The sequence below is a fragment of the Macaca thibetana genome, chromosome 9 (genome assembly GCF_024542745.1).
Source record: "Macaca thibetana thibetana isolate TM-01 chromosome 9, ASM2454274v1, whole genome shotgun sequence".
NCBI classification, from domain to species: domain Eukaryota; kingdom Metazoa; phylum Chordata; class Mammalia; order Primates; family Cercopithecidae; genus Macaca; species Macaca thibetana.
Window position 1 is genome coordinate 40,564,145 of NC_065586.1, and position 144,179 is coordinate 40,708,323.

Here is a 144,179-nt window from a genome sequence, read left to right on the forward strand (position 1 = left end):
AGAAGGAGAGTGGGGGAAGCTAAGTGCCAGGACCCTCCACCAGGACCAGGCAGCAGTGGCCACATGACCCAGCTCTACTGACCCCCTGGCTGAGCTCAGTGCACAATCCCTCCTCAGAGTCTGGGGCCAGGCTGCAGGGTTCTCCTCCATTTCAAGTATGTGAGAGTAGGCAGAGATGGGGGAGAGAGGCAGATTTAATTTTGTCTCCCCTCTCCTCCCTTCCCCTCTTTCCCTTCCCTTCCTGTACCATCCCATCCTGGCCCATTCCTCCACCTTGGCCTAAGTTAATTCTGTTGGATTTTAGTCACTTGTGACTGTAAAACTGTTTGACTAATACAAAAGCCCTCGCAAAAGGTTTGTAGACACTCTGTTCCAACAAGCCAGTGGAATTTTTATATTCCTGCTATTTCCATCATAAAAAGTTCTTTAAAATACATTTCATCTTAAACCTGGCCCATGAAACTCCACCGAATTCCCAGAGACTTCACAGAGATCTCATCAACCTGCCTGTCCAAGCTGGCTGCCCACACACAGGGGCCTCCTGCGTGCAGGGACTCCTCAAAGTCCACATCCTGTGCCTTCCCTGACTGGGCTCCCCTTCTAACACAAAACCCTCCCAAGCCAGGGTTTGGCAGAGCAAGGGGTAGACTGTGGATGCTGGGATTCCCCACCAGGGACCACCAGGCCTGAAGGACGAGCTTCCCCCAGTGCTGGGAGAGCTCCTGGCTGACGGCCACCAGCCAGCCCTTCTGCTGGCCACCCATCGGAAGCTGCCCTCCACTGAAGGAAGCAGCCTTGCCTACAGTCCTGCCTCTTCCCGGGACGGTGACATCCAACACCCCATCAGGGCAGTGCATGAGAGCCACTTCTGCAGGGCTGGAGCTCCCCTGGGGTGGACTGGGGCCTTTCTCAGGCGACATCTCAACCTGATGACACCCCTGACCATCCTGCTCACTTCCCTCCCTCCCCAAATAAATTTGCTGCTTGTTAAAAAAGTAAATACACAGATAAATAGTCTGTGACCATGGCTGTCTTGTGCTCAAGGCTTGCTAGGGCCTGTCGCTTGCTCCCCAAACTCGGCAGTATCCTAGCTGTGGGCTACCTTGGCTGCCTGGGGGTTTTCAGGTCATCCTGGACATGTCCTGCCAGGCTTAACTGGTGATATGGAGTGGCAGAAAGGATGTCTGGAGAGAAGGGTATGGTGGCATTAAGCTGCAGTTAGGAGGATGGGATGACTAGTTCCTGGCCAGCCCCTTTTTCATGAACCTGAGATGGCCAAAGGGAAGCTGCAGGCAGATGGAAGCTCTTCAGGGCATGAGCAAGGCATGGGTGAGAAGGAGGGGCCCTCTTCACACTGCACAGAAAGGGGCATGGCTCCTGATCCGGCAGCTAGAGAGCAGGCAGCTTGAGGGGCCTGGGCTCAGCCAGGGTCTGACAGTGGCTTTGGCCCCAGCAGTGTGGCAACTATCCTGTTCTCAAATGGCAGTGCGTGCCAGACATGAAAGAGCAGTCATGAGCCAGACACCCCAGGCACTCCACAGACACCCTCCAGAGCAGGGCACTGGGAAGTGGGGGCTCCAGCGAAAAGGAAGGTAGTTACAATGTCCTGCAGATGAGGACAAGTGGACACGGAGGCTTGAAGGGCAACTCTCCGCTCCTTGGTCTGACTGACATGTAGGGCCTCAGTGACCTGTCACCACATGCCTTCCCCGTGGAGTCTGATGATGACCCCTCAGGCACCTGCTACTCACCAAACTATTCTCCTTGCTGCTCCCAGCATGAGCCCTGTGGCCTCACCCTCATTCTTTGTTCCCCAAACCCTCTTGCTCTATCCACCACATCTCTACTTTTTAATCTTTGCCTCCTTCAACATTTAGCTCAGGTACTCTCCTTCATGAAACCTTTCAAATTGCCCCAGAGGTAACCCTCTCAGCTCTGCCACCCTCTCCCCAGCTCTTGTCCTGGGACTCTTGCAAATTCTAGTTCTAGCCTAAGACTCCAGGCCCAGCTGAGAAGCAGCCAGTCATGGTGAGCGGCCTCTTCCCTCCTGCTCTGAGACGGCTTGTGCAGCATGACCGGGAAAGCTGGGATTTGTTGCTGACCGTGAGTTCAGATCCCGTCTTTCCCACTCACTGGTGACAAACTCCCTGACACTCGCTTTCCTTGTCTCCAACAACATGTAGGCACTGGGGTGCCAATCAGGTCACTCGGGAAAAGCAAACTCAGGAAAAGTGAGTATGGGGAGGGGCAGAGAAGCTGTTGAGTGTTCCAGGACAGGAGTGTCCTGACTTTTTAGGTTCTTTCCACAAACTGATCCTGGGAAGCAGGGGCTTAGTGGACAGGAGTGCAGCCCTGAGCTGTGGCTGCCTACTGGCCTGGCTCACCACTGACCCTCTCTCCCCAGGCTGACGTGCTAGAGGTGGAAATATGGCCTCTGAAGGCCCCCAAATCCACAATCATAAAGGTCAAATGAGTTCTGCCCTAGAGGCCTGGGTGTGGGGTGGAGACGCCCAGTGCACCTCTCCCCTCCGTGGTTAGGATCTGAACTAAACTTGGCATCTGCCAAGCAGCTCCCTCAATCCTGCAGAGGACACTGGGAGGCCAGGCCAGGCTGGGAGGCAAAGGCTCTTCCCAGGGGCACCCAGTGGCACCCCACTTCTCTTGGCATGGACAGTGTCCCTCTGAGCCCAAAGTGGGGAGTGGGCCATTGTAAGCCCTGACTACTGGCTCTCCATCCAGTTTCTTCCTCTTTCTTACATGTAAACTAAATATATCCACCATCTGGCAACCTAGGGAGATGGAGGTCAAATTTTGCACACGTGAAGCATTTCCACCTGAATAAACAAGTTCCTTTTTTTTGTTTCTTTGTCCTCTGTCATTCCCGGAATCAGTCCAGCTGTTCACCACCTAAGTACCTCCTGGCCCCAGATGTCCTCTGGGGCAGGCACCAGCACACACCTGGGCTATGGGGACAGGGGGAAGGGAAGAGGAGGGCCTCATTTCTATGACCTGGGAGGGAGGGAGAAAAAGGTGGCAAGCACATCCCGGCCTGGCCCCGCCCTCAGCTGCTCCTGCTGCGCTCTTGGAGGCAGAGGCTTGTCCAACAGTGAGGATGGACACAGACACACACATGCACCCTCTGCCTCCTACCACAGGGCTGCTCCTGGAAAATGTATTCTCTCTCTGGACCTCTGCGTAGTCCTCTCCTCTTCCTTCCCTAAGCCCCGCTCCATTCCCTTCTTCAACACTCACAGGGGGCTGGCCCCTGGGTAAAGAGACCAATTTATCTTTGCTTCTCATCTTCCATGGTTCCTGGGCCTGCAGACAGACTGGTTCCCACAGAAACCGTGAATGCCCAGATTCCAGGAGATGGTGATTACAGAAAACAAACTCCCATTTAAGGACCTGTTCAGGGGGCCAAGCTGAAAGCAGCAACGGAATGGGGGCTTCAAACCTGTTTTCCTTGACACTCAGGAGTGCCCCAGGCCTGGCTGTGTGCAGACACCTGCCTGAAACCCCCCTTGTGTTAAGACTAATTTGGCTTCAGAAACCCAGGGAACCTGTAGGAGTGAGGCAGTGACTGTTGGGAGGAGATTGTTTGTCTTGTGTCTTGCTAAGGTCGCATCTAACAGGGATCCTGCAGAAGCATCCAACAAGCTACTCTTTGTAAAACCTGACAGAGCTCCCAGCCCTCTCAGTTCTGCACCCACCTTTAGGGACCACAGAACCCAGGGTGTGACCCCTCCAGGTGCCCTGGTGCCCCACCACCACCTGAGTAACCTCCTTCAGGTCTGTAGTTCCAGAGTCCTCACTGGCGAAATGAGGATGGGAACCTGGTAGCTCCATGGGAAAGAAAAATGCACAGGACAGTTCCTTCATAAGCCAACTAGAGCGCTCCATGAAGAAGAAGTAAAGATGAATAATTTTAAAATGCTGTAATTCCCTGCACTTCTGCAGGACAGAAAAATGTCATCCTCAGAGATTCTGGTGCCTCCACAACAACAATAAAAAAAAAAAGAGCAGACCATCACCCCCTCCTCCAGGTCCTCTAACCACCCAAAGACTGTTTGAATCATTCCATTCTAAGAACTGGTATTCTAAGAACCCATGAGCATTTCAGGTCGTCAAGAGTAAGGCTGAAGGAGCCCCTCTTCAGGAGCACTGAGAGCCATGCCTGGTGCCCCCACCCCCCAGGAAGGTGCCGGCTGGCATGTAAAAGTGGGAGCAAGTGCTGTGGCACACCTGGGTGACCAGCCCATCCCATGCTGCAGCCTTCAGCCAGCCTGGGTCTCTGAGGCTGTGCAGACCCCATGACTGGCTCTGGGCACACACCAAAGGGATCCAAGCCTTATTCTGGTCTTTGTGGTCAGCTGTTCTGCAAGTTTATTAAACTCTTCCAAGCTCTCAGGCAGGGCCTAGCTGTGATGCAACAGATCCCTACTGCATACCCGTGAATGCACCCTGAAGTAGGCAAGAGGATCGGGGGGAGTCTGCACTTCTGCATCCAAAGCAACCAAAAACTAAACACTTCTACAGCCAGACCGGGAAGCATGAGGGGAACATGCAGGGCCATAGCATGAGCCCTGGTCAGAGCCTCAGCTGCACTGCTGGTTCCTGTGGTGTTGGGAAGTTACCTCCCTCTCTGATCTGAAAATGGGAAAAGCATGCTTGCTCTGCAATGCCGCTGCTAAGTTCACGTGAGCTGCTGGTGTGGCCTGCCTATGTGATCCTTTGGGTCTATCTAACATCTGGGCACGCTGAGGTTGTTATAGGGGCTGGCACAACTGTGGCCACCTCCAGAGGCAGTTTTGTGTTTGGTCCCTGGGGAAGGAATGCCTGTCTTTGCAAGTTTAAGCTTTGATTTTAAATTTCCGTTCAGACTTCAAGATCTTTTCTGGGTCTAATTATCTCTACCAAGGTGCATGAAGCAGCCGCACTACTAAAACTCTGCTCTCTCCACGTGGTGGTATACCAAAAAAGGACGAGCCTCCCAGAGCTCTGGGGTAAAATACGGCTGACAAATGCACCAACCAGAGGCACTGTTGGCCAGGGCACAAAGCTGATAATGGCCTGGGTGTGCAGGAGCCTCACCCCTGCAGCCAGGACAGTACAATGTGCTTTTCTTGGCATACTCTGGGAAGCGGTGCCTCACTCCTCCTGAGTTATAAGTGCTCAGGGTTTGCACTTCCTGCTCAAAACCTCAGCTCTAGTCAACTGGTAGACAGAATTATACCCATGCTGACCTGCTGAAGAAGCCGCAGAAGTAAATATTGCCTTGGGTCAGGGCCTCTCCTGGAATCCCAGAACTCTGTTGAAAGCTGCCGAGGCAGGGGTAATAGATCACCACCACCCGCCTCCGTTTACAACCGGGTAATGTCTTTTATGACTGCCTCTCTCTATCCTGAATATTTGTTTTATTGCCCCTATAGGGAGATTTTTCCATTTGGTAAAAATCATCAGATGGTTTCAGTCATGTTAACAACTGCTCATTAAATGCAGAGGAGTAAACAGAGAAATAAAGGTTTGTTTTTTCCCGATTTTTTTTTTCTTTCTTTGTAATTTATGGAGGATACTCATGGGATGGGCACTGTGGGGTGAAATGTGCTCAGATCCTGCTCTCCTCATCTCCTCCCTGGGTGGGCTTTCACTAAGAAACCCTCCCTGCCTATAAGAGAGGGCCATTCCTTCAGCAGAGAAAGGTGAAGGTTTTGATGTATTTCAAGGCTAAAGTTTGCTGAGTGATCTCCAGGTTTTGAGCTTTTGGTGCTTGCTTCTTTTTTCCTGTGGTCCAGGAAGCAGGAGGTATGTCTTTCTGTTCCTTATGGAAAACATCGCTCAGGACTAAAGCAGTTGGAGAGGACTGGTGTGGAGGGGGTGAAGGGGAGAGCCAGATGGATGGGTGGATGGATAATTGACTGGACAGATGGATGGAGAGATGGCTCGCTGGCTGGATGGATGGTGTAAGATGGATGGAGTGATGGATGAGTGGATGGATGAGCAGATGGATAATTGGCTGGATAGATGGAGGGGTGCATGGATGAATGGAGGCATGGATGAATGAATGGATGGATGGATGGATGGGTAGATGGTGTTGGATGGATATATAGATGGATGATTGGGTGTTTCGGTGGGTGAATGATGAATGGATTAATGTATGGGTAGGGGTAGGTGAGTGGATGAATGGATGAATGGATGGATGGATGGATGGATGGGTACATGGTGTTGGATGGATGTATGGATGGGTGACTCAATGTTTCGGTGGGTGAATAGATGAATGGATTAATATATGGGTAGGTGAGTAGACGAATGGATGGATACCTCAGAGGTATCCCCACCTGAGTCCATCTCCCACTTACATGCCCTAGGCCAGGCTGCTGGTGAAGCCTACATTTGCACTCAGCCTTGAAAGTCTCTCTCAGCAGCCTCTGTGTACAGCCCAGTCCAGATCATCCATGCAGTAAGACTATAGACACCCAGCCACAGGGATGTAGGGTGAAGAAAGAAGTACAAATTCCTCTTCCAAACAAGGAGGGCCAGTGGAGCTGGAATTCTGGCTTCTCTAATTGGAAGGGACCATCTGTGCAGGCAGCAGACCCAGCTCCTCCTTCACAACCCACAGCAGCTCTTGAGCTCTTTCCTCGCGTGCAGAATCCCACCAGCCCAGGATATTGCTCACGTGGCCCTCTTTACTGGGATATTTCTCCCCTCCTTCTCCACACACAGCTCACCCATCTGAAAGGGATGGAAAAAGTATCAGTAGCTGGGCATCATACACATCTGCTGGGACCAGAGGAAGAGCAGGGCTGGTGATACTGGGGATAAGAGACCTGCCTACCCTTGCTTCAGGCATGGCCAGGACTATTTCTGGAAGGGCAGGATTGGGGCAGGTGCTGTGTTACACTGCTCATCTCAGAAAAGAGAACAAGAAAAGATCATTCCTATATTGTTTTCATGCACCGCTTTCTAGCATCTCTGTGTTAATAAAACTCGAGAAATCCTCTCAGTGAAAAAAATGAGTGACTCCATAACCTCCCTTCTCAACCTCAACCACATGTTCTGAAGGGCCAGGCAGAAGACCACAAGGCGGGGGGCTATGGCAATGTGACGAGCATAGACTCAGCAAATGAAAATACAGGATGCTCCCTTAAACCTGAATTTCAGACAAACATGATGATTATTTTTAATAAGTATGCCCCACGCCCCATGCAATGTTTGGGACACATTGATACTTAAAAACAAAAACAAACAAACAAAAACAAACAAAAAAAAAACCCTCGCTTTTCTGTGAAATTCAAACATAACTGGGCGTGCTGTGTTTTATGTGGCAAGCCAGTTCTTTCTTCTTCACCAGGAACAGCCCTACTTCAGAGTGGATTTAAACTCCAGCCCTGACAAATAATAGTTTTGTGATCTCTGTTCCTTAGTTCAGGAAATGGCCTTGCCATTGAACCCACCTCATCAGCTAGATGCAAGGAGGCAACAGAAGGCGCCCAGCACAGGGTGACTCTAGTGTCAATGCTGTTCACACTCTCAGTGTGCACACTCTAAGGGTTTCTGATAGGTAGGGACTGATGTATACTCCAGTATTAGAACCTTCAGTGGAGCCCTGGCTGCTGAGTCCAGTCTGCCCAGAGGCAAGGGGAATAGGAGAGAGCGGTGGAGCTAGGAGAGGGAGGCAGAAGGCATCCAGGCCTGATTGTGGTGACTGAGCACAGGAGGGGTTCACTACTTGGTTCCTGGGAACTGGTGTGGAGACTGAGGGCACAGATCTGAACCCTTGGGGCCTTGGGTCTGATTTGCCCTAGAACATGAGCCCTGGTAGTCCGACGGTCCCTGGGAATGTCCCAGGAAATACCAATTGCGCTATTGTGAAATATATATTTGGTCTTTGTCCCAGGTTCCTGACATGCAACTCCTAAAATCTTTGGTTTACTTGACTGATGGCTGGCAACCCTGGGTAGCTTCGGGGTGGGGGCTAGTCACCAGAAAGACCAAGCAGGATTAGAGGGTGGGAACTTATGGCCCCACCCCATCAGCCTCTGAGAAAGAAAACAGTGCTGAAGGCTGTTACTGATGGCCAGTGATGTAATCAATCATGTTTACGTAATGAAGCTTCTATACAAATATAGCAGAGCTTGGTTCAGAGGGCTTCAGGACAGTGGAGGTTCCTGGAGGATGGTGCCCTGAGAGGGCATGGAGGCTACATGTCCCCTTCCCCCAAACCTCACCCTGTGCATCTCTTCCTCTGTAGCCTTCGTAATACCCCCCTTATTTTTTTCTTTTGAGACAGTTTCGCTTTTTTCACCCAGGCTGGAGTGCAGTGGTGTGATCTTGGCTCACTGCAACCTCCGCCTCCTGGGTTCAAGCGATTCTCCTGCCTCAGCCTCCCGAGTAGCTGGGATTACAGGTGCCTGCCACCAAGCCCAGTTGATTTTTGTATTTTTAGTAGAGACGAGGTTTCACCATGTTGGCCAGGCTGGTCTCGAACTCCTGACCTCAAGTGATCCACCCACATCAGCCTCCCAAAGTGCTGGGATTGCAGCTGTGAGCCACCGCGCCCAGCCCATAATACTCTTTTTAATAAACCAGTAAACATAAGTGCTTCCCTGAGCTCCGTGAGCTGTGGTAGCAAATTAATGAAACCCAAGGATGGGGTCGTAGAAACCCTAATTTATGGTCATTTGGTCAGAAGCACGGGGAAAACAACCCAGGGCTTGCAACTGGTATCTGAAGTAGGGGCAGCCTTGTGGCACTGGGGCCTCAACCTGTGGGGCCTGAGCCTACCTCCAGGTAGAGTTTCAGAGTTGAATTGAATTAGAGGACAGCCAGCTGGTGTCTGCAGCTGAAGGACTACTGGCTTTGTATGTGGGGAAACCCCACCCCACCCCACACACATATCTGAAGTAACAGAAGTATTTTGTGTTATGAGAGTAAGGAGAAACTGAGTTTGTCATTCTTACATTCTCAGATCCCCCTGCCTCAGCACTGTCAAGCAAGGGAGTCTCTGGGCAGGACCTGCTCAGACAGAAGTCCTGGCCTGCTGTACATGCACATACCCTGACCGTGTGCCTTGCTTGCCTACACATGTGCCCAGAGCCAGTGGGGACCAGCTCTGTCTCCCAGGGGTCCTTCCCTCTAGGGCAACCTGGGGCTGTTTGCAACTGGCTCTTGAGGCCAGTGGGGATCTAGATGGGAAAAATATGGCCAGCTGGTCAAATGCCAAGTCCTGGCGCTGGGTACGAGATTCCAAAAGGCTTCCTGGACGACTGCCATGGGAGTGACTTATGTCCCCAAGCGTGCTTCCAGGGCCTGGCTGATTTTCCAGGATCCAGAGATGTTGGCCCCAGAGAGATGCACCCTTGCTCCTGCCTGGCTCTGTTATGTTGGCCGAGGCCCTCAGCTCTGAGCCTTGGGCTCAGAGCCCATGGAGACTTGGACTCCATGTCTTCAAAGCTGAGACAGTGGGACTTATTCTGCAAGCTTGGTCTTTGAAAGTACCAAATGTGACAAATTCAAAGAAGGCAAACTAAAGTCCTATGTAAGTACACTGTTCAGTATCTTCCTAAGGGCCTTCTCTGGGCCAAGTGGTTTCACACTGACTAAGCCCACCATGCCAGCTAGTGTACCTGCTGCACAGATGACATCAGCAAGATGGTGAGGATTTGTCTTCCACACCAGGCTTCCTGGTTCCTGGAATAGGCCACCTGCTCTTGAACCCCAGGGCCAGGTGTCAAAGGGGTGAGGGCAGATGTGGGTGGTTGGGAGGGGTGAGCACCTGCAACCTTCTCCCGTGGGTCCCTCCAGGACTGCATGGGAGCTGGGAGAGCAGCACTCCTGGAGGGGTGGCAGGGCCGAGGGTGTCCAGGGATCCCATAGGGCCTCACAATCTTCCTACAACCTGAGCGCTCCTGGACCAGCGTTCTCCAGCCTCACCTGGCAGGGCGAGTGAGGAAGACATTGTGCTTCCCTTGTATGGTTTTATGTTTCAGCACTTTGGGGCCAAATATTTATTTCAAAAGGGGGATTGGGGTGGGAGAGTATAAAAAAATACAAAAAATATTCTTCACGTAGAAAAGGTTTTCAAATTTCAGATCTATTTGTATTGCTGTCAAAATTTTTGCTATGTCTCCAGCCACCTAGACTAGTACTTGCTATGTTAGTTTCAAATGACTTACTTTTTAAAACTTGAACCATATATTTAAAAAAAAAACTGAGCAATATCTGAAATATCTGCCTTTACTGTTAGTTATATTTTTTCTTATTACTTTAAAAAATAAACACATAAATCTATATTTTACAAATTTCAGAGTACTACCTGAAGTCACCTTGTCAATTACACACTGTACAACACGGATTTAGTGTAAACCTTCAATCCCTACTGGGGACCCTCTTGCAGGCCCAGTCATTGGGCCCTGGAGGAGTGAACAGCCCAGGCCAGGCAGAGGGGCGTGGGCAGATGCTGCCCAAGGGTCTAGAGACATAGCACACATGCCAGCCCAGGAGATGTCCTGCCTTTAACTCAGCAGCCAGACCCCGCCTCCCAACTTGAACTGTGCTTAACAAGGCATCCCTGAGGAGCCGCAGTGCCCTGCACTACCTGGCAGAGTGGCACAGAGTCTGAAGACCTCAGGGAGAAGGTGGGTTGCTGTAGGGCTCTATGGGAAATAAGAGTTCCCAGGCAGAGAAAGAAACGTAGAACCTTTTGAGCATAAGCATAAGCACAGGACACAGAGAAAAGGGTGGGGAGCTTCGCTGACCCAAATTTGAGAGGTGCCCCTGTGGCCCAGTGAGCTGGAGCCATGTTAAAATGGCCTGGTCTGATGGCCGCCTGCGGTGCAGGCGGTGCAGAGGCCCCCAGAATGTACAGGGTTTTAAATTTCAATCGCCAAATTATAAAATTGTTAGGCTTGTAACTAAAATATGGATCCTTGGCTACCCTATTTAAAATCCTAACTCCCACCCCACTTTCCTGTGCTGCATCTTTCGCTAGCATTTAATGACCTTCTAAGTATTTTGTGCGTACTTAGGCTTAGTGCCATGTGCTTCTAAACGTTTAGTGCCTTTTTTAAAGTACTTCAAACATGTAGCCCAGGTCTAGCACATAGTGGGTGCTCAGTAAGTATTTAACGAACGACTAGGGGAAAGGATGGCCTCGATGGGTGCCGCTCAGTAAGTATTCAACGAACGACTAGCGGAAGGGATGGCCCCGATGGGTGCCACACTAGCTTCCGCTCTGGGGCCGCAGGGCGCCTGCAGGAGGGGCGGCGGCCAGGCCTGAAGTACGCTCTCGACTCAGCCCACGCGGGCCTTTCAGGCTTCTGGAACAGATCCTAGGTACAGCTGCCCACCTGATTTTGCGGCAAATAAAAAAAAAAGAAGACGACGCAGCGAGAGGCGGTGGCTTTTGCTTTGGCTAGATTTAAGGGCAAGCGAAGCCGCCCGGCTCCCGCGGGGTCGGGTCTCCGAACTCCAGGGCGGCCCTCCGCCGGGGTGTAGATTTCCCGTGGAACCCTTCGCCCTCCCGGGTTTCACCAGCTGCGCAGGAATGGAGCGCGCCAGAGCTCTGGGAGCCGGGAGGGAGGCGCTGCCACCAGGGGGCGCCAGAGCCCCAGCGCTGCTGCTAGTACGCGGCCAGGATCACCCGTCCAGCCCAGAAAAGACCTGCGGACGCCCGACAGTTGCCTTCTTCACTGGACCTCACTGCCTTCAGTTCTTTAAGGGCAAGGGCCAAGTCAGTGGGGTTCCCAGCTCCAAGCCCAGTGCCCAGAGTGGGTGGGTGGGTGGGTGGGTGCATGGATGGACGGATGGATGGATGGATGGAGTGCCGGCACACAGCCATCTAACGACCAAAGTGGTTTTGGAAAAAAAACACGCAGAAAACACCCATTCCTACCAGCGGAGTTCCGGAGCCCTCGCGGCCTCCTGTTTGACCGCCCCCGCCTAATGGAGCCTCTGACGGCAGGCCTGGCGGGCCAGCCCACTCCCCGATGGCCAGGACTCCCCAGGACCAGGGACGTGTCCCCAGGGCAGGCCCCTGGATGCACGCGGCGACTGACCCCACTCCGCTGGACGCTGTGCGGGGAAGGACACAGAGAGGTGGCCGGGGCAGCCCGCGGTCACAAAGAGAGGCCCAAAGGGGCGCTCTCCTCACCCCCGCGCCTCCTGGGTGCCGGCCCGCACCCTCCCTTCGCCGCCGGGCTGGGGCCATCTGAGGTGTCCCGGTGGTATCCGGAGAGCTAAGCAACGCCGAGGGCCGGCTCCATGGGAAGAGTTTTCTGGACCCAAATGGCAGACGCCAGTAGTAGTGTCCTAGGAGGTGGAGGTCCGGGTGGAGGAGTTCTTGTCTCAGCAATTTGGGTCGCGTGGAGCTTTTCTTGGGTAAGGCAGGAAATACTTAGGTTTAAAGGACTTACAGCTTCCATTTATTGAGTACCGTCTGCCTGTCAGAAACGATGCAGAGGACTTCGCGGCGTGGGGCGGGTCTCATTGAATCTCCCCAGTCCCACAACGCAGGGTGGGCCTGTGATTAGCTCATTTCACAGTTGAGAGGTCGGAGCTACAAAAGCTATATTCCCTTTACTGACGGCCGCCGGCGCCTTCTGCTTTGTACAAGTGAGGAAACTGAGGCTCGGCTGGTGGCGCCATGGGCTTGGAGTCCGAGCCACGCTGACTGCAAAGACAAGACCGGTCTCATTCCCGCGGACCAAGCACCGCTAGCCGGGCAGGTTGCAAGCTTGAGCCCCCACGCACAGAAAGCTGGACCCCCTCGGCTGCCTTGGACCGCCGCCACCAGCAGTCCCTCAGCCCCGGGAGCAATTCGTTTGCTTTTCATTGGTTCTCATTCAGTTCCTGCCATGGAAAGGCCCCATCCTGCAGCTTTCCACGCGCGCCCCACTTTCCTCCTAAGGTCCTCAGTCTCTCCAGCGGGGCCCTGTCACAGGGACAACAAGCGGCCTTCCAGCCGGCGTCACCCAGGCTGCTGACCTCACTGCAGACCGGGCCTGCGGTGCGTGGCCCAGCGGAGCCTGAGGTCAAAGGCCGAAGCGCACTGCGGCCCCGGAGCACAGCGGGCGAGGGGGAGGGGTGGGGGGCGCCGCCCAGGGAGTAGAGCGTCAGAGACCCCGGCCACGGCCAGCACTCGGCTCCGGGCCCGCCCCTCGCCGTGCGCCCGGCCCCGCCCCGCCTGGCTTTCGCATGTAAAGCGCCCGGCGCGCGCCTCCCACCGCCGCACTTTCACTCTCTGTTAGCCGAAGTGCCCGCTCTGCGTCCGGCCCGCGACCCGCGCTAGTCAGCCCGCCAGCCAGCGCCATGAACGCCAAGGTCGTGGTCGTGCTGGCCCTCGTGCTGACCACGCTCTGCCTCAGCGACGGTGAGTGCCCTCGGCGGGGAGGCCCTGGCGAGGCTCTGGGCTCCGGCTCCAGCCCAGCGCAGAGCCGCAACTCCTCTGCCTGCGCCTGCAGTTTGAGCCGCCTGGTACAGTGGGGGTGGAGGCAGCTGGGAGCTCCGGCGGTGTCGAGTCCAAAGCTACTTTTGCGCCGAGGCTTTGTGACCTGCAGAGAGCGACCGCCCGACCTCAGGCTGGCTGCAGAGCGAGGTCAGGCGGGACAACTGGGCAGGAATGCCCCGAGGGAGCGTTCGGGGCTGGCGCGGGAAGGCGCGGAGGTGGGGAGTCGCGGATCCCAGACCCCTGCCCACCCACACCCGCAGCCATTGCATTCCCGCGCGGGGCTCGGTTTCCAGCGGCGAATGGGCTCCGAGGTCCCGCTGAGCACAGTGCTGGAGGTCGGGCGGTGCATGGTGAGAGCGCGCTTTGCAAAGTTCGCCTCATGCCGCGACTCGAGGCTGTGAGGTCCGATGCAGCCGCGCAGCCTCGGCTCCCTGCGAAGCCTATCCTCTCCCCACACCCTCGCGGGGCTCTGGGCCAGGCGCGGGCGGGCTGCGCGGCGCAGCTGTCGGGCTTGTGCCACCCGCCAGGCCGCGCTTCTGCACAGCTCCGCGGTCCGCAGCGACGCGGATCTGGGCGCGCGTCCAGCCTCTACCTCCCTGCCTCTTCTCGGGTTCACCCGAGAGAAGCCTAGGGACCCTCCGGGCCTCCCACGCCCCCTCCCCAGATCCCCAAACACACCTGCAGACAGGCGCTTTTGTCACCAGCCGGCCAAGCGCTTTGCCCCGGAATGAGAGCTGCAGCAAAGTTCAATCTCCAAGGCCCTAAGCCACTGGGAACCTTGGTGTCCCGTTTCACTGGGAGAGGGCTCTTTTCTTTTCTTTCGCTGAAGAGAAACTCGCTGCCCTGTCATAGGACACCGCTGCAAACCAAAATAAACTATTGCCTCTGAACACACGAGACGAAACCCTGTGGCTCAGGCCGCTGCGCTTCCTTGGCTGCGAAGTTTCCTGCAAAGAGTTGAAGGACACCCTGAGTGCTCTTGCAGCCGCGGGCTGTGCGGGCCCAGCGCGCCTCAGGCCCTCGACTGGGTTCGTGCAGACGCGGCCCCGGCGTCCTCGCTGGCCGTGGACTGCGCGCTGATGTGAGCAGGGCCAGCGCAGCTGAGCCGCGCAGGAGAGGTTGGGCCGCCCGGGGTCGTGGCGGACTGCCTGAGAAGTGTTCAGGACACAGACTGAAGGCAATTGGGAATGTTTGTCGTTGTTGAAAAGTCCCTGAGGCAGTGTCTCCACACTGACCCCCCAAGTCATGGGGCATGTTTCTAGATTTTATTGCTGGATATTCTTCTGTTCCTATAAGGGCTCTGGTTTGGGCGGTTATTGACTGAGAGGTGGGATGAGGTTGGAGGTGTCACAGTGCACCGCTCTGGGAAACGGTGCTGCCCCCTCCCCTAGAGGGCTAGAGAGAGGATTGGAATGAGGCACCCCAGTCCTTGAGTTATGGGTGCAGCTGACCTGGGGGAAGCACAGAGACGTGGGGTCCGTCCCAGTCTCCTCTTGGCCTGGGAAGGGTGACATGGCCCTCAGAGTTGCCCCACTGGCAGCCAAGTAACCAGGGCAGGGGCCAGGCTCCAGGCAGGTCTGCTTCTCCTTGTACACATCGCCAGAATGCTTGTTCCTCCCCACCCCCCCCCCCCCCCCACCTCACCTCGCTGTGCCTATGTTCCCTCTGGCCCCACACTTAGTCCTAAAGCTGAACTACGGAGAGAGCTCGGCCAGGGGTCCTGCCCCTCCCCCACTGGCTGACTTCCGTCAGGCAGCTGGGCTCCTGGGCTTCCCGGGGTTAAACTCAGGGTGGGCCCCCTTCCTAAGCCTGCTTGGAGGGGCCAGCTGGGCTCCTGTCTCTGCATTAGACTGGAAGGCTTTCTGAAAACTCCTGGAGCCAAGCTCACTGGGTCCCAAATCCGGGGTACCATCAGAGCCAGTCAGGATTCTTGCCAGTACACGGATTTACATCCAGAACGGTTGGGAAAGTTAGTCTTACTGACAAAAAGCTGGAGGAAAGAGCACATGAGGTGCACACGAAACCCTGTTCTTTTGGTAAGCACACCTGGGGGCTCTGTCACTTTAAAAAGACCTGTTGAAATTCGCTGCTTGACAGGCGGGCCTTAGGTCCTGAGAGTAGAAACAAGAATTGCTTTTGAAGGAAACGGATAATCCCAGGGGTGTAGGGGGAGAGGAGAGAGCGCCTGTGTGTTGAGCTCTGAATAGGTTCTGATTTCTGGCCTGATCACCGCTGCTTGATTAGGGGAGCCAGAGGAGCTTCTCTTCTCTGGGCGCTGGAGAGTCACAGCCCCACCCACCCCAGCGGGGGCGGCTGCGGCATTTGCCCTTGGATGCATACCTTCAAGCTCACTGTTGCTTGGGGGCGGGGTGGAGGGGGGCTTGTGCCTCACTACTGGGCTCCTATTCTCCTGTCCACCCCCAACCCACCCCCTGCCTCAGCTTGGAAGGGCCCAAAAGAAATCCAGGGAAACCTGGAGGCACAACACTCAGAGAGGAGCGTTTAGCTCCTCAGTTACCCAGGCTGCAGGCCGCGGTCCTGGTGGTGGCTTTCCCAGGTGATCTGGTTACAGTGCAGTGCTGACCTCACCTGCAGGGTCCCAGTGCAGCTGCTGGAAGCGAGCCCCAGAGGTGCCTTTCTGGAGTTAGATCAGGTACAAAAGTGAAGGCTGCTTTGGGTCTCTCCAGTGCCATGAGTCACCAGCAACCTGATGTTTGGCTTTCTCCTGGGTTTCAGGGAGTTGCATTTGGTCCCGGGGACAAGGAAGTGGGGAGACAAGTGGTCCCCTTTTCCTGCAACTTGGTGGCTAAATACACACTGCTGTTCTTAGTCCACATCATCCCTCAATTGATTGCAGCCTGTAGAAAAAAATAAAATAAAATGAGCCCCTTACTCAAGATTTCTTCCTGCTTCCCCAGCATTCTTTCCCAAAGGTGCAGAACTTCAGACAGAGGCCTCTCAGAACTTTGTAAACAGGCAAGCTTAAAAAAAAAAAAAAAGAAAAAAGAAAAAAAAACTCTGGACTAAATATTCTTGGACATACATTTAATCTCTGATGAAAGGATCCACAAGTTCAAATAATTTGGGGTGTTAAGTGGGGCTTGGATACAATCTGCAAGGAAAAAAACAAAAAAACAAAAAGCACACACAAATCCCAGCCCTCCAGGGCTTGCAATTCTATATTTAAAGGTTGAGCAGTGGGTTCTGCAGGAGCCCCTTGCTAATTTACACTAATGAGTGTCAATTATGGCATTTTGTAAATTGGTGATTTTGTAAAGATCTTAATACAATTCCTGAGGCTACAGAATCCCTGCCTAGGCAATGAAAACCACATTTGACTCCAGCTCCACTAATCTCCAAGCCTTGGGGGAAGTGCTGGGCAGAAGGTGGGCCCTTGGCCTGCTCTCAGGGGACTCACAGGTAGGAAGCCAGCCAGGATTCTTTTGTGCCTTCCAGAGCTTTAGGTGAATGTGAGGAGGGGGATGTGGGTTGGGGAGGGCAGCATTCCTGAGCGCTACTGTGCTTCCTGGCTAGAGGCCTGGGCCAGAGGAGAGAGGCCAGAGAGCCTGGAGCCTCTTGTCCCCCTTCCTTTTCCCTGAGAAAAGAGATCTTTCTCAGCTGTCCCTTGAGGAATTTATTTTACAAAGAGTAACTGGGAATCTCAGTACCTTGGACTGAAACCGTTATCTCCTATGATTACTACCTTTACCTTAAGACACTGAGCAGGTGGCTTCTAATTTAATCTCCCCACTCATCTAGGGTCCAGCTGTTGGTCTCCTTGCCCTGTAGAAGCTGAGTCTGAGCTTAGCCAGAACTCACTGTGCTGCCTGAGGAGATGGCCTTTCCCAAAATGCACCAGTAACCTGGAACTCACCCCGGTGATGCCATCTCTTGATCCTTAATGGCTGCAGCAACTGCTGCAGACCCAGGCACACATTACCAAAATCTGGCAGGGTACTCAAGTGCCTTGTTCTCCTTACCTCTTCTAGGGAAGCCCGTCAGCCTGAGCTACAGATGCCCATGCCGATTCTTCGAAAGCCATGTTGCCAGAGCCAACGTCAAGCATCTCAAAATTCTCAACACTCCGAACTGTGCCCTTCAGATTGTGTAAGTCTTGAACATCATCTAACGAACAAAGTTGCATCTAACGAACATAGTAACACCTAACCCAAGTCTTGTTAAAGGTGTAGAAGTAACATAAGCCAAGTGTCCAACCTTGAACTTGGCATAATTAGTGGCAGCTATTTTTACCATGAGGACCTTTAGTGTGCCACCAGCCATGAATTTTAAAAGCAGTTCTTGGCCTGCACACCCTGCTGTGCTTGTAGTAGTTCTCTCTTCTTTCCAAACCTCCTTTCTTCAGCACAGCACAGCTAGATGTTGGAGAAACTATGGGCTTTGCCAAGGTTTTGACTGAAGCCTACTAAATTAGCCAACCCTTAGCTAATAACAGTGATAAATGGCCTGCCAGTTTCGGGGATCCGATGCCCTCCATTAACTTACAAGACCTAAATTCAGTTTAAGTCCTCTTTAACCATTGGGTGAAACTTCAACATTTTCAGCTCACTTACCTGTATTTTCTCAAGTACAGCATATGAGGTTTTGGTGTTATTTGGTGTGGATGGCAGCCGCTAACATTTGATTTTATTCATTTGGGAAACAAAGGCCAAAATCTCACACATCCACAAGACAGGAGAATCTCAGCTGGGTGCAGAAAACCGCAAGAAGTGCAGGAAGAAAGCCATGTGCTTGAAAGCCTATAGCTTGGCCCTCTCATGCTCACGAGGTCCTGTGTCTGAACACGGGGAAGCAAGGGCTCGGGGAGTCTCTTGGAGAGGATTTGATTGCTCAGAAGTCCTAGTGCAAAAAATGGAGTGGGGACAGCAGTTGGAACCAAAGTTACAAATTCCCAAAGACTTTTCCACCCGACACCAACAGTTTTCAGTTTTGATTTTAGAAAACTGTTTTTAGTTTTGAGTTCACCCTTTACTGCGTTGAATGTGTTTGTTATTTACAGTATATTTTAGGGCCCTAGAAGATGAATATATTTTCAGTACTTTGTCTACAACATGATACTTTATCTCTTGTGAAGAGTATTTTAAAGATACTGAATTTAGCTAGCATGGACCTGCTTGAAGTTGAAGATGCCAAATACAATTCTGAGGTCTAAACAGACACTAAATTAACAAATGGCAGGGCCTAGATTTGAACCCCATTGTGGGTTGCTCCGAGCCACACCCACCTCTGCAACCCTCTTCACCTAGTGGACTTGAAGACTCCCTGGGTGCCCCTGAGCCACTGTGCTGGGGCTTAGCTGTCCTCAAGACCCTTAAGTACTTGGGCTGTGTGACATTCCCTGGCACCTAGGGCTTTCTGGCAAGAGATCCAGAGAGATGAATCAGGCCTTCCCCAGGAGTTTGCCTGTAGGGAAGCTCTTGAGAGTGTGAACTTAAAAACAAATGAGACCAAGAAACATTCAGTGAACTTGTAAAATCTTTCTAGAAACTATTTTCTGGTAAGCCACCTGCACTGCCCCTCCCCTCCCTGGCTGGTCACCCTCCTGGTCAGACTGCGGTGACTTCTGGAGGCCTCCTGCCTCCAGGCTTCCTCACGCCCATCCTTAAGTCGGCCCTATGTCTATCAAGATGACCCATCCAAATAAACCTCTCATCTGTTGCTCTCCATTCTCCCCTCCACAGGCGCCTAGAGCATCCTGTCCTCCCCTTCCTCGGTGTCCTCTGCGTGCTTTGATAACCCCCCTGGCGTATTTGCTTCTGATTTTCCCTTCCTCTTTATTTACTCTCCAAGCTCCTACTTACCCTTCAAAGACAGCTCAAATGCTCCCTTACATGAATTCCCCTTGCACTGCCATGGAAAGACTTCTGTTCACATTTCCATGTCTCTGTAATGGAACTTCCTGCACTGCCAGCGCTGAGCTTTCCCCAGCACATCGCGAGCACCTCTGGAGCCTGAGCATGCCAAGTGGAGCACGGGGTGCCAGCAAGGGCCCTAGATGGGTGTTGGGGGAGCGGATGCACACGTGGCAGCAGCGCCTTCCTCCTGTGCAGCCGCACACTGTTGCCATTCTGTTTTCACAGAGCTCGGCTGAAGAACAACAACAGACAAGTGTGCATTGACCCGAAGCTAAAGTGGATTCAGGAGTACCTGGAGAAAGCTTTAAACAAGTAAGCACAACAGCCATAAAGGACTTTCCGCTAGACCCACTTGAGGAAAACTAAAACTTTGTGAGAGATGAAAGGGCAAAGATGTGGGGGAAGGGGCCTTAATCATGAGGACCGGGTGTGTGTGTGGGGTGGGCACATTGATCTGGGATCGGGCCTGAGGTCTGCCAGCATTTAGACACCGCATTTATAGCGTACGGTATGATATTGCAGCTTGTATTCATCCATGCCCTGTACCCGTGCACGTTGGAGCTTTTATTACTGGGGTTTTTCTAAGAAAGAAATTGTATTATCAACAGCATTTCCAAGCAGTTAGTTCCTTCATGATCATCACAATCATCATCATTCTCATTCTCATTTTTTAAACCAACGATTACTTTAAGATCTGAATTTGGCTTGTTTGGAGCATCTCCTCTGCTCCCCTGGGGAGTCTGGGCACAGTCAGGTGGTGGCTCAACAGGGAGTTACAAAAAGTATCCTTCCTCCAGACGCTGAGGCTCCTGCAGCAGTGCCCCTCCCAGGAGGAAGGCCTCTGTGGCGCTCAGATACCAACTGGGGCTGGGTACTGCCACCGCCTTCACCTCCTCTTTCAACCTCAGTGATTGAAAGCCACCTCCATGTAGAAGCCACTGTCACTGGGACTGTGCTCAGAGACCCCTCTCCCAGCTATTCCCACCCTCTCTCCGACTCCGAGAGCATGCTTAATCCTGCTTCTGCTTCTCATTTCTGTAGCCTGATCAGCGCCGCACCAGCCGGGAAGAGGGTGATCGCTGGGGCTCGTGCCCTGCATCCCTCTCCTCCCAGGGCCTGCCCCCCAGCTCGGGCCCTCTGTGAGATCTATCTTTGGCCTCCTCCCAAATGGAGCTGGCCCTGTCCTGGGGATGTGTGATGGTCCCCCTGCTTACCCACAAAAGACAAGTCTTTACAGAATCAAACGCAATTTTAAATCTGAGAGCTCGCTTTGAGCGATGTGGTTTTGTGATTGCCTCTGAAGCCTATGTATGCCATGGAGGCACTACAAACTCTGAGGTTTCTGAAATCAGAAGTGAAAAAATCAATGAATAAACCAGCATCTTGCCACTGCCCGCCCCTGAAGCCACAGCAGGGTTTCAGGTTCCAATCAGAACTGTTGGCAAGATGACATTTCCATGCATAAATGTGATCCACAGATGGTCCTGGTGTTATTTGTAACTTTTTGCAAGGCATTTTTATATATATTTTTGTGCACATTTTTTTTTACGTTTCTTTAGAAAACAAATGTATTTCAGAATATATTTATAGTCGAACAATTCATATATTTGAAGTGGAGCCATATGAATGTCAGTAGTTTATACTTCTCTATTATCTCAAACTACTGGCAATTTGTAAAGAAATATATATGATATATAAATGTGATTGCAGCTTTTCAATGTTAGCCACAGTGTATTTTTTCACTTGTACTAAAATTGTATCAAATGTGACATTATATGCACTAGCAATAAAATGCTACTTGTTTCATGGTATAAACCTCCTACTGTATGTGGGAATTTATTTACCTGAAATAAAATTCATTAGTTGTTAGTGATGGAGCTCATAGACGTTTCTGGTTTATACAGTTAAGCCTGCCTGTGGTCAGGTGCCTGAGACCCCTTCTCACAGCCCATGTGTGACAGTGTATGGGCTTTTTCTCACGAGCAGATTAGATCTGCAGCTCAAGTTTTTGGATCTTTTTTTTTTTTTTTAAACCCAATTGAAATAGTAGTGCTGGTTTTCTGAAGAATAATATTTGACTCACTAATTCCTCTTCCCTCCCTCCTCCTCCTCGGTTCTCCTAACATCCCCATGTAATCCCCAGAGACTCAACCCTAGTAATATCAACCTTTCACATTTTCCCATGTAAAAATCCCATGACTCCAGGCCGTGGTTAATATCAAGCTTTCACAGGGACAGGTGGCCTCACCCCATAAATCATTAAATACACCATTCAGCTTGAATCATTTTAATGTGACAGTCACGAGCCAGTTGCTCTAATAAAAATCTGCTAACCAGCTCTCTCCCTTGCTCTCCAGAACAATTGCATTCATTCCCAGGAGGGTTCACAGGCGTCTAGAAAGGGGAAGGTGGGACCACTGCCTTTTTTCTCCTCTTCCAAATGGCAGTCTGAACCTGGGGCCCACAGCCTCCAAATGTCCAAATGCAGGCATTTCTTAGAGAAAGCTAAGAGTTCAGCCCTGCATTGAGGAGAAAAAGTCCCATGAGAGCAGGGCAGGGCAAGGTGACAAGGACCACGATGGCCAGCCTGGCCCTGGGTGTACCCTGAGATGTGGATTCCTTGTCCCCAGTGGGAACCAGATTCAGGTTGGCAGATTGGCAGTCACCGTAACCCATTCACAAAGGTGTTCTAGGAGCCCATAGAACATTTGTTTGAATGGAAGGAAATGTCCAATTTATCTTAGTAAATCACTGATAAACAGTGCTTTGACCAGGGGCCTCCAGGTCTGAGACTGAAAGCACAGTTTAACTGGTACATGGGCCAGTGTTAAATCGTATGCAGACTGAGACGAAGTTTTGTTTATTTCCACATTATTAATGGTTCTACTAATTTTATCTAAGGGGGCGCAGAGAAGAAAAAGTGGGGAAAAAAGAAAAGATAGGAAAAAAGAAGCGACAGAAGAAGAGAAAGGCTGCCCAGAAAAGGAAAAACTAGTTATCTGCCACCTCGAGATGGACCACAGTGCACTTGCTCTCGGCGCTTTGTAAATTTGCTCGATCCTCCTCCAGGACAGACCCCCATGCAGACCGGGCAGGGTCTCAGACTTCCGTGGGGGAGCAGTGCTTTGCTGCCCTGCCAGCCACACCAGCTTCTGTATTTATGTGCTTTTAAAGGCCCTTATTGGTCTGCTAAGTTATGAAGAAAGTAGTTGTGCAGAGACTGGGGCAGGGGTCTGTGACGTGGAGCCTGTGTGCTCAGGACTCTGTCCAGAATAGCCTGGGAGCTCCAGGATTGCCCAGGTTTGCTGAGCCCCTCAGCCCACCCTCCACTTCCTCTCTTAGAAGGCCCATGCTCACTGGGGAGCTCACCAGCTCCACACACTTACAGTCTGAATTCCTGTGGAGACCAGGCTGTAACCACCTGGCCAGCGTGCAGGGCAACCTGCTAGCCCAGTAGAGGTGGCCTTGCCAGGAAGGGGGTGTACCACCCCTCTGTGGCCCTCAGGAAAGGTGAAAACTGACTGAGCCTCAGGGCTGGGCCCTAGCTTTTTCCAAATACCCATTGCCTTTCCCTCCACCACTCTGCCACCTGGGAAGGGGCTTCTTCAGCCTCTCCTTCCTGGGTTGTGGGAGTGGCTTGATCCCCAAGCCCGGGTGGGTTTCTGCAAACTGTGTGGGGTGAGCCGGAGGGAATGCTGCGTTCTCAGAGAGCAGATGTGGAAACACTTCTCAGGGAGCTCCTTTTTGGGCAATTCTCTTTAGAGGCTTTAAACAGGTCCTCCACGTGGAGGACAGATGTGCTATGGAACTTTGCAAGGGTCCTGAATCCCTGGGGATCCCAGCCTGTCCCCTCCCGCCTCCTGTGTGATGGCGTGTGCTCCGGCTGCACGGCGCAGCCGCCTCGGTCCTCATTCATGGGAAATACCTTATCTGCCTAAAGCAAATACCACTTAAGCTCTAGAACTTTCCTGCACCCTCCGTCCCTGCCCATGTAGATGTATATGTGAGATATTTTTTGCCAAGTTTCTCTAATCTGGACTGGGAGGATGGAAGAGCAAGGCCCCCGTTTCAGTAGTGCTCTGAAAAAGGATGCATTGAATTTCTCAGCCCTTCTCCACCTCACATAAACACCTGCCCACCCTGCACCCCGAACCTGGGTCATAATTTTAATAAATGCAAAAAGAGGAAGTGGTTGGAGGATGGAGCACATGGAATTCAGGAGAAAACCCACCAAGACCCCTGCATGTCAGACACACCCCGACCCGGAGCGCCGTGTCCCCTTGAGCTTTAATGAGCTCCCTGTGATCAGAGCCATGCCTTCTCCTCCTTGTGGAGGCATCCTAGGATGCTTCAGCCAAAGGCCTTTGTTTCCAGCCACTATCCCTTTTATCTGGACAACTCTCCAGGCCTACGTTCCTCTTGCCAGCACTGGGGGTAACGGGCCTGAGCCCTGGATACAGGGGTGCCCTAGTCTTCTGCCCTCCCCACGTCTTAAGGCACAGGGCTGTTGGGTGGGCTGCCTGGGGCTGCCATCTTTCCCGTGGAAGCCAGTAGCCGTTGTGGTCCATGGGACTCTGACAAAAGCGCCCCAAGAGGGCCAACCTGTGCCCCCCCTACTTGGCTGTGTTCTTCGGACTCCACATGCAGCAGGGCTCTGTGCCTGGGGAGGGGTGGCCAGTCTGTCCAGGTCAGCATGAAAAGCTGTTGGCTCCCTAGGGACAGAGGGCCCGGCTAAGGCTGCCTGAGGATACAAACTGCTTGCTGCAGTGACAAGCAATGCTGCCTCCCTCCCGTCCCACTCCTGGGGAGCAGGGTCTGCAGGGACTGAGAGTGGGTCCCACCTTGAGAACGCTTGCAAGGTCTGTCCTGTCTTGATGTCTCGATGTGACTGCACATGCCCTGGGGGCTCACTGTGGCTTCCAAGTGGCTTATGAAGCTCCTGGGAGCAGGTGGTACACCCACTGCTGAAGACAGGGTCGCCATGGAAGAGCGAAGAGCCTGACCGGGATTCCTGGTGGGTTGAAACTAGGAAGTGCTCACACCAGTCGGAGCCAGATGAGGGGTGCGCCATGGTCACTACTCTGTCCAGCATGCATTCCTCCTGGGAAGTCCTGGCCGCCTGTGCACCCACCCCTGTGCCACCTCCAGCAGCCCCACCTGGGGCCACCTGCAGTGGCATGGCCCCTGGCTGAGAGGCTCCGAGGGCGAGGGGTTACTGGAAGCCATGAAAGTGTCTCTTGGGAGAGCCGAGGCCAGGATGCAAGACAGCAGCATCCTGAGCCCCAGTCCCACGCCAGTGCCGGGTAAGCAGTGTGCCCTGTCCCCGTCGTATGACCACTCTGATGGGCCTCTCTGTGCCTTCATATGTCTGCCACGTGTCTGTTCTCTGCTTTCTGCCGTCCATGGGTCCTTCCGCTTCAGCCTGGCTGCGTCTCGCACTCCCCTCCCCTCTGCTGTCCCAGGGCCTCTGAAGGGAGATGCATGGCCAAGGTGGCAACTTGGAAGTATGGAGTGGCCCCAGGGCCTCCGCGCAGGCAGTCGCCCTGCAGGAGCCAGTTGGGTGTGGGGGGAACCTGCCTTAATGGTGTTTCCCTCTGTTCTTGTCAACAGGAGGTTCAAGATGTGAGAGGGTCAGACGCCTGAGGAACCCTTACAGTAGGAGCCCAGCTCTGAAACCAGTGTTAGGGAAGGGCCTGCCACAGCCTCCCCTGCCAGGGCAGGGTCCCAGGGCTTTGTTTTGCACACTTTGCCATATTTTCACCATTTGATTATGTAGCAAAATACATGACATTTATTTTTCATTTAGTTTGATTATTCAGTGTCACTGGTGACACATAGGAGCTTAGACTAAGGCCATTATTGTACTTGCCTTATTAGAGTGTCTTTCCATGGAGCCGCTCCTCTGACTCAGGGCTCCTGGGTTTTGTATTCTCTGAACTGTGCAGCTAGGGAGACTGGGCTGAAGGAACCTCGCCCCCGTGGTCAGCCCTAGGGTGGAGAACCACCAGGAGGGATGCCTGTGGGTGCCAGGACCAGTCAACCTGGGCAAAGCCTAGTGAAGGCTTCTCTCTGGGATGGGATGGTGGAGGGCCACACGGGAGGCTCACCCACTTCTCCATCCACATGGGAGCCAAGTCTGCCTCTTCTGGGAGGGCAGCAGGGCTACCCTGAGCTGAGGCAGCAGTGTGAGGTCAGGGCAGAGTGAGACCCAGCCCTCATCCCGAGCACCTCCACATCCTCCACATCCTCCACGTTCTGCTCATCATTCTGTGTCTCATCCGTCATCATGTGTGTCCACGACTGTCTCCATGGCCCCGCAAAAGGACTCTCAGGACCAAAGCTTTCATATAAACTGTGCACCAAGCAGGAAATGAAAATGTCTTGTGTTACCTGAAAACTGTGCACATCTGTGTCTTGTTTGAAATATTGTCCATTGTCCAATCTTGTGTTTTTGTTCAAAGCCGGCATCCTCCTCTGTGACCAGTGTCTTGATGCATGCACTGTTCCCCCTATGGAGCCGCTGAGCGAGGAGATTCCCCTTAGAGTGCAGTCCTGATCAGAGCCGTGTTCCTTTGGGGTGAACTACCTTGGTTCCCCCACTGATCACAAAACCATGCTGGGTCCATGGGCAGAGCCCAAGGGAATTTGGTGTGCACCAGGGTTGACCCCAGAGGCTTGCTGCCCCATCAGTTCTCCCTCAGTTGTCAGTACCTTCAAACTAGGTCCAAGCCCAGCAGTGCTTGCGGAAAACAAGCATTCACAACTTGGTTTTGGTTTTTAAAACCCAGCCCGTAAAATAATCAATCCTGGACATGAAGATTTCTTCCCAATTCACATCTTACCTCATCTTCTTCACCATTTGGCATTGCCATCATCTCCTGCCTTCCTCCCTGGGCCCTCTCTGCTCTGCGTGTCACCTGTGCTTCGGGCCCTTCCCACAGGACATTTCTCTAAGAGAGCGATGTGCTGTGCAAAGAGTAAGTCAACCTGCCTGACATTTGGAGTGTTCCCCTTCCACTGAGGACAGTCAGTAGAGCTGTACTAAGCCACTTAAAATGTTCACTTTTGACAAAGGCAAGCACTTGTGGGTTTTTGTTTTGTTTTTCATTCAGTCTTACTAATACTTTTCCCCTTTGATTAAAGACCCCAGTTTAAAAAAAAATTAATGAAGAAAGTGGAAAACACGGAAGTCAAAGCAAGGAAACTGTATGTAACATGTAGGAAGTAGGAAGTAAATTATAGTGGCGTAATCTTGAATTGTAAATGTTTTTGAATTTAATAATCTGTAGAGTTATTAGTAATATGTGTTACGTATTTTCATAAGTATTTCAAATTAGATCTTCATGGCAGAAGGCAAATCCATCAACCAAAATTGTCCCTTAAACAAAAATTAAAATCCTCAATCTAGCTATGTTACATTGAAAAACTAGAGCCTGAGGGATCTTTATTAGTTATAAAGATACAGAACTCTTTCAAAACCTTTTGAAATTAACTTCTCACTATAGCAGTATAATCGAGTTTTCAGTGGGGCAGTCATTATCCAGGTAATCCAAGATATTTTAAAATCTGTCATGTAGAACTTGGACTTACCTGCCCCCAATCCATGAACCTAGACCATTGAATTCTTGGTTGAGGAAACAAACATGACCCTAAATCTTGACTACAGTCAGGAGAGGAATCATTTCTATTTCTCCTTCATGGGAGAAAATAGATAAGAATAGAAACTGCAGGGAAGATTATTTGCATAACAATTCCTCTGCTAACAATCAGCTCCTTGGTGGAGACTGCCCAGCTAAAGCAATATGCATTTAAATACAGTCTTCCTTTGCAAGGGAAAAGTCTCTTGTAATCCAAATCTCCTTTTGCTTTCAAACTGCTAGTCAAGTGTGTCAGCGAGCTGTTGAGTAGGGCTCCCTCATTTGTCCTGGGACCTGGTGCTGCCTCTACCTGACATTCCCTTGGGCTCATTGTAACCTCTTTGGAGGCCCTCACTGCCAGCTCTGCATCAGGACCCAGAGGAAGGGGCCAGAGGCTCATGGACTGGCTGTGTGTTGGGATTGAGTCTGTGCCACGTGTTTGTGCTACTGTGTGTCCCCCTCTGTCCAGGCACTGAGACACCAGCGAGGAGGCTCCAGAGGGCACTCTGCTTGTTATTAGACATTACTTCCTGAGACAAAAGGTTCAGCTTGGAGCAGAGGGGCTGAATAGCAGAAAGTTCCCCCCACTCCCCCACGACCCACAACCTTAGATGTTCGTTCTAAGTCTTTCCATTGGATCTCATTGGACCCTTCCATGGTGTGATCTTCTGACTGGTGTTATCACCGTGGGCTCCCTGACTGGGAGTTGATCGCCTTTCCCAGGTGCTACACCCTTTTCCAGCTGGATGAGAATTTGAGTGCTCTGATCCCTCTACAGAGCTTCCCTGACCCATTCTGAAGGAGCCTCATTCCTGGGAAATACTCCCTAGAAACTTCCAAATCCCCTAAGCAGACCACTGACAAAACCATGTAGAAAATTTGTTATTTTGCAACCTCGCTGAACTCTCAGTCTCTGAGCAGTGAAGAATTCAGTGTTAAATGTGATGAATACTGTATATTGTATTGTTTCAATTGCATCTCCCAGATAATGTGAAAATGGTCCAGGAGAAGGCCGATTCCTATATGCAGTGTGCTTTAAAAAATAAATCAATAAGAAACAACTCTTTGAGAAACAACAATTTCTACTTTGAAGTCATACCAATGAAAAAATGTATATGCACTTATAATTTTCCTAATAAAGATCTGTACTCAAATGTAGCCACCAACAGTTTGAAATTAGTGTTACTACTTGGAATTTTCTGGACATGGTTTTTTCCCCTCAAACCCAAACCTGAGGGTTGTGTAATCCTGGCTACAGTGGTTCATGGAAAACAGGGCATTGTAATCATGCTAATCACAGCTGAGAACTCTGGAGGCATACTTGCCTCTTCTGGACAGCTGATCCTTAGCAGGGAAAGGTGCTCCCTTTTCTCTGCGTGTCCTTGGTTTTGCTAGAATTGCTTCTGAAAGGCCAGCATCTCCTCTACTCCACAAGGGATGGTTTTGTGCAAGGGTCTCAGGTATTTCCTGACAGCTATGAGGAGGAAAACTTCCACACTGCCCTTCTCAGTCCTGGGAGAATGCAACAGAGGTCTGGCCCTGATGATAATTGCTGAGGACCAATGCTCTGTGTGTTTCCTGCTCTGCACAGGGACCCTGCTGGAAGCCAGACACTATTCTGTCATCTAGCAATGACTAGCCAGCACTGTCCTGGACATGGGGCATAGGAGATGAGCCCGGCAAACAGACTCTGGTCCTCACAGAGGTCAGCCCTTAACACTCTCTAGCACATTCGCTGTCATCCACAGTCAACCTTGCTGGAAAGGAGAGGTCAGCACGAAAGTTCCGAATGTCTGAGTCAGATTATCCGGTCCTCAAGCCCTCTTCCCCACTGGTCCAGATGTGATCACATCATCCCGTGCCAAACCTTCCCGTGACTTAATGGGATGGTCATCATGTGGGCGCTAAGTTGCAGATGGACTGGGAAAGGGAGAAGGGTTAGAGCAGACCGGGAAGGGCAGCATGGTGTCAGGGGACCTGTGCAGGCTTCATGGAAGATCAGTAGACTGGGGCTTGCGTCCCATTCACTCTCTGCTCCCTCTGTGATTTGAGATGCATCCCTTGATCTCTGTGAGTTCCAGTCTCCCAGCTGCAACACCGAAGCTTATTATTGCCAAGGGTCAGGAGGATTAGACTGGGAGAGTGTGTGGAAGCAGCTAGCTTTTGAGGGACAGGACAAAGCCCACCCCTCCACCCCAAAAGTTCCCCATTTTGTTCCCTCTCTTCACCTCCTGTTTCCTGGAGTCCACAGAGCTAGAATAAGACCCACATCTGCCTCTGCTGAGCCCCTTAACAAAGCTCAGAGACCAAGGGAGCAGGAAGTGATCTGGAAGCTGAGCCTGCCCCTCAGATAAAGGATGGGGAGAAGTCACTGGGTCTTATCCCCTGTGTCTCCAGCACACCACACTGCTATCCTAGCACTGGGAATCAACAACAGGCAATCCTTCAAAATGACCTGGCATCAGAAAGAAAGCCTGAGCCCTGGCATGCTTGCACTGTCCCCCATTTACTCGGCCAACAACAGCTGCAATGCCACTCCTGCACCGCAGGAGTGTGGGGAGCAAGACACACTCGCTCTAATTCCACGAAGCCTGCAGTCTGACGACTGCCGTGTGAGAAGTGGGTATTTTCATAGATTGTGGTGTATTCAGGCATCAGGGAAGCATAAAAGAGAAAAGACCCCTAATTTAGGCATCAGTGAGGATTCGCTTAAAAAGTGCTTGTGAAGGTGAAACCTGAGAAAAGTGAATTCTTTGGAGGGGTGGTCTACTGAGCCCATGAGGGCTGGCATGGAGAGCCCAGGTGGTATCCTCCTGTGAATTGGAAAGAGGACTTATTCTAGAAGCCGGAGGTGTAGCTCACACAGGGAGTCTGGCACGGGGGGCACAGGGCACTGGGTTGCAGCCTCTTCATTCCCATCACTTGTGGGAGGTACAAACACAGCTGAGAAAGCTGGACCCCCACAGTGATGGGGTTCCCTCAGCACGGCTGATTGCATGAAGTGGACACCAGATGCATATTGCAAGCCAATCTGATTTTCTATCACAGGAGTACACGGCTGTGATTCAACAGCATCAGACTTTGCTCCCTTTCTCTGTGCCTGCAGCTGAGGACTGGGCACTCTGGAGTGTGGGCCGCCGGGAGACAGAAGCGGAAGGAGCCTCCACTGCTTGAAACAGATTCAGAGAAGTGGGGATGCAAGACCAGGAAGCCCTAGAGGGAAGCAACCTGTGGCTGCCCATGGAGGGCCTGGAGAACCTCGGAGGGCGTTGGTCCCTGGTGAGGTCTGGCCGCACTCCTTGCCTTGGGTTCTGTGTGTTCCGAGTAAATCCTCTTGGAGCTAAAATGAGGATTTTTGCTATTTACACTCAAATAATCATCACCAGGGTCAACTTGCAAGCTCCAAAGAAAGACCATTTACACGAGCAGTCCTCAACCTTTTCGGCACCAGGGATTGGTTTCTTGGAAGACAATTTTTCCACAGACAGTGCAGGGTGGGGTGAGTGTGGTTTCTGGATGAAACTGTTCCACCTCAGAGGATCAGGCATGAGTTAGATTCTCATAAGCAGTGCACAGTCTAGATCGCTGGCATGCGCAGTTAACAATAGGGTTCTCGGTCCTAGGAGAATCCAATGCTGTTACTGATCTGACAGCAGGCGGGGTTCAGGCAGTAGTGCTCCCCCACACACAGCTCACGTCCTGCTGTGCAGTCCAGTTCCTAACAGGCCATGGACCCCTACTGGTCTACAGCCTAGGAGCTGGGGACCCCTGATTTAGACCACACAGATTCCCTAGCCGTGCCTGCTACCCATTAGGATTGATCAAAGACCCAGAGGCATTCCTGAAGCCTCCACATAAGGCACACAGGACCCAGGCAGCACCCACCCTGCCTGCCCAGCATCAGCTGTGGAGTGACAGGTGAACATCTGTCAGCCTAGGAGAGCTCTGGCACAGCCACAGGTGTGTACAGGGAAGGCTGGGGCCCACCACACAGTCTATGTATCTGCTGAGCATAGCAAACTGGAGACAGCTAAATCCTTAGCTGTCCTCAGGTGGAGTCCGCTCCTAGGCATCCACCACTAGGAGGAAGCTCCATAATGCCTTTTCAGGGTTTCCTGCCAGTGCCTAGTCATGGTTGTTTCACAGACTTAATGAGTAAGCTGACTCTTCAGGCTGCAAGGCAGCACCAGGCCTTGGGCGGCAGCCTCTGGTCAAGTCAGAGCCCAACCCTGGGGTTCCCATCTTAGCTGCTCTCGGATTTCAAGGCCATTGCCTTGCTACATGTAAGAGCATAAGGAATTGTGTCCACCTCTTGGCCCATGAAACCAAACAGAAACAAAGCTGAGTGAAGCCATAGGTGAAGCCTCTGAACTCCCCAACCCTCCTATTCTTGCTATGAATGGAGGGGCCCGGGGTAGCAAGTGGGGCTTGTGGACTTGGCAGCCGAGTGGAAAGAGCCCCGGGCCTAGAATGAAGGACCCAGCTGTCAATTGCTGTTTAACCTTCCCCAGCTAAGTCTCACTCAGTCCACCCTGCACCTGCACCTGCACCTCCAAAGCTGATCGGAGCTTAGAAAAAATTCTTCCCTGCTGTCCACTCTCAAAATTCATACTCAGCTGCCTGATTCTACTCAGCCCAGTATGGGGCTTGTTCCATACTTTCTTGCCTTTCCTTAAGCTTTCTTCCTCCTCTCCTTTGTCAACTTGCAGCTCATGATCTGGCTTCCTCTGTCACAGAATGAAAGGGAGCATTACGGAGGGGGTTTTCCCAAACACCACATGTTCCACATAAGTGGGAGCTAGAAGATGAGAAGACATGGACACAGAGGGGAACAATACACACTGGGGCCTGTGAGAAGGTGGAGAGTAGGAGGAGGGAGAGGATCAGGAAAAATAACGAATGGGTACTGGGCTTAATACGTGTGGATGAAATAATCTGCACAGCAAACCCCCATGACACGAGTTCACCTATACAACAAGCCTGCACATGTATCCCTGAACTTAAAAGTTAAAAAAAAAAAAAGAGAAGAAGAAGAAGGGGGCTTTCACAAGCTTCACCTCTTGTCCACCCTCTCATCCAATATATATGCACTGTAGCTGCTGTCACCCCCCTCCCGGGCCCGCAGCATCTGGGACGTAGAGACAAGCAGTCCTTACCTGCACAAGGATGCCTCTCCTGACTTCCCCTTTCACCACACCATAATTTTTTCACTGCTTACATTAACCTGCCAACATGTTATAATATCTCCTATCAAAAACAAAGCAAAGCACCATTGAAAACGATCTCTGAGCTATATCCCACTGCATCTTCTGTAGTATCTCTGCTTCTCATCACACACAAGCCCTCAAAAGGGTTGTCTGTGTTCCCCATGCCCATTGTCTCTCCACTTCTCCCTTCATTGAGCCTACGCCCAATAGCATTTTGACCCTATGGCTCATGCGCTGCAGGTGCTCGGGCACTAGGAGGCCAGTCAGCCCCATGCTGGGAAATCCAAAGGCCAGTTATCAATGCTAAGCTTCCTCAGTCCCTTGGCATCGCCTGACATTGTTGATCGCCCTCCTTGAAGCACATTTTCTGGTTGGCCTTTAGGAGGCCACTCTTGCCCGTTTCTTTGCTTCGCACCCTCTCATTCCCCTTCCCTGCTTCCTCTCTCTCCTCCAGACAGCTCACTGTGACAGCGTTCAGGGCTCAGTGCTCCTAGCTCATCTTATTTTTTTGTTGTTTTTGTTTTTCTTTTCTTTTTCTTTTTTTTGAGACAGAGTCTCATTCTGTCACCTGAGCTGGAGTACAGTGACATGATCTTGGCTCACTGCAACCTCTGCCACCTGTGTTCAAGCGATTCTCCTGCCTCAGCCTCCTGAGTAGCTGAGATTACAGGTGTGTACCACCATGCCTGGCTAATTTTTGTATTTTTAGTAGAGACGAGGTTTCACCATGTTGGCCAGGCTGGTCTCGAACTCCTGACCTCAGGTAATCCGCCCACCTCAGCCTCCCAAAGTGCTGGGATTACAGGCGGGAGCCACTGCACCTGGCCCCTAGCTCTTCTTGAGCACCAGTTGTACTCACTTGTTCTTTTGGTCTTGAACACCATGGAAACGTGAAGGAATTCCAGAGTGCTGTCTCCAGCCCAAACTTGTACACCCAGCTGCTCCTCTGAAATGCACCATATGCAGAATGACACTCTGAATTTCCACCTGTTTATCCCCATTTCTGCAAATGGCAACTCATCCTTTCAGTGGCTCACGCCAAAGCCCTTATATTTATCTTTGATTGATTTTATTCTCACACAACCCCAAGCTAAACCATTAACAAAACCAGTTAGTTATCATAAAAAGATTTCCAGAATCCAATCACTTCTCACTGTTACTGTCTTGGTCCAAGTCATAGGGGTCTCCTGCTTAAATCACTGTGCTAACCCCTGACTGTCCACCCTCAGGCTTTTTCAGAAGCAGCTGAAGTGGCTTGTGATGATGGCTGGCTGCAGCCCACCTCCTCAAGCCTTCCAGTGGCTTCCCAGCCCATGTGACGTAACAGCCTACAAAGGTTTGCCCCACCAGCCTGGCATGTCTCTGACCTCAGTCCTCTCTGCTGCAGCCACACTGGCCTCCTTCTCTTACTTCAACAGGTCAGGCCCACCCCTGGCAGAGGACTTTTGCAGCAGGTGGTCTCTTGACCTGCATATCATCACGTGGTTCACCTTTCCCTTCCTGCAGCCTCTGCTCACCATGGCCTTGTCAGAAAAGCCTTTGCAGAAGCCCCCTCCTCCCCTGGTGCTGTGCCCCCAGCCTCCTCCTGCTGCTGCTCCTCTCCATCACACTGCCCAGCACATCTGTTCATTTCTTGCCTGCTTCCCTGTGCTGTGCAGCAAGGGAGGACTTGGTCTGTTGTGTTTGCCTATCAGTTGCTGTGACTGGCACGTAGAAGGTACTACAATAATTTTGGAATGATGGCACAATAGCTAAGTAGGAAGTTATGTTGGACGCTTTCTCCACTCATCTCTGCAATGAAGACAGAAACTACCTCCAGGATTGTGCATTCATTTGCACACCCAAGGTCACACTGGTACCCAAGTCCATCTCACTCCAATATTTGTACATCAGTAGTTACCCGCACTACTCCTTCTGCAGACTCCCCTGTGCCTGGCCCTTCCCCCTGGAGTCCCAGCACATGAGAAACACTACAGGGTTTATTCCCTGTGAGCCTGAATTAAAGAACTATCCCTTACCTAGAGGCATTCCCTTCCGAGGCTTCCCTGCTCCCAGTGGGGCCTGCACATGCTGCCTGTGCAAACCGCAGGCCAGCACTGGGACAGACACAGCTGGTTTGGGCTTTGCAGCCGGTGGCCCCAGAGGATGACCACAGTGGCCGCAGGTCCCATTCCTGAGCCTTGGAACAGATCTCTGCTGTTGGTGCTTCAGCACAGGCCTGACATGCGGCAGCGGATGGCTGGCCAGACCTCAGGACATAGCCAGGGCCCTAGAGGAAAGAGACACCACTGAGTGGAGTTCTTCACAAAATCAGTACTGGAAGCCGAGGCTGAGTCTTTCCAAAAATGGACACAGTTGGGAAGTGACAGAGTGAGGATTTGGATGTGAGTCTGTTTGGCTCCAAACCTGATCCTGTAACCATAGGAACCCCTGCCTCCCTTCTAGGGTTCTCCATGCCTTCCCCATTGCCCTGCCAGGTGGAGGCCTCAGTCCACTCTGGCTGCTGCTGGCTTGGCCTAAAGGCTGATGCTCCCAGCCAGACCTGAGCAAGATGGCCAGCCTCCAGGGAGGAGCTGAGGGAAAGGCCAAGAGCTCAGGATGGTGGCTGGCACTGGTGGCTACGCTCAGCTTTCCCAGACAGTGGCCAAAGTCTATGCTGCAGCCAGGCAAGCTGATGGGGAGGAGGAGCGATCGGCCTTGGTCAGTCTGGAAGGCCCCAGATGCAGCCACAGGCTACCCTTGTCCTTTCCCCTTCCCAGGCATTTCCCCGAACGTGGGACCCTCAGCCTGGGTCACATGGACTTGTAGGCCGTGAGGAAACAACTATTCTGGGCATTCCTGAGCCTTGGGGGAGGCGGCTTTCTTTCTGGCCACTGTGGGAACCCTCCAGGGCCCTGTTGGTGCCTTCACTGAGGAAGGAGGCCTGCCAGGGACCAGCTTGTTCCAGTTCCTTCTCTGAGAGAGCGCCTGCCCTTCAGGTTGTGTGGGCCTCTCCCTGCTCAGGAGGCCAAGGGGAACTGGAGCCTAATGCATTCACTGCACGTTTCCTTAGTTCAGGACAGAACTCCTGCTAGGGACAGACCAACACCTAGGTCATGCACCTTCCAGGGCAGCCTGTGCCTGCCAGGCCCACACAGGACTTTCAGGTACCATGTCCTCCAGTTGTCCCAAAAATCCCATGAGCTACCAGCCCTCTCCATGTAATGGACACAGACACGGAGCTTCAGAGCAGCCATGAGCCCCATGTCTCAGAGCTGGGATATGGGAGGCAGGAGCCCATCCTTGGGCTGTTTGGAGCCAGTGCACTTAACAACCTTCTCTTGTGGTTTGCAAGGCGGTCTCCCTGGCAGAGGTGGCAGCACAGGAGCTGCCAGGCTCAGGTCCATGGTTTGCCTTGGATGACCCAAGGATATTTCTGGGGTTTAAATGAGAATCCATTTATGGAAATGTTGGACAAAGTCAGGTTGTGAAATTAACATAAACTAGTAGAAACAGCATTTTAAAGAAACAAAATAGAAAAGAAAGAAAAATGTATTTTCAAATAGAAAAGAAAGAAGAGAATAAAATGAGAAATTTTGGCATATGTCACATCTACTATGGGGAAGAACAAGTCTTGAGTGTGTGTGTATGGTGGGGGGGGTGAACACATGATGATGATGTAAAATACCATGTTTATCGTAGGTTGTGGTCGAAAAAGTGCACTGCTCTTGTGTACACAAACCCAATGCTGAGTGCGGCGCATCTTGAACCCCACCACAGAACCTTCTCAGGGAGCTTGGTCCAGCAGGGCAAGGCTCATGGAGCCCCCTGCTGACTTCTCAGGAAGCCACAGGGACAGGGACCACAGCATGGCTTCCTGGAAAGGTGGAAACTCAAATTCTAAGATTCCCAAGAGGGGACTTGAGGGGGTCATTGCCCTGGACAATCAGTGGCCTCCAAGATGCTATTCAGACCCCTTTCAAAGTCTTGGAGGAACAAAGTGACCACGCATCCTGATGTGCCTTGGACTGTCCCAGTATTTGCCTATTGTTCTAGCAAAATGAAGGACAGAGTCCTCTTCTCTGTCAGAATGTCCTGGTTTCAGTGATAAACTCTATGGCCAGCCTGTCAAAGAGTGAGGGAGTTTGTGGGATCTGCTGTGTTCATGGATGGAAATGCAAAGCCTCCTGTTCCTCCAGCCCTCTTCCGTCACCCTCCCCTCCTCCTCCAGGAAAGCCTGGAGAAGCCCCAGGTTCTTGCTGCACTTCCTCCCTGGATGCTTCTTCTCTTCACCCAAACTTGGAGCTGCTTTCTGGAGCATCTGAATCCCTGGCCTGGCCTGGGGTTCCTCATACTCCCTGTAAACCAGGTACAAGCAGGGAGACCCAGCCCAGGAAGAGAAAAGTTCGAGTTCCACAGGGTTTGAGGTGGAATGCCAGTCATGTAGTCAATGCGGTCAGTGTTCACCCATCACAAACCACAGTGGAGATCTGGGAAGGGAAGTCTCTGAGGCTCTGCAAGCCCTGGTCTCCTTGTCTATGGTTCCTCATCCATTTCACCCTGAACAGGGAGAAGGGACAGCCTTGGACTGCCTGGAGGTGGGCAGAACTGGAGCCTGAATGCAGGTAAGAATACCAACCTAGCGTTCATTGCACCCTTCTACATTCCAGGTGCTTAGCACATTCTGACTAATACTCCCTGCTCCCTGCAAGGGAGATAATATTTCTGTTTTGCAGATGAGAAAACAGGCAAGGTTAGCACTTTCCTAAGCCATGTGCAGAAAAGTAGGTGAAGCTTGAGTCTCCACATTTTTTATTGAGCTGTCTGCATTGAGTTCCTCCTTCCTGTGTGTCTGAGCTGCAGCCGTGGAGGGATAAATGAAGGTATCAGTGGGTAGGGATGGATTGTGATGATGAGAGGGGGTCACCTTGAACCAAAAGGGCATCAGACACTTCTCTGACTTCTGCTGGGCTGTGACCTGCCCCCGAGTGGAGGGCAACATTACTTGAACTCTCAAGGGGTCCGGCACACGCAGGGCCATGCAATATGACAATGTTGGCTAACACTTGGCCTGGGCCCTGAGCAGCCCTGAGCTCAGAAGGGAGGAGCTAGAAATGCACTCTGGAATTGGAAAAAGGAATGGTTAGACTCTGCCTTGACCAGTTAGCACGAACACAGGAGCCAGGAGACTGGTAGAAAATAAGGGGGATAATAACAATAAAAATTACTCCAGTTAAGTCTTCCCAAGTGCCAATTTTGTGCCACACTCAGGGCTGGCTGCTCTGGAGGCAAGAGAAAGAGAATGACTTGCACAGGGCCACCTGGGGTTGCCCTCACTCTTTGACAGGCTGGCCATAGAGTTTATCATTGAAACCAGGACATTCTGACAGAGAAGAGGACTCTGTCCTTCATTTTGCTAGAACAATAGGCAAATACTGGGACAGTCCAAGGCACATCAGGATGCGTGGTCACTTTGTTCCTCCAAGACTTTGAAAGGGGTCTGAATAGCATCTTGGAGACCACCTGTGTCCCTCCCCAGCATCTCTACTTGTGTTGGCTTGAGCTAGCATTGGGGCCTTGAGGCTGCATATGCTGCCTGGCCAGGGTATGCAGTATTAAGGTAAGATTCCCCTCTCTGGCTTTGTCCCTGGAATCCTTCAAACATGCATGTTCTTCCCTTAATTCTTGGGGTTCTTCTATGTCCGTTGTCATCACTCATCTCTTAGTGACAAGTGCTCTTGGTGACATCTCTTCGTCTGTCTGTGTTAAAGACATTCCTTAGCTGCAGGACAGGCAGGGATGTAAGATTGCAGTCACCTTACTTAGACTTTTCCCCAGTGTACTCTTGCTGTGATAGTCAGGGCTCTTTGAAATGCCCAAGGGCGGGACATTACTAGGAAGTCAGGGTTCAGGAATCATCCTAAATGCATGCGCTCTAGGGCCTGGCCTTGGTCTTGGGTACACCAGGGGCTACTTAATTCCTAGCTTAGCCTCCTCCTGAATGTCCCCCACATCCAGGGCTTTAAGTTCCATTCCTCAAGTTATCAGCCAGAGTCATCACCTCTTCCCAATTTCATGGAAATTTCCAGTTCCTAAAATTCTACCCTAAACCATCATGATCTCATTGCAAGACATTTTAATTACTTTGAACAGACTATGTAAACAAATAGCCTAAGGATATGTGAATTGCCACCCACTGCAGCTCTCTGACCTGTAACTTCAAATGGGATGGGGTAGCCTCAGTGGCTACTTAGACACCTGTCTCTGTAAGAGACAAGAGCATATCCAATTGTAATTCAGCTGCCAAGGACAGAGTTTGAAATTATTTTTGCTTTTTCACCTGTGAAGAGAAAATCTTTCTTTTGGATTTTACCCTCTCTTACTTGTGCTGATGGTTCACAAACCACAGATTTCCGCATACATGTTTGGATGTCCATGTTCTTGGGGGTTCAGATTCCCAGCTTTGTCTTTCACTCCCAATGGTTCCACAGCAAATTCACCCCACCAGCTGTCCTGCCAGGGGGTCCAGCATGAGCTCATGCCAGTGTAACAAAGACGGATCCCTACTCATCATAGCCAGATGGTCTCCCACCCGCCCCCACCCCCCACCACCGCCAAAAAAAAAAGGTTTCCAAGTAAAATAAGACAAATAGCCAGGGCCGAGAGCTGTCCACCAGGATCCCCCATGCTCACCTCTCAACCTGGCTCCCACCTAGAGGTTGTTTACAAGGATAAATCGAAATGTCCAGTGCAGCTTGGAGGTAAGATTTTCATCTCCGTCTCCTTTCAACACACACCATGAGTTGCTTTACAGAAATTGAATCAAAGCAGAGCACATGTTTTAGGTTCCCAGCACTGATATGTCCTTCCTCATCATTTTCATTTACATATTCACACCATTCAACATTAAGGTGAAACAAAATAAGACAGGAAAAAAGTATCTTTGGCAAGTTTGGGCTTGGAATCTAGGCAGGAACTAAAGAAGCTAGGAGAGACCCCGTGCCAAGCCCCCAATCTAGTCTGAAACTCACGTGAACCAGAGGGAGCTCTCTGCTCTGGAGACAGCTCAAGCCTCGGATGGTGATGCTCTGGGCACGCCCCAAAGTCCAGGCACCTTTGCACTTCCCAGGGTCCTGAAACAGAAACGTGGAGGCTGCCCGACTCATTGTGCATGGCAGCGGGGGTCATCCGTGGTATTAAAAAATATGCAGAGACTGGGGAAAGTCTGAGGGTGCGGGTGGGGGAGGTAAGTGAAGTTGAAATTAGTGAAAAATAGAATTTATAAAATCATATTAAATATTTAATTTTAAACGAGGTGAGGAGAGTCTTTATCACTGTCTTGAACTATTTAGGATTGTGGATCCAACCAATTACTTTCCTCTAAGGAAACTGAAAAGTGCTTTAAAGGCAGCAATGTGTTAGATTCTGGAGCAAAAATCCAGTTTTTAGGTTCCCCACCCATGCCTGATACTATAGAAGCTTACTGCAGGAACTAACTAAAAATGCTCTGCATGGATTTTTCCACTCTAAAGGAGTGCGAATATAGTTTGAAACCCTTTAAGAATGCCCTGCATCAGCCCTCTCCAGCTTCCCTTCCCCTTGGTCACACAGGCTCACTTCTGCCTCCCTACTGTCTTCAAATGCATCCTCCCCTGCCCAGGACCTCTTTTCAGCCTGGCAGCCCCATGACACCACTGAGGCTGCAGCTGGGTCCTCCCCTATAACGAGTGCGACACCTCCTGGGTCATCTTTTCGGCACCACACCACTACCTTCCCAGCCTGAGCTCTCTGCATCATCTGATTTCCTTGCTCATGTGCCCATGGTTCGTCCTCCCCATGGGATGTGAGCTCCACCAGGCCCACACTTTCCTCCCTGCCATGCCTGCTGCCAGGCTCTGTCAGGGCAGCTGGCCGTTCCACATCTCGCCTCTCTGAAAGTCTTTTTCCGTCATGCAGCCAAGTTCAAGTTTGTTTACCTTCTCCTCAGTTAAAGCCTGATTTACTGTCCCAAGAAGGAAGGCAGCAAAACTGTCACACATTACGTATTTACAAAGCAGTGCCATTTTTCTCGGTGTTGCTGATATGCCCTGAGGATTTTTCATTGGCCAAATTATCATAATTTGAATAATATGTCAAGCTAATATTTCTCTTAAGACTTTCTTATACTTATATTTCCAAGGGAAATACGTTAACATAAAATACATTCATTTTATTTAACAAACAAATAATATGCCTTAGCCAGTTTAATATAGAACACTGAAACTCCCCAGGATGACAGACAGAAACATTCAGAAAAACGGAATCTACTATTTTTTCTATCCACATACAAAACCCCAGACAGAGGACTTGCTCATAAGTCTCTTGTTTAGTACTTTTCCTCCAAGAATATTTGGAAAGGAGACTATCACCCTAACCTGCTTTCAGGGAAGTGGATGAAAGAAAAGAGAAGTAGAAAATTCTGAAAAAAAAATCTAGTAAATGAAATACAGCAAAGGAAAAAGATGAGAAAAGTGAGTCTAGGAAAAAGGGGCCTCCTGGGGGAAGGTCTGGGCCTGGGCTCTCAGCCCGGGCTGCCCATTTGGCTCGTGAAATCCACTCTGGGGGACTGTGAAATCAGAGCCTCGGGTGGACCAGGGGCAGTGCGTTTTAAAGCTCTGTGGGTGATCTCAGTGCCCAGCCATGGTGAGAAGTCACTGCTCTAGACCAGTGGCTCTTAAACTTGAGGGAGCCTCAGAGTTAGCTGAGACACAGGGTTCTTGATTGCCCCCGAGGTTCTGGCTTGGCAAGTCGGGGTGGAACCTAGGCATATGCATTTCTGACAGGTCCAGGACCACAGGGTGAGAGGGAACCTGTGCTCCAGACCGCGGGCATGCGGCCTTGTTATGTGGGGCTGGTCAGTGTGCCAGTGGCGACTGTGTGCTGTCCAGGGCCACAGGGACAGAGAAACATGAGACTTCAAGATTGAAAGAGATGCTCAACTCCAGGGTGTTAATTCTGCCTCTTGCTCACCCACTCAATGAGCACCGCTCCCGCCCAGGGGAGTCCGGGGCATTTCTTCCAGGTTTGATTACTGTGATATCATCCATTAGATCGGGCTGAGCTAGCCTGGAAGATCTTCCTCACTGACTTCAGTGCCCCTGGGAGTAGAAGTTCCATCGTCCAGCTGACAAGAGGACTGGGGAGTTACTGTCTGGGTTTCTTATTCAAACATCTCCCCAGGATGTCTTGCAAAGAGGCATGGGTGCTGTTCCCTGGTTTCTGGCCTCCACTGGCTCACATTCGGGCATGTTTCCCTCCCTAAGGAGAAGCCCCTGCTGCTGCTCCCTTTCTAACCAGCCCCCACAATACAAACAGGACGGCAGGGGTGAAGGCTGGCACCAGAGGGCATGTAAAACTTGGTCTCGTTTCTGTCACTAGAGATCCTGAAAAAGCCCCTCCTTGTTCCTGAGCCCAGTGACTTCCCAGGGCCTTTTAGGCTGCCTGGAATCTGCAGCAGCCACCTGTATCGCAGAGGAAACCCATGCTGCTGTGCCTGGGATCCGGCCCATGGTCTCCTTGAAGCCTTGAGGCATTTTCTCTCTCTCTAGGGAGTGCTGAGCCAGCCCTTTCTGGATGCTAGGCCTGAGAGTCCCGGGAGAGCTCTGTTTTGCCTGCCCTTGCCCAGGGCTTGGCGGGGAGCGCTCACCCTGGGCTCCGGCTCTGAGGCTGCTCCTGGTCTCCTTTCTCTCTGATTTCTTCCCACTCCCTTTGCTCTGCCTCGATGCCCAGAGGCAAGGCATGCAGAGCCCATTCCGGGGATTGCGTCCTCCCCTCCTCAGCTTCCCACCTGTCCTGGGATGCTGAGAGAGAGAGAAAGAGGCAGAGAGAGACAGAAACATGCACATGCGCAGGCATACACACACGTACACACACGCACAGGTCCCCGACCAGTGCTGAAGCAGGTGAGCTTACCCACCTCCTATCCACAGAAGCGCTCAGAGTGAGGCAGCTTCTGGAGTCCATGTGCTACATCCAGATGCTGAGAATCTTACATGTGTATCTTGGGTCTTCACTTCTCAGCTGAGCTTCCAACTCATTTATTCAGTTACCTACTTGGATGTCAAAGGCATTTCAACCTTTGCAGAGACCAAGAGAAAACGTGATTCTCACATCCCCCTTACCACCTAAGCACATTCAACTCCCAGCTTCCTTGTCTTGTGATATCACCAGCCAAAAATCTGGAGCTGCCATGATTCCTTGAGGGTCCCACCCCACCCCTAGCGTGCGCGCGCGCACACACACACGCACCTTCCCATCATCAAAGCCACTGTGGCTTTCAATCAAACTCAAACTTCGATAACTTCCTAGAGCTCTCTGGGCCTCCATGTGTGATCACACCTGCCCTCTCCTGCCACCTCCCCTGGCTGCACAGGGAGCTTTCTATGCACGTGTGTGTGTGTGTGTGTGTGTGTGTACACATGTGTGTATGGAGCCAGCAGGGAGCCAGTTAGTGGAGGGGAGGGTTTCCAGAAGCAGCATGTGGGGACCCAGCCCTGCAGCCTGGATGGGGATGCTGGCCCATCCTCCTCTCTGCTTCTCAGCCCATCTCTGTGCCACCACCTCCCTGCCCACCTTTCATGTTTCCATTGCTCTCATTCAATTCATGACATTCTCTGTGTATGCAGCAAATACTGCATTCTACTCTCTCAATTCCTTGCAGTACTCCAGGGCAGCCAACTGCAGGGGCTTCCGTGGGGAGAACAATCCAGGTGGGCGAGTGACCTTTGGACTCAGTCCGCAGGAGTGTGTTTAGAGACATCACTGCCCACAGAGGTTACTTTATGCGATAAAATTCTGAGGGATGTGAGGAATACCTTCTGGTCCCTCTGAATCTAATCCCCACTGTCTCAGCCCAGACCTCTGTCCTGGAACCACTCAGGAGCACTGCTGTCTGCACCACCAGCAACTTATGGAGACAGCAGGAAGAGCTGAGGTCAGAATGTTTCTTCCCTGGAGCCCTCCAGCCAGGTTACTCCTGGTTTCTGCTGATGGAGGCTGGGAGCTCTGCCCAGGGGAACCATCTACCCAAAGCACCCTGCCTTTGCATTGGATGACTGCTTCCCCACCCTGTGACCTGCTTGCACCTTTGCAAGTAGTGACTTTACTAAACTCCTCTGAAATGACCCTAGTTTGAGTGTGCCATCTGTCTTCTGCTGGGACCCTGATTAACGTACAGACTGTTACACTTTCAGATGATGTTTTTCCATGATGTTTGCATTTCTTGAAACAAGCCTGTGCTGCTTTTATAGTACATGGAAACAGGAAAAATAAAACAAGAAGAGGCAGCATTCAGCACTCTGCAAGTGGAGCTGCTTCCTAACTCGGCTCACTCTGGGCCCAGGTTTCAACTCCAAAGGGGACACAAGCTGACCCAGTTCCAGCACTGTGTGTAAACATTCCCCAAGGGGATTTTAGCTTAATGAGTTACGACAGTGCTCAAAGGATTTGCTGAGAATGAATCAACTCACACTCTGGAATAGGAACTTTACAACTTTAGTCTGAATCAAGTTCAGGTGTTACAAGCCTAGACTTTGGAGTTAGGAAGACCTGAGCTATAGTCCAGATTAGCCTATGTGAGTGTGACCTCAGACAAGTCACTTAACTTCTCTGAGCTCCAACCTTGTCATCTCAAAATATTTCTAAATTTAGGAGAGAACTTATTGAGAAACTATATGAAAAAATGTTTAGCATAATAAGCACTTAATACATACTCAGAGCGTGAAGATGATTCTCACTATCATTATTCTAAATACTACTCCATGTATAGAGCACAGCATGGGAGGTGAAGATACGTCAGCTTCCAGCTTCTTTCTAACAGGGCAAGTGTGGCAAGAAGATGGTCTCTTCCCAATCTAGCCTGGGCTCCTCTCATCATTTTCAGAGCCGATTCTGCCTGCCCTCTGCGATATGACCCTGAGGCCTAGGGTGGCAAAGCCTTTTATCAATGTCTTTATCACTGATGAGGGAAATCTGCAGTCTTGGCACATGCAACCCCCACAGTTCCCATATGCCTGGAGGCTGGATCACCTGATGCCAAAGAAGGACATGTCCTCTGATAAGGTCCCCAGAACGCTGACTGCCCACTGGGGTGGCTGGTTTGGGACAAGTGTCTTGTGGCAGGTCACCTGAGGCCTCCATGACTGACTCGGTGGGGTCACAAGGCTGCTTTAAACATTTATTATTCAGGAAGAGGCTTTTTCCAAGTGAGGATTCAAGGGGAGCCCCCCATGGGCAGCCCCGGGGACACAGGGATAATCCTCTAAGATGGCACCCCTGTCCTTGCTGCCTACCCATCTCCATCAAGCCACTCTGTGCCCACGGAGAGAGGGCCCCACCGCCCGTGTGAGTCAATATAACACATTCCACACCAGCAATACGGAGTCATCGGGTGTGGAGGTAGAAAGGGTTGGCCTGAAGCTGTGCGTGCCCCCAGCCTGCGAGGGGAACTTGCTTTCTCCTCCAACCCAGATGGGCCTGGAGCAAACACTCACAAGAGGTTTTGGGGATGGCACTTGAGGGACAATTGGTGTTTCATTGACTATGCCACTACGCTTTCTACCCCCAGCTGTCTGTCTCTGTTCATGGGTGGCCATTTCCGGGAGGATTGAGGAGCTCATGCGTGTGATATCCAAGTGCCTCAGGGCTTAGTTCAGTCATCACTGATACAGCACCCAGACCCCTGCTGGATGGTGCAGGTCATACAACAGGGTCCTCTGTAGAGACAGACCCTCCAGCAGCTCCTGCCAGCCAGTTTGGGCTTTAAATCATAAATTTGGTGCTGCCTTTCCTCTGGAGGGAAATTTTCCAACGGCTTTTCCGTGCCACTGGAATCAAATCCAGACTCTTTTCCAGGGCCCGCAGGCCCAGTGAGGTGTGCCTCTGGTTACCTTCCAGGATTCCTCAAACCCCTCTCCAAACTACCTAGGCCTCCATGCCATCAACCCTGGGCCCTCTCAGGACCTTTACCTGGAGCACCCCCATTTGCTTATGGCTGTCTCCTCTTCACTCTTCAGGTCTCAATTCCACAAATCCCTGCTCCAAGAGGCTCCCCTGGTCAGGTCGGGCAGACTGCCTCTGCACCCCAGCCCTGCCTCTGTCCCTGTCGAGCTGCCCCACAGCAGCATCACCATTGACAGTCCCTTGTTTCCTTGCCCACTGCCTATGTCCTCTTCAGCACGTGAACTTCAGGAGAGCATAAGGGCGGATGGAGATCCATGCCTTTCTCCATCTGTGTCACTAGGGCCCTAGAAGGAGCAGGAGAACAGTTGCATATTTCACACCTGAATGGTATTTAATCAGTATGTGAGGGCTGGACAGATGCAGGAATTCCCAGATGCCTTTCCAGTTTAGAGACACGGGGCTCCTGCCTTTAAGACAGAGAGTCAGAGGCATTCCACCAACCAAGCCCCTCTGTGCACTGCAGGGGTAAGGGTGGACGCGCCAGCATCTTCCTCCTAAAAAGTGCGCACTCCCGGGACCCTCTGATAGAGGAAGACTGGGAGATGCGAGGGAGGGTGCAGAGGAAACCAGCATCAGGTGTGAGGAACCCCAGAGCTTCTCAGTGAGCCTGGGGCCAAGGGTAAGAGGCAGGACCTGACACCAGCACCAGTTCAGTGGGATCCTGAGCCTTGGAGCTGACGGCTTGCCCAGGCCACAGCTGGCCAGGCTCAGCTGAGCCTCCCCGGAGGAGGAGGACTGTATAAACAGGAAGTCTACCGCCCAGACGCTGATGGGCCTTTGATAACTGCTAAACCCTCCTCAGTCTTTCTCCCAAACGGTTCCTCCCTTGGTTTGAAGTCACAGTTCTGGGGGCAGGAAAACAGATTCCACACCTTCCTGACTCAATCACCAGGCACCAGAAAGAGGGAGAGGATGGAAGCAAGAGGTGACAGGGAGAACCAGAGAGAGGGATGAGGGAGGAAGGAAAGAAAAAACAGAAACACGAGGGAGACAAAGAGTTAGCAGGGTAAGAAAATAACAAGAGAAGCAAAGAGAGTGTGGCCCCAGGAGAGAGATGAAGAGTGAGCTGAGTGACCTTGTAGTTTCTCTAATGCAAAGCAGCTAGCCCAAAAGGAGTTGATGAATGCCAGTGCTACTCTGGGGGATCAACCCATGACTGACCTCTTCTGCTCACTCCCTGCTTTTAAAGCACGGAAGTCAGAGGCATCATCCTTCAGAAGTGGGTCTCGCCAGGAACCCCACGCGCTCACCTGGGCTCTCAGGGCCTGGGATGTGGCCCTTGTTCCCTTGGGGATCAATACCTGGTGGTCCTGGCACCCACAGAGGCCTCCCTGTTGCTCTCTAGCATGGTGACCCCTAAAAACAGAGGGACTTGGGTAGAGAGTTGCTGCCACATTGGGACTGGTCATGGTGGAATTCAAGTGAATCCTGGTGACCGTGCTCTTCAAATGAAAAAGAGTGTGTGAAAGAGGGGAAAGGGCTGAGCGCAGTGGCTCACTCCTGTAATCTCAGCACTTTGGGAGGCCTAGGCGGGCAGATCACCTGAAGTCGGGAGTTCGAGACCAGCTTGACCAATATGGAGAAACCCTGTTTCTACTAAAATACAAAAAAAAAAAAAAAAATTAGCTGGGCGTAGTGGTGCATGCCTGTAATCCCAGGTACTCAGGAGGCTAAGGCAGGAGAATCGCTTGAACCTGGGAGGCAGAGGTTGCAGTGAGCCGAGATCACACCACTGCACTCCAGCCTGGCGACAGAGGGAGACTTCGTCTCAAAAAGAAAAGAAAGAAAGAAGGGAAAGAAACACTTTTTGGAGGTGAGACCACACTGCTACTAGCTACCTGCTCCTAGTGACCCACAGAGAATCCTTCACCATCTTGAGCCTTAGTTTCTTAATTTGTAAAGTAGGGAGAATAAGAGTGTCTACCTTTCAAGGTTACTGTTAAAGTTCAGAAGGAATAAGCAAGAGTAAGTTACCTGCAACCAAAGTGTGCCATGTCCACAGGGAAATCAGATCGCAAAGTTGCCTGTAGGCCACACACGTCTATCTCATGTGGTGCGTGCAAGCAGGCAGGTGGTTAGGTCACATGCTGAAAAGACCTTAGAAAAAGTGTGTGCTCCCTACAAAGAAGGGGGATCTGGCAGACTTTCCATCTGTTCCAAGTGCCCAGCACAAAGCAAAGGTATATCTCCTAGGTTTTCAAGACTAATTTGCCTAACTGGACACATACTACACCCCAGGCTTGGTGTTGTGTGAAGAGGCTGCTTGCTTTACAGATCTGCCTTCTTTACTCCTCCCATAGTCCTGTATGATGGGTATTTGCTGTGCTTTGAGTGTGTCCGTAACAATTCATGTGTTGGAAACTTGAACCCCAATGCAACAACAGTGTTGGGAGTGAGGCCTAGCAAGAGGTGATTAGTTTATGAGAACTCTGCTCTCAATGTCATTATCGTGGGAGTGAGTTAGTTATCAAGAGAGTGGGCTTGTTATTAAAGCATGTTCAGCCCCCTCTTGCTCTGTGTAACTTGCTTGCTCTTTCGCCCTCTGCCTTGGGATGGTGCAGCACAAAGGCCCTTCCCAGATGCTGGCATCATGCTCTTGGATATCCCAGCCTCCAGAATCATGAGCCAAATAAACTTCTATTGTTTATAAATTACCCGGTCTATGGTATTCTGTTATAGCAGCAGAAAACAGACTAAAACAGTATTATTCCCATTTTCCAGAGAGAGGACCTGAGGCTCCATTAGGTTGAGTTAAAGCCAAATGTCATTAAATCATTAGGTGACAGAGCCTACTAGCGGCTGCTAGCTCCCACGTATTCACCCATAACTACTGCACAAAGATGCCTCAGAATAAGAAGAGGACATGCTCTTCACTTTGAGGACATTGAGGAGCAGGAAGAAGATAGATATAAAAATGAGCAAGATGTTGTGTACGTGATGCTATAGGAGTGGGATAGGAGTGCAGTGTCCAACCTGCTCAACTGTCCATGCTATATAGTAGTCCCACAAGGTGAAGGACATATTATACTTGAGAGAGAGAGGTGTGAGGAATATGACAAGCCATGCTGAGATCATGTGCTCATCCCTGGATGGTTGGGGCAGTTGAACCTTGAGTGCCAATGTCCTGAAGGCCACAGGGGAATGGAGAAGGAGTAATTACCCAAAGGAAAAGTGAGAGTTCCACTAGCAGAAGAAACCAGTGAATGATGGCCAGGCTGAACCAACCAACGTATTCTCCCCATTTTCAGCTGACTAATTCAGGCCTCCTCCCCTGGTGCCTTTCTTGTATACCTGGCTCTCTTAGTGCCTGCCAGTTCCATAACACTTAGTTAATGCCTTGTGCATATCGTCTGTTATCACTAGACTGTGAGTCTCATGAGGGCAAGAATCTTTGAATCTCCAGGACCATAGTTCAATAAATGTTTAATATGGCAAGATGAACTTTATCTTATGAAAAATGACAATGCTCAGAGCAGGGCAATAGCAGGATCTGATTTGTGCTCTGGAAAGATTTACCTGATCACAATATGGGGACTAAATTAGTGGGGGAAGCAAATTGAGACAGGAAGACAAATATGGAGACTATAGAAGCCACCATCATAAAACATGAGGAACCATGACAATGGTAGGGTAGAGATATGTAAATATCAATATCTTCCTATTGGAAGATACTATTGGCCCAGCCAACATAGGAACATTAATTAAGATTAATTAATTAATTAACTATTGATTATTAAGGAGGAATGTCTTTGCTAAGCATGAGACTGTATGGACATGGTAACAACCCAGTGTTGCAACAGAGCTTACAATAAAAAGCAGTCACCTCAGCCCCACTGTCCGCACATAGGCTCACTTCTGCAGGCAGCCTCTTTCTATCATTTGTCTCTACTTCTTCTGCTGTCTATTTCACCCTTTATCTTCTCTTTTTGTTGTTTGATGGTTCATCTATATGTGCTGGGCTTCCTCGTTCAGGTGGCCGCTTCTCCCTGCCCACACTGTGATTCCTGCACTCAGATTTCCAAATAAATCCTGGGGCCCGATGTAAGTACTGAGGATGCAAATGAACGAAAGGGCCAGGCATCATGAAGTCTACATCCAAGTGGCGCAGACAGAAAGGAAACAGTGACTACGTAGGATCATGTCAGGACGTGATGCATGTATCGAATGAAGGGCAGGTAGTGAATGTCAGCTTGGTCCTCCATGCTGTGCTGGAAGGCCTCTCTGGGTCTGAGAATAGCACAGCCTCTTGTTCCCTAGACCTGTCTTCTTGATGCGGAAAGTGCTGAGACTGGACAAGGTGAGCAGAAAGGATGGCCCAGTGGAGTGTGAGGAAGGGAGCGCGTTCACCACAGCCCCTGTGCCAGCCTCACCCACCTTTCTTAGAGGACAGCACAGTGAGGGGACAGAGGCCAGCACCTGACCATGGCAGGCTGAGTCCAAGGCTGATTGATTCTGGGTGCCTCATCTTCTCTGATAAGTGGTGGCTTGGGACCAGAATTAAATTTATTTGAAACAGGTAAAGGAAAATGACGCTTTCCCACTGCAATCTGGACAGATTCACACCTGATATCTATACCTGCTTCTCTATGAAGGCAACAGCAAGTATTGCCAAACAGAGGTAAGGAGCATGATACATGTTCTCCCTCCCTTTCCACAGGCCCCAGTCAGGAAAGCTGGTCACGACTGCTGTGAGGCAAATAGCCCAGAAGCTTTTGAGTGAGCTGAGGGCTGGCACTCACCCAGCAGCAACACAGACACCCTCAGGCAAGGCATCCAGGGCAGGGTGATGGCCATCTCATCGGTCAGGCTCCCTGGGAGGACCACAGAACACCTGCTCCACTCTGAGACCACACAGCCTGTGTCCAGGGTCGGTGCTCTTCCCTCCCTCACAGAGGCCTTTCTCCAGGGCACGGAGCTCTCAGGGAGTGCAGGTGAGGGCCCAGACCCCAGCAGCACACCTGGGGCAGTGGTATCCTAAGCTGCATTTCTGTGGCTGACTCTAAGTTTGACAGAATCGTTCCAAGGTATTCAGAACAGGGGGGTAACAAGGAGGCCGTGAATGAGGCCGTGGTGTTTGCCACATACTCCCTGGCACACAACGCAGAGAGTAAATGCAGAAACTGCTCCAAAGTGATGCCTCCCAGGGGCTCAGGCTTTTCTGGGCTCTCTGTGGTGCTCAGTGCTGACGCTGCTTCCCAAAAGCTCTGAGCACTTCACCCCCACCCCCACCCCCGCAGGCCTCTGGGTACCTGGGACACTGAAGGCCTCTGGTACTTGATTATGCCCAGGGTCCTGGTGTCATAAAGAGCTCCCTGAGCATGGTTGCTTCTCTGATTTTCCAGCACCCATTCCCCCTCCCTAACAGCACGACTCTGTTTTGCAGAATCTTCTTTCCCTGTCCCTGCTCCCATCCAGCAGGTCTCTGACTTCCAAGCTGGGCCAAGGGATGAGCTGCCGGGAGATATGACCCTCAATCCAGAGAGTCAAGGTGAGACAGTACCTGGATGGCGTTCCTTCTGATGCTGATGTCTGAGAGGGAAGGCGGGGGGCTCCTAGCCCCCCAGGCAACCCTGGTCCTTATCCTGCCTTTTTTCTGCTTCTCAGTCTGGTTCTCCACTGTTCTTCCCATCTAAAAATCTAACACACACCCCTCAGTAAAATTCCTGTTGCCTGAGAGGGCAGTAGGTAGTGGGGATAGGAGACTGGCATTTCTAGCTGATATCTGAGCCCCATGTGACTTGGACTATGGATGCCAACAGGATACTCTAAATCAACTGATTTATAGGCTCTGATGCCTACATACATTTAAATGTACGGGGGTATTTTGTTTTTAAAATAAGATGAAAAACTTTGGTGGCTGTCAAGCAGGCAAACATATGCAAACCATGGCGGGATGGGTCGTTTAGGCTCCTGAGGCTGAGGACCTGCTCTGTCCTTTGCTGCCATCAAGTCTACGGTGCTGGGGGACACGGGATGGTGAGCTGTCGCCTCAGGGAGCTTCACGCTGACTTAGGAGTGGGAATAAAAGGGTCTAGCCCCACACCGATGATACTCCCCTGCTCTCTTCTCCTCCCTACACTGCCCCTCTGGCCGATCTCAAATATTCCAATTGTTTTAAGTCGATCACTCCCGATTCTCCACCTTGTCCCCATTTTCACTTCCAAAATCCAGTCTCACATTTTCTATTGCCACCACCAGCATGAAATCCCAAGGACGCCTCAAACTTATTAAATCTAACCTTTGAGCATCAAGCGATGTACAGGGATATAGGGGAATAGAGTAAAAAACAAGAAATGGGAGGACAATGGTTTTGGAGCAGCAGCATCTTAGGTCTGCAGCGTCCCTGCCTCCCCGTGCATCACTTGGCACTGGACATGCAGTGGGCACTTCATAGCTGCTCCCTGAGTGAATGCCTTCATGAAGGGCTCTAGCAGCCCCTCAGCAGTGAAACCTGGGGAGTCCCACCACGCCTTCCTTCCTACTCCCCGCAGGCCGCCCTAGCTCAGGCCCTCACCGCCTTGTCTCTGAGCTACAGGATCTTAATTGGTCTCCCCTCTTCAGCTTCCCCACTCCAATCCACTTTGATGATAAATCTTTCCCAAGCCAAGGTGTCGTAGTATTTGTCATGTACACACGTGTACCGACTGTGTGCCTGGCCCTGGGCTGAGGGCCTCACACACAGCAGCGTGCCTGCTCTTCAAAGTCGCCGTGTGAGGTCAGGACTCATTGTCCCCTCGCTACAGGGTTGAAAGCCGAGTGGAGAGGCAGCACAGCTCCCCAGCCGTGCAGGTGGAGCATACACTGGCCCCACACCTGGGTGCCTGATAACAGCATTGTTCTGTTGGGCTGTACATTGTATATATTTTTAATTTTTTGCATATTGCCATGTTTTGACATCTAAAAAAATTCCTTGTTTTGACATCTAAAAAGTCTTTCTATCTGAGGAGAGACTGCAGCTCCTGGGCCAGTTCTTAGAAAAAGGAAAGGGCCCAGTGGTGAGCATGCCTTTGAGGTGCAAACTGACCCATCAGAGCTCTCCCTCCTTTACCTGGGCCTTGCACCCCAGGAGGCAATACCGGCTGCCCTAACCATCCCAGGGACAGTTCTGTGGTCTGGTTGTTCCTATCTCCCCAAAATGTAGGGTCGAAACCCTAACCCCCCAAGGTGATGGTATTAGGAGGTGGGGCCTCTGGAAGGTGATCAGATCATGGGAACTCTGGGATTAGTGCCCTTATAAAAGAGGCCTGAGGGAGCTCATTCGGCCCTCACACCATGTGAGGACACAGCAAGAAGGCACCCTCTGTGACCCAGGAAGAGGCCCCTCACCAGACACCACATCTGCCAGCACCTTGATCTTGGACTTCTCAACCTCTAGAACTGTGAGAAATAAGTGACTGTTGTTTATCAGCCCCCCAGCCCGTGGTATTTGTTACAGTAGCCTGCACGAACGGAGACAGCCGGGCACCAGACAACTAGGCACCATCTATGTCCAAAGCCCACCACAGTGACTCCGAAGCTCCTCGCCCTGCCCCGCCTTGCCTTTCCCACAGAAACCCCAGTAAAAGTCTTAGCCCAGCCTTCCCCTGGCCCTGCCTTCTGCTCCTGACTGTCCTGGTGTCCTTTCCACATGGCCCAGCACAGCACCCTCCTGGCTCTAGGACCCGTGAGTATAAGGGACTCTTTCCAAGCCTCTCCTGTGTCTCCTTCTGTGGCTGCACCCGACGACCATCTTGTAAAAAAATAAGAGCTTCTCATTCAAACGTTTGTAATTGCTCCCCAAAGTGTACAAAGAAATAATAATAGGTCCTTCAATCTGACATTCCAGAACTTTCTGTCTCTTCCCAGCCCCTTTCCAGGTGGATCTCTCCCTTAGCGTCCGACTTGGCAACTTGGGACTCTTCCCTCATGCTGGCTTTGCTCCTCCCCTTGCTTAGACAGTCATTTCTCCACATGTTCAACTCCCACCTCTTGTGGAGGGCTAAGGTCATGAAATACCTGGAACCTCCTTGTGAAAATACGTCTGCGTAACCTTACCGTGGGCCCTGTAGTAGCGCTCCTGTGCTGACTGTGGCCTCCTGAGGTGTGTCCTGGTGGCACCATCGCCTCTCCCAGGCTCTGGAGCAGGGAGAAATGGCCTCTCTCATGCCCTCACCTGCAGGGAGCCTCCCAGTCGCCTCTGCATTCTCAGCAGCATTCGATGAGTGACCAGAAGGGAAGTTCTTCCTCACAGCCCACGTGAATCTTCTTTAAAGAGAGGCCATCTGCCTCCACATCTCTAGGAAGGAGATCTCCATCTCGCCAGCCTGTGGCCAAGGAGGTCAGCATGTCCAAACCTCTTCATAAGAACCCCAGGGCAGAAATAATGGATCACTCTTTCATGACACACAGTAACCCTCTTCCCAGCTGAGCAATTTGGTGTTTTAAAACTTTAAATTCATTACTCCAGGTCATTAAAAATAATCATGTGTTAAAAATAAATATTCAGTATACGAATTAACAGTTCACAGGCAAGTTTCTTTTATTTCTTTTTAAGCCCCTGAAATCCCAAGTTCTCTCTTTCCCCGGTTTAATGAAATTCGAAAGCACGCCTGTGTTCTGCCAGGGTCCGAGTGACCCTATGTTAAAAAGACACCCTTAAGGCAGAGCAGGTGTTTGGTATGGACCTGGCTGTAAAAACACATTGAGTAATTTTTAAAAGTGCAGGATATGTGGCATTTTTTTGTTTGTTTGTCTGTTTTTTAACCATTGAGAATCCCTTCTTTCTGTTCTCCCAGCCAAAATAGTCTCAGGATTCTTCCCCAAAAGAGTTTCCAGGGGCAACTTAACAAGTGCAGAAAATTCAGAGGAATCTGTGCTAGCCTGATGCTTCCAAGTCCTACCCTGGAATAAAGTACACAAGTTAAATGCAGGGAAAGTTATGCTGGGAAGCTGTGCTAGTAACTGGGAAAAAAGAGTAGGTTCTTTTGGGCAGCTCGGTCTGTGTGGCTCCCAGATCCTGATCCACAGGTGCTTGGTGCCCTCCTCAGCCCTGCCTGCCCTCCAGGAAGTGAAAGAGCACTTAACTGCCCTGTGGGTCTGCCCTCTCCCATAGGCCATAGTCCTTGGAACCAGGGGTTGGAAGGGCTTATGCCCTGAGTAGTAGAGAAAACTGCCCACGCATTTGAAGAACTGCAGCTGATTTTCAGGCAAACTTCCTGGTGACCTAGTTGCTGAGATGCCTAAGACTTTCAAATGCTTACCTGTCTTCCTCTGTAGTAGGGCTTGGGAGGCACATTCAAGCCCAAAGATTTCCTCTTTGGACTTTCATTTTCATTTTGTAAAATGTTGTCCAATTCTCTAGGTTGGTGAAGTAAATTTTGGATCTTAGTTCTGTCACCCAGTATCTCCTCCCAGCTTTGTGTGCTCAAAAGCCTCCAGCTACTCAGGTGGCTGAGGCAGGATAATCGCCTGAACCTGGGAGGCGGAGGTTGCAGTGAGCCAAGATTGTGCCACTGCACTCCAGCCTGGGCGACAGAGCAAGACTCTGTCTCAACAAAAAAAAAAAAAAAAAAAAAAAAAAAAAGGCTCAAGTTGGCAAACGTCCCAAATGCCCTTTCAGCAGTCAGGCTTCTTCCCCCCATCGGCAGGAGATGAGAGACCTGGCAGACAGGTTGTGCCTCGGACTCGCTGCTTTCTGTCCCTTCATTCCCCTCAGACTTGTCTTAATTTCACTATTGCCATGGCTTTCTTCTGTGCTGTTCAGATGTTTCAGCTTTCTCATAGAATTGAGAACATGGGACTCTGAGATCTCCCCAGGAGAGAGGTGGAATCAGGATCTCCCTTCATTTGCCCACCTGACCATCACCCCTTCCTCTCTTAGCTGGACCAAGACTGGCTTATGTCCCATATGGAAACCACGTCCCCCTTTGCCTGCTGTGTCCCGCCTTTCAGTCCATGGATGTTTCTACATGTTAGAGATGTGCCAGGGTTCTCATTTCCCAAACATTCTTTCCCAGAGAAGGACGCAGGTGAACCACGAGTCCTTCTACATTCAGGATGTGGCGAGAAAGCCAGGTTTTCCTGCCCTATCCTCCCTCCCCTCAACAAAAGTGAGCCTTCCTCTTTTATACCAGTCTGAGCAGTGCAGAGTAGGAAACAAACAGCTCTGTTTCTCCCTCTCCTTCCTCAACAAATGTGTTTCCCTGCAAAGCAACTTCACTATTTGTGTGTGGTTGTCAGTGCCCTCCATGGCAGCTGGCTGCAGGACAGTCTGGGGCTAACCTATAACATTCACAAGACAGCCCCGTGGATGGAGAGAATCACTCATGAACCCCAGCAATTATGATGTTTCTTTCTTTTATTCTAATAGAGTAACTCTCAATGTCTCTCCAGCTAAGTTATTTATCAAATAAAAAGTTCATATTCCATACCTAATTAGATTTCTTTGTAAGCTTTGACTGATCCATCCTATAGATCTGGGTTGTTGAGAATGCAATGACATATGAGAAGATGAAATGAAAGCGAGTTCATTTGGGGAGTTAATGCTTTAAAGTTGAAACTTCTTGGGACTGGTTCAGAGAAGGCTTCATTTCTGGGAAAGAAAAACAAAGAAAGATGAGATGGGAAGAAGCGAGAGATCATATAATTTGGTTTAATGAGGACTGTTTGGGGAGCTGTGGCTTTCAGCCATGCCTGTAAAATCCTCTTTTGACTACATCTGAGGACTGCATGAGAATTTTTCTGCTAAAGATTTAGTATTTCAGTTATGTATTACTGCATATCAAACCATCCCCACATGTGGTGCCATAAACCTGCCCCCATTTCATTGTGCTTGTGAATTCAGTGGGTCATGAGTCTGAACAGGACAGAACAGGGTGGCCTCCCGTCCTCAGTCTCTAAGGCCTCAGCTGGAAAGACTTGAGTGGTCAGGCATGATGCTGAGGGCTGGGGCTGAGTGGGGCCTTCTGAAGGTGCTGTTACTCGATGCCTGGGCTTGATGGCTGGGAGGCTGGATCCTGTTGGAGTGCTGACCACAGTTCCTCCTCCTCACCTTTTTGCCTGGTTAGGTAGCTCACAGCATGGTGGCTGGATTCTAAAAGAGTGAGCCTGTGATGAAATATTTTGTGTGTCATCTTGGGTAGGCCATAGCAGATACTTGGTCAAACACCAGCCTCGCTGTCACTGTGATGGCATTTTTAGATGAGATGAGCATTTAAATCAGTAGACTCAGAGTAAAGCCAATCAGGTTTTATCGTGTTGGGGGGCCTTGCCCAATCAGTTGAAGGTCATATAGCAAAAAGACTGAGGTGCCCTGAGGAAGAGGGATTTCTGCCTCCTGACTGTGTTTGGATTCGAGTTACAGCACCAGCTGTTTCCTAGATCTGCAGCCTGACAGCCTGCTTTGCAGATGTTGGACTTGCTGGTATCCGCAATTGTGGGAATGGATTCCTTAAGGTAGATCTCTCTGTACACACATACACACACACCCACACACACTCCCTATTAGTTCTGCTTAAGAAACAATAATCGATAAGGGCCCAGGAGAGAGTCTCAAGAGAGATTATTAGAGCAGCTGAAGACCAAAGTGTCTAGGTCACTTCCCCAGGCTCTGTTGGTGGAGCCCAGATTCGAGGAGAGGGGAGGTAGCCTACCTCTCCAGGGGAGGAATGTCAAGGAATGTGGAACCATAGTTTGTAGCCTCCACACCATGAAACTGCAGTGGCCCTTTGACAGCCAGGTCCATACAGAGGGCAAGGGTTCCCAGTAATTGTCTAGGAGCTGGATGAAGAGCAGAGATGAAGAGCACACCTGTGCTAAGAGCCCCAGCACCACCGCACAGCCTCTGAACGCATCCTCTTAGAAGAAGCCCATTTGCACCTACGTCTCCGTAGGGCCGAGTCGTCAAGGTGAACTACTGTCGCTGAGCTTTGGGAGAAACCTGTGGCACAGATCATGGGATCTCAATATCTGACACAGTAGGTAACTTGGAAGAGGGCATAGAGGCAAAACCTAACATTTTGTGGATTAGGTTGTTGGGTGGCCAAACACATGGGCGACAAGGTCCTCCCTCTGCTCCCTGTGCACCAGGTAATACAATAAATTCTTTCATGGTCTCATTTAACCTTTGAAATAAGCATGTAAAGTAGTGTCTCAGGAATCTATTGTAGAACAAATCACTCCAACAGTCATTTCATCATCCACCCTCGTGGTCCTGGGGTAGAGTAGGCTCAGCCGGGCTTTTGCTCAGCTGTGGTCAGAAGGCAATGAGGGCAGGAGTTCTTTCCAGGCTCGCGCACTCACTGTGGATGTGCCATCTGCTGGGACCTCAGCTGGGGCTATCATCTGGAAAGCCTGCATGGAGTCTCCAGGTGGCTGCTCGGCTCCAAGCAAGAACATCCCAAGAGGGTCTAGCAGAAGCTGTGTGGCCTCTTATGACCTCACCTCAGAACCACAAAGTGTCACTTCCACGGCGTTCCGTTTGTTACCAGTGAGTCACAAAGGCCAGCCCTCATTTGGGGTAAGGAGTGTCAAAGAATTTGCAGATGTGTCTTAAAACCATCACACGCAGTGTGAATTTCTCTCACTATACAGATGAGGAAACCAAAACCTGAGAGATTGAGTTGATTGTGATGGTGCACACAGCTAGCAAGCAGCAGAAGTGAGGTGTGAAACCAGCTTAGCCAGGGTCCGAAGCCTGTGCATACAACCACCATGCCACCCTGTGTCTCTGTAAGCCAATATTTTAGCAGGGCATATGCTACATAGATACATAGGAACAGAATTTGAGATTGAAAGGCATGAGAAAGAACTAATAAACTATTCCAAGAGCAGGCAAGGAATGGTCTTGTACCACTAAGAGAGGTCAGAAAAGGCTTCCCAAGGCAGGTGGACTTGGCAGAGTGGGTAAGATATGGATGCGCCGAGAAGCTGGAGGGGGACAGGAACATGCGGCAGGGGTGGGCTGGGAGGCAGGTTTTTTAGGTAGAGACACTGGACATGTGGAGGCAGGAACATACCTGGTAACCCTAATAACAACCCAGCATGCATATGGTAATTCACAGAAGAAGAAAATGAAGGAGATGTGGACTGGCACCTGATATAAAAGTGCTTAAATGCCAGGTTGAGGCCTTTTGCTTTCATTTAAAGCTATGCTTCTCCAAGTGTGGTCCCTGGACCAGCAGCTGTAGCATCACCTGGGAACTTGCAAGAAATGCACATTCTTAGCCCCACCCTCGACTTATGTTTTAACAAGTGCTCTAGGGGATTCTGATACAGCCTTGAGTTTGAGACCCTCTGCTCCTAGGTATGGGGGCAGGGGACGTGGGGACCCAGCAGTTTTGAGCGAGAGAGTGCACTAATCTGAGTTGCTCTTCAGCAGATCACCCTGGCTGGGGTGTGCTGGGCAGACTGGAATAAGAGAGCAAACCTTTGTCACCAAGGAAGGGTAATGCAGGGCTGAACTAGCACAGGAGGAGAGGAGGAGGGCAGGCAGGAAGGGCCCAGCACTGGGGCCCTGCAGCCTTGGTAATTGGCGATGGTAAGGAGAGAAAGTTCTTCCTCACAGCGTCCCTTGTGGAGCTCACAGGCACAGCCAGTTACTTAGAATTTCTCTAAATATTTGAACCACATGGCCCAGGAATCTGGGTATAAACTCAGGACATAGGGGTTGAGTTCCAGGCTCAGTTTCCTATTACACAATCAAGCAACTCTCTGCATTTTGCCTCTGGGAAAGCACTGCTTGGTCAAGCATTTTCTTTCAGCCCTTCATGCTTCATTGCAAGGCCTTTTGGCTAGACTCAAGGACCACTGATTTTTCTAAGCCACCTTTGCAAAATGGGTTTAAAAATATGATCTACCACATTTGGTTGAAAATTAAGTGAGATAATTCTTCACACTGAATACTTAGCGGCCACTTTTATTATCATCCTCATTATCATTATCATTATTACTCACTCATTCATTCATCCAAGCTATATTTGCTGTGCACCCGCTATGTGCGATGCTTTGGGAACATAGTGGTGAATTATCATGACCACTCCTCTGGGTCTCTCTCTCCTTCATTGCCAGTTTACCTGTGAGATGGACAAGAACATGGGTCTTAGAACCTCATAAATTGGATTAGAGCTCTAAATTGTATAAAGCATTAACTTTATAATCTTAGAAAATTGTATCTCTAGGGCTCTTAATTTACCTGCAAATGGGATTGAAAGACTTGTTTTGTGTCACATGATTGTGGGAGGATGAAATGAGAAAAAAGATGAGGAGGCATTTGGAGGATGGTAGTGGCTGTGCACCCTCAGGAAGTGCCAGAATTCCTGCTTCTCCCTTTCCCCTCCCTCCATCCCGTGTCCTCTCCTTGGCCTGTTCACTCTCGGAGCTTCCCACTCTCTCTGGTCTCTAGGCCCAATTCCACACTGTAGTGTTTCACATTTCCCTGTCTTTGCTTCTGGGCTGCTCCCAGATGCTCTTCCAATTCAGTGAAAGCCAATTAAGTAAGCAATCAATTTGCTGAATGACTAATTCAGTGAACACACTGAATATACAGATTTGTCAACAACTTGCTTCTTTCCACTCTCTAGAGTATGTGGCAGTTCTTACTGAAAGTGATGATGGTCATAGATATTCAAGGAGTATTTCATTTGTGCTGCTGTGGGGATCATGGAGGTACCAGAGCATAGAGGACTTTTCTGATGGAGGAAAAGTCAGCAACAGAGGCCTGCCTGGAGGCTGCCTCAGAGCAGGAGGGCCAGAGGGAGCAGGAAACCATGGAGGCCACAGAACCTCAAGCCCCCAACTCCTATAGGCCTCTTAGGCTCTGCCAGTTCATCCAATAGAAATCACTGGAGACTTTAATAAATACATTTTTTAAAGATCTATTCACTGATCAGCGTGTGGTCCGCTGGCCTTGAGGGACTTGCTGAGGCCCAGACAGGCCCTACCAAGCGGATTTTCAGCCACTTATGAGCAAACATGGCTGAGCCCTGATCTTAACAGCACAGGGATTAGCATTGTCTCTGACCGTTGCCTGCCCTTCAACTTGAATCTATACCTCAGTGCACTTACCAAGGTCCCAGCAGAGGCCACAGAGGTGAAGGGAGAGGGATTCTCTAGAATCCCAGATGTGGGATTTGGGGCCACCTGGAAGGGTCCGGCCCCTAAATGTTTTAGGTAACATCTCGCTGTATTTACTCTGTCTGAACCTTCCCCAAAGCTACCACTTTCCCCACCTGTTTCAACAATTTTTTCTTTTCTCAGCCAAGATTGAGGGTCAGAGGACTTTCTGCATTCACAAATGTCCTCTGCATTTCTCAGCTTCCAGGCTGGGCTCTAAGCACCATGGCTCAGAGCGCCTTCATTCTCCTCTCCTTTTCTGCTTTGCATCTGTGATTGTGCTAGTTGTCCCGGACCTGTGCTTGTGAGATGTGACAGCTGCAGTTCCACTGAGCACGCATGTGCTCACTACTGTAGCTTCTCTCCACCAGGAGTAAGATGGGGGTTCCCAGAGTAGAGGCAGCCAGGAGGTCCAGGTGGGCACACCTTGGTGAGGCTGAAACTGTCACACCCTCCCCTCTTGCTCCTGTATGAGGAGGAGCAGAAAAAAGGCACGTCTAACAGAAAGGTTGACTGCTGGGGTCCAGTGATCACATCCTGCACCATGAGCTCCGCAAGAGGACAACCCCTACCAAGGTGGGAGGATGGTGAAGGTCACACCTTAGGGTTTTAATTTGCCTCTGGGGAAAAAGGGCCATAGGCCAGAGGAACTTGCTTAAGACACACTCCAGGAAGGACAAAGGTGAAAGGGACCACTCTGTGCAGCTGGTCCTCTCCAAGGCAGGGTCCTGAGTACATCAGGCCCCCAATCCACCCAGCAGAGTCATTGGCTAAATTCAAACCTGGCCATATCTCACACCTCACCAAACATTCCAGCAGCCCCTCATCCTCCACGACAATTTCCAAGCTCCCCAGTCTGGCACATACAGCCTTTAGTATCAGGATCCTATGTATGTCTCCAGCCTAACCGCCTATGTTGGTATTTCACTAAGCTGTACCCTATCTCTGTGTTTTTGCACATGCTGGGCCGCCTGAGTGAATGTCTGCCCATGCCCTTTTGTTGCAAGGGTAGCTCTTACCAAGCATTTTAGTCTGCTTGGGTTACCATAGCTAAGTACCACAGACTGGGGGCTTACACCACAGGATTTATTTTCTCATAGTTCTGGAGGCCAGAGGTCCAAGATCAGGGTGTCAGCAGGGTTTCCCCTGAGCAGATGCCGTCTTCTGCCTGTGTCTTCATGTGGTCTTCCCTCTGTGGATGCCTATGTCCTAATCTTATAAGAACACCAGTGATGTTAAATTAGGGCTCACCTTAATGATCTTATTTTAACGTAATTACCTCTTTAAAGACCCTGTCTTCAAACACAGTCCCATGCTGAAGCATTGGGGCTTAGGGCTTTAACATAGGAATTCTTTTCAGGGGACATAATTCAGCCTGTAATAGGAAGTCCAAGGTAGGGGGACTAATTGCTCTGCTTTGAAGGGTCCAGGGGAGCTGACCCCAGAGCAGTCCCTGCAGCCCCAGTCTGGGTCCAGGCCCCCGTCTGGGCCTCCCTCTGTGTCTTTACCATACCCTTCAACTCACTGGTTCCTCTGAGATTCTCTGCTGATGCAGTATGAACTCTGGAGTGTAGGGGCCGTTTCCCATTCACCTTTCTACCCCAACACCTAGCATATATTAGGTGCTTATATGTGCAAAGGAACTAACACCTGTTCCCTGGGTGGTTTCTGGTCCTTCCTGTACTCATGCCCCTTGCTGGAATGCCTCTCACCCTTCCCACTTTGACTCAAAGGTTTTTTACATCAGACCCATGATAAAGGCCGAGATGTAATGCAGAAAACCATTCCAGATTCTTCCACCAGGGTTGACTGGGCTGGTTTCTCTTCCTTTGTGCACAGAGCTCTCCCCACCCGTTGTCCTCTGCCTTGGGTTTGGTTATATGGGGTAGGTTCTGCTATGAACACCTCTCATCCTCTCCAAAGATGGGAGAGCAGGAACCACCTCCAACCCATCACTAGGATGACCACACCCCCTGGGTTTTAGCCACTGCAGCTCACAAAGCCCTTCTTGGAATGCTCTCATCCTCTCAAGAATGAAAGTGGAAATCAAGGCAGAGGAGGAAGTGAAGCCCAGAGAAGACTCACAGCCTGGGTGGGTCACACAGCAGCACAGGTCTGCGGGTGAAGCTTCAGGTTGCAAATCTGCCCGAGGCTGCTGGACTTGCCCCAGAACAGGTAGCCTGCTGATGTCTGTCCCCACCTGCCTTACTCCTGTCCTACATTTTGCATCATTGAAACCCCTCACTAGCCTGGGGCTTTCTAGGGATGGGAGTCTCCAACTCCTCTGTGCTGATATAGTGTCTGGGGCACAGTCCCCATGAGACACGTCTCCAGAATTTCCTAACTGATTTTGATCACCGACTCTGTGCCCATCTGTGATGTGAAGGCGGCTGCACTTGATTTAGGAACATGAGAACTGAAGGCTCTCTGTCTGTAACTGGAGACTGCCCTGGATAGGTCTAAATTTAAGTTCTGTGCATGTATCATTTTAATAATAATAGCTAATATGTATCCTGTGCCAGGCCTTATGCAAGAGGGCTCCCCATGTATTCCAATAAACATCTCACAACCCAATGAGGCCTGCTGTCTTGTTGTATTACAGATGGGGAAACTGAGGCACGGGAGATTAGATTATGTCCTCAGACCAGCCCTCTCACTAACACCAGTAATACACTTGATGTTTGTGCTCCATTCTAGACCAGAACTTAAATGGAAAACCCCAAGCGAAGAGTTTGCAAATACACACACCTACACTATTGAGCTTCCTAAGCTAGCCTGGTGCAGGTGACCTGCATATCTGCCGGGAACTCACGCAGATGCAATGCTGACCATGCAGCTCCATGGCCACTCTGGCCTCTCTGTAGCCTGTTTCTCTGACTGTTTCACTGCAGCTGTGGGGACCATGGGGTTTAGCAAGGAATTAACCTAATTGTATCCTGTGAGTCATGGACATCACTCAGCTAATAATAACAACAGCTAACCCCTGTACAAGCACAAGACCTCACAAATCACAGAGCTCCTTTACCCAGGAGAGCCCAGTTGATCTTTCTTGTTGCCTGACCAGGGAAGTGGGTGGTTGTGATGTTTCTTGTTTTCTAGGTTATCCAAGGGCAAGACAAAGGGGCAGAAGGTGGTGGCTTCTTGGCTGTGTGCCTGGAAACCTGAGGAGCCTCAGCATGGGGTGGACCCTGTGGAACCTGAGCACTGAGCTGTCTTTATTTGGGCTTTCAGAGAGAACACAGATGGGACAGATGCTGCCCCCACATTATGGGTTATTGCAAAAGGGACAGAACAGAATTCTTGCAAAAGTCTCCACAAAGACAGAGAGAGGAAAATGACAACATGCAGCGCAGAAAGGAGGCAGCACCTGCAAGTGATTGGGGCCTTCAGGGATCACTTTACGCTGGGGTTTGAAAGTAATTATCCCCAGTTTATTATTCAGAGCAGCAGCGTTTATAGCTGAGCAAGTCAGAAGAGAGCAAATCCAAGCCCCAGCGGATGGGTCACCCCTTCTGATCTTTGGCCTTCTCAACTGCACCGATGTCCAGGGTCTGAACTGTAAATTAAGGCGGTGGCGACCTCTGGATTGGGCAGCTGCACCTGGGAGAAAGAAATCCACGCTAAAAGGCAGGATGCAATCTTCGGGGCTGCGAGACCCCAAAAGAAGAGCTCAGTGTCTGAATTTTTAGGGCATGGAAGGAACAGAGGAGACTCCGAGGGTTAGGTGAAAACCGTCTGTTCTGTCATGCAGACGCAGGGGCAGGGCTGGGCATGGAATCAGGAGACCTTTCTTCCACTTGGTGCTGCAAAGGACTGGGCTGGACACTCCCGGGTGTGGGGTCGACTTAGCCTTGAGCTTCTGAGCTCGGCCTCTCAGTGCGACTTGTCTCTCATCTTTCTCTCCAGCCCAGCCCTGTGACCACCTGCATAGCCAGAGTGGAAGGAGGCTTTACTTTTCCTTTCTGAAAAACGTCAGGCTTCACTGGTTTGTTTTCTTTTCTCCCCTTTCTCTTTCTCTGTTTCTTCATTTAGAACAGATCTGCATCAGGCAATTAACTGAAGGTACTCAACAAGTTGTTGATACATGTACTGCAGTAGTCTCCTCTTATCCCAGGGGCACGCGTTCAAAGACCCCAGTGGATGCTTGAAACTGCAGATAGTGTGGAACCGGATGGACACTATGTTTAAGCTTCTTTCATAAGAACATCAACCCCTTTCTCCAGGGCTCCACCGCATGGCGTGCTCACTCCTCACAGACCCCTTTTGTCCTTTGCCACGTGAGGCCTCCTAGACTGCATCGTCTGTGAGGAACACGTCCTCGCCAGGTGCCAAACATGCTGGCACCTTCATCTTGGCTTCCCAACCTCCAGAACTGTGAGAAATAAATGTCTGTTGCCTACAAATTACCCAGTTTAAGATATCTGAGATAGCAACCTGAATGGACTGAGACAGCATCGCTTGGCTCTGTGGTGTCGTAGTGCCACTCAGATTCTCGCTCTGCAGGCACACCAGCATGTGCCCCCAGGGCTTTCTGGTTTCCTGGTCTCAGAACAAAAGTTTATTTTTCTGAGTGGCATCACCTCTGGACAGAGAAGATAGGGGGTAGCCATCATCTTTCAGGGACCCTTAGCAGACATAGAGTTACTATGATTCTTTACATACATAAAGTGCTTGCAAAGCACTTTCCACCCATTATCACACCCACTTATCCAACACTTCTTTAGGTCTGGGATTATGGAATGTCAGAAGCATGGAATGAATTCCCCAGGGACAGCTGGAAAGTGGGACACAGGATCTGTGCCACCACTTTTGTCCAGAACCATATCTTCTTGCATCCTTCCTCTTCAAATTTATTTCAAGAGTAATTTTCCTCCATGGTCGATATTAGCATTGGGCTGTGTCATTTTCCCACCAATTACCCCCTCCCCATTAACCTTTTCTTCAATGATCTAGTTACGTTTTGCCTTAATCACTTATCTGTTCCTCCTGGACCTAGTTATAGTTTCTCCCTAACTTTTGTAAAATATGAAGTAGAAGAACAGACATTAGTAGAGGACTGATCAATCCCCAAAGCCAGGTGCACCTGGGACAGGGAGAAGCTCAGTGGAGTCATCATGCCTCCTTCAGTGGCTACTGCTTTCTGGGTGGACATTTGGGGGTATCTGGCTGGCTGTGTATGATGGACCTGCATAGCTTGTGAACACACTTTCAGTTGCACTCCCAGATACTGGTTAGCTGTTACCATCCTGGCTCCTAGGTGCTCCTGAGATTTCTACAAAACTCTAGGCAGGCACATCAGCCTGAGAACGTGACCGCCAAAGACTGCCCTGGTCCCCTCTCTGCCTGAAAAGTCCCTTTGGCTTTTCCCTTGGTAGCACCCTGGAAGGTCACTTCACCCCATCCCCCAGTGCCTAGGGCTACTGTGAGTGCAACAAGAAGATTGAGAAGGAGCACAGGCTTCTGAATCCAAACCTCTCAGGATCTTGGGACCAGCTTCCCCACATGCCTGCTGACACATTGGGTGAACCAATTCCTGTAAAACTGGAATAATCATAATACTTACATTGAAAAAGAGTTGTGAGAATAAAAAAGATATATCTACAAAGAACTGTGTTGTACACACAGTTATCACTAATATTAATGATATAAGACTCAAGAAATGTTTTCCCCTCCAAATATTCAAACCTTGGATCATGGGGGATGCCTACCATGATCCCTGAGAAAAGAACAGTAATGAAAGAAATCCAAGCCACTGCTTGCTTTGAGGAAATGTATTGAAGAGAAAATAAGACATTGTTCCCATTTTTATGAATAGTTTTGTGAATAACATGGGCAATCCCTCCAAACCAATCCCTTCCACATCCTCTAAAACTAACCAGATTTTATTATTAAATATGTATGGATATTTACCATATTTGCTGGAATGTTCATTTGAGAAAATAAATACGTGAGATCCAAGGCTGTGCTTTGTCTGCCCCCACCTGCCTTACTCCTGTCCTATATTTTGCATCATTGAAACCCCTCACTGGCCTGGGGCTTTCTAGGGATGGGAGTCTCCAACTCCTCTGTGCTGATATAGTGTCTGGGACACAGTCCCCATGAGACACGTCTCCAGAATTTCCTAACTGATTTTGATCACCGGCTTTGTGCCCATCTGCACATTTCCCACATAATTTTAAAAGAATTTGAGACCGTTTACAGCCATATTTTAATTCCAATTAATGATACAGTGAGGCTAGATTTTTACATGGCATGAGTATTTTAAAAATACATGTGGTTCTCATATGATTAATAGAGGTGTGCAATCACAGCTAACATTTTCTTGAAAGAGAGCAAACTAGGTCTACTTTACCCGCTGCCTTTCATAAGCTGTGTGACTTCGGGTAAGTCTTACTGTTCTGAAGTTCAATTTCATCATTGTAAAACTAAGAGCCCCTGAAAGAGTGCTCTCATGCCAGTTATTTCTCTAAAATGTTATGTTAAGAATGAAATTCACTAGTTCAAATTATTGCAAAAATTTCAAATTGCTGTATTCACTCTCTTCTCTTGAGAAATGCTGTTCTTCATTTCTGCAATATATACACACATACGTGTGTGTATGCAGGTGCAGCATTCCAAATCAAAAATTTTTAAATCCAAAATATTCCAAAATCTGAAACTTTTTGAGTGCTTACATGACACTCAAAGGAAACACTCATTAGAGCATTTCAGATTTCCGATCTTCTGATTTGAGATGTTTGACCACTACAGTGCAACTATTCCAAAATCTGAAAAAATCTGAAATCTAAAACCCTTCTGGTTCCAAGCATTTCAAATAAGGGATGCTCAACTTATATCAATATCTATATCTATCTGTATCTATATGCCATGGTTTGAATATGTCCCTAAAATTTCATGTGTTGAAAATTTAATTGCCTTTGAAACAGTATTAAGAGGTGGGGTCTTTAAGAGGAGATTAGGCCCTGATGGCTCTGCCCTCATGAATGAATTAATGCTATTATCTTAAGAGTGGGCTAGTTGTGGCAGGAGTGGGCTCTTGATAAAAGAATGAGTTTGGCCCAGACTTTTTTCCCTTGTGTGTGCTCTCTAGCCATGTGAACCCTTCCACCATGGGATGACACAACATGAAGTCCCTCATCAGATGTGACCCCTTGATCTTGGACTTCCCAGCCTTCAGAACTATGAACCAAATAAACTTTTGTTATTTATAAGTTAACTACTTTGTAGTATTCTGTTATAGCAGTAGAAAATGGACCAAGAAAATATATGTGAATATACAAATGTAATTGGAAAGACATTGATCAAGAGCATAACTCCAGGGTAACCTTGAACCAGCCTGGTGAGCCCTGACTTACATATGTATGGGTTTTCCATCAAAAGATATGATCCTCAATTACTGGTAACGTGACATTAAGCAAATGACTTAGCCTCTCTGAGCCTGTAATCCAGGTGCTTTATCTTCATCTTTCTCTGTATCTGTGTCTCAGTTTACACTTCCTTATTTTCCAAGGCCAGGGCACAAAGATTGTTCATTTCTTCCTTTGCACAGCTGGATAAGGCCAGCACAACTTGCTTTCTGTGGAGAATTTCACTTTCCTTTTTTGTCAAATGGTTTTGCATTTTTGCATCAATTGATAGGATCATGTGGCTTTTCTTATTTGGTCTGCTGATATGGTGGATTACACTGATTGACTTTCAAATGTTGAACTAGCCTTGCACAAATAAAATAAATTCCACTTAGTCATGGCTTACAGTTCTTTTTATACATTACAGAATTCACTTTGTGAATATTTTGTTTAGGATTTTTGCATAAAAGTTCATGAGATGTATTGGTCTGTAGATTTTTTTATTATTATTTTATTTTGGTACTGTCTTTGGTTTGTATCAATACAATACTAGCTTTACAAAATGAATTAGGATGTGCTGTCTCCTCTGAACTAATTGTGGAAAAATGATGTTAATTTGTCTTTAAATGTCGGGTAGAATTCTCCTGGGAATCTATCTGGTTCTGGACATTTTTGTTTTTTTCACCCGAGACAGAGTCTTTCTCCTCCAGATTGGAATGCAGTGATGCAACCTTGGCTCACTGCAACCTCTGCCTCCCGGGGTCAAGCAATTCTCCTGCCTCAGCCTCTCGAGTAGCTGGGATTACAGGTGCCTGCCACCACATCAGGCTAATTTTTGTATTTTTAGTAGAGACGGAGTTTCACCATGTTGGCCAGGCTGGTCTCCAACTCCTGATCTCGTGATCTGCCAGCCTTCGCCTCCCAAAGTGCCCGGATTACAGGTGTGAGCCACAGCGCCCAGGCTCTGGGAGCTTTTAAATTACAAATTCCACTCCTTTTATGGTTATAGGACAATTGAGGTTGTCTATTTCATCCTTATTGAATTTTTCTGGTTGGTGATCTTTGAGTAATAGTTCTATTTTCCTAAGTTAAAGACCTCATAAGTATAAAGTTGTTCATAGCATTTTCTTCTTATCTTTTTAAATGACTGCAGAATCTGTAGTTGTATCCCCTATTTCATTCCTGACATTATGTGTGTTCTTTCTCTCTCTGTTTTTTAAATTTTTTATTTTGTCAGCCTTTGTATTAGTCCATTTTCATACTGCTATAGACTGGGTAATTTACTTAAAAAAAAAGAAAAAAGAAAAGAGGTTTAATGAACTCCAGTTCCACATGGCTGGGGAGGCCTCACAATCATGACAGAAGGTGAAGGAGAAACAAAGGTGCATCTTACATGGCAGCAGGCAAGAGAGCATGTGCAGGGGAGCTACACTTTATAAAACCACAGAGCTCATAAGACTTATTTACTAAGTACAGGAAAAACCCACCCCTATGATTCAATTGCCTCCCACCGGGTCTCTCCCATGACACATGGGGATTATGGGAGCTGCAGTTTAAGCTACGATTTGGGTGGGGACACAGCCAAACCATATCAGCCTTGCTAGAGGTCTAATTGTATTAATTTTTTTTTTTTTTTTGAAGAACCAGTTTTTTGCTTCATTGATTTTTTTTCTATTGCTTTCCTGTTTACTATTTTGTGAATTTCTGCTCTTTATTATTTTCTTTTACTTGCCTGCTTTGGGTTTACTTTGTTCTTTTTTCTCCCAGTTTCTTGATATAGGAGCTTAAAGTATTAATTTGCGATTTCTCTGATTTTCCAAACTAATAAATTAGGGCTATAAATTTCCCCTTTAGCACTGTATTAACTGCACTTCGTGTATTTTGATGTGTTGTATTTTCATTTTATTTATTTTTAATTTCTTTTAAGACTTCCTCATCATCTTATGGGTTATTTACAATTGTTTAATTTGCAAATCGTTGGAGATTTTTCTGTTGTTCCATTATTGATGTCTATTTTAATTACATTATGGTCAAATACCATATTCAGTATGATTCTTATTATTTTAAATATATCAAGGCTTGTTTTATGACCTAGAATATGCTCTATCTTGGTAAATGCTTTATGGATGCTTGAAAAGAATGTGTATTCTGTTGGCATTGACTGGAGTGCTCTGTAAATGCCAGGCAGTTCCTGTTTCTTGGTGTTCTTCAGTTCTTCTAATTACTGAGAGTGAGGGTGTTGAAATTTTTAACTATAATTGTGGATTTGTCTATTTTTTCTTTCCGTCCCATCAGTTTTTATTCATGTTTTTTAAAGCTTTGTTTTTTGGTGGATACATAATTAGGATCATCATGGCTTCCTAGGGGATCAATCTTTCTATCATTATGTGATCTCATTTTTGTCTCTAGTTACTTTTTTCTTTCTTATCAGGTCTACTTTACCTGATATTAATGTATGTACTTCTACTTTGTAAAAATTATGTTATAATAGTATATCTTCTTCCATCCTTTCACTTTCAACCTACCTAGATTACTCCCTGGCTATGAAATTTGTATGTCATTTCATTTTATGTGTCTTGCAGACAGAATACTTTTTACCATGTTTTTAAATCCACTTTGTCAATTTCTAACTTTTAATTGGTGTTCTTAGATCATTTACATTTAAGGTGTACTTAGATCACTGGTATACTCAGATAATTTACATTTTTTGGCACATTAGGGCTTACATCTGCCATTTTGTGGTTTTTTGTTGGTTTCTTCTCTTTCTTATTCCTGTGTTTCTCTTCTTATTTTTCTGTGAGTTACTTGAACATTTTTTAGGATCTCATCTTGATTTATTTGTAGTAACTTCCTTTTTTTGAATTGAGAGACGCTCCCATCTAAATGTTATTATGTTTTATTGTGGGAAAGGCTCACTACAGGAACTGCGTGTGACTCTTACAAAAAACACAGTACCCAGGACCCAGGCTTCTTTGGGGTAGAGCACCCATAACCAAGTACAGGACCCTCTCCACCCTTCACATAAGGAAGCTTTGACGGATCTCAGCACCCACATCAGTGGAGCAGTAGGTAGCATTGTCACCAGGACCAACCATCTGGCTCTGAGAAAGCATATCTCAAATTTATCATGGGAAAGAATCCTGAGAGGGAAGACAGAACTTTCCATGGTTTGCAGGATGGGTGCTCAAAATTTAGCCCTATAAACCTGGAGTGGCCTTCCTTTGTACCTCATGCTGGTGAAAACATACATCAACAGAAATGTCAGCGCTGTCTCTTCCTTACCCAGAATTATCTGTCTAACTGTGGCCCTCCTCACAGTGATCTATTGAATCTAGATTATCTGCCTTACTTGGCAGAGAAGAATGGAGACAACCTTCACCATCCTCTATGCCCCAAGTGAGATGCAAGTACATGACCATAAGTCCCGTAGCAAGCATTTCCCCCAAGATGTTTAGACCTTTCAGACACTCAGCCTCATTAGTCCTTGAGGTAAAGATCAAAGTCTTTGTCTGTTATAAGTGGAAAGATTAAGGAAAGGATATTTGCCCAAGGTCACATGCTAAGCCAATAGCTGAATTAGTAAACTCTCTCCTTGGATCTATGAGTTAATTGGCCATGCTAGCTGATATCTGCAATGCTACATATTTCTGATGCTTAGTTTATAGTCTAATTGGACTTCTGCCTTCTCAGAAAGAAGTGTACAGTCTGGTTCAGGGAGACCTGGTTCAGTAAGGGCTCACTTAGCAAAATACATAATGACAAGGGTGACATGTAATAATAACAGCTCACCTAATCCTGAGGTTTTTGGAACTCTCACTGGATTTGTTCATTCATTAATTCCTGCATTCATTAAGTAATCTCTGTCAAAAGCCACTAGAGCCCAGCGGTGCTCAGAGTCAGGTGCTGCAGAGGGGAAGGTGTCAGGTTGGTGAGAGAGGCAGCCAAGTAAACAAACACAGATGCAGGGGTAAGTGCTATGGGAAAGGGAGCTACAAGGAGCCAGGAGACAGGAAAAAATGGGCTGAAGGAAACTTTTGAGAAGTGGCAGACCTTTATTTAGAAATTTGGCAGGCAGCCAAGGGGACAAAAGCTATTCTAAGCAGATAATGTTCCAGGTAGAAAGGAGGGACAGCAAGTGCAAAGACATGACTTAGCACTAACTAATGGTACATCCATGAAAGACAAGGAACTCGGTGTGGCTGGAGACCTGGAAGGCAAGTGTAGATTTATGGGAAATCAGATCAAGGAGAGAATCTGGGGCCAGATTGAGGGAGGCCTTCAACATCTGCCACCTCCACCGCAGTGCACCATGGTAGGAAGAGCACGGGAATTGGAGTCAGATGATCTAGTTTTAATAGGGATGCTGCCTTGTTTATGGGATTCCTTGCTTTCCCCACTCCCAGCCACCCAAACAGTTGTCCGAGGTGCCTAAGGCGTTAAGCAAAGAATGGATTTACAAAGCCGTAAAAATACCAACTCAATGTCCTCTAATGGTTTGTGTATGTGTCTGGATTTAACATCAGCTGAGTGGAGCTTGAAGCCACTTTGTTCTGGTTATAGAATCTAGTGAAGCTTAAGAAACTGGCTGGAGACCAGGCCTGCGGAATAATTGTTTGCCAACATATGCTTTCAAGGTACCTGGAGCCGCTGCCTTCGGCAGTTAGACTTTCCACTTCTCCCTTGCAAGTGTCTTGGGAGTATGTTATCCAGGGGCACTGCTCAGTGTCAGAAAAGTCGACACACAGATCCCAGGACAGGTTAATTGTGTCCACTCACAGTGCCGCATTCACATACTCTTCCTAAACTCTCCCCTGCAAGAGAAGCTCCGGGGATCATTACCAGTCAAGATTGATGCCTTTTCTCTTCTCCTTCTCCTTTTTTTTTATTCCTTTTTATTTCCTCCAGAGAAGATGATTTATTGAGTACAGTAGCCAAAATTGAAAAACATCTAATACCTTGTCTATTAAACCAGAACCAATGGACTTACCACTCCGTTTAGAAAGCTGTCTACACCTAGGCCTAGTAACAGCTGTGTTGACAGTCCTGGGATGAATGAGGAAAATGTTACAGAGATTGAAAATGTGTGACTAAGTGACTCAATTCTTTGATACTTTACTCTGAAAGGAGGACTGCTTAGAAAACTTTGATGTTTCTAGAGCTAAACTGCCTAGGGTGTCATGGTTTTTCAGGTTTATCTAAGTACAGCTGTTTGATGAACACACTTCACATCTAAAAATACACACACTGCACCAACACACACATACACCTCAAAACACGTGCATGCAACTTCATATTTCCAGAGAGCCATTGTGAGTGCTACCATTACATGCCTCCTGCTGGAGTAGAGGAGGGGGGTAGGTCGGCATTATAACAGCTCTGATCACATAGCTTGGCACATGATATGCCAAGTGCTCTGATGACTAATTCTCTCAGTAACCTTTCCACGAAGGCATGGTCCTTTCACTCACAGGTGAGAAAACAGAGGCTCAGTGGAGCTCAGGTACCGGCTCGAAGTTCCACAGTGACTCACTCTAGGTTTGTCTGGCTGTCATGCCTGTGTGTTCTCTGTGGCAAACCAGACTGTCCTTCGAAGACAACGGTGTCAAGGAAAAATATGAAGTCTTATTTCCAAAGATAGGCATAGTCATCTCCTCTCAGCTGACTCTGAAGGCCTCCCTCAGTCTGGCCCCAGATTCTCTCCTTGATCTAATTTCCCAAAATAAATTCATTCATTTATTTAACGAATTTACATATGCTGGTCTACTACATGCCAAGCACTGCTCATTTAGAGAAGCTTATCACAGCCTACACCAAACATACTGGAACACGACTCCAGCTGCAGGTTTTGTTTCATTTATGTCTCACATGTTGAGAAGCAGAGATTATTCTATAAGCCAGGCAATCAAAAGAATAGGAAATGAGTGATATCTGCAGGTGTCACTTCAATAATTTCAACAGGGACATCCCTCTTGGCTCTTCAGCAGGTTTCTTAAGTTCTATTGGCTATTCTAACCAATCACCACAAACTTGGTGGCTTGAAACGGGAAAAGTTTATGCTCTCACACTTCTGGAGGTCAGAAGGCAGAAATGAAGGTGTCAGGTGAGCCACACTCCCTCCAGTGCTTCTAAGGGAGGATCCTTCCTTTCTTCACCTAGCTGCTGGTGGCTGTGGCAAATCTCGGTCTTCTCAGCCTTGTGGGAACAGAATCCCCACCTCCGTCTAACATAGCCTTTTCCCCTGTGTCTGTCTCTCTGTTCTCTTTCTTTGCTTTTCCCTTCCTCTCTCTCTCTCTCTCTCTCTCTCTCTGTCTCCTTATGGGGCCTCACTCTGTCACCCAAGCTGGAGTACAGTGGTAGGATCACAGCTCACTGTGCAGCCTCCACCTCCAGAGCTCAAGCAATCCTCCCACCTCAGCCTTCCGAGTGGTTGGGACCACAGGCTTGCACGATCATGCCACGGTAATTTTATATTTTTTACGGAGGCAGAGTCTCCCTATGTTGCCCAGGCTGGTCTCAAACTCCTGAGCTCAAGCAATGTTCCCGCTTTGGTTTCCCAAAGTGTTGGGAGCTGTGAGCCACTGCATCTGGCCTCTTTTTCTTATAAGGACACAAGTCATTGAATTTACCAGGATTAAGATACCTAATACAGTGTGACCTCACTTTAACTTTACTGATTACACTGGAAAGACCCTATTTCCAAGTACATTCTGAAGTTCCAAGTGGACATGAGTTTTGGGGGCATTACTCAACCCACTATAGTAGGAAAGCAACAGGGAACACCTACCTTGGCCTCTCACCAACCTCTTTCCTTTCACCACCACTGTTGCCCACTATGTGCCCTGCTACCCACTGTTCTCACCCTCTACCTCCTATCCCAACAAAAATCTCTGCTAGAAAGTCCCTGGAATCACTTTTTCGCCCCATGAATCAAAGCCCTCAGGTAAGTCCTCTTTCTTCAGACTGGATACCCAAGACAATGGACCCAGTTCTCTGAGACTCTTCCTTAGCTAGGAGAGAAAGTAAGTGGGGGAGCAAGCCTGAGCAGCCAGACCAGCCTGGGACTGATGTTCAGCTACCCCACCAAGTAACCCGATCTTGGGAAAGTCATTTAAGTTCTTCAAACCAGAGGTTCCTCATCCATGGAATGGATTATGTGTAAATTATAGGGTTATTGAGAGGATTAAGTTAGGCAATAATTTAATGTTATTAAATGGTAGTTAGTAGTGGTAAACTGGAAGAAGTACAAGAATTTGGGGCTATGCCAGGGAAAGGTATGACCTAGATGTAAAGAAGTGGAAACTTCTTCCCACATTCAGATTGCTGCAGAAAGTTGTAGGGTCTTCTACCAACTGGACCTAGAAGACCCATTTTGCCTGGAACAACAGCTTGAGAAATAGACCTGAAGAACTCTGAAGGCTTAGCAACACCGTCGCTGTCCCTGAATACCACTTCTCTGGCACTTCATGGTTTCGCTTCCAACTATCTACGAACTCTTCTCTCACTACCTGTCTGCTTTCCTGGAGTAAGTAAAACAGTGTATAAGAACAGTAAAATTAAATGACTAGCTTAAAGAAATCTGAAAAGGACAAGGAAAGCAGATAACAGTCATTGTAAAGTTATAACAGTAAAAACAATGTGGTTGATACAGTAAAAGATAGGTAGATAACAAGATTGTTAGGGTTTGAATGTTTGTCCCCTCCAAAACTCATGTTGAAACTTCATCCCTGATGTGGCAGTATTGAAAAGCAGGACCTTCAAGCGGTGACAGGGTCATGAGGGCACCCCCATGATTGGATTAATCCTTTCATGGGTTAGTGGATTAATGGATTGATAGGTTATCATGGGAATGGGGCTGTGGCAGCTTTCTAAAAAGAAGAAGACAGCCTCAAGCTAGTGGGCTCAGTCCTGGAATGTATTAGAGCAAAAGTGAACCCTAATGTAAACTGTGGACTCTGGTGATAATGGCATGTAATGTAGGCTCATCGGTGGTAACAAATGCACCACTGTGGTAGGGGATGTTGATAATGGGGGGCTGTGCACGTGTGAAGCAGAGGATATATGAGGAAATCTCTGTACCTTTCAATTTTGCTGTGAACCTAAAACTGCTCTCAAAAAATGAAGTCTAAAAATTCCCTGTAATACGTATGTAAATGTTTTATTATGTATTCACTAATATGTATGATGGACCTCATAATCCATAAAGGCACCAGGGTTGGGAGGAGGCAGGATTTTTCCTTGAATATCTGCCTTGCAGTATGTTATCTGATGGAAATTAGTCTAGTAACTGAAAGCAGTCTTAATAAGGTGGATTTAAACCATGCTTTGCGCAAAGGTGCCACAATGGTGAGGGCAGAGGCAAACTGAGGTCTGGGCACATGATCGGCTATGCTAGAAGGTAGGCATGCAGCCCTGTGACCCCTGCTCTTGATTCAGCAAGACTAGCCCCGCTTTTCTCTGCTTGGAAGCCCCGCAGTGCTTCTGTTGGATAAGGCTCAGGGGCTGAGCTTCTAGGATAGTCTATATCCACTCATGACAAAGTTTAGCCTCTGAATCTGAACAATTTACTCTCTGTCATCTGAGGGAAACAGAAAAGCTAGCATGACCACGGAGCCTCCTCTTGACAATGTTAGGGTTATCAGCATCAAGGTAACCTGTTTAGGGCCTAGGCCTCCATATCTCACTTGTGGTGACAGAAGGGAAGCATGCCATCCACAAGAGAAGCTCCACCCAGGGACAACTGCGTGATCCTAATGGTAACGACATTCACATTGCTATGGTGGTAGAGTCTAAGTAGACTCTAACGTTGTATAAACGGGAGCCCTGCTCGCCCACACGATGAGCTCACCAGACATACATATGGCATCCAGTCATCAAATTGAAATCTGATTTCTTCCTTTCCCTCAGGCAACCAGAACCAAATCCCCTTAGGAAAGGGAGCAGAAATTTCAGACTTTACACAGGGTAGAGTTTAGTGACATTGACAAATACTTTATTTTTAATGACATCACTGGAATAACATTCCAAAATATTTTCATCTCCCCCCTGCACAAAAATAAACTATATGCATTAATAGTCACTTTCCATTCCCACCCCAAACACCACCACCCCTTGCAACCAGTAATCTATTTTCTGTCTCTATGGATTTCTCTATTCTGGACGTCTTATGTAAAATGGACCATATATATATGGCCTTTTGTGTCTGGCTTTGTCAGTTCTTTCACATGTTTTTAAGATTCATCTGTGCTCTAGCACATATCAGTACTTCATTCTTTTTCATTGCCAAGTAATATTCAATAGTATGGGTATATCACATTTTGTTTATCCCTGTATCAGTTGATGGAACACTTAGGTTGTTTAAATTTTTGGGTATTTTGAACAATTCTGCTATAAACATTCATGTACGGGTTTTTATGTGGACGTATTTTTAAGTTATCTTGGTTACACATCCAGTGGAATTGCTGGATCATATGGTAATCCTACTTTAACCTAATGAGAAGCTGCCAAATTGTTTTCCAAAACCCCTGCACCATTTTACATTCCCACCAACAGTGCATGAGGATTTCAGTTTCTCCACATCCTTGCCAACACTTGTTCTTATCTCTCCTTCTTATTATAGTTGTCCTTGTAGGCATAAAGTGGTTTTGATTTGCACTTACCTAATATCCTCTTCTCATGTGCTCATTGACCATTGTTTATATTTGGAGTGATGGCTATTTAAATCCTTCACCTATTTTTTAAATCAGGTTATTTGTCTGGATACTAGACTCTTATTAAATATATTATACACAAATATTTTCTCCCATGTGAGCTATATTTTCATTTGCTTGATAACATCTTGTGATGCACGTTTTTAATTTTTATGAAGTTCAACTTGTCTGATGTGTGTGTGTGTGTGTGTGTGTGTGTGGTGTCATATCTTAAAATGCAAGGTCATGAAGATATACTCTATTTTTTTCCTATGAGAATTTTATAGTCTTAGTTCTTACATTTAAGTCTTTGATCCATTTGGAGCTAATTTTTTATATTGTGTGTGAGATAGAGGTCCAACTTCATTCTTTTGCACGTGGATATCCAGTTGTCTCAGCACCATTTGTTGAGAGGATTATGCGGTTCTCATTTAATGATCTGGACACTCTCATCAAAAATCAGTTGGTCAGAAATGTGAGGGTTTATGTATGGATTCTCAGTTCTATTCCATTGATCTCTTTGACTGTCCTTACCCAAGTATCACACTGTTGCGATTGTCATAGCTTTGTAGTAAGTTTTAAATTAAGAAGTGTGAGTCCTCCACATTTTGTTCTTTTGCAAGACTGTTTTAACTATTTAGGATCTCCTTGCAATTCTATGTAAATGTGAGAACCAGTGTGTCTATTTCTGCAAAAGAGGAGGTTGGGAATTTGATAGGAGCTGCATTTGAACTGTAGATTAATGTGGGAAGTATTGCCGTTTTAACAATGTTAACTCATTTTATCCATGAATGTGGGATGTGCTTCCACCTATTTAGTCTTTTATTTTTTATTTTCGAAAAGGAGTCTTGCTGTAGCACCGAGGCTGGAGTGCAGTGTCGTGCTCTCAGCTCACTGCAACCTCCACCTCCCGGGTTCAAGTGATTCTCCTGCCTCAGCCTCCCAAGTAGCTGGGATTACAGGCACATGTTATCACGCCCAGCTGGTATTTTTAGTAGACACGGGGTTTTACCATGTTGACGAGGCTGGTCTCAAACTCCTGACCTCAGGTGGTCTACCTGCCTTGGCCTCCCAAAGTACTGGAATTACTGGTATGAACCACCATGCCCAGCCCTTACTTAGGTTTTATTAAATGTATTTCAATGATATCTTGCAGTTTTTGGTGTAAAAGTCTGGTATTTCTTTTGTTAAATTTATTCCTAAGTATGCTATTCTTTTTCATGATATTATAAATGGAATTGTTTAGTTTCACTTTCAGGTTGTTCATTGTTAGTATATAGAAATACACAATAGACCCCTTTGTCTGTGGGGGATGCTTTCCAAGACCCCCAGTGCATGTCTGAAACCACAGATAGTACTGAAGCCTATGTTTTCTCCTATCCATACATACCTATAATTTTGATTTATGAATTAGGCACAGTAAGAGATTAGCATAATTAACATAATAAAATAGAACAATTATAACAACATACAGTAATAAAAGTTATGTGAATGTAGTCTCTCTGTCTCTCAAAATATCTTGTTGGATTGTACTCACTTATTTGCTGACTGTAGTTGACCTTGGATAACTGAAACCACAAGAAAGCAAAACTGTGGATAAGGAAGGGCTACTATCATAAATGTGCATACACTGATTTTGTATCCAGAAACCTTTCTGAACTCATTTGTAATAGTTTTAATGCTTTCTCACTGGACTCCTTTGGAGTTTTTAAACACAAGATTGTGGCATCTGCAAATGTAGTTTGAACTCTCCCTTCCCATCTGGCTCCCTTGTTTTTCTTTTTCTTGCCTAATTGCCACCCTGCTAGAATCTCCAGTACAATGTCAAATAGAAGTGACAAGTACAGACATCCCGGTATTGTTCCTGATCTTAGAGGGAAAGCATCCAGTATTTCACCAGTAAGATGGTACCATGGGTTTTCTGTAAGTGCCATTTATCAAGTTGCATGGTTGACATTTTATGTGATTCTTACTACCAGTCTGTTTCATTTGCCAGCTCTCACATACCTCGAGAGCTGTTTGAAGCTATATTGGCATCATCAAAGTTGCAGAGGCCAATTTCCCCCCATTATCTCCATATAATATATTTAAACCTAAATAGTGATATCTTAGCACGTAAGAGACTAACAGACAAGTATGTTCTCTTCAGTACATTCTGGTGTATCTGAAATAGTTTAGGTCAGATATCAGAAAACCTACCACTTTATTTGTCTGACAAAAGCATTGTGCCTGCCTTCGCCTTAATTTCCCCCTCTATAACATGGTGGGAAACTGCATCTGCTTTTACTTTCTAACCAGATACATGAATATCAAATAAGAATAATGGATGCAAAAATTGGCAACCGGTAGAGTGCTGTGCATATCAGAGAATGGATGATGTTGATGAAGATGCATCAGGTAGAAAATACAGAGATCCATTTTGCTTTCTGCAGCCAAATGGACTGCAGTTGTACTCCAGATCTCTGACTTTCACATTCTGGGTGCAAAAAAAGTGCATGTGATCAATTTCTCCATGAACTGAAACAGGACTTTGGGCAAGAAAACAGATGCCTAGAATGGGCAATGTGCTCTGGGGCAGAAGAGAGTATAATACAATATAAGACAATAATAATACAATAGCAGAAGATGGAGGAGAGGGACCCACAGGTCTATGTCCCTTCACAAGTGCAAGGAGAAAAGCAATATTCCTCACAGCCTCAAGAAGTGCCTGCCCCCTTGAGCAGGGCTAGGCACAGCAGCTTCCACTGCAGCATGCAGTTAAGCCACATATTGAAAATGGAAACACTTTTTCTTTGCCACAGAGCAACACAGGGTGCCTGGCTCAGGGCATAGAGAAAGAGATGGAGAAAGCCAGCAGCTAGCCCCTCCCAGCCAGGGTCACCCGTTGCTGATCAGCCTGGCAAGGCTGAAGTTCATCAGAGGTTTTATTAAACACAGTCTTTACTGGAATAAAACTCTTTCTTCAGAGTGATTATCCACGATGACACCCAAATGTAACATTTTCTACTCGGTGATTTGATGATGAAATGATAAACTCGAGTTATAACTAAAAAAAATATTTTAAAGAGAAAATCTGGAAGTTGCTGGGGCACATCACTGCAATTACCATGCTCACAGCTGCCTCATTTAAAAAAAATGGAGCCCGAGGGCCTCTGAAGATGATAACCAAAAGTAAAGTAACCATAGGTCTTGGCACAAAACAGCCAAAAGCTTCAGAAAATAGAGAAGCAGCTGGCTTTTCCTTGCGGCCACACCAGGCTGCACCAGGACTGGGCCAGCAGTATGCCTTGTGTCAGAATCAGGGATGAGGGCACTGGTGGGATGTATGATGGGTCTTGGATGATATTCTCACCCCGGGCCTAGTCAAATACAGCTCGAAGTAAAGCACTGCTGTGTGTCTGTGAGTGTGCAGCGGAGCAGCTCCCCAGATGTATTCTGTTGACCTCTGCAACTGACTTGGTGGAGCAATCTCGCTACAGAGTAGATGTCGTTTAGCAAAACACCTTGAAACGTTAAAGATGAGGCTTCTCAGGTGATGTTTGGAAAGAGAAAACCGAAGGTATAACTCAAACACATTGAGAAATAAAAAGAAACCTGGGTGTGGGGAGGCCAAAGATGAGCATGGAGGTGTTTGAGAGCAGGAGAGGAGGGGAGAGCTACTCGGCCCACTTAGAAATGTGTTCAATTTGAAATTCCCAGAGGCATAGCGTAGCTGACTTCTTTGAAATGGTAGCTTGTATAGATTCAAGTTTGCTTCCTGACTGCATGCTGCAGGCATTTCACCGCCTCCCAGTCTCCCAAACCTTTGAGCAGCTAGACCTCCACTTCCTTTCCAGGTGGCAGTCAGAAGGTGGGGGACAGTAGAAGAAGGGGAGATCTCTTCCTTCACCTTGTAAGGTCCATGGTTCCGAGAAGCAGAGTCCAAAGACCAGGTTAGAGGTCGTGAAGGGGCCTGTACTCACCAGCAGCAAAGTGAGTTGCGCTGACACACAGGGACCAGGCCTGGTGGGAGGGGCTGAGGGGGGTGGGAGGGTCCAGGGCTGGTGGGAGGGGCAGAGGATCCTGGGAGGAGCCAGGGGTTGGGGGAGGAGCTAGGGGTGGTGGGAGGGGCTGGGGCTGGGGGCTGGTGGGAGGGGCATGGATGGTGGGCAGAGTCAGAGGCGGTGGGAGGGGCTGAGGCTGGTGGAGGAGACAGGGCAGGTAGGAAGGGCCGAGGATGGTGGGAAGGGCCAGGGGTGGTAGGAAGGGTGGAGGATAGTGGGAGGAGTCAGGGCTAGTGGGAGGGACCAAGGCTTGTGGGAGGAGTCAGGGATGGTGGGAAAGACCCAGTGCCTAGGGACTAGCCAAGAGTAGTTGCTTTTGTTTGTTTTTCCTAAAGAGTAGTTTTAAGACCAGCCATGTCTCAACACTGGAGGAAAGTGGTCGGGAGGAAGTGGATGGGACGGGGAAGACCTACACAAGTGTCCTCCATTCCTTGGTGTCATTATAGCAATGAAGAGGAAAAGAGTGATTCAAAGAGCGGGAAGCTGGGAAAATTAGTAGTGCTAGTTGTTCGTGGCTGAGGGACTGCAGGCAGTGTTGATATTGCTGTAACTTTCAAGGCAGCAAAAATTGAATGTGAACCCTACTCTGCCACCTGTGAGCTAGGTGATATCTCTTACCTGAGAAATGGAGATAAGAACAGTGATCTTGCTGGTAATCACACCGCTCTTTCACTCCCAAGAGGGAGAAGTTGCCTTCCTGCTTCAGCATGGCCACCAGACATGAAGAGATCCAAGGGTCTGACCAGTGAGGCTCCTGACTGAGGGAGCCCCAGGGGTCTCTGCAGTTCTTTCTTCCTAAACTGCTGCCCTCCCTAAAGGCCACAAGTGCCTCTGTCAGCCCACAGTTGCCAGGGAGCCCCTTCTCGGCTAGGTACGGGTGCAGACCAGGATGTCAAGAAGGGATTCGTGCTGGACTCCAGCACCAACAGAGGGCAACATGTTTAGAAACATAGGAAGCCAATGGTGGAGTAGATACAGGAGCCCCATGCTTGTAAGGAAAAGAACAGAGAAGAATGATTATGTACTGAAACGAGTGAAAGGTGGTTCTGGGTTATAACCTGGACTCTCATCATTCCCTGATTTTATGGTGTCAGGATTGAGCAAAACCATTCATTCACTAGAATGTAGGAATTGCACTCTCTTTTTTCTCTTTTTCTTTTTTTCTTTTTCTTTTCTTTCTTTCTTTTTTTTTTTTTTTTTTTGAAATGGAGTCTCGCTCTGTCTCTAGGCTAGAGTGCAGTGGCGCGATCTTGGCTCACTGCAACCTCAACCTCCCGGGTTCAAGCGATTCTCCTGCCTCAGCCTCCCAAGTAGCTGGGACTACAGGCACTCTCTAAATCAGAGTGCAAAAGGACCACATCTCTGGGCTGGGCAAGTCCTCATGGCAAAACACATTTGTGTTTGGAACCCCTACACTTTCTAGAACCCAACTCTCCTATCTCTTCTTCCCTCCTTCCATTCCAGGCATCCTGAGGCTGGCTCGGGTTTCCTGAGGGGTCCTGAAATGCAGCTCCCTGGGGTGCTCTTCTTGCCTGCAAGCTTTAGAGTGGCCCTTCAAGACTTGTCTCTAAAGTCACCTCCTCTGTGTAGCTTCTGTGTCTCCTCCCAACTTTTGGAAATTTCCTCTTCTGGCTCCCACAGCCTCATTTCATGCTATTCACTCTTCATGCTTTATTTTTTTTTCTGTTCTGCCTCCAGATTATGAGCTCTTTGAAGGTAGTCACTGGCTGGAGGCATCTGGGCATGGAAACATTTTGTTGAATGAGTGACTCTTGGTTCTTGCTGTTCATTGGTTATTAGTGTTGCCTGTATCCTGTGCCAGGCACTTTGCTGAGTACTTTATGTGCATGTTCTCATTTCAGCCTCATAACAAATCTATACATGTCCTAGTATTACTCCCCACTTAAAACCAAGAAACTTGAGTCCTAGAGAAATTAAGTGATTGGCCTCAAGTCAAACAGCAAGTGGCTGGGACATGACTCTGACCAGAATAATCTGTCTTCCCTCCAGAGTTGTTTTAATGTTGGGAAAAAATCTGAAATGGTTTTAAGCAGACTACGAGATTGTGAGGCTATGTGCCTGAGTTTATTCACTGTGTGACTTTGAACCCGAGCCTCCGTTTCTTCTATATATAAAATAGGGATAGTAATTCTGCACCATGAAGCTTGTATATGGAATAAATAAGCTAAAGTAAGTAGATCCTTAACAAATCCCTGCTTAGGGCTGGGACTAGGGTACAGTCAGGCAGACATCACCTCCAACATTTAAGAGGCACACATTCTCAGGAGCTGACCTTGAACCCCTACCACCCTGAGCAGGAGCACTTCCTTAAGTGACCTCCCTCACTTGGTCCTGGAGCTGCTCCTGCCATTGGTAGGTGAGGAAAATCATTCTTTACCCTGTCTTCCTTACTTCTCCCTAATCAAGCTGAGTTGTCTTAGGCACGAGGGTGAACTTGTTCTTTCTGTATGAGTAGTTATTTCCACAAATCACCTTTCTTCCCTTGTAGTGACACACATGCCAGCATTATTATTGTTTCAATCATGAAACCACCCTCCCATGCCAGAACTCTCTGCATGCAGTTTCCACACAGTAGACGGCTTTTACTGGGGTTCTAGTCATCTAGTTTTCCATAGTAACCCAAAGGGTGCCCCCGTGTAAATGCAGCTTCAAGCAGAGTCTCCAGGAGAGACATGTGCTCTCCTACTTCTGGAACATTTGTCATTTTCTCCAGACACAGCACTGGGATTGTTGCCAAGGTTTTGGCAGGACTCTGTGCTGGACTGTAGACATTATACCTGTGCCCTCCGCCCTGTGCTAAGCACCCTCATCCCTGACCAAGGCCTTGACTGTTTTCTAATTGTTGGATGGCAAGTAACTCTGCAGCCCCTTCTGAACTGTCAGTCAGCCCCAGACTGCTATAAAATTGCTTAATGACATTTGGGTTCTTTGGGAGTTGTTGAAGTGTGGAGCTGTAATGAAGCAGCCACTGGTTGCCTAGTGAAGGAGAAGGTCAAGAAGGGGGTCAACCATGGAGGCCAAGGACTTGGCTCCCAGACTGGGAGAGGTGGCTCAGAGCTCCGCCTCCAGGTTCAAGCGATTCTCCTGCCTCAGCCTCCTAAGTAGCTGGGATTACAGGGATGCACCATCACGCTCAGCTAATTTTTGTATTTTTAGTAGAGACAGGATCTCACCATGTTGGTCAGGCTGGTCTCGAACTCCTGACCTCAGATAATCTGCCTGCCTCGGCCTCCCAAAGTGCTAGGATTATAGACTTGAGCCACCATGCCTGGCCTGGCTCCCATATTGGACACTGGGTTGCAGAGTTCTAGATTCCATATGTCTCCTCAGGTAGAATCTCCACAGTGCAGCCTCTGGCCAGAGGATGTAAAAGATCCAGACAGACCTGGCTTGCTGGCTGCTGCATAACAGCATGTTCATTTGAGTGAGCAGCTTGAGCATGCCAGACCTTGGTCTTTCTCATCTGTAAATAGAGTAGTACAGCTATCTCAGAGATGTGTTATAAGAAATCAGCAAATTGCTGAAGCCAAAGTCACAGATGCATATTCAGTGACTGTCAATTACTATTCTCATTAGTAGCAGTAGTACTCTTAACAAAAGTCAATTGCAAATCTCAGAGACCATAGATCTATATTGTGAGTGATGACCTGCAGATGTTGTAGAAGAGTTGGGAGTGGTGTTTGGGATCATCCCATCCTAGCTATTCACGAAACTAGGAAGCTGAGGCCAGAAAGCAGGACAGAGCGGACTTCCCACACCTAGCCTCTTGCTACCCAACAGTCCTCCACCTCAAGGACACATCTAGGCCTCAGCCATCACTGCAATATAGTTTCCAGCGCAATGAAAATGCTACATATTCTCTCTCCTTAAAAATATATAATAGTAAATAATATGTCTTATAAAATTTATTTAAAACAGTCATTATCTCCTATAGGATCTTTGTCCTACATACCATACACATCACACACATATTCGGCACAGTCTGAGGAGGTGGGTGTTCAGCTGTATCAAAAACAAAAGTTGTAAGAAAGAATAATAGTGTGAAATCAGTGCAGGACTATTTATGATTAATATCAGGAAGCCCTTGTTAAGAATGCCATGTATTCTTAGACTAAAATACCCTCTGCAGGGACACGGGGAAACCCCATGACTTGAGACACTTTTGCTGGGATGAGGCATGGCTAAGCACAAGAGAGGAACAAAGCACCTACCTCCTTAGGGGACCATCAGAGACAAAGCTTGAGTCCCGGGCTCCTTTCTGAGTCAGGAGTGCATAGAGTGGTGGTTTGAGAACTGAGTGTGCCTCTGTGTACAGTCGTGGGCCCCCAGTGTCCAGCCTGCCCAGCAGAACAACAGGCTTAGAGACCAGGAGAGGCAATGACAGGTGGTCTGTCAAAACCGCCCAGCACGGCAGCAGGACGCTAGTGCAGTTACTGGGCTGCATATCAGGGAAATGTGGTGGACTGAGTGTCTCTGGATTTCTGTAAGGCATGTGACAAGGTGACATGAGGAAGCTTTGTGATCAGTTTAAAGACCATAGGTTAAGATCTTCACGGGGCCGGGCGTGGTGGCTCAAGCCTGTAATCCCAGCACTTTGGGAGGCCGAGACGGGCGGATCACGAGGTCAGCAGATCGAGACCATCCTGGCTAACCCGGTGAAACCCAGTCTCTACTAAAAAATACAAAAAACTAGCCGGGCGAGGTGGCGGGTGCCTGTAGTCCCAGCTACTCGGGAGGCTGAGGCAGGAGAATGGTGTAAACCCGGGAGGCCGAGCTTGCAGTGAACTGAGATCCGGCCACTGCACTCCAGCCTGGGCGACATAGCGAGACTCTGTCTCAAAAAAAAAAAAAAAAAAAAAACAAAAAAAGATCTTCACGGGTTCCTCATAAAACCCTTGGTAGTTTGTCAAGCAATCTTTCACAAAGGGGAAAGGGGCTATACAGCCTCTTCACTTGAATATGAAGCTGGATTTTGGTATTTTAGAAGCACTAGGACATACAAAGGCTTCCTGTCAAACTCACTAATTAGATGGATCTGGAAGCCATTACGGATATATTGGATATTTAAAAATATCATCATCCCAAAAGATTAACATAAATGAGAATTATGGATGTGGTAAGCCAGGATGAACTTTAGTGCAGAAACTGTAAGATATACCCTTAGATTGAACAGCAGTAATAGCAGCTGTCTGGCACTCGTTAGGAATTAAATGTTTGCTGGCTGGATTCAGGGATGGGATTACTTAGTAGAACATATGAAAATGAATAAAAATTGAACCTAAACTCAGAGTGCATGAGAAGTGTGAAGATTCTGGCACATCGACTGCTTTGACCTCCGCCTGTGTGTCCGAAGGCCAGCGGTTAGACTCCCGCAGGTGACATCTCGTCTTGTGCAGTGGGCAGATCCTACCTGCAGGCACAGGTGTACTCCTGGGCACCACAGTGGAGAAGGGGCTCTGTAGATGGTTTGTGTCCTAACGTGAGTCATCTGAATGATGACGCTACATCACACCACGACCATTGGAGGGCTCGGGGAGGTTTGGGCAGAGCAGAAGAACTGGGATTAGGTGGAGCTAATGCTAATGCTGTTGAAATGCTTTAAGTGTTGTCATGAGAAGCTAAGCTCTTTGCAGGGGAGACCTGGGGGGCAGAGGTAGGACAAATGGAGTGAGCGACAAGGGGCTCCACATAAGGAAGCTGTTTCTAATGGTCAGCATTGACAGCAATGCAGTGGACTACTTGAGAGCTCCCCATTTATGCAGGTGTGCAGGCAGAGGCTGAATCGCTGCTTTCTGCGATGGCACAAGGCGATACCACGTAGGAGTGCAGTCAGCAGGGCGCTTGGTCCTGGTCCTGTCGTGGAGCCTGGAGGCAGCCACTCGCCGGCAGTGGCCGGTCCAGCAGAGGGCGCGCTCCGAGCCGCGCGGGCGGCGGGTGATGCCGGCAGCTGAAGCGCTGACTGGGCTGGAAGCGCAAGGCGCGCAAGGGCAGAGAAGTGCTCACCCGGCCACCGCACCCGCGCAGACCCAGCAGGTGGCCGCAGCGGAGCTGAGCGCAGGACATGGGGGTGCCCACGGGTGTCGGGGCCGCGCCGGAGCGCACTGGACCACCCGGCCCCGCGCGCCCTCCCCTTCTCCATGCAGCCCTCCAGGAGCGCGCCGCACCACCGCCCCGGGTTTTCACCTTCCCCTCCACCTCTGGGGCTTTCCCTTGCACCTTTCTGGCGGGCCGCTCCTGGCCCGCCTGCCTCTCCCAAGCTGGACCTGCGCACACCCGCTTATCCGCCACTCAGGATGGAGAGATGAGCACACAGGCAGGGGCCCGAGGGCCTTTCTCGCCCTGCCCTGGGGAATCCGTCCTCAGGAATGCGCTGCGCGGGGCTCGGTGCGCATCTGTTGGTGTGTGATGAAGGGAAGCCCAACCTGCCCTGCATACGAAAAACATATATTTTAGTGCCAAATCTCTCTGGTTTCCTGAGTGGCTTTTCACCTTCACACATCATGGAGCAAACATTGCTCTACAGGGTTTTGTGGAGTGCGGGATGGCGCTGTTAGACTCAAATGCCTACTTCCCGTGGGGTTAGCAAATTCAGTAATCTTAGGCGACCTCCCCACAGTAGAAAAAGGTTAAAAAGGCCGGGCGCGGTGGCTCAAGCCTGTAATCCCAGCACTTTGGGAGGCCAAGACGGGCGGATCACGAGGTCAGGAGATCGAGACCATCCTGGCTGACACGGTGAAACCCCGTCTCTACTAAAAAATACAAAAAACTAGCCGGGCGAGGTGGCGGGCGCCTGTAGTCCCAGCTACTCTGGAGGTTGAGGCAGGAGAATGGCGTGAACCCGGGAGGCGGAGCTTGCAGTGAACTGAGATCCGGCCACTGCACTTCAGCCTGGGTGGCAGAGCTAGACTCCGTCTCAAAAAAAAGAAAAAGGTTAAAAAGTGGAAAAAAGAAAAAGACCACCACACTTTCAGGGCCAAACCTCTGGTCTCTCAGTCACACCAGGCAGCCAATCTTTCACAGAGGTGCCGGGACATTGCTTGGACACACTTCAGCTTTATGAAACAGGGACATTCCCCTCTATCCTCCTGCTAAAGTCCGCCCCGTCCTTCAGCCCCCTCACTTCTGCCACCGCCATATCCCCGCTAGGCAGCTCCCGCTGACAAGCCAGCCTGAGGCCACCCGGCTTCAGAAGCGCGTGGGCTCTCCAGGCTTCCAGCTGCGGACTGCCCATGACAGGGAGGGAGTGTTCCACACCAGGCAGGGTGAGTCCACAGTGGCTCCACCTGGGGCCAGAGACCGAATGGGAGGGTGGAGTGCTTACCGTGGCACCTTCTCCTGGTCAGCGGGCGGGGAGCCGGCTGATGCTGCCTCCGCCTCACCAGACATCTTTTGGCTTTCTGAGATGGTTAATTTTAGATGTCAACGTGACTGGGGTGAGGATGCCCAGATGGCTCGTAAAACATTATTTGTGAGTGTGTCTGTAAGGGCGTTTCTGGAAGAGATAAGCATTTGAATCAGTGGACTGAGTAAGAAAGTCCACCCTCACCAACGTAGGTGGCACTGGTCAACTTGTTGGGGGCCCAGAGAGAACGAAGGAAAGGTGAATTCTCTCTCTCTTCTGGGGCTGGGAAATCCACCTTCTCCTGCCCTCAGACATCAGAGCTCCTGGTTCTCAGGCCTTTGGATTCTGGGACTTAAACCAGTCCCCTTCCTCCCTGGTTTTTAGGCCTTTGGACTGGGCCTGGACCTGCTTCCAGCTTGCAGATGGCGTGGCCTGGAATTTCTCAGCATCCGTAATTTAGTGAGACAATTCTCACAGCAGATCTCCTCATCCACCTATATCTGTATATCCTATTGCTTCTGTGGATAAACCTGGCTCTCTCTCTCTCTCTCTTTCCTCCCACCCGCCACCTCCTTCCCTCCCTCTCCCTCTTTAATATAAAACCACGTGGATTACTCTTCCAAAGGCACTCTGATTCTTTGGGCCACATGATCTTTTCAGTGGATAAACTGTTTATGATTGAAAGAGGCCACAATTCACAGGACTTTACTTGTTACAAACTCACTTTATTTCATTTTTCTAGGCAACCAGCAACCCCAGATGAGCAGCAACACAACTCTTGTCTGTACCTGGCTGAGCAGCACCGCTGCATATGCTTTGCCATTCCACTTCCCAATGGCAGAGCCATGTAAACTGGAGCCTGGACCAGGGAAGGGGAGATGGAGTCAGTGAGAGGGATCCAGGGCAGGCCTCCAAAGCCAGCTGCCTGCCAGCAGGGTGGGGACACGCATCAAAATCTAAACCGCCCGCACGGCTTCCATCAAAATAAGCAATCCCTGATTGTAACACTTGATTCTTGGAGGGAAAAAGAGCAAACAAATCACCCAGCTGCAAAACTATACTTTTAAACAAATTGTCAAGTAAACAGTTTGGAAGATTTCTGCCAACCATTCACTGGAAAATGAGAAGAGCGCTGATGGGCCCCAGATTTTTTTTTAATAGCAGAGTGCTCTTGTATTTGTTTGTGCTGTGAAAACTCAGTCAAGCTAGGTAGGTTTACAGAGAAGGCTGCCACTCTGCTTCCCTGTCCCAGGTTGACACCTTTACTCTCTTTTCCTGTTTCCAGGTTTTATCTAATTACCATATTTCCAGCAGGTTGATTGAAACTATTATTAACATTAAAGTGACAGCAACCAAATATCAGCCAGGATGCTAAGCTTAACCCGGCCAGTTGCTTAGAAGTCCAAAATGTTAGCGTGGGAATTAGCTTGTGATAATGAAAAACACAAAGTTGATATGTAACCAAAGCATCAATTGTTAATGAGCTCTGAGATGTCCCATGTTCCCATGGAAAGGATTGGCATATTCCCCTTTTCTGCAGTGGCCAAGTGCAAGCCAGAAGGTTGCTCGCTGTGCAAGGACTTAGGTCCAGGAGAGCTACTCACCTTGAGGATGCACTGCCCACTGGATGGGCTGCGCATGTTATTCTGGTTCAGAAGCAGATAAGGGGACAATGGGAAAGGCTGAAAGGACAGCAGAGGTAGAAACAGAATTCTGTTAACACCTATCCATGAGGGTTCAGGGGCTAAAGGTCTTTGTGCCACTACCTAGGGTGGCAATATCTAGCAAGCAGTGCTTTCTTTTTAATATTGTTTTTGCCGTTGCAAGAAATAGACCCTGGTTGCTTTTTGACTAAACTATTTCAAAAGGTGTAGAAATCTCGGGGCCTTGCTGGGCCTGGAGGGACTGCCCCTCCCAGGCTGGCCAATCCCTAGAGATGGTAAATGACATCAGCAAGCATAGCTTTCCTATGCAAACCAACCACTCCAGAGCCCTCCCAATCACCTCCTCCATTGGGCTCTCACTCTCTGGGCCACGGCCACCTGCCCTAATCACCCCAGGGCCTGGCACCAGGCAACTCATAACACCCCTGTGTCCAGAGCCCACTAAAAGTATTCAAAGTAGTCCATTCTAAGTCTACTTATACTGCCTTGCTGGTTCCTTCTCACAAAAAAACACATTAAAGGCTCTTGCCACAGTTCCCCCCACACTTCTAAACAACCCTGGAGCTTCCCCATGTGATCCCCCATGGCACAGCGTGGCCCCCATGGTAAGGCATGCGTCTCCTTTCCAGATCTGTGCATAACAGACTATCTGTTCAACAGCAGTTCCCTCCCTATCTGTTGGCCTTGCCACACCCAAATGAATAAAACCTATGTTTTAAAGCAACCATGTCCCTGGGAGTCAGGAATGACAAGCCTGTTATTTATTATTTCTGTAGGGATTTCTCTTTAAAATGTTCTTTATGAAAAGATAGCAGCTATCTCTACGCTAGAAATACAGAAAATGGATCTTGTGTCATTTTTTAAATTAAGTAATAGACATTCATAGTAACAAATCAAATACAGTATTACAAAGGGTTTATAAGACAAAAGAGCAGTCTCTCACCAGATGCCGCCCCAGCCCAGAACCACAATACAGAGATTTTTGAGTCTTTCTGTTAGCAATTGTCCTGAGGCCTACCCCACAGTTCTAAATGAAATGCTTTATCTCTATTGACCTATTTATCCACAGCGCGTCAAGCATATAGAAGACTTGCTTCCCTGAAAACCAAACCTTTCCCGCCTCTGTTCTTTGAAATGTTTGAGAATTAGATTATTTCTAGCATTTCTCTTGATAATATTGTAACTTTAAACAATACACTCATCCTTTTCTTTCTATTTCCATTTACTCTTGATATAGATTGGATATTGGTCCCCTCCAAATCTCATGTTGAGATGTGACCCCCAGTGTTCGAGGTGGGCCTCTGGGAGGTGTTTGGCTCATGAAGGTGAATCCCTCATGAATGGTTTGGTGCCCTCCTGTGGGCACTCTTCTAGTTCCCACTCGGTTAGTTACTATGAGACCTGATTGTTAAAAACAGCTTAGCACCTCCTCCCCTCCCTTCCTTCCTCGCTGCATGACACACCTTCTCCACCTTCACTTTCTGCCATGATTGTAAGCTTCCTGAGGCCCTCATCAGAAGCAGGTGCTAGCACCACACTTCCTGTACAGCCTGTAGAAAGTTGAGCCAAATAAGCCTCACTTCATAAATTTCCCAGCCTTAGGCATTCCTTTATAGCAACACAAACGGACTAAGACAACTTTCGACAGACTCTCGACACTTCACTTTGTAAAAGAGGTTATTAGTTTCTTAGCATTGTCTTCTACTTTTCTTCTCCCTTGCCCCACTCTCCAATTCTTCTCAGCATCCCAACTTCTGTGGGCTGGTCTTTTACTAGTGCCAAACATTATGACTCAGCTCATACCCTGCTGCTCAAGTTCCAAGACCAGCATCAGTGTGTGCTATTGCCAGGCCAGGAGATCTTGAGAAGGGAACTAAGGTCAGTTTCACTAGTGACTTTCTCTGCTCTCTTGGGCAAGTCACTCAATTCCTTGAAACCATGGCTGCCTCATTCAACTTCCTTCATAGCTTTACAATGAGTGAGAACAAAAGAACGGCTGTAAGATAATGCAACTTGTATGTTCCACACCGCTATCCATACGGAAGGCGGGGCAACATTCTGACCTGTCCTCTGAGAAGCACAGTGACTCCTTGAGTGTAATCTCTTGTCCCTGGCATTGGATGGCACCGTCACTATGGGACCGACTCATGTCCTCCAGGCCTGGTGGTTGGGGAAGGAACATTTTATATGGATTCCTTTCACATCAAATCCCATCACACAACTCTCATAAATGCTCATGCTTTTTGATGTATGCATTTGAACCCAAGTTAATTATATTTTGTGATTTTTAAAGGGGCAAAGGGAGTGATTTCATTCATTTTCAACCTCCCTGGAGTAAATTGTTCGAATGTACTAATAATCAAATTTAATCCTTTCTTTTCCTTAATATTCTTGGTGGTTGCATTTGAGTCCCTTTACAGTAAAATCTTGACTACCCTAGAAATGTATTTTTACACATGCCTCGATTTACACTAATAAACCCTAGAAAAGATCATGCTGGGCCTGGATCTCTTCATATATAGAACCCTTTTCTAACTTTTTTTTTTCCTGTGGGAATTGCTGTCTCTTTTTTGTATTTATTTTTTGTGGGTTTTTTTAGATTAATTTTTACATATATAATTTACCATCTTTAACATTTTAAGTATACATTCAATGGTAATAGATACATTTATATTCTTTTTATTTTCTTTGATGTCTCCTTCCTTCTTCCCCTCCCCCCCCTGCCCCTGGTAACCGCTAAGGTACCCTGCCTTCATGAGATTTACTTTTTAGCTCCCACATATGAGTGGGAACATGTGATATTTGTCTTTCAGTGCTTGGTTTATATCACTTAAATGGCCTCTAGTTCCATCCACGTTACCACAAATGACAGGATTTCATTATTTTTATGGCTAAATAATATTCCATTGGATACATATACCATATTTTAAGAATTCATTCATCCTTGGGCACTTAGGTTGATTCCAAATCTTGGCGATTATGAATAGTGCTGCAATAAACATACAAGTGCAGATATCTCTTTGATAGATTCCCTTTCTTTTGAGTGTATACCCAGCAGTGGAATTGCTGGATTATATGGTAGTTCTACTTTTAGTTTTTTGAGGAATTTCCATACTGTTCTCCTTTTTGGCTATACCAATTTACATTTCCACCAACAACATATGAGGGTTCCCCTTTCTCCACATTCTTTCCAGTATCTGTTATTGCCCGCCTTTTTGACATGAGCCATTTTAGCTGGGGTTAGATAATATTTGATTGTGGTTCTGACTTGAATTTCTCTGTTAGTGATGTTAGTATTTTTTGTATGTCTGTCGGTGATTTGTGTGTTTTGAGAAATGTCTGATCAGATTTTTGATCGGATTATTTGTTTTTGTTTTGTTTTGTTTGACTTTCTCTACTCTCCTGAGAAGAGTTTGCTATTGAGTTGTTTGAGCTCCTTATATATTCTGGTTATTAATCCCTTGTCAAATGATTGGCTTGCAAGTATATTCTCCTATTCTGTGGCTGTCACTTCACTTTGTTGATTGTTTCCTTTACTGTGCAGAAACTTTTTAGCTTGATGTAATCCCATTTGTTTATTTTTGCTTTTGTGCCTGTGCTTTGGAGGTCTTATACAAAAAATCTTTGCCTTAGATCAATGTTCAAGAGCATTTTCCCTGTCTTCTTCGAGTAGTTTCATAGTTTCTGGTCTTAGATTTAAGTATTTAATCCATGTTGATTTGATTTGATTGAGTTTCACTCTTCTGCATATAGTTATCCAGTTTTCTCAGCACCATTTATTGAAAAGACCTTTCTTTCTTCATTGTATAATCTTAGTGTCTTTGTCAAAGATGAGTTTGTTGTAAATATGTGGATTTATTTCTGGATTCTTTTGGTCTGTGAATCTATTTTTATGCCACTACCGTGCTGTTTTGGTTACTAGAGCTTTGTACTAGTTTTTGAAGTCAGCTAATGTGATGCCTCAGCCTTGTTCTTGCTTAGGATTTCTGTGTTAATCTGTTCTCATGCTGCTGTAAAGAGCTTCCCTGAGACTCGGTAATCTACAAAGGAAAGAGGTTTAATTGATTCACAGATCCACATGGGTGGGGAGGCCTCAGGAAACTTACAATCATGGCAAAAGGAGAAGCAGGCATGTCTTACATGGCAGCAGGCAAAAGAGAGAGAGAGGAGAGAGAGAGAGGGAGGAACTATCAAACATTTACGAAACCATCAGATCCTATGAGAACTCTCTCACTATCATGAGAATTGCATGGGGGAAACGGCTGCCATGATCCAGTCACCTCCTACCAGGTCCCACCCTCCCACATGTGGGGATTATGAGGATTACAATTCGAGATGAGATTTGGATGGGGACACAGAGCCAAACCATACCAATTGCTTTAGCTATTCAGGGTCTTCTGGGTTCTATAAAAATTTTAGGATTTTTTTTTTTTCTGTTTCTGTGAAGATTATCATTGATGTTTTGACAGGGATTACATTGGATCTGTAAATTGGTTTGGGTAGTATGGTCATTTAAATAATGTTATTTCCTCCAATCCATGAGCATTAAATATCTTTCTATAGTGCATGCGTGTCCTCTTCTATTTCCTTCATCAGAGTTTTATAGTTTTCCTTGTAGAGATTTTTCACTTCCTTGGTTACACTGATTCCTAGGTATTTTATATTTTTTATAGCTATTGTAAACAGGATTCCTTTCTTGATTTATTTTTCAGATTGTTCGCTGTTGGCATATATAAATACTACCAATTTTATATTAATATATTAATTTTGTATCCTGCAACTTTACTGAATTCATTTATCAATTTTAACAGTTTTTTGGTGGAATATTTAGGTTTTTCTAAGTACAAGATTATGCCATCAGTGAACAAGACTAATTTGACTCCATCTTTTCCAATTTAGATGCCTTTTATTTCTTTCTCTTGCCTAATTGCTCTGACCAAGACCTCCAGTATTATGTTGAATAATAGTGGTGAAAATAGCCATCCTTGTCTTATTTCAGTTCTTACAGGAAAGGCCTTCAAATTTTCCCCTTTCAGTATTATGTTAGCTGTGGCTTTGTCATATATGGCCTTTATTAGTTTGAGGTATGTTCCTTGATTACCCATTTTTATAAGGGTTTTTATCATAAAGGGACATTGAATTTTATCAAATGCTTTTTCAACATCTGTTGAAATATAATCATATGGTTTTTGTTCTTGATTCTGTGAATGGATGTATTATGCTTGTTTGTTTGTTTGCATGTGTTGCATGTGTATGTTTATTTGCACTGTCCCATCTTTGCATCACTGGGATGAATCCCATTTGGTCATGATGAATGATCTTTTTAATGTGTTGTTGAATTTCTCTTGCTAGTATTTTGTTGAGGATTTTTGCATCTATATTCATTAGTAATATAGGCCTGAAGTTTGTTGTTTTTGTTGTTGTTGTTGTGTCCTTGTGTAGTGTTGGTATTAGAGTAATGAGCTTGGAAGTACTTCCTCCTCACCATTTTTTTTTTTTTTTTTTTTTGAAGAGTTTGAGTAAGACGTATTTATTCTTAAATGTTTGGTAGAATTCCGCAATGATTCAATCAGTTCCTGGGGCTTTTCTTTGATGGAATATCTCTCTTTTTGGCTCTAATCTTCCTAACAGGGGAAATTTTAACCTAGGAACATGATGCTTTCTATTGCTACTTTGTTCAAAGCCTAACAGTTTAATATCAGCAGTGGTAATGATGACAACAGCAGCCGACCTGACTGAGCACCCTCACATGTGACAAGACATCATGCTAAGGGATTTACATCTCTTAGTTCCTCAAACCCTGACAACTGCCTTATTTTCTTATCTCACACATGATGAACTGAGACTCAGGAGATTCAACAACTTGAGGTTAACAACGTGCCTAAGGTCACATCATAATTCTGGTGGGGTGCATCTTCCTATCTCTTCTAAGTGGGCCATTTTAAGGCCCACCTGGGCAGAGCCCCTCAACTGGCATAACTTAATAATACTTGATTTCAGATAACTTATTAAAATCATTTCACCAAGTAGAGCAAATAACTGTGGTCAATGGTGATGGCAGTGGAAGCTTTTCCAGTAACCATGAGCTACTCTTTGCAAATGATCACTCTGGCGGATAATCCCATTAGTTCTCTTCTACCACCTCCTCAGAAATACTCTCAGTTCTCAGCACACAGGCACCTGGGCTGTGGCTTTTCCAGAAATGAAGAGATGGGGGTGGGGGCAGGGAAAATAACACTTGATTATCTAAAATATCTCTACTTCTTAATTTTTAATTTATTTGGTGACAATAATACAGAACGCTGGAATAATGCCAAGCAGCCATGTGTCATACAATGAATAACTTGTCCTGCTGTGTGCTGTGTGCTGTATTAAAAAGACTTTTTGAATGACTACATTGTGGACACATTGAGTGCTCTGATCCAGAAGACTCCATGGTGCCTTCAGACAAGAGCCCTGGGCACCTCTGCAGCAACATATCCCCCACTTCTCACTGTCCCCAGAGGTTTTCCTGAAATCCTGCCTTAGATATCAAGGAGGCCATTGTCATGGCCTGCTTCAGCACAGACCTTATTATTTCCTTATTGGAACTGTTAAAAAATCTTGGGATTGTTCTTTTCTCAAGAATCTTCCTTTGACACTTGCTAGTTTGTCCTAGAGCCTAGGAACATTCCCAGCTTTCTGCTCCTCTCTCTCCTTTTGCTGTCTAGGCTTTGCATCCCCTGTGCTGGCTCCTGGCTCCGAGCCCTGCCTGGTGGGCTGAGCTGGCACCATCATCCCCTGGAGTTGGCTCAGGGCCAACAAATTTCTGACACAAGGAGATTAATTAGGTCCAGGGAAGCGAGAAGCAGGTGCTGTGAGTGATGTGGCGATCGGCTGTGCTTGCTCTATGATAGAATGCAAATGATCACACACACTCAAATTCCCGGCATCATCATGACGATCATGACTGATCAGACCACGGCCACAGGGATTTTAACTCCAGTGATGACGGGCAGTGAGGTCAGCTACATCTCAAATCAGGAAAGACAGACAAGTCGGTAAACCAGCTTCTGTGAATCAGAACCATTGACCACATGTAATTCCAGGGAGCAGAGCCAAGGCTGCAGCCTGAGGGCATGTCTGTCACTAAGGCTGGTGAGATGCTGAGTCATTTAGTTTCCAGCAATTAGGCATCTTCTGCTCAAGCAAAAAGTAGCCAGATGACTATCTGGTGAGGTAAGCTGTAGTAATAACATGAACAATCATAATTGATTTGCATTGTGATGCCTACATCTAAAAGTACCTCGATTTATTTCTTTATGTTGTTATGCATGTATTCACTCATTCATTCAATGGACATCTTTTTGAACTCAAAAGATGAGGGAACTACTGTGCTGGGTCTTAATGGCCCTTGCCATCAAGGAACTCAGGGTCTCTTGGGGAATGATACAAACACAAGACTCACAGCATCCAGTTAAAATGCCATGTTTTCTGTTACACCAGGCACCATGGAAACACCGTGGGAAGGCTGGAGAACTCTGTTTCTGGACATGTTCATTCAGGCCCATCCTCGTCTCCACCTCACTTACTCTCTTCCCTTCTCGCAGGGCTGAATGCCCTCATTTTACCCAACACCAGGAATCCCCAAGGAACCCCAGAAAATTGCAAGACCCTGGTCTCCTTTCTTGTAGCTAGGGTCAGGCACATGCACATCACCTGCAAGGGAGGAAGTGGGGTGCAGGGAGGCAGACTGGGTTGCAAATAGCCTCTCAACATCCCAGCCTCTCTGCAGGAGAGATGCTGCCTGTGGCCACTCCAGAGTTGGTGAACCTCACTCATGTCTCCAGAAGAGATAAACGACTTTAACAAAACCCAGCAATATTAGCAAAGCCTGTGGCTAGAACATTTCAGTGAGTAATTTTAATGCCCAGGTGTGTAACATGGCACAGAAAAACATCTTTGATGATGGATTAACAACACATTTTGCCATCCCCTGAAAGATTTTACCCTGAATGCACACAACTCTAAGAGATAGTGTGGGCTCCCTATCATTAGATTGTTATGAAGAACGCTTTAGGAAGTCTCTCCCAGGTGTCAGGGCTCCTCTGGGAAAAGGTTCAAAGGGTGGGGGGCCAGTCCTCTGGGCACATGCATTCCTGGTGCAGGCCACCAGAATTGTGCCGGTAGTGGCTAAGCATGTTAGCAAGGCATGGTGCACGCCAGAGTGCAGGCCCAGGCAGCCAGCCTGTGCTCTTCATTCTGGGACAGTGCTGTCCTGGACTGTCCTTTATGACCATCCCCAGCCATGGTTCTGCAGTGGGGCATGGTTGTGTGCTGGTGGCAGCAAGGACATGCTCTGACCTCCTGCTCCCTCTCTTGTTCTCCTTTTGTTTTAATGTTTTCCTCAGATTATAGAATTACCACATGCCAACTGTTATGAGCTGAATTGGGCCTCCCCACTCCCAAATCCATGTGTTAAAGCCTTAACCCCCAGCACCTCAGAATGTGACTGTATTTGGAGATAGGGTCTTTAAGGAAGTAAATAAGTTAAATGAGGTCATTAGGGTGGGCCCTCATCCAATTTGACTGTGTCCTTCTAAGAAGATGAGGACAGAAACACACACAGGGGGAAGACCACGTGAAGACACAGGGCATCTGCAAGCCAAGGAGAGAGAGAGACCTCAGGACTCTGCCAGCACCTTGAGCTCAGACTTCCAGCCTCCACAACTGTGAGAGAATAAATTTTCATTGTTTCAGCCCCTAGTCTGTGGTATTTTGTTATGGTAGCCCTAGCAAACAAATACACCTTCCACAGAAAATTGAGGAGATAAAGACAAATTTAGATGGTGAAAGTAATGATGTTTTTTCTAAATCTCTCTATCCAGAGAAAATTTCAGTTATTATATTTCAGTCATTTTTCTTACAGTTTAAAAATCCATATTATATAGAGAGACAAACTGAGAGTGGTGATAGCTAGAGATTATATTCTGTATTCAACTTGCCTTCTGAATTGACATCGCATGAACGAGTACCGCCTTATGTTAATAGGGTCACGCCATAATTTAATCATTGGTAATATTTGGGGTCATGCTTTATTCTAGACAAACAGACCCACACATCCTACTTTTTAATTATATTATCCATACTGTTCTTTATCCAGATTTTCTTATTTAGTACCCAATATGGAATATATTTCTATGTTCATAAACATGGATTTGTGTCATATGTAAATTTTTGGATAATATTTTATAGAACAGGGTTATGAGTTTTCTTCAATCCTATATTGACAGTCATTTAAAATTTTTTCTTTCTTTTCTTTTTTTGTTAAAAATGAAAGCACTGTGAGGACTGCCTGATTACATAGCTATGCACTCTGAAATTCTTTCTTTAGAACCGGTTCTGAAGCTGCAGTTCCTACGGTGGAGTTGAGGGAGTGTGCGCTTCCAATTCCTGCCTGTTGTCCTGGAGGTCGGCCACGACTCTATCCCCAACAGCAGTTTATGGGCAAGAATGTCCAAAATCTTTTTGCACATTGAACATTCTTCTTAATCTAGGCTGGTTTGGGGCTATAAATTATATCTCACTGTGGCTTTTACAAATTTATTGGTCATTTGCATTTCATTTTATTTGAGACTGTTTGTATTCTCTCTTTGCTTCTAAAAGTTGGTGTGTTTGCCTTTTCCTACGAGTTTTTATAAGACCTTTTTAGGTAATAGCAATTTTAATTCTTTTATATGTATTTGGCAATTCCCTTCCTGCTCGCCATTCCCCCCAGTTTTCCATATCTCTTAATTTTGTGCTTGGCAGGTTTTTGTTTTATTTCAGAGCACATTTTAAGTTTTTATGTATTAACATCTATTAGTCTTCTTCTTATATTATTTCAGATTTTGGTTGCCTGCTTAGAAAGCACTTTCACACCCAGATATTCATACAATTTTCACTAAATGTTTTCTTTTATTGCCCTTATGATTTCTTTTTTTAAAATATTAAAATATTTAGCCCATCTGGAATTCATTTTGGTGTGAGGTATGAGGTACGAATGTAACACTATTTTCCCCTAAGATGGTTAGTAGGTTGTCACAATGCATTCCCCACTAATCTGTCCTTTTCCTGGGGATGTAAGGAGACACCTTTACATGTGTATGTGCTCCTGTGTGCCCCGCACAGCTGAAGGCATCCTGGTATTGTAAGAGTGCAAAACCTGCCGGAGAAGCCTCTCAGTGCCTCTCCTCTGTTATCAGCATTTGTATTGCTAATTCAGTCATTCTTCCAGACGACTTTTAGAATGCATGCTGTTGGGATGTTAACTGACACTTTGCAATATTTATGGATTACTTTGCAGAGCATTAGAATAGTCTTGCTATCTAAATACAGAAAACATTTTATTTCTTCCTTTCCAGTATTTATACAATTAACATATCTCTCTTTCCTCCTTGGAGTTGCTAGAATGTGGCTGCACGGCAATGCTGAGACATGACACTGAGTGAGAGTGGACTTCCTCATTTTATTCCTACCCTTACCGTGGATCTCTCCTGTGCTTCAGCACTCAGTATAATGCTGGCTGACCTCTTCTGACAAATACCCTCCATGATGTGAGGAAAACACAGTTAGGAGCAGTCGTTGAATTGTGTGATCTGCCATTGAAGTAATTAACGACATAATTACTTGGATTTTCTCCTTTAACAAATTATTGTTATAAATTATATTAATGTATGACATGCTAATAAATTATTTCCATATTCCTAGGAATAAAGCTGGGTAGTTCATGGGATATTATTCTTTGAATTTATTCCTGGATTTAATGTAAAAATATTTTATGAGGAAGTGTTATATCTATATTCATAAGTGTAATTGTTCTATAGATACTTTTCATTGTTATCTTTGTTGAGTTTGGGCTTAAATGTGATGCTGGTCTAAACAATTTCTAAACTTTCTATTCTTTGGGAACGTTAAAATAGCATCATACTGAACTATTTCCATCAAAGTGTGATAAAAATCGCCTATGACCTGCATTACTTATAAGGGATCTGAAGGAAGGTGGGAAGGAAGTAATTTGCATTTGAAAAAAGCTTTCCCTCTCTGGGACTGGAGTCCTTTGAACAAAAAAAAAGTAGTTTTACAGTTCTATGTGGTTAAAATGTATAATCCTCTTGTCATTATTTACTACTTGTACTGAGAGAAAAAGGCTTGTAGAATTTCTACCTTATTTAGAATAGACTTTGTTAGGCCTAATTCATTATCACTATTTATAAATACTGAGTTAATATAATTTTACAAGAATGAGCTTTGTGCCTTTGTGGCTTACAATGTTTTCTATGTAGGTAGTATACCAAGTTTGTTAATTATATTATTCACACCTTGTATGTCCTTTTTTATCTCGTTAATCCACAAAATCCTGTACAATGTGTTAGAACTTTGCAGTAGCAAACAATTTTATCAAATTTTTATGTTTTATATTTTCACATTATTTCCTCTGAGTATTTGAAATACAAACGTTCATGACTTCAATGTCTTCAATGTGGATTGTATATTTTACTAATAATATGATCATTTTTGCCTCATTGGCTATTTTTTAGGCTTTCTTTCTCTATTTGATATGAATGTTCCCTCCCTTGCTTTGTCTCTATCTGAATTTATCTGCTAGATCCTTGCCTGCCTCCTCAGTGTCAAAGTATCAACCTCCCTGCTTCATTTTACTTTAGATGGATCAGGTTTTGCTGTTTGAAGCACTCTAGGTACTTAGCCTTTGGATAGGGAAGTTAAGCCCACTTACTTTTGGATGTATTCTGATAACCAATACATTCAGTAATAGTCTTATTTTATCTTTTACGTTTATCACATTTCCAGTATTTCAGATTTTATCTTCCTTTCTTTCAGTGGGTTGATCAGTAATATTTTCCCCTTTTGTTTGTTCAGAATTGGCAAGTTATTTATCCAATTTCTACTGAATATATTTGGATATATTTCCAAATGTATTGGATATTGGATGTTGGATATATTTGGAAATATTTGGATACTGGATAAAGGATATATTTTCCAGTGATTACTTTTTAGTTTTACAAACCTAAATACAACACACAAAAAAATCTTAAACTTATATTTTGCTATAATTATAAAAAATGAAGTGGTTCCCATGAAACACAGTTTTGGAAGAGAAAGATCTTGTACTTCCCTCCCTCCTCCTACCTTCCCATATCAGATGGGGATACTCCACAGCTGGAGAGGTGGCCAGGGAGAAGTTTGGATTCACCCTTTTCTGGAGGAAATGAGTTCAGTGTGACTTTGTCTATGCCACAGAGATCCTATTCAAGGAAAGAAAATGATGAGTGAAGCACATGACAATAGAAACGACTATTATGTGGGAGGAGAGGAGGTGAACACCTTGGAATACTGTGTTTCTTTTATAACTGTTTTGTTCTTCTTTTAATTGGCCCAGGTTTGAACTGTGCTGTTTATGATAGCTATTTGTTTTCATAAGCATGTGGAACGCGCATGTGAAAACGTGTTTGTGGTGTCGATGGTACGAGCTGGGTGTAGGAATATGTACTTTGTGGTGTGTATGTGGCTTGTGTCTATGTATGTGGTGTGTGTATGCAGTGTGTGTGGATGTGTGGTATGTTTGTGGTATATGTGTCTATGTGCACAGTGTGTGTGTTTGTGTGATTTGGATGCTGTTTTCTGTGGTGTGTGGAAGTATAATGTGGAATTCGTGTAGGCAGTGTGTGTGCCTGTGATGTGTGCGTGGTGTGCCCAGTGTGGTATTAGTGGCATGCGTGTGTGTAGGTGGTATGTCATGCACTTGTGTATAGCATACATAGTATCATGTGCATGTGTGGTGTGGTGTGTGTGTGGCAAGTATATGTGTATTGTGTGGTGTGTGGGGGATATTTGTGTGGATGGTGTAGTATGTCTGGTGTGTGTGTGATATGTGTAGTGTCTGGTGTGTGTGGATGGTGTAACATGCAGTAGCATACATGGTGTGGCATGATGTGTGGCATGTGTAGGTGCATTTGTGGATGATGTGGTATGTTTAGCATGTGTGACTATGGTGTGGTGTGTCTTGTGTATATCATATGTGATGTGGGTGGGATGGTGTGGTGTGTGTGTATGCATGTGTGGCATGTGTGTATGCATGTGTGCTGTGTGCATATGAATGTGTGGTGCATGTCTATGCATGTGGGGCATGTGTGTATGTATGTGTGGCATGTGTGTGTAATGTGTGTGTATGCATGTGTGGCATGTGTGTTCTGGTCAGGAGTCTGGCTCTGGAAGGTGACAGAAGGACAGTAAGATGCATTTTCACTCCAGGCCGGCAGGTCCTGGTGGGACTGGGCTGCGAGGACTCAAATGACCCAGCCTTGCCTTGCTCCCAGGCCCCACAGAGGCATCCTTTCAGAAATGGCAAGCGCCGCCCCTCAGGGTGGGGAGTGTACTGAGTGTACTGAATGTGCTGAGGCGGGGGTATTATGATGCATTGTCCAGGAACTGATTACAGCCTTTCTGAAAATATCAGAACAAACCAAAGTACTTTTTTTTTCTCTCACTCAACAACGATCAACACAGAAGACTTCTGTGACCATATGTGTAGGTTTTCTCCCCACCACAAGCAAGCAGGCACTTCTACATCAGACGATTCCGACATTGACACCTTCTACCTGGAGGTGGCCTCACACCCCATAAGCCCAAGCCTCACGTTCCAAGCCTGCCCTCCACTTTCAATGCCAATGGCAAGGTGATTTTACCTATGCTTCTGACCCACTGGTGTTCCCACCAATCATGTTCCCAGGATGTCTCCTGAGACTTGATTAATTTGCTAGAGCAGCTCACAGAGCTCAGGGAAAGGCCTACTTACATTTACTATAAAGAATGTTACAGAGGAGACAGACACAGAGATGACTGGGGCAAGGCATATGAGGAAGGGTGAGAAGCTTCCATGCCCTCCTGGGGCTGTCAAACTAAAACGAAGAAGCTGAAAGTTTTGCTCCAAATGCCATTGTTTATCCATTTTTGACCACCTGATCTGTTCCATTAGCTTCAAAAGACACCTTTTCATTTCTTTCGTTTTGCATTTGATGACCTTCCACCTGACACAAGCAATCTTCTAGAATATAGGCCTGTGCTTAGTTTTTCTACACAAACATGAGAAGCCTTCAATTACTGGGGGACACTCATCTCCTCCTTCCACCTAGAGAGCGAGGTGTGTCCCCGGGAGAGTGGGACCTTGAGCTCCTCTCAGTCTTGCTTGGGACTTGGTCCAGGAGGTTATGGGAAGAAACTGGTTTAGAAGCTGACCTCGGGTTCGCTATTCTTATGTAACACTTAGGAAGAGCAGAGACCCAGGCGGTTCAGTCCCAGAGCAATGTTGTGGTCAACAGAACACAGTCCAGCTACCAACAGTTATTTCAAAATAATTCAAGCTCTTTGTTTATATTTCTTGAAAAAGGAAAGAAAGAAAGAAAGAGAAAGAAAGACAGAAAGAAAAAGGAAGGGGTGGCCGAGCTGGAAACTAGGCTTTAAGTCTCCTTTCAGGGGACCCTCAGATGGGCGCCTGCTTGGAAACCTCTCCAGCCCTCCAAACACTCCTTTCCTCCCTGAGTGTTCATTTGTTGATCCAGATTCTGAATAAATGAAGTCGCACAGAATCCACCTGGCAAAAATGGAAACTGCCTGGAGGCCAGGACTGAGGGGAGGCCCGGAGCAGAGCGACTGTGAGACCCTGCAGTGAGCAGGGAGGGCAGACTGGGGACGTTCGCCACCTTGAGTGTCTCTGCTCCCCGCAGCCCTGAGACTCCAGGCTCCCCTGTTCCGCCCTCCCAGAGACCCTACTCGTCCTCCCCGCGGGGCTCCCTGGAAGCTCGGGGAAGGGGCAGGCTGCGTCCTCGGGATCTTTTTCAGCAACCACAGCAGCGCATCCCAGCACCTCCTCCAGGAGCCCCGCCACCTCCTGCCACCCGGGCTTTCCCCACAGCGCAGCGTCCCCTAGTCCCCTCAGGGCTAGAACAGAGGTACCCGCAGACAGTGCAAAAAGGAAGTCCCTATTGCCTTCCCGTGCAAACTGTAGGGCGGTTAGAGCTGCTGGGGGAGGAAAGCAAAGAAGAAGAAATAAAGTTAAGAGTGATATGGGTACAAAGAAACAAACACGGAGCTTCCGTGGGCCTGCAAAGGAGCCCCAGGAGAAGTACGCTGGGCCTGGGTCATCTCCTGCCTTCAGCGGGCTCCAACCTTCCTTAGGCCCCCCTCCCCTATCCACCTCCCACCCACGGCCCTCCCGAGGCCCCCCTCCCCGCTCCCCCTTCTCGCCTTCCCATCCCCCTTCCCACACGCAGCCCTCCCGAAGCCCCCTTCACCAGCTACCCGTCTCCACCCCTCTCCTCCCCAACCCCGCTCCCCGCCCCCTCCATCCCGCCTCCCACCCGCGGCCCTCCCGAAGCCCCCCTCACCTCCCCACTCCCGAGGCCCTCCCGAGGTCCCCGGGCTCGCGCTCCCTCGAGTTGCCTGCGGCTGAATCCTGGCGCTGCCAGGGACTCCCTGTCGGCGGGGCGCGGGGGGCGGGGGAGTCGTTCCCAACGAAGGGGAGGGAGGACTTTCGTGAGCATCTAAGGAGTACATCCTCACTTTGTCTTCTGACTCTGTCCACCCAGAGCCTGTGACCCTGATCCAGCCCGCGGCGCACAGACCCCGGCTCGGGGCACCCCTGGTGAGCGCCTTCTGCGCCAGAGCTCCGCACAGCACCAGCCCGCGCTCTCCCCCAGCTTCTGTTCATTTGCTGCAGCCTGAACATCCGTGCTGCCAGGTGACAAACCCAGGCACGCAGAGATGTACATACTTTACCCAGGGTGACACGACGTGGAGCTGAATCCAAGTCCGAGAGTCTGGTGACAGTGTCTGAGCTCTGACCGCGCAGCCGTCTCACAGTGAAACAAATTGGGGACTGGCCTTGTCCTGAGTGGCGTTAGGACAGTGCAGTGGCCTGCAGTCTCCTGGCCAGTCTGTCGAATGTGGGAAAGATGAGGCACCTTGTAGCCTTACATGTTATTTTTCTTTCCTTTTCTCTTCTTTCTTTTCTTTTTTAAGGATTTGAATTAGTATACGTAAAGTGCTTAATGCAGGAGCTGGCGGAGAAAGTGGATACTCAGTAAATAACAGCAATGGTTAATTGCAAAAAAGCATGTCATTTATCTGGTATAATTCCTCATTCTAAGCACCCTGTTAAGTAGTTGGTAATTCCTCACTTGAAAGAAATTATAAAGAATTTTTGTCAGTTTTTAAAATATTGTTTTATTGTGATAAAATATTCATAACATAAATTTCACTCTTTTAATACTTTTTAAGTGTACAATGCAGATTAATAAGAGAAATGCACACAAATTTATTAACATGTACACGGGGAAAAATAAGGTGATTACCCAATATCCATGAGGTCCAGATACTCATACAGCCTTTTTTCAGAGAGGAGGGTGGAAGGAGGAATGTAGGTGATTCTGTTGAGGGTCAATAAATGATTATTGAGAAGAATGAATGGGTCAAGAAAGAGAGAGTAATTCGTAAATGGTTCTCTTTGAAAATTTAATAAGCCAGAGAAATGGATTATTTTTTGAAAGAGTCTGTTCAGGTGTGGTCACGTGTTGGTTTTCTTTTCTGCAATAGATAATGAGATAACAGGGAGGGGAAGGAAAAGTAGTTGTTCTCTTCTGTGTGTTTTCAGGGTCTTCATGTAGATAGGGGAGAGGACTCTTCCAGCTTCTGTTGATCTTGAGGGCCTTTAATTGAAAATACTCATTATACCAGGGAGCCATATTTTGGGGCCAAGTTCCCTGCACTCCTTCAATCCTCCTGTTTGGAACTTCCCTAGAAGTTTCACATGTCAACAGCTGAATCAGTGATTATGGAGAGATTTGGGTTAGAGGAAAAGAAGGCAAAGAAGGGGAAACAACAAATAGGGATAAGCAGAAAAGGAAAAATACATAAATATATTGTCGCATATCTTATTGAATCAGTCTCTTAGTCCTAAGAGTAGAAGCATTCAGTCAAACAGCTGTGTCCATTCTAGGAGGTGGCACTACAGAGGGGCTGGGCTTCTACAGCTGATGCAGGCAAGCTGGTCTTTAATAAGAGGCATTTCTATGGAAACAAAAGAAAAACAAAAGTTTTTCTTAATGTCTGGAGTAGTCCATAATAAACTAGTTTTTTTAGAGTCTTAGAAGTATTTTCAAATTGTAGTGGCAATCTTACAGATTTTCCTGGATTGTAGTCTGAATTACGTGTTCATGTGAACTTCCTGAGTAGCCCACACATCAGCAGGCACAAAGGCTGTGTATATGTGAGTTTCTGTGCTGACTCCTCCTGAAGTTTATATCAAGTTGTCTAACTTTAGTTTGCAGGGCTTCAAGAAAGATAGTGTTAAATTCTAGTGATTCCAAGTGAGAAAAATCCAAAAGCATTAGTTTGAAGACTTGCAGCCAAGAAAGAATTCAGGATTTAGTCCAAATTGGAGGAAAATAATAAAAACTCAAAAACAATGGGCAAGACTAGAATCTGATAACAGGCATACTGTACTTTTCTTCTGAAACACAATTTTTCTCTCCCATTTCCCCATTTTTACCAACAGTAAATCATATTTATGCTTGACAACATATAGATATTATATCAGAATAATATTCAGAAAAATATGACTAAAAAAATAAATTCCATTATGCATTTGACATTTGACAATGCTTCCCATGTGATTTTAACATACCAAATAAGCCAAATACGTCTTTCTTAGATTTCCAGAGGTTACTTTTAGAAAAAAATTTAATTTTAGAAATTGAAATTTGACTTTGGGAAGTATATCAAACATGAAATGTTTAAAACACTTGATCGAATTAGGATTACAGTTCACTGTAAATAATAGTCATTCATTTAACCAAAGTGATAATTCAAAAATTTCAGACAACTTTTACTCTTTGAGAGAGAAGACTCAAGTTTTCTAAATAATCGAAAGAACTAAAGAGTCAAAAGACCTAATAAAGATCTTTTTTTGGAGTTTACTCAAAAGTTGAACAAAAGCCTTTTACTATCCTTACTAATACTACATGAAAATCTTGTTCAAAGGAAGAAAGCATATTCTACATTTGTGTCAGTATATTATTAATGCTAAAGCTAAGTTTAATAATGACTTGTAAATAAATCCATCCAGTCTAAATCAGCTTTGACCATACAAGATAAGCTTTCCATAAACCTCTTACAATATTTTATAATTATCTATTAAAATTATAGGGAAAACCCTATTGTTCAAACACAGGAGCCCGGACTCTGACCTTACATTAGTGTGCTTTTCATATTAATGCTCAATCTTTAGAAAAACTTAAAATAATTCCCTTATAATTTTAGCCAATTTGATCGCACACAAAATTCTTTTCGCAAGATTCATCTTTCACAAAACTACAACTAGTTTAAACTTTCAGTTTTGTCCTATACTTTTTCTTTTTGTATTGGAATTCTATAAAAATGTGATTTTCTCTCTTTCTTATTGTTTTGACCACAAAGTTCTCAGTCATGTAAAAGAAAAAAATTACTTTCTTTTTTCAACTTTCTTTACATCTTACTTCCTTTATATGCTCTATAATAGGGGTTTTTCCTATATCAAGTAGTTTTAATTATACATATTAGCTATAACATTGACTCTTAGTGCTACAAGTAGTTAGACAGCTGTGAGTGGGGCAGGAGAGGGCTCCCCACCCACTAGGAACATTAGGTGCTGGTTTGGCAATTATCACTTGCCTCTCTAAAAGTGATAAGTAAAATAAAATAAACAAAAGTGATAAAAAGCACCAGAGAGAGGCCATTTCCTGATGGCCAAGCCTGTTGCACTAAAATGTTATTTAACTGAATGCAGGCACCAGGGAGAAGCAACTTCCTGGACATCTACATTAAGAGACAAAATGGTGAAGTATGACCTTATGGGACCACACCACCAGAAAAGGGAGGAAAGTCTCAGATGGGAATGCATACAACTTCCTGAACACGCTGCGCATGCTCGGCTCCCAAGGGTAAGGCAGGCACTGCGTATGTGGGCAGTTCCCCCTAAGGGAAGGATCATGGCAAAGAGGCCAGCCTATAAAGCCTTAGGGTCAAGGTTAAACACCACACTTGACCTTTGGTGCCCACTTGGGTCTCTTCCAGGTGAACCTTCTTTTCTCTCCTGTTCTAACACCTTTCTAAATAAACTTTCACTCCTGCTCTGAAACTTGCCTCAGTCTCTTTCTGCCATATACCCCTTAGTTGAATTATTTCTTCTGAGGAGGTAAAAACTGAGATTGCTACAGACCTGTATGGATTCACCACTGGTAACTTGGATACTTTCCACTGATGATATTGGTAACCCTAATTTCCAGTAAAAAACCTAAAAAGTAAATTTTGAACTGTCTTATACCAGTACTTGTAGATGAAAACTATTTCATAACTTTTCCTTATATATAGATTAAATATATTTAGTTTTTCTATATCATATAAATGACTCATGAATTTTATAATTACCTATCAATTTAACATAATATGACTTTAATATTAAGTTTCTGAAAAAGATTTTTGGAACTGTGAAAATTTTGTTTATAAACTTTTATTCTGTTTATATTTATTTAATGTATTCATTCTTAACAATTATGCTTGAATAGTTCATTAAACAAAGTCAGGCATCATCTCAAGTTATTTCTTTGTTAATCACTTCTGTAACCCACAATGTTAGGCAGTTACCATGTAAAAAAGAGCTCTAAAGTTAAACACATGTTTATTTTGCTGATCAGAAGACACAGCTGTTTTCATTAAACCAATAATGTTAAACTAGTTATTTACTAATGTTTTCCAAGTCATGTGAACTAAAGGCATTTGAATTAATTTCTATTTTTCTGCTAAAATATTTTATTTAAGCAGTTTCTTTTTCGTTAAGTCAATGAAATAGATATTTTATATATTTTGGTAGTGAAATATCACATAAACACGACACATATAAACATGAAGACATTCAGACCCATGGATAAAAACCGGCTGTATAGCTTTATATAGTTTTTTATTTGCCAGTTTTTAAATAATTTTCTTCCCCCTTTAAACTATTAACTCTTGATTACCTGTTCCATTGCTCTAGACTGTTGTTAGTTAAGCAACCCTAAATTTACACCTTCAAAGGGATGACAGGTGAAAGTTTACATCTCCAAGGCATAGAACTTAGATCTAAACACCATTATTTGCTGAAACAAAAAGGACATGAATAAAGGCCCACTCAAAACAAGATTGTCAGGAAAAGTATCCTAAACAAAGGTAAGATTTGGTGTATAAACGTTAAACCAATATCTTTCTTATTGTAAAAGTTTCTAGTGGCTCCTGCGCAGGGAGGTACCCTTATAAATGGAGATTTCCTTAAAGATATAAATTTCTTCTGTACAGAGTGTCAAACTAGTCAGCTAAATGCCAGCGATCTATCTAGTTAGAGAGGGGGGATCTTTCAACTTAGTGTATTTCTTGATTAGGTTACTGACTCAGAGTGGATCCCTTTAATGAATAGGGAAAAGAAAGTATTTGCAGCTTCCCTGGCCTAATATTTGAAATGTAAAAAGCAGCACAACTGGAAGGCAGTGCATCTAGATGGTTAAAAATCAAGGACCCCACTGCTATATGGAGCTGTAGGACCCCCCAAAATGGGAAGCACCACAGGACCAGGCTGTGCAATGTTCCTGCAGCACGCCTTGCTACAGAGATTCCCCTGAGCCTGGTGGGTGATCTAGTGCCAAGCAGGCCTCTCTACAGCAGCCTGTTCTCCACAGGAATCTTACTGCTTGGTGGGGAGTGTTCTCACAGCCTCCAAGTGTTCAAATCTGCCTTTTAATCTGAACACACAAAGAAACAAGTTGCCCCCTGGAGGAGCAAATATTCACTACAACCACTGTCAGCTACTTCCAAAACTGCAGCTTTGTCCAGTGACTTGTCAGCCATTGCACACACAAAAAGTCAAGTTCTCTCTTACGGTACAAAGTAATTCCTGGGACCCCCAAAGCCAAAGAGATCAGGTAAGTTATTGCAAAAGACAGAAGAGCTTTAGACCTGATGGGAACCTTCCCACAATTCTTTGTACTCCACAAGAAAAACAGAAAACTCTCAAAAGGGGGACTGCCTTTTTCTGTATTCTTCAAGTGGCCTCACAGTCATTTGAAGTCTCCCTTAGATTTCTTCACGTGGTATCAAAAACGGCAGAAAGATAGAGAACCAGAAGTGGAAGGAAACAGGACAATAAGTCTTAGAGGAGCCAAGTTGGGGAGTCTTCTTTTTTTTAAAAAGACTAAGTTTTTACATTTTTCTCAGCAAGAATTATGCCAGCAAGATAGAAACAGATAGACCAAACATTCTTAAACAGGAGTTTTCGTTAACTGAAAAAATTCCCACAAACAAGATCTAAAAAAGGAAAAGATAGAAAATTGTTTTTGTTATTTTTACTCAAAAACATTATACCTTAAATATCAGCTTTTATTTAAGCTGACTTCTGACCATAGAGTTCTACAAGAAATGTTATCAAATCTCCTATCATTAGAGTTCAGCCACAATGAACATAAAGTAGGTCTCCCATTTAGTTTGTCTGGTATCAAAGCCAGCTTTTTTCCCCAATTGTGCATGCAAATGAATTATTTTAAACATTTCAAAGGATCCCCATTTTGGTTCCCACTGCTTAAAAACATCCTGGGTTGGGTGGGTCCACTTTCCTAGGTATTTATAAGATGAAGTCCCATAAATGTTATGTACGAATTCAGCTGGTGTTTTAACAGGATTTGAACATGAATGAAAAACCAAGCCCCAATCTCAAACAATAGAAAACCTTTGCAATCTTAAAAAGCATGCTATGTCAAATGAGACCACTGGTCCACATTGCCAATCCCATGACCTGAATTCTCAACCCAGAGACAAAGGTAGAAAAACCCAAACCTTCTATCCTAAGGTAGAGGTGAAAAAAAGCCAGTTCTCTGCAGAGTTCTTTATTGGAACCTCCAAAGACAGACCGAAGCCCTCAGTCTTAAAAGAAAAAGAGATTCTGAAAACTGATCCAAATAACATCTAGACTGTCAACAAAAGAGTAGAAGGTTCAAATTCAAGAGAACTCACAAGTTCAATAGAACTCACCTGAAATACCTGTTGGAACTTCTGAAGGCAGAGAGAATGCAATGAGTTCCTGCTGGTGCCAAACAGGGCTTTCAGAGACAAACACTGGAGGGTTGTGGGGAGTAACTCTGGATCCTGCCAACTACACCACATATGTCAGCCTAGAATGAAGAAGGTGAGGTCAAATTAATATAAGCAGAGAATTTTCGGTGGGGGTTAAGCTTCAGAATTGCAATCAGGATCATAAATTCAGGTTGCCCTGAATGTACACTCTGATTAGCAGCACTTGCAAGTGAATTTCTAAGGAAAAAAAAAGTTCCTGAGTCTTTTACCAATAATTCACATTAAAATCATGTAAGATTTGATTAGCTATACATTGTTTATTTGTATCACAAAATGACTTTAAACCATTGTCATCCAGTATAAGTGGGGCGTGACTGAAGTCTCACACTCGGACTCTCTGGGCCTGATGGATTTTGCATCCCTCACATACCTCAGACTGCCCTGAGCTACTTTTCTCCTCTTGGAGCACACCATCTTTCAGGAACCTCCACAGGTTTGGATATTTGGAAGCTCTGCGAATCCGGCCCTTTGAGTTGTTGTGGAAGCTTTATTATGTAGGCATGTTTGATTAGGTCATTGGCCATTGGTGATCAACTTAACTTCAGCCCTTCTCCCATCCCTGGAGGTTGGGGGATGGAGGTGAAATTCCCAACCCTCAAATCATGCCTGGGTATTTCTGCTGACCAGCCTCCCATCCTGAAGCTACCTGGGGCCTGCCAGATATCAGCCTACTCATTCGCATAAAAAGACACTCAACATTTTGGAAGATGCCAAGCCCTTTAGGAGTTGTATGCCAGGAAAAGGAGAAAACAATAAAATGGTTGCTTAACTATTGGTTACTTTCTGAGAAATATTTTCTTAGGTGTAGGTAATTTCATTGTTGTTTGAATATCATAGAGTGTACTTACACAAACCTAGATGATAATAGACTACCACACACCTACACTATGTGTTACGGCCTATTGCTCCTAGGCTACAAACCAGTGCAGCATCCTACTGTACTGAATACTGTAGGCAATAGTAACGCAGTGATATTTGTGTATCTATACATAGAAAGGGTACAGTAAAAATATTGTATAAAAGATTGAAAATGTACACCTGTATAGGGCAATAATCCTATGGACCACTGTTTCATACGAAGTCCATAATTGACTGAAACACCCCAGGCAGTACATGGCTTTATATTTTTCACAATATCACAGTGCTACATCCAGATCTTGTCAGTTCAGGATAAACTCATTTATTTCCTAATGATAGTGGAATTTCTTCCTGTCAATTGTTGCCAAGATGACAGATGCAAAACACAAAGGGTGGCCTCAGGGGATAGGACTAGGGAATGATTGTGTGGGGGTGGAGATGCAGTGCAGGAGGGAGGTGTCCAAGGACTTGCCTTCTCCCTGGGTGATAGGAGGGCAGAAAGTGACCAGGAGTCCGCAGGCGTGCCCCAGCTGAGGCTCAGGTGAAAGGATTTCCCTGGAGATGCTCAGTCATCAATGTTGCTTGGCTTGTTTGTTTATTCTATGCTGTGCTTCTCGCTCAAGAACTTCAAGCCTTCAGGAATCTGGTCTTAGCAGGTTGAGGGGCACTGGAGACAGACCAGCATGTCCATTTTGGGGACACAATATAAGGGAAGGAGGCCCTTGGATGCTCTCCAGGATCAGCTCCAGGGGTGCTACACTCTTTCAAAGGGCACAGAAGAAGATGCTGGTGGCCTGCACCTCTGTTGCTGGTGGCCTGCACCTCTGTTGCTGGTGCAGTAGGGGAGCTGCAGCATGGACACACTGCAGCATGCCTGAGATGGACTGGGAGCTGGTGCGTGCAGCCCCACCTCGTGGAGCACCTTCAGAAGGCCGGGCTTAGCCCTGCACCTGGAAACAAACAAAGCAGCTCTCCCAGACCTGTCCTGCTGTCTCTGACTTTTCCTCTCCCAATTTCCATCATTTAAAAAAGCAATCCTGAATATAAATACATGAATATACCATTTTGGGACATATTAATTTTCAACTATTCTAAATTACACATAAAGTAAAAGTTCCCTTAGCTACCACTGTCCCCAGTTCTACTTATAATTGTAGCCATATCTTCAAAAGTTATCAGTTTGACGTCTGACATCTTATATACACTTTTACATGTAAAAATTAGTAGTTAACATATTTAACATATTAACATAACATATTATGTTAAACACCTTAACATATTTAGCATTGTATCACACATTGTCATCAAATTCCTTTTTTCACCTATGCCATAGACGTATTTCCAGATCAGAACATAGAGAGGTACCTAATCATCCTAAATGGCTGCACTGCAGTGCAAATATACCCCAATTCCATGTGATTCTCTCTCTGTTGGTGAACTACCAAATTTTGCAAATGTTGGTGAACATTTGGAGCACTTCCTTTTTATTCTATCTTAAATGATACTTCATGCATGTCTCTTTGAGCAGGTATGTAGTGTTTCTCTAAAATGGCCACCTAGAATTTACAATGTCAGGATAAGAAATGTACATCTACAATTTAACTGATAATGCCAAATTTATCTTCAAAAGGTCTTGCCAATTGATACTCTCACCAGTTGTATCCTTGCCACTGCCAATTGCCTTTTTAATTTCTGTAAGTCTAACGGGCAGAACAGCAGTCTGCCCTAGCTATTATAATTTGCATTTCCTTGGTTTGCAGGGAGGCAGTGTCTTTTCTTGTTTGTTGTCAATCTGGATTCCCTTTTCTACGAATGCTCTACTCTCATCTCTTGTCCAGTTCGCAATTATTTGCTTTTTTATTGCTTCTGTCATAGAATAATTTACAATTTTGATGTCATCAAACTGACCAAATATTTCTTTAAAGCTGAGCATTCAGCGGACTCTTTTAATCTAAGAGATCTTCTTTTTTTCTTTGTTTTAAGAGACACTGCGTTATCACTGTCAAGGCAGCTTTGCAGAGAGCACTACCATCAAAGCTGCCGGGAAGACAGACCTCCACAGGAGCCTGGGAGGGCCAGTAGCATGGGGAGGGCCATGGGTAAAGAAAGAAGGCTTGAAGGTGGCCACACAAGGCCAGGGCTCCCCACAGGATGGCGGGAGGTGTGGCACTGAGAACAGACATGGCCCAGTGGGATGACATGGCAGACTTCCCACCTGCCTATAGTCCTGAGAAGCGACATGGCTGACTTAGGGAGTTTATTTTAGTTTGCTGTTGGGTGTCAGCTCCTCTAAGACACAAGCTGGTGCTGGCAAAGTAAAAGAAAGCTGGGCTTACTTGAAAAGTGACTTGATTATATCAACATGTCTAACGTCTCTTGTCTGCTTCTCCTTTGTCTGAGAGATGGGGGAAAGCTGGGAGCAAAGCCAGTCTGTGTCACCTGCATTTGAGCAGCATGTGAGGCCTGCAGACATTTCTCCTGTCAACTGGCCATTGGGTGGCAGGTGCGTTCCCCACATTGCAGTGTGGCATAGATGGGGGAAGCAGGGCTTTGAGCTCTCCCCTGTTTCCTTTTTTTTTTTTTTTTTTTTTTTGAGACAGAGTCTCGCTCTGCCGCCCAGGCTGGAGTGCAGTGGCCAGATCTCAGCTCACTGCAAGCTGCACCTCCCGGGTTCCCGCCATTCTCCTGCCTCAGCCTCCCGAGTACCTGGGACTACAGGCGCCCACCACCTCGCCTGGCTAGTTTTTTTGTATTTTTTAGTAGAGACGGAGTTTCACCGGGTTAGCCAGGATGGTCTCGATCTCCTGACCTCGTGATCCACCCGTCTTGGCCTCCCAGAGTGCTGGGATTACAGGATTGAGCCACCATGCCCGGCCTCTCCCCTGTTTTCAACACACACATATTACACCTGCAAGGACTCACACTGCAAATATAGGTGAAGAAGAGGTGGGAAAGATTTAAGATGTGTGATTTACATGTGGAAATGTATTTGCATTTTATAATACATCTGTATCTTTACATTTCATGTTATATAGAGCACGCATAGCATGTGTGTGTATATCTATATGTCACAACACATACAGTAAATTGTGGAATCCAGGCGAAGATTCATTTCTGTTTGACTCCAAAGACTCTCCTATCTCCATGGTTTTCAATAGAGTGAAATCCTTAAGAATACAGACCCAGCCACTTACTGGCTGAAAGACCTCACTTTTGTTCTTGTCTCCCAGTTTCCTCATCTGTCAAGTTGGCAAAATAGGATAGTCACATATTGTGAGGTGTAACTTTGTAATGCATACCAAGAGTTTAGGGCCAGGTGCGTAGTCAGACTATTAATTTAGTGATTGTTACTATTTTCCTCTCTGAGGTCCTCAGAAGATGAGCTCAAATGTCCTCAGCTTCCAGCTTGTCTTCCAGGACTCTCAGTGCCTCAGGTTGAGTGGGACCTGCACGCACCGGCAGGCCTCGGCTCCACCTCCCTCTGGCTGGGCTGTGTCCTCAGCGCAGGACTCTGTCTTTGGGCAGCACGCGGGCTTGGCGCTGGTCTACCTGAGTTTCTGGACTGAGTTGCAAAATTGTTAGGGGAGGGTGGGCTCCTCTCTGGCGGAAAGACCAGAGGGTGATGGAAGAAGGAAGTGAGAGAGAAGGGAACAGAGCATAGGTGGTCCTCACACCCCAAGGCAGGAGGCTGCCGAATGGCGTGGGCTGTGCGTTGCTTGACCCTGCCTGAAATTCCAGCCTCGCGTCTTCACTGACCATTCCATCCACAGGCCTGCTGTGGGCAGAGGACCCAGAGCACCTCCCCGCCCTCTACCCACCCCAGTCGCCTAGAAAGGCAGGCATGGGCCCCCAGCACCCTTGTCCTCAGGGGTTCCTTGTGGCTGACAAAACAGGCTGTTCTGGAGCCAAGTGTCATTTCTGAGAGGACTCTGCCAGGCGGGGAGGAAGAAGGGCCATTGGAACCATAGAGGAGTGAGCTGCAGCAGGGTCAGCTCTGACTCCTGCTTTGACCATGTGGTTGAGGTCCCTACTGGCAAAATTTGGGTAACCTCCTAATTGCTAAGCCCAGTGAGGCACTTTCCTCTCTTCCTATCTCCTGTTGGCAGCATGCAGTGCTGTTGACGGCTTTCATCTTTCCTTCCTGTCCCGTGCTCCTCCCGCCTCCCTCCCCATTCCACCTGACTTTCCCTCCTTTCTGGATGTTTAGCCCTGCTACTCCAAAGTTTCCCCTATCTCACACAGATGCCACGTGGTCACCTCGCCTTCAGCCTGCGTGGCAGACAGGGCCCTGGCACACACTGCGAGAAGAGGTGCCATGTTTTAGGTTACTTGACTTAGATCCAGAGAACCAGTCAAGGAACCTCATACCCCAGCCAAGCAGGGATCCCGGCAGTATGCCCGGGCCTCAGCTGAGGTGCTGTGCCTGCCAGCAGTGTGGGAGAGCCGTGGGGTTTCACTGTCCTCCTGACTTGGACTCCTCAGTTGCATTTAGCTGTACCTATTGATAATGGAACTGATGATCATGAAAGGAAATAGAGAAACAAACGCTCTCTAAGTCCAGGTAGCATGTACAAAGCACAAACTGCAAGGCTTTAGTGTTTCTGTCACTGGGTTCTTGGGAGGGGCAGCAAGCACACGGAAAAGAATTTTCAAGGAGTCTGCTCACATCTGGGCTTGAGAAAATACACAGTTTTGCTGTTGCTTAACCAGTGCTGTGTTGCCCAATAGAATGATCCCAGGACCTTCTCCAAGGATGTACTTTGCCAGTCTTTGGAACCCCTGCCATTTTGCTCAACATGCTTTTGGTTATGTTTTTATGAGGCAGGCAGCATTCCACTCCTGTTGGTTCCAAAATCCACAGCTCAGTATGTTTTCCAGAAATCATTTTAATAAAAGACATGTGAAAAAAGTCAAACATGTCTTTAGCATGCGTACAATGAAATTAAAAAACAGTTACAAAAATACAAGCATCTGGTGGGTGAATCCACTATCAAGGGGCCAAAGGAAGATCCACACCCAGTTCCTGGGTGAGATATCAGCTTCTCTGAAGGGACAGCATGAATGCTACCTTCCAGAAAGTTTCCTTATAAAAAGGAAGCAAAGGATGCCAAGAAAATGACACAGCTTGGTTTAATTAAATAAGTTGAATGCATGTTTGCCTTCTGTCATGGTAGCTAACTAGAGGTTTCTGGCCTGACTCACTCAATCCTACCACCCTTTACCCTTCTCAGTCTCTGCTCAGTCCTGAGATCCTGAAATTCTTTAAAGAAAATCCCCCATTACATGAGAGTCCCTGTATCTTGGTGGCCTCATCTGGACAAGTTTCTAAGTCTTGACATTGGATTCCTGAACTTCTGAAAAGGCCAGTGTGAAATCCTCTTACATACTATGAGTGGGGCTATAAACTGGCACAAACTTTATGATGGAAGATGTCATCAAATCTGTTAAAATAAAATATACTCATAATCTTTGACCACAATTTATGATTAATAATACAGAAATATGTTTGGGGTATGTAAAGAGGAACATATATGAAATATGTCACAGTCTTGTTTACAAAAACCCAACTTTTCATTGAGAGGGAACTCATTCAACAAATTATGCTACAACAGAGCACTGGAATCATATGGCATAATCTACGCAATAATACGCTGCCATTGAAAAGACTAAGATGGATCAATTATACAAATTACAATGGAAAGATGCCAGTTGGATCTTAAGTGAAAAACTAAATTTCCATGCAGCATATATAGTGAACATGATCTGCATAAAACATAGTACATGCATAGTTATGCAATCGGAAAAAGTGCACCTTAAATGCAGATGGTGGTTTTGGGAGCTGGCAAAGGGCATGGCGGGATCAGAGAGGACATTCGCCTCCCTGGGTCCTGTAATGGCATGTATCTCACTTCTGCTGCTGCTCATATGATTCATACAGGCATTGCCATTCAGCACTGCTCAGTTGTTTCCATCAGGCCTGTGATCAAGTCCAGAAGGACCATTCTGTATTCTTCACCTGCCTGATCATGTCCCTTTCCTGATTAAGTAAATAAATATGCTTCAATGGGAGAGAGCAAAACTGAGGGGAAGGTAATGGGTTAACAAGAGAAGATAAGCCACTTCGGTGAATGATTCACATTTGTCTTTATAATATTTTGATTATTTTTGTAAGACTTATTACCACAAAGATTAAGCAATGCAAAAAATTAAAAAAAAAAAAAAAGACAGGCATAGAAGCTGCCTGCTTTATTAATCATATGAGTAGTTACCAGGGCACAGCTGTCTGAAATCTTGGTCCTTGGAGGCCAAGGGTCTATGAAACCACTCCATTGTAATTTGGATGCAGATGGTATTGAGGATGTCCTTTTGAGACACCACAGACATGGAGGTGAGTCATGGCCAGCCTCAGGGAGCACGGATCCAGGGGCAGGAGCCACAAGCAGAGTTTTTTCACAGATGGGAACAGGAGCGGGTGGAAGCCCTGTCACATCGGCAGCCCTGAGCATCCCCAGAGCCTGGGAGCAGCAGAGCACTCCCTCCTCCATGGGGGAGTCTGCGGCCTCCTGGCAGACCCAGGTGCAGGCCAATGTGGTGGGTGGGTGGGTTGGGGTGTGCGGCAGAGCCTGGAGAGCCCAGCCAATGGAGATATATGGTCTCCAGGCCCCTGCCTCCTGTAGAATCTTTACCCTTCTATCTTCCCCAGCAACATACAGGCTCCAGCTCTCAGTCCAGCCTCTGCATTGCAGGCTTCTGCTGCAGACACCACCCCACCAAACTTCAGGGACACCTGAGCTCACATTCAATCCTTGCACTAGGACCCAGGCCTCCCACTCCCTTTTGGCTCCATGTGCGAGTACACACACACCTGATGGGTGAGGGTTATTTCACACTCTCTTCCTAAACATTTCATTTCCCTGTGAATTCCTCCGTGGCCCTTTCCTGCCAGTCTTACTTAGGCACATCACCAGATATCCTCTAGGGTAACTGCATTTTATGTGTAGGCTGAGGCTTTGGATCCTTACATGCCCGTGTTTTCAGTTAAACATCACATTGATTAAATCAGCGTTTCTCCAGGTAAAATGTATTCTCTACAATTTTCATGAGATAGACCCTCTGCTTGGACAAAAAGCCAACAGTAAGAGATTTTAGGCCAATTTTTGCACTTCAACACTAGCTTGAATTCTAACCTTAACAAACTTTAATATTTATTTATTTATTTATTTATTTATTTATTTATTTATTTATTTTTTAGTATACTTTAAGTTCTGGGGTACATGTGCAGAACGTGCAGGTTTGTTACATAGATATACGCGTGCCATGGTGTTTTGCTGCACCCATCAACCCATCATCTACATTAGGTATTTCTCCTAATGCTATCCCTCCCCTACTCCCCGACCCCAACAGGCCCCAGTGTGTGATGTTTCCCTCCCTGTGTCCATGTGTCCTCATTGTTCAACTCCCACTTATGACTGAGAACATGCGGTGTTTGGTTTCCTGTGATTGTGATAGTTTGCTGAGAATGATGGCTTCCAGCTTCATCCATGTCCCTGCAAAGGACATGAACTCGGCCGGGCACGGTGGCTCACACCTGTAATCTCAGCACTTTGCAGGGTGAGACAGGTGGATCACGAGGTCAAGAGATCGAGACCATCCTGGCTAACATGGTGAAACTCCGTCTCTACTAAAAATACAAAAAATTAGGCAGGCGTGGTGGCAGGTGCCTGTAGTCCCAGCTACTCGGGAGGCTGAAGCAGGAGAATGGCGTGAACCCGGGAGGCGGAGCTTGCACTGAGCTGAGATTGCCCCACTGCACTCCAGCCTGGGTGACAGTGTGAGACTCCATCTCAAAAAAACAAAACAAAACAAAACAAAACAAAAAAAGACATGAACTCATCCTTCTTTATGGCTGCATAGTATTCCATGGTGTATATGTGCCACATTTTCTTTAATCAATCATTGATGGGCATTTGTGTTGGTTTCAAGTCTTTGCTATTGTAAATAGTGCTGCAATAAACATACATGTGCATGTATCTTTATAGTAGAATGATTTATAATGCTTTGGGTATATACCCAGTAATGGGATTGCTGGATCAAACAGTATTTCTGGTTCTAGACCCTTGAGGAATTGCCACACTGTCTTCCACAATGGTTGAGCTAATTTACATTCCCACCAACAGTGTAAAAGCTTTCCTATTTCTCCACATTCTCTCCAGCATCTGTTGTTTCCTGACTTTTTAATGATCACCATTCTAACTGGCGTGAGATAGTATCTCATTGTGGTTTTGATCTGCATTCCTCTAATGACCAGTGATGATGAGCTTTTTTTATATGTTTGTTGACCACATAAATATCTTATTTTGAGAAGTGTCTGTTCATATCTTTTGCCCACTTTTTAATGGGGTTGATTATTTTTTCTTGTAAATATGTTTAAGTTCCTTGTAGATATCAACCCTTTTTCAGTTGGATAGATTGCAAAAAATTTCTCCCATTCCGTAGGTTGCCTGTTCACTCTGATGATGGTTTCTTTTGCTGTGTAGAAGCTCTTTAGTTTAATTAGATCTCATTTGTCAATTTTGGCTTTTGTTGCCATTGCTTTTGGTGTTTTCATCATAAAGTCTTTGCCCACGCCTATGTCCTCAATGATATTGTCTAGGTATTCTTCCAGGGTTTTTATGGTTTTAGGTCTTACATTTAAATCTTTAATCCATCTTGAGTTAATTTTTGTATAAGGTGCATGGAAGGGGTCCTGCTTCAGTTTTCTGCATATGGCTAGCCAGTTTTCCCAACACCATTTATTAAATAGGGAATCATTTCCCCATTGCTTGTTTTTATCAGGTTTGTCAAAGATCAGATAGTTGTAGATATGTAGCATTATTTCTAAGGCCTATGTTCTCTTCCATTTGTCTATGTCTTTGTTTTGGTACCAGTACCATGCTCTTTGGTTACTGTAGCCTTGTAGTATAGTTTGAAGTCAGGTGGCGTGATGCCTCCAGCTTTGTTCTTTTTGCTTAGGATTGTCTTGGCAATGTGGGCTCCTTTTTGGTTCCATATGAAATGTTATGTAGTCTCTTCCAATTATGTGAAGAAAGTCAATGGTAGCTTGATGGGGAGAGCATCATGAGAGAGAGAGTTCACTCATGATTTGGCTTTTCATTTGTCTATTATTGGTGTATAGGAATGCTTCTGATTTTTGCATTTTGATTTTGTATCTTGAGACTTTGCTGAAGTTGTAGTTTAAGGAGATTTTGGGCTGAGACAATGGGGTTTTCTAAATATACAATCATGCCATCTGCAAACAGAGACAATTTGACTTCCTCTCTTCCTATTTGAATGCCTTTTTTCTTTCTCTTGCCTGATTTCCCTGGCCAGAACTTCTAATACTATGTTAAATAGGAGTGGTGACAGAGGGTGTCCTTGTCTTGTGCTTGTTTTCAAGGGGAATGCTTCCAGCTTTTACCCATTCAGTATGATATTGGCCATGGGTTTTTCATCAATAGCTCTTATTATTTTGAGATATGTCCCATCAATACATAGTTTATTGAGAGTTTTTAGCATGAAGGGCTGTTGAATTTTATCGAAGGCCTTTTCTTTATCTATTGAGATAATCATGTGGTTTTTGTCATTGGTTCTGTTTATGTGATGGATTACGTTTATTGATTTGTGCATGTCTCCCGCTATTATTGTGTGGAAGTCTAAGTCTGTTTATAGGTCTCTAAGAACTTGCTTTATGAATCTGGGTGCTCTTGTACTGGGTGCGTATATATTTAGGATAGTTAGCTCTTATTGTTGCCTTGATCCCTTTACCATTATGTAATGTTCTTCTTTGTCTCTTTTGATCTTTATTGGTTTAAAGTCTCTTTTATCAGAGATGAGGATTACAACACCTGCTTTTTTTTTTTTTTTTTTTTTTTTTTTTTGCTTTCCATTTGCTTGTTAAATATTCCTTCATCGCTTTATTTTGAGCCTATGTGTGTCTTTGCACGTGAGATGGGTCTCCTGAATACAGCACACTGCTGGGTCTTGACTCTTTATCCAATTTGCCAGTCTGTATCTTTTAAGTGGGGGCATTTAACCTATTTACATTTAAGGTTAAGATTGTTATGTGTCAATTTGATCCTGTCATTATGATTAGCATCATAATGTTGATTTTGTCCATTAGTCGATGCAGTTTCTTCATAATGTTGATGGTCTTTACAGTTTGATATGTTTTTGCCATGACTAGTACCAATTTTTCCTTTCCATATTTAGTGCTTCCTTCAGGAGCTCTTGTAAGGCAGGCCTAGTGGTGACAAAATCTCTCAGCATTTCCTTATCTGTAAAGGGTTTTATTTCTCCTTTGCTTAGGAATCTTAGTTTGGCTGGATATGAAATTCTAGGTTGAGAATTCTTTTCTTTAAGAATGTTAAATATTGGCTGCCACTTTCTTCTAGCTTGTTGGGTTTCTGCAGAGAGATCCACTGTTAGTCTGATGGGTTTCCCTTTGTGGGTAACCCAACTTTTCTCTCTGGCTGCCCTTAACATTTTTTCTTTCATTTCAGCCTTGGTGAATCTGATGATTATGTGTCTTGGGGTTGCTCTTCTTGAGGAGTACCTTTGTGGTTTTCTCTGTGTTTCCTGAATTTGAATGGTGGCCTGTCTTGCTAGGTTGGGGAAGTTCTCCTGGATAATATTCTGAAGAGTAGTTCCATTTAGTTCCATTCTCCCCATCACTTTCAGGTACAACAATCAAAGGTGGTTTGCTCTTTTCACATAGTCCCATATTTCTTGGAGGCTTTGTTTGTTCCTTTTCATTATTTTTTCTCTAATCTTGTCTTCATGCTTTATTTCATTTAAGTTGATCTTCAATGTCTGATATCCTTTATTTGACTTGATTGATTTGGCTATTGATATTGTGTATGCTTCACAAAGTTCTCATGCTGTGTTTTTCAGCTCCATCAGGTCATTTATGTTCTTCTCTAAACTGGTTATACTAGCTAGCAATTCCTCTAACCTTTTTTTCAAGTTTCTTAGCTTCCTTGCTTTGGGTTAGAACATGCTCCTTTAGCTCGGAGGAGTTTGTTATTACCCATCTTCTGAAGCCTACTTTTGTCAGTTTGTTAAACTCATTCTCTGTCCAATTTTCTTCCCTTGTTGGTGAGTTGTTATCCTTTGGAGCAGAAGAGACATTCTGGTTTTTGGAATTTTCAGCCTTTTTGTGCTGGTTTTTCCTCATCTTCGTGGATTTATCTACCTTTGTTCTTTGATGCTGGTGACCTTCGGATGGGGTTTTTGTGTAAATGTCCTTTTTGTTGATGTTGATGCTATTCCTTTCTGTTTGTTAGTTTTCCTTCTCACAGTCAGGTCCCTCTGCTGCAGGTCTTCTGGAGTTTGCTGGAGGTCCCCTCCAGACCCCGTTTGCCTGGGTATCACCAGCAGAGGCTACAGAACAGCAAAGATTACTACCCGTTCCTTCCTCTGGAAGCTTTGTCCCAGAGGGGCACCCACCAGATGCCAGCTGGAGCTCTCCTGTATGAGGTGTCTGTCGACCCCTGCTGGGAGGTGTCTTCCAGTTAGGAGGCACAGGGTTCAGGGACCCACTTGAGGAGGCAGTCTGTCCCTTAGAAGAGTTTGAGCACCGTGCTGGGAGATCTGCTGCTGTCTTCAGAGCTGGAAGGCAGGAATGTTTCAGTCTGCTGAAGCCACACCCACAGTTGCCCCTTCCTATTTATTTATTTTTTAGAGACAGGATCTTGTTGTCACCCAGGCTGGAATGTGGTGGCAGGAACAGAGCTCACCGCAGCCTCAATCTTCTGGGCTCAAGCAATCCTCCCTTCTCAGCCTTCTGAATAGTTAGGACCAGAGGTGTGCATCACCACACTCAGCTATTTTTAAGTTTATTTGGTAGAGATGGGGTCTCACTGTGTTGTCCAGGCACAACCTTTCTCTTTCCTCTTTCTAAAGGCATCCTGCAATGAGATACTATGTAGCCAGTAAGAGGAATGAAATACTTTACCCATAGTAGCAGACAGAATGTTAATTTAAAAACAGAGTTGCACAACAGTATGCTTCCAAGGATCCTATGTCCTCGGTCTCCTCCCACGCCTGACACATGGTGCCTTGGTTTCCATGCCCTGGGTGTTGGGGCCTGGGTAGCATCTCCAGGAAGGCTCTGCAGCTGTCTGGGCAGCTTGTTGTGATGCTGGGCTGGGGTTGGCCTTCGGAACTGGCCTGGGTGACTGCTTCTTGATTTTCTCATTCACTGGTTTGCACAGGTGCAATCAGGCAGTCATCAGCCCATGCCCTTCCCAGGCCACGTTAAGTGCAGGTGGAACAGGCCATGGTGGGAAGGGGCTTTTCCCACTGTGTTAGTTCCTGCAGCTGCTGTAACAAATGGCCACAAACCCAGCAGCTTTATCAGGACTTTATCATCTTACAGGCCTGGAGTTTAGAAGTCTGAAGTCAAAGTGTCAGCCTGGCTGTGCTCTTGACTGAGGCTCTAGGGAAAGGACTTCCTGGCCTCTTCCAGCTTCTGGCAGCTTCCGTGGTGTTCCTGGGCTGTGGCCATGTCTCTCCAAGGCCTTCTCTGTCTTCACAGGGCCTTGTCCCCTGTGCAGATCTGGGTCAAAAGTCTCTTGGCTTCTCTCTTATAGGATACATGGCATTTAGGGCCCTGGATGACCCAGGATATGCTCCTCCTCTCAAGGTCCTTAATTACATCTTTTGCTATATAAGATAATATACACAGGACTGAATATTCACCTGACTGAATTGCTCCATGCAGCTCTGATCCCTGTGTGTGCCTGTTGGGCCAATTCAAGATCTGTTTGCTGTGTTTGTCCCCAGAGATTCCTCAGGCCAAAGATCCAGAGTACTGTTTCAAGGAGTGTGTGGATATGAGGGTGCCAGAGTGTGAGAGTGAAAGGCCTGAGCTTGAGTCCTGGTTTGACCACTTACTAGGTAGGCCTCTGTCCTTGGGCAAGACAACTGGCTGCTTGACTTTTTCATCTGTAAAGAAGACAAGAATAATCACTACATTTTAGGATTGTTGTGAGGATTAAGTGATAAAATGAATGCACATTCCACCTTAACTCAGCACAACAACTCGAGGTAAGGATTCGTGGAATGGCCCAGGAGAGGACGGCTGCAGACCGGCTGCCTCCTCCTGACTCCTGCTGTCCATGGAGCAGTCTGGGTCAAGTCTCAGCTCCCACTCAGTTTCCCAGCTCAGTTCAGGAAGTTCCAGGGATTCAGTGGGCACCTCCTATCTTCTTCTACCCAATCTGAGAAAGTGGCAAAAATTGGGAGTCTCTGTGCCGAAGGTGAGAAACTTGCCTCCAACAGAAGACGGATAGCCCATGATGCAAGGTGATGTCTTTCCTGTGTTTCCTGTGTCTCTAGTACACAGACACCATGACCTGCAGAAGAAGAGGCCAGAGCAGGGTGTGCGGGGACATCAGCTCTCTGTCTGCACCCAGATCTAAGGGTCAGTGCACTAAGCAGGAGCAGCTCCCTTTGGACTCAGATTGAGGGATCACAGGTGTTCAAGATCCTGAGTGGCGCTTTGGGAGGCTGAAGCGGGCAGATCACCTGAGGTCAGGAGTTTAAGACCAACTTGGCCAACATGGCAAAACCCGTCCCTACTATAATAAAAATACAGATTAGCCAGGTGTGGTGGCACGCACCTGTAGTCCCAACTACTTGGGAGGCTGAAGCATGAGAATCACTTGAACCCGGGAGGTGGAGGTTGCAGTGAGCCGAGATTGCACCACTGCACTCCAGTCTGGGAGACAGAGCAAGACCCTGTCTCGAAAAAAAAAGAAAAAAATAAAAGACCCTGGGTGGGCCCCAACCCAAGTGCATTCCCTGTCCCCAAGCCATTTTGTCTTGGGACACTTGGCCATTAAACTTGCTACCCTCACCATCATCATTGTGAAAATGCAACCACATTAATAGACTCCATGGGAAATACAGTCCAGGCAGCCTAAGTGGTGGCCCAGCTCCTTCTGACTCGCACCTCTGGCTCAGAGGCCTTCTGGGAGTGGACTCTTCCTTTCTACCACAACCTGTGTTTGCTCGCGCCCCCATCCATCCTGATTCATGCAGGCCTCCAGCCAGAGCTGAGATGAAATGAAACCAACCTGACTGGTGTCAGTACACAAAACCTTTGGGGATTTTTACTAAATCCAGCTGGGATCTGTGGCTTATTTAGGAACTCATATGGTTCTTTCACTTCTCTGACTTTTGCCAAATTGCTGACATGTTCTTAAATTATCCAGTTTGTTTTTCCTCTTCTTCTCTCCTTCTTGGGAAGATAAAGTCACAGGCATGTGGCCCTCCTCTGTTTACAACAGTGATGGCTCTCTGAGCCACTGTCACCCACCCAGACCACAGCTCTTAGGAACACAAAAGGCAGAGCTTGAATAGGGGGAGTTAAAGGTGTCTTCACTTCATCTATGTAGCCATGTAGGATAAAACTTTGTGGGAATTAAAGAAATCCTGAGCCAGCATTTGTGCTTGTATCGGATGATCTCTAATGGTCCAAGCAGAGCCAGAAAACTCCCAGTTGCTTCAAACGCTGACAAGATGGCAAATGTCGAAGACTGGTTAATCCAAGAGCCAAGAACTGTTTTATGGCTCAGAAGTGGAATGTAGCTTTGGTGACAGTGAGTTTTTCCTGTTAAAAGTGTCCCAAAAGATTTGCCTGTGGGTTGTCATCTGAGCTCCACCCATGTCCTCCTCCCCCACCCCATCTGGAAGATACTTGCTAGCACGTCCCAAATTTAGCATTCCTGCAAGGCTCAGACTGGGACTGATTCATGCATCATAACTTTCAAATTAAAGGCAGGAATGCTCCATCCTCCTCCTGCATCTACACAATTACTCTGTAGATTGCTTGCAAGGGAATATCAAAAGGGGAAAAAAAGCACCAACTTACCACATTGTAGCTGGGATTGTCACTTCCTAAAGTAAAATGCTCACTTGCCTTACCTAAGTCCATTATTACCCTGTGCAAATTCACTCTAGACATTAGAAGGATTAGCCATTGTTCATCTCCACATTGGGTGTATCAACATGGTCCCATTACATGCACTGTCCAGCCTGTGCTGGTTTAAAAGAAGTCCACAAGTTCTTGAACACTCTCTTCAACAGGCAGACCCCTCCCCTGTCATGTGGGTGGCCTTAGTGACTAACTTCTGACAAACATAGAAAAGGCACAAGTGATGGGGTGCAACGTCAGGGAATGAGAGTATTCATTTTCAGTTGCTGCATGATGAATTACCAGGAACTTATTCTAAACTTCGCAAATGTATTATCTCACAGTTCTCTAGATCACAGGTGCAGTATGGATGGTCTTCTGCTCAGGGTCCTACAAGGCTGAAATCAAAGTGCTGGCCAGGAATGAGATCTCAGCTGAGGTCTGGGGCCCTCTGCCAAGCTCAACAGAGGCTAGGAACACTCTCAGCTCCTAGAGGCTGCTGTTGGGGTCTTGGCACCTGAACCCCTCCATAATATGATGTTTTGTTTCTTCAAGGCCAGCAGGAACTTGCCTGGCTTCAAATCCCTCTGATCCATTTTAAAGGATCCCCTGATTAAATTAGGCCCACCCAGGATAATATTTCTGATTATCCCAAAGTCTACTGATCAAGGATCTTGATTGTAATATCCCTTCTGCTGTATAGTGTAACATAATCATGGGAGTGAGATCCCACCATTTGTGTAAGTCCAGCTCACACTCAATGAAAGGGGATTGCACAGAGTGTGTATGCCAGGGGATGGAATATAGGGAACCATCTCAGAAGTCATCAGGATCTCCTGCTCTGGGGAAAGCCAGCTGCCATAAAGTGACGACACTCAAGCAGCCCTATGGAGAAGTCTACATGGATGGAATGAGGTCTCTTATTAGCAGTCAGCCAAAACCCCAGGCCTCCAGCCAATAGCCATGAGGGAAGCCATCATGAGAGCAGGTCCTCCAGCCCCAGTTGAGCCTGCAGATAATGCAGCCCCAGCCAACATCCTCACTGCAACCTCTTGAGAAACCAGAACCACAACCACCCAAGTGAGCTGCTCCCAGATTCCTGACACTCAAAGCCTGTGTGAGATAATTAATTTTTTCTGTTTGGAGATGCTATTTTCTAAGGCAACTGGTTGCACAACAACAAATAACTAATATACAGCCTTTATTCACTAAAACAGTAATTAATGACCATGGGAAAATGGTGCATTGAAACATGAGAAGAGAAATCCCAGCAAAGGTGCCTTCTTCCCCTCTCTATCCTCACAGGCAGAGCTCAACTCTGGGCCTTGTCACACTCCCAATTACGCTGTGGTCACCACTGTATCCCTTCTACCTCTGTAGGGGTGATGAGCCATCCTCCCAAACCTCCAGTTCCAACCCAGTGCCCTGCTGCTTCATCCCAAGTTTCTCTCCAATGTTTTCCCTGGTTCAGACTCATAACTCGTTCCACTCCAAGTGCCAAGCTCCCCAGCCTGAGTGCCCTTCTCTGGACTCATTGCTTTTCTTGCATTGACCTTGTCCCTGCTTGTGCCTTCAAGCTGGGCTGTGAGCTGGGACTGGCTTGAAGGCCACTCTCAGCCTCCAAGGGGGTGCAGCTGGGGCTTCTCGGCCCTGGGCTTAAGGCCATGGCTACAGTCAAGCCGTTTCCCAGTGGGAGGCAAAGCACTTAAATCTGGGTTGTTTTCTTCTCAAGCTGTGAACTCAGCACTAGATGACAAATCACAGCACCCCTGCATCCTGCCTGCCTGGCCTCCCACGCCTCACCCACGTGGCAATCTCCAGATAGTGATGGGGATTTCCCAGGGTGTGTGGGGGCCAGACGCCCACCTGTGCTCTGTGCCTGGGTGAGTGAGGTGGGCAGAGTGGGCCTCCATTCTGCTGCCAACCTAGCCAATGATGGCAAGGACAGAGGGTTCAAGGCTCCTACCCCCATTGTAAACAGGGTGCAGAGGAGCCACCCACCTGAGCATCAGCAGATCCATGCAAAGTGCCAGGTGGAGGTGAAACACAGCCAGGGACATGACTGTTGTTATTTCGGGTCAACTCACCTTGAGCTGTAGGGAGCAGTCAGCCTCCAAGAAGGCACGACGTGACATAGTCCAGACCCCTTGTCCGCCCTTGCTGGCCGTGAGTAATTGGCACTAAACACGGGATGTGTCTGGATTTAATCTAATCTGAGCTCAATTACTTGACTCGGCTGATGGAAACCCGCCCAGGCTCCAGTGCTTCAGTGAAGAGGGCTCTGAGGTCTCCTGCTCCCTCTAGCCCGGGGTCCTGTTCCTTCTGCCGGTGCAGGTGTGCAGCTCTGATACACGGCGCCTGATGGGACTCAGGGAGAACTCCAAGAGCAGGGTTCTCTAGTTCACTAGGTTTCTCCACTCATTGTTTGCCTGAACCCAGGGCACACATGGGTGTGGGAGGGATGCAGGGGAGACCATGGCCCCAAAGGTTGGTGCCAAGATGAGGGCCCCAAGACACACACACCTTGGTTGGTCTCTCCCTCATCACTGCTGTGGAATAGGGCTTAGCCCACGCACTGGGAGAGGGGGATACAGACCCATAGAAGCCCTGGGAGAGACCCAAGTCCTGGCTCTGAGCTACCCACTGCTCCCCGCTTTCCTTCCCATCTGTGTGTGGTTTTCTGAGTCCAGCCTGTTCTCGCAGTGGGAGCCATTCCTCTCACTGTGCACTGACGCCCTGGGCCTGGCTAGGGAGTCCCAAATCCCACCCCATGAGCCTCTTTCTGCCCTGTCAGGCCCACTTCTAGCCCAAGCTGTTGAGGTATCTCTGCTCCATCCAGTCCACCCTGCACTCAGCAACTCTTGGTGTGGAACCCATCCAAGCGCTCTGCAGTGTTGTTTGGATGCGTGGGTTCCTGCGTCAGCCTGTCCTCAGCACCCAGCTGCACAGGCTTGGTGGTAGCAGCAGGTTGAGAGGCCTCTTCACTGGGTCTCCTCCGTATCTATGGGGATGGGCCGCAGCTACCTACAGAGAAGCTCAGCCCATCCTCATCTCAGGGCTCAGCCTGGGTCTGCGGGGCAGAAGCAGAAGAGTACAGGCCAGGGCTTTCAAGTAGGAGGTGAGAAACTCCCACAAGGACACGCTCTGCTGCTTCTGGGCCAAATAGGCACATCTGGGGAGGAATGGGCCTGCTCGCTGGGAATCTTCCCTGATTCCCTCTGGATGTCACACCTCTGCTCCCCCTGACCCCAGGCTGCCCCCAACGCCTCCACTCTGAGTTGGAGATTTAAAAGGATGTGCAGTGAAAGGCGATACAATCCTCTATCTTATTTATTTTTCTCTCAAATTTCTAACTCGATGGCTAGTAAGTTGTCAGTGAGAGAAAAAGTCTGTGTGGTAGACATTATTTTGAATAAGAAGTTGAAGCAATTGGGAGCCATCGCTGTCATTTGGAACAGCCTCAAGCTCTCTCAATTAGCTGTGTAATTTGGAATAATTTACTCAACCTCTCTCTTCCTCATTTTCCTCATCAGCAAAATGTCAAGATGACAGTGCCTACCTGATTGGGATGCTGTGAAGATTGAGAGAATACACAGAAACAGCTTAGAACACTACCTCAATTGTTCTTCACACAACTGAGTTGGCAAGTGTGTGAAGTAACCTCCTCCGAGTCCTGGACTGTGGACAGTGATGCCACTTTTTGGCCCACCTCCCCTAGAATTTCAGAAGACCAAGACATTTGTGAAAACCAAGTGTTTCACACCTTGCCAAGACCTATAAAGTCAAGGGCGGTACTGGCGTATTTTTTGTTCCTGTGACAGGGGCTGATGAGGTCACTGTGGGAATCACAGCAAGTCCAAGTCCATGAGGCTTAGGGAGAAGGCTGTGCATCAGAAATCTGAGCCTCATGGGCTGGGGACTCCAGGAACAGCTTTGTCAGATTCACACTGAGGAAGTCCTGAGTCCAGGAAGGAGGTTCCATGGCCACCTGGCACCATGTGTCAATCTCCCAGGTCTGTGAGCACTCTGGTCTTAGCCAGCTGAGGAAACGTTGGGTCAAAATGCATAACCAGGAAGCCATCTGCCCCGAGGAGTGAGTAGCCGCTGGACTGGTCCTTCTCTCCCACACATGGCTGATACCAGGTGATCTGTGAATCTGGCATCACATGCTCCCTGAATCCCAGAGTCATCCTGTGAAAGGAATGGGCCAAGGTTCAAAGGCCATCTACAAAGAGGACCTCCCCCTGGGTCCCAGGAGCCCTGTGCTCTCTGGCAGGCACAACCTAGTCCTCATTTCAAAGGTGTGGAAACAGTCTGGGAAGTTATGTGACTTTCCATCCCCATGACGGGGGCAGGGATGGGGGAGTGGGGGGGTGGGGGGTGGGGGGTGGGGATCTGTTAACAAACCTGTTTTTCCTCTCATCTGTGCACTCTTTGTTGGTTAATGTTGAGGGGCAAGGTGACTCTTTGGTCCCCTTCCCCCATTCCAAAGATCCCCTGCAGGGAGAGGAGAGGAAACAGTGGTACAGGCTGCTATTATAAAACTGTCATAGACTGGGAGGCTTAAACAACAAATATTTATTTTTCACTGTTCTGGAGGTTGGAAAGTACAAGACAAAGGCACTAGCAGTTTGATGTCTGGTGAAGACCTGCTCCCTGGTTCATAGATGGCGCCTTCTGGCTATGTCCCCACAAGGTGGAAGAGGTGACCAAGTCCCCTGGGGTCCCTTTATTAAGGGCACTAATCCCATTCATAAGGATTCTTCCCTAATGACCTAATCATTTCCCAATGGCCCCACCTTCAAATATCCTGGCATTAATACCTTGGGCACTAGGATTTTAACATATGAATTTGAGGGATACAAACGTTGGGTACATGTTTGACATGCTGACACCATTTGCCATGATGCAGTCACACTCAGTGACTCTCAGGTATCATCTGCACACACCTGGCTGAGGAGAGAACAATTAGAAAGGTAACACCAGGGACCCTCCTGGTGATGGAACTGCTCTTTATCTCGACTGTGGCAGTCACATGATTGGACACATGAGAAAACTGCATGAAACCAAACACACACACACACACACACACACAAATGAGTGCATGTGAGACTGGTGAAATTTCAATAAAGTCGATGATTCGATCAATGTCAATTTCTGGTTATGACAGCTATTCGTATGTAAGATGTTACCACTAGAGGAAACTGGAGAATCTCTGTAGTATTTCTTACCACTGAATGTGAACCTACGACTCTCTAAAAATATTTTTTTAATTGAAAACAATTAATTCTCAGATTCTGAAGTGCATTTAATTTAAGCTACTTTAATAAACAGGCAGCTGAAGCCCAGGAGGGGCTCCTCCGTCTTTGCTCCTGTCCCCTCCTGGCACCTATGGCTGCAGGTGAGTGCCAGGAGGAGCATTTCAACAGGGCAAGCCCCAGAAAGAGGGCTGGGCTGGGACTTGCTGACGCTGATCTTCAAGGAGAGCCCAGGAGTGCGTCAGGGCTGGGAGTGAGTCTGCAGGGGGAGTCCTCGGGAGGCCCAGCGGTACCCACGTGGAAGCTGTCTCTCAGCTGGGCAGAGAACTGGCTCCAGTCCCATGGGGGGAGAAGAGGTGGACAGCGCCATCTCCTTCAGTCTTCAATCCAGCTGGTGGCCAGTTCTCTGAACCCTCTGATAAAGAGAGGCTCGGATCTCAGCATGCACTGCCTCTCAGGATGGAGAAAGGAAGATTCAAAGTGGGAATGAGGGAATGTTATACTTACTATAAACAACCAAAATGTATGTTGTGGAAAAGTATTTTTTAATTGGTGTGTTTTTTTTCTATTACAGATTCCAAACTATTAAAATTTTGATCTTTCCTATTTTGAGGCAAGTATGTACTCTATCTTCTTAACCCTTAATTAGTGTTTTATCAGAACATTGTAATTTTAATCCCATGGTCAGATGTGTTTGGGAGGTGCAGACCAGAGCTAACTTAGCAGCTCCTGCAGGAGAGGCCTTCATGGTGCTTTCATCTCTTCTCCAGTCCCTCTCTTGCTCCAAGTTCTTTGCCACTCAAGACTGCCCATTCCTTCCCAGGTCCCAGTTCTCTCTATAGTTTCTCTCATGTGCAGAGCCGTGACTGCTGCAATGGGACTGGGCTGAGCCCATGGATGCCATGTGATGCCTTAGTTTTTCTCACAGCACAGTCTTGGGAGTGCAAGAGAGACAATGATTGACTGAAAAATCATGTGGCTCTCTGGTCTGAGGTTCAGAAATCTTTCAATTGTGCTTATGGAAGTATGGCTTCCTCTCATGGAGGTTGTTACTGTTGTCGGTGGTGGGCTGTGTGTGTGTGTGTGTGTGCGCACCCACATGCACACATACATTCTGTTTAGAGACTTTAATACTTGAAGCAGGAATTAGCAAGATCAGACACCATTTCCCTTCACTGAGAGTTAACCAGGCTTGATTCCTTCCTGGAGCTACATTCTTTCTCCCTTGGTCCAGGGAAAACTTCTCAGATTGTGTTCCTGGTTGATGTGAAGTGTAAACACGATACAAGAAGGGGACTCCTGGCTTCAGTGTATTCATCAAGAATTATTGGCATAACCATTACCAATTAAAACATAAAAGGTTTCCCAGATATTCTTACCTGATCGTATTACAAGACAGCCATTTAAAACTGCCCTAAGGCCATCAATCTAAGCGAAAGCAACCAATCTAAGAAGGAAAAAGTAACACACACTGGAATCCCAGGCTACGCGATGACATGGAGAAGTTTGCAACATACACAAACCAAGGGTTCCTAGTGGGGAAATGGCCTGTTGAGAGGCATTAGGTTGTAGTCTTGGTTGATCAAATTTAAACACCTGGGTTGATACAGAATTCTGATTTTCTAGGCCTTGATATTTGCTACAAGCGAGTATTTCTGCATAACTTGGGGCACGTTTTCCTCATGGTTACCTGACCAGTCCGTTCACTGTGAACATTGCCTACTGTGTCCACCTATCGTGAAGAAGACCTGAAATTCCACTGTGAGGACTCTAGCATCACAGGTCAGGAGACAAGTAATCTTTCTAGCAAATAAGTTTCTCAACCTTCTGGTAGACATAGTACAGGGAATTTTAAAACTTCTGTTTGGTCCTCTAAGACTTTGGTCCAGACTTTGGCTTTGAATTTAAGACTTAAGAGGGGCTACCCTAGAAAATTAAGAAACCCCAATTTAGGAAGTTGTCACAAGGGATGCACTTGCTTTGGGGACACTTGTATGAGATCATCAGGTACGGCGTCACCAAAGAACTCTCTAGCCCACCTACAACTGTTCTCCCTTGAGGCCAACACTGGTGAGGGCAGGCACAGACAGGGAGGGTTGAATCACCAGGACCAGTGCCAGACAGCATATTATCTCTCAAATCTACCAACGTGGGAAGAGCTAGAAAGGTGGATTCAATCCAGATGCCCGGGGAAGTCAGATCCCAACACCAGGTCAAGGGGAGGAACTGGGAGGCATAACCAGGACTCCAAATCCAAGAGAAAATTCAGTGGATCTAGAACAGCAGTGAGGAGGCTCCCAGTGAAAAAAAAAATTTTTTTTTTTTTTTGAAACGGAGTCTTGCTCTGTCTCCCAGGCTGGAGTGCAGTGGCACAATCTTGGCTCACTGCAAACTCCACCTCCCAGGTTCAAGCGATTCTCCTGCCTCAGCCTCCTGAGTAGCTGGGATTACAGGTGTGCGCCACCATGCCCAGCTAACTTTTGTATTTTTAGTAGAGACGGGGTTTCACCGTGTTAGCCAGAATGGTCTCGATCTCCTGACCTCGTTATCCGCCCACTTTGGCCACCCAAGGTGCCCAGTGAAAATTTAAAGCAGCGTTGCACGTGTTGATCGTAGAATAAACAGTATTTGGGCAGGTAAAGTTGACTGAAAGGTATCAGTTAAGAAGAACAAGCTTTGAAAGCTTAGTCTAGGTTTTGTGGGTTTGTTTGTTTGTTGGTTGGTCCAGTAGGACTGGGCCATTTTAGGTTTGTCTGTTCTTTCATAAACACTTATATTTGCAATGAGAAAGACATTATGATGGACTCTGGGAAAATAATGGTAAATAAGATACAGGACCTGATTGAAGCAAATTATAATTTAGTAGCGAAGATTAAAAATGGAAACACAATTGCAATGTGATGTTTTAAGTTATATCAAACTTAAGTTATATCAAATGGCAAGTTCTAGGTGCAATTGAAGTATCTAGGAAAGGTAGTCTTGGAATAAAGACAGGAAAGGTTTAGCAGAGGAGACTGCTAAAGTGCAAATAAAGAATTAGAAGAAGATGGTCAGGTGAACTGCTGGGGAGTGCATTCTAAGAAAATGGTCACCACATACTCTGAAGCTTTCTCAAGCAGCCCCTCAGCTGATTCTCTGGACTCCCGGACATAGTCCACTCTGCTGTGCCCATGAAGAAGGCAGGCACAGCTCCTGCTCCCTGGGCCTCTCTGGCTCTACCTCCCCACCTAATGTGAGCTGGATGCTTGTCAGGGGTCTGTCTTCATTTTCCTCATATCTATTTATAACTCTTGTACTTGTTATCAAAGTTATTTATTATAAGCAAATTTGTTCAAATCAATGAGATATGAGTACGAATGAGTTGTCATTCCCATGAATTTTTTTTTATTTTGTAGCTAGTTTTATTTTTATTTATTTATTTTATTATTTTTCCATAAGTTATTGGGGTACAGGTGGTATTTGGTTACACGAGTAAGTTCTTTAGTGGTGATTTGTGAGATTTTGGTGCATCCACCACCTGAGCAGTATACACTGCCCCCATTTGCAGTCTTTTGTCCCTCGCCCCCACCACTCTTACGCCCAATTCCCCGAAGTCCATTGTATCATTCTTATGCCTTTGCATCCTCATAGCTTAGTTCCCACATATCAGTGAGAACGTAAAATGTTTGGTTTTCCATTCCTGAGTTACTTCACTTAGAATAATCGTCTCCAATCTCGTCCAGGTCACTGCAAATGCTGTGAATTCATTTCTTTTTATGACTAAGTAGTATTCAATCATATATATACACAACGGTTCCTTTATCCACTTGTTGATTGATGGCATTTGGGTTGGTTCCATGATTTTGCAATTGTGAATTGTGCTGCTATAAACATGCATGTGCAAGTATCCTTTGTGTACAATGACTTCTTTTCCTGTGGGTAAATACCCAGAAGAAATCCCTGTGAAAAATTAAATTGCAAGATGTGGAAAGACTTATTGAGCATAGCCACTAAAAAATAATGCTACCAAATTCAGTATTTCCAAGTAGCTGTAACCTATTGGAGAACTAAAATGGGAAATAGCCACTAAAATTCTACAGTCAGAATGCTTGGCAATTGTTTTAAAGTTCTGAGTCTGTTTTAAAAAAGCTAACAATGGAATGTATAGAGGATGCAGCTTAGACATGTGTTATGCAAGAGGGATATAATGGGACTCCTACTGGGCCCACACCTCAGAAGAAGCTTTGGCTTTATGTCACAAGATTACTAACCAAATATTCATGTATATGTTTTAAAGTAAAATAAAATATTTATGATATCCAAATATTATTTTTGTGGTTCTTTGCTTAACTGATTTTTTGATTAACAAATAAAACCAACCACAGATCCCAAATCTACTGGACCGGAGAACTCCTTGCACACCAAAGTCTGGTTTTAAGAGTGTAAGAGAGAAAACCGTTATTAAGTGTGAGCAAATGCAGGATTGAGTTCATGTGCTGGACTGTTGGAAGGATGCCAGTGCGTGTGCTGATGCTTGGAAGACAGAGTTCCATGGGACGTTGGTGTAGAGTGATGCTCTGAGTTGTGTTAGCAGTGTCAAGATTTCAGAGCAGGTCAAGAGATGAAACTGTGAAACGAGGTCCCTAGACACTCTAGCACTCATGCATGGAACCCTGTCCACATTGTCCTAGGGACTGAGGGGGCCAGGACAACATCATCTGAGAAAGCCTCCTCATTCAACGTTTTCCACGTGCAGCAGCATTTTGGAGACTGCATGTGAACTGCATACCCAACCATGCAACACCGTGTGCTGTGTTTCTGTTTCTGGGCAGAGTCTTCTGATGACAGGGGATTATGAGCAATGTCTTCTCTCCTACATACGCATAATGTTTCACATTGTCCCAAGCATTGTCATTATATCACCTTAAAACATATTTCTTAACATTCAGGACATAGGCATGGGCAAAGACTCCATGATGAAAACAACAAAAGCAATTGTAACAAAAGCCAAAATTGACAAATGAGATTTAATTAAACTAAAGAGTTTCTACACAGCAAAAGTAACTATCATCAGAGTGAACAGGCAACCTACAGAATGGGAGAAAATTTTTGCAATCTATCCATCTAACAAAGGGCTAATATCCAGAATCTACATGGAATTTAACAAATTTACAAGAAAAAACAAACAACCCCATCAAACAGTGGGCAAAGGATATGAACAGACACTTCTCAAAAGAAGACATTTATGCAGCCAACAAACATATGGAAAAAACTCATCATTGCTGGTCACTAGAGAAATGCAAATCAAAACCACAATGAGATATCACCTCACTCTGGCTAGAATGGCAATCTTTAAAAAGTCTGGAAACAACAGATGCTGGCGAAGATGTGGAGAAAAAGGAACACTTTTAAACTGTTGGTGGAAACGTAAATTAGCTCAACCATTGTGGAAGACAGTGTGGTGATTCCTCAAGGATCTAGAACCAGAAATACCATTTGACCCAGCAATCCCATTACTGGGTATATACCCAAAGGATTATAAGTCATTCTACTATAAAGACACATGCACATGTATGTTTATTGCAGCACTACTTTCAATAGAAAGACTTGGAACCAACACAAACGCCCATTAATGATAGACTGGATAAAGAAAATGTGGCACATATACACCATGGAATACTATGCAGCCATTAAAAATGATGAGCTCATGTCCTTTACAGGGATATGAATGAAGCTGGAAGCCATCATCAGCAAACTAGCACAGGAACAGAAAACCAAACATCGCATGCTCTTACTCATAAGTGGAAGTTGAACAATGGAGAACACATGGACACAGGGAGGGGAACATCACACACTGGGGCTTATCGGGAGTTGCGGGGAAGTGGAGGGAGAGCATTAGGACAAATATCTAATGCATGTGGGGCTTAAAACCTACATGACGAGTTGATAAGTGCAGCAAACCACCATGGCACATGTATACCTATGTAACAAACCTGCACATTCAGCACATGTATCACAGAATTTAAAGTAATAAAAAGTAATAAACAAAGAAAAACATATTTCTTCTCCTTTTTACTTATATTCAAGTTCGAGAGGCAAGACCTATAATCACGAGCATGGGTTTAGGGTTAGGTGTGGATTCGAGACCTGCTCCTACCACTTGGCAACTTTGTCTTCTTCAAATTACTTAAGTTCAGTTGCCTCTATTTTCTCACATCTACAGCAAGGACAATAATGCCCACTTAGCAGTGCTACGGAGTGGGCTGGGTCAGCTCTGTGTTGGGGCTTCCCACCAGTTATTGAGCAACTGAGCACTCTGTACCTGAACTCTTCTAAGAACTGTGAGTTTATTATCCAGGGATCTAATACCAAAATAATAAGGTACCATCCTCACTCTACAGATATGGAAGCCAAGGCTCATGCTAGTAAATAACTCAATAGAGGGCACAAGTCAATAAGTCAAAAGAGCCAAGATTCAAAGTAAGGGCTCTTATGAATGGGACCTCTGCCTTACACGGAAGACTTGCTCCCACACACTCATTTACCCCTGGTTGCACTTTCCTGCAGATGTTTCCCTCTCTGCCGACCTCTGCTTGCCTCCATCTTTCTCATCTCACAAGAGACAATCAGGACCCCAGTCCCTTTTCCTCTGAGCAGAGAGTGGTTTCTGTGATGACCCCAGAATGCAGGCATGGTACAGGTGTACTAAGGGAACATAGGATCCACACAGAATGTATGGTTAAAGAACATAACTAACACAAACATAAGCAATCAAGCCCATTGACTTAGTAACTGTGTGATGTCCATGGTTACAGGCTGAACTTCTCCAGTGCCAGGTTCCTAGTGGCTCTTATCTGTCATGTGGCTTTAGTTTCTTAGGAGCCATTGAACCCTAACAAGTGTAAGCATAACCACATAAAGCAGCTGATTCCCCCTACATTCATCCAGCAAGTGCTGTCTATACGCCCCGCCAGTCTGAATCCCTGGCTAGGTGGTTTTCAGAGCAGTAAGTCTTAGAGTAATCAAATGGCTGTTCGGTTCTGAATGTGAGCCACTGTGGGTGCTCTGGCTCTTTTAAAATCTACCATCACCCTGTGAAATAGACCTTGTAACCACCCCCAAAGTTTTATAAATGAGAAAACAGAACCCCAGGGTGAATAGGCGATTCCCCAGCCAGAGCCAGGATTCAAACTCAGGCCTGAAGCATGAATCACTACATCCATCAACTCCCTCCCCTTCCCCACCTCCACTTGACTCTTAGGAGACCACTTCACTTCACTCAGTGGAATCATTGTGGCTTCCAGGACCGCCAGTGTGTTCCACTTACTAGCGCAGAACTGCCCAGTGCTCTGTGATTGCCAACTCTTGCCTCCCTCATAAATCCCTCAGATGAGCCTCATGCCCATCAGGGATACACTCATTACTCACCATCTTCTCCTCTGCTTGCTCTGGTCCATGCCAGCCTTCCCAACTCTGACATTAGCGGTGCCATTTCGCCTTTCTGGGAGGCTGTCCTTCCAGGTCTCCATCTTCCACGTTCCCGTCTTCAAAAGTTATTTCCTAACATTCTCCAAAAAATCCATTCTCCACACCCCACCTCCAGATACTCTACTACATTAAAATATTTCATTGTCTTAAGAACATTTATTGCTCTCAGAAGTTATTTTTATTTGTTTGGTTGTTTATTATCTGTCTCTTTGTCCTTGTTTTTAAAAGTAAATTCTTCTAGGGCAAGATTTTTATCTGTCTTGTTTCTTCCACATCCTGGTATCTAGAATGGTTCCTGGTGTGCAATATTTGTTGACTGATTAGATGAATGAATGGATAGATAAATGGATGGCTTCAAGGATAAGTGCATCCTGGGCTCCAAATGATTGCTTTGTAAATGATTTTTAATTAAGTATGAGTTATTAATAAATGTAGTATAAAGTCATATAGAGTTTTAAAAAATTATTTCCTAGAGTTAGGTACAGTTATAAGTGGATTATACCTTTACAGACATAAATACATATTCAGTCATAATATCTAACTATCCATCCATCCATCTGTCTATCTATCTATCTATCTATCTATCTATCTATCTATCTATCTATCTATCGTATGTACTGCTCTACAGTTTGTTATTTAGAATGATACACTTTTTAAAATTTTTTTCTAGGGGCGGCTGGCAAGATGACTGAATAGGAACAGCTCCCAGTCTGCAGCTCCCAGTGAGATCAATGCAAAAGGCAGGTGATTTCTGCATTTCCAACTGAGGTACCCGGTTCATCTCATTGCGACTGGTTAGACAATGGGTGCAGCCCGTGGAGGGCAAGCTGAAGCAGGGTGGGGCGTCGCCTCACCCAGGAAGCAGAAGGATGTCAGGGAACTCCCTCCTCCAGCCAAGGGAAGCCCTGAGGGACTTCCATGCCAAGAGGAAAGGTGCATTCTGGCCCAGATACTATGCTTTTCCTACAGTCATTGCAACCTGCAGACCAGGAGATTCCTACACCACCAGGGCCCTAGGTTTTAAGCACAAAACTGGGCGGTCATTTGGGCAGACACTAAGCTAGCTGTAGGAGTTTTTTTCCATACCCCAGTGGCACCTGGATCACCAGGGAAACAGAACCGTTCACTTCCCTGGAAAGGGGGTTGGAGCCAGGGAGCCAAGTGGTCTAGCTCAGCGGATCCCACCACCATGGGGCCCAGCAAGTTAAGATCCACTGGCTTGAAATTCTCACTGCCAGCACAGCAGTCTGAATTGACCTGGTACTATCGGGAGCTTGGTGGGGAGAGGGACGTCCACCATTACTGAGCGTTCGGTAGGCGGTTTTTGCCTCACAGTGCAAACAGAGCTGCCAGGAAGTTTGAAATGGGCTGAGCCCACCATAACTCTGAAAAGCCGCTGTAGCCAGACTGCCTCTCTAGATTCCTGTCTCTGGGCAGGACATCTCTGAAAGAAAGGCAGCAGCTCCAGTCTGGAGTTTATAGATAAAACTCCCGTCTTCCTGGGACCAAGCACCTGGGGGATGGGGCGGCTGTGAGCTCAGCTTCAGCAGACTTAAACATTCCTGCCTGCTGGTTCTAAAGAGAGCACTGGATCTTCCAGCACAGTGCTACATGAAAACTGAACAACCTGCTCCTGAATGGCTTCTGGGTAAATAACGAAATTAAGGCAGAAATAAATAAGTTCTTTGAAACCAATGAGAACAAAACACAACAAACCAGAATCCCTGGGACATAACTAAAGCAATGTTTAGAGGGAAATTTATAGCACTAAATGCCCACAGGAGAAAGCAGGAAAGATCTAAAATGGGCACCCTAACACCACAATTAAAAGAGCTAGAGAAGTCAGAGCAAACAAATTCAAAAGCTAGCAGAAGACAAAAAATAACTAAGATCAGAGCAGAACTGAAAGAGGTAGAGACAAGAAAAACCCTTAAAAAAATCAATGAATCCAGGAGCTGGTTTTCTGAAAAAATTAACAGAATAGATAGACTGCTAGCCAGGCTAATACAGAAGAAAAGAGAGAAGAATCAAATAGACACAATAAAAAGTGATAAAAGGGAGATCACCAGTGATCCCCCAGATATACAAACTACCATTAGAGAATACTATAAACACCTCTACACAAATAAACTAGAAAATCTAGAAGAAATGGATAAATTCCTGCACACATACACCCTCCCATGACTAAACCAGGAAGAAGTCGAATCCTTGAATAAACCAATAAGAAGTTCTGAAATTGAGGCAGTAATTAATAGTCTAACAACAACAAAAAACCTCAGGACTAGATGGATTCACAGCCGAATTCTACCAGAGGTACAAAGAGAGGAACAGGTACTATTCCTTCTGAACTATTCCAAAGGATAGAAAAAGAGGGACTCCTCCCTAACTCATTTTATGAGGCCAGCATCATCCTGATGCCAAAACCTGGCATAGACACAACAAAAAAAGAAAATTTCAGGCCAATATCCCTGATGAACATCGATGCAAAAATCCTCAATAAAATACTGGCAAACCAAACCCAGCAGCACATCGAAAAGCTTATCCACCATGATCAAGTTGGCTTCATCCCTGGGATGCAAGGCTGGTTCAACATACACAAATCAATAAACATAATCCAGCATATAAACAGAACTAAAGACAAAAACGAGATGATTATCTCAATAGTTGCAGAAAAGGCCTTCAACAAAGTTCAACAGCCCTTCATGCAAAAAACTCTCAATAAACTAGGTATTGATGGAATGTATCTCAAAATAATAAGAGCTATTGATGACAAACCCACAGTCAATATCATACTGAATGGCCAAAAGCTGGAAGCATTCCCTTTGAAAACTGGCGCAAGACAAACATGCCCTCTCTCACCACTCCTATTCAACCTAGTATTGGAAGTCCTGGCCAGGGCAATCAGGCAAGAGAAACAAATAAAAGGCATTCAAATAGGGAGAGAGGAAGTCAAATTGTCTCTGTTTGCAGATGACATGATTCTATATTTAGAAATCCCCATCATCTCAGTCCAAAATCTCCTTAAACTGATAAGCAACATTAGCAAAGTCTAAGGATACAAAATCAATGTACAAAAATC

General features: G+C 46.8%; 1 protein-coding gene, 1 long non-coding RNA gene and 1 pseudogene across 4 annotated transcripts; 2 read left to right on the forward strand and 1 right to left on the reverse strand.

Annotated features, from left to right (window-relative positions):
* Window positions 1–13,208: 13,208 nt before the first annotated feature.
* Window positions 13,209–101,065, forward strand: LOC126962810 (stromal cell-derived factor 1). Of its 3 annotated transcripts, none has more exons than XM_050804345.1 (4): window positions 13,209–13,369; window positions 17,437–17,554; window positions 19,546–19,632; window positions 100,756–101,065. In XM_050804345.1, exons 1-4 carry the CDS (start codon window positions 13,309–13,311, stop codon window positions 100,760–100,762), a joined length of 273 nt encoding a protein of 90 aa, XP_050660302.1. In that variant the 5' UTR covers window positions 13,209–13,308; the 3' UTR covers window positions 100,763–101,065. The 3 variants fall into 3 exon arrangements, with proteins under 3 accessions (XP_050660302.1, XP_050660301.1, XP_050660300.1); XM_050804344.1 differs by lacking the exon at window positions 100,756–101,065 and adding an exon at window positions 24,931–28,115; XM_050804343.1 differs by lacking the exon at window positions 100,756–101,065 and adding an exon at window positions 22,222–24,919.
* LOC126962814 (uncharacterized) lies at window positions 25,181–28,115 on the forward strand (the record flags this gene model as incomplete). Its single annotated transcript, XR_007728811.1, has 1 exon — window positions 25,181–28,115. It is a non-coding gene; the product is annotated as an uncharacterized LOC126962814 (long non-coding RNA).
* A 3,776-nt stretch (window positions 101,066–104,841) lies between the features above and the next one.
* Window positions 104,842–106,097, reverse strand: LOC126962226 (uncharacterized; annotated as a pseudogene).
* Between the last annotated feature and the right edge of the window lie 38,082 nt (window positions 106,098–144,179).

Coding starts and splice junctions, on each gene's coding strand:
- LOC126962810 (XM_050804343.1), top strand. CDS start 13,309: ATGAACGCCAAGGTCGTGGTCGTGCTGGCCCTCGTGCTGACCACGCTC. Junction 13,370..17,436: donor CACGCTCTGCCTCAGCGACG/GTGAGTGCCCTC, acceptor TACCTCTTCTAG/GGAAGCCCGTCAGCCTGAGC. Junction 17,555..19,545: donor AACTGTGCCCTTCAGATTGT/GTAAGTCTTGAA, acceptor CTGTTTTCACAG/AGCTCGGCTGAAGAACAACA.